General features: G+C 33.8%; 1 protein-coding gene across 1 annotated transcript; it reads left to right on the top strand.

The window, feature by feature from the left end:
• Window positions 1-34,307: 34,307 nt before the first annotated feature.
• Window positions 34,308-139,998, top strand: LOC124365112 (insulin-like growth factor-binding protein complex acid labile subunit). Its single transcript, XM_046821056.1, has 2 exons — window positions 34,308-34,756; window positions 137,097-139,998. Exon 2 carries the CDS (start codon window positions 137,127-137,129, stop codon window positions 138,618-138,620), a length of 1,494 nt encoding a protein of 497 aa, XP_046677012.1. The 5' UTR covers window positions 34,308-34,756; window positions 137,097-137,126; the 3' UTR covers window positions 138,621-139,998.
• Window positions 139,999-144,179: the final 4,181 nt, after the last annotated feature.

Here is a 144,179-nt window from a genome sequence, read left to right as displayed (position 1 = left end):
CGCATAGTCAAAAAATCCATCTTTCCAGAATTAATGTTTTAATCCTGAGGTACTCCAAAACAGAACTCCAGAACACATAAACAGTTTTATGTTCGTTGGAAAAGAGAATTTAAGTAGTGTTTGATTGCCAGGCAATGCAATAAAGAAAAATACCCAGGAGATTTAAAGATATCACATCATAATTTCTATTCAAGATTTAAAAAAAAGTCTATTGCTGATATTTACTACCATTTTGACGTATTTATAATTCGCAAAAAACATTTTTTTTTTAAATAACTGTTTGCAGAGAACGATAACATTTAATGAACTTAAAGATAAAGAACTTTAAAAATAAAACAGCAATAAATAACTGTGGATTGTTTCTCGGAAACATTTTACTGTAGCAGAGAGAAAAACATGTCGTGGCACTTTCGTTCCCGAGCGCCACATATTTAACGTCACCCTCCGCCAGTGGGGTGTCCCATGTCGAGACGAATGTACCGGGGAAGGTGTTGCCAGAGCTATGGCGCCTTTGGCAGTGCCGGATCCCGCTACTCCCCTCTCCCTCGGGATCAAGTTTATTAGAGCATTAAGGGAGTTCGGTACTAATTTGTCAATCATTACAGCTGCGCTGTCAACTTCAAAGAGTTTCGTTCTAATAGGAGTCATTACCTACAACTGGCTTCCATTTGGCGAATTATCGCCTTTGTGACAGCATATTAGAGTTTTACAATCTCAAAGGTCGTCGAGTTGAGCTGTGTTAATCATTGAGTCAGTGTACATTTTGTACTCAAAGATTTAAAAAAGTAAAATTTATTCCTTTGCGTCTAATTATGTTTATAAAATGTATAGAGAAACCAATGCTTTTATTTCAGAGTGTCGCCTTATCGACTTCGTTAGAGGGCTCCTAAAGATGAATAACACATCTACTGTAAACAGCGTAACATGAAATTGCATAAAAATGTATATTTTTTCCAAACGAGGGAAAGAAATTTTCATCCATATGCTACGTCTTGCAAACTAATGATATGCAGTGAATAAAGCATACTTTTATATCGAAAGTGGTGACCACATTAAAAGTAATAGAATATAAGATAGAGCCTGGATTAACATTAAATATCAGCTACAGACCCCACTTTCCACTAAACATGAAATGTCAGAAACTATTTAACCAAACGCCTTGAACGTGCTACCCCTCAAACAGTTATTAACACTAACATTGCCATGTTGCTATGACGCAAGTGTAACCCAAATTCGCGTTTCCGATGACGTCTTACTCAGAGCCCATGATTCCTGGTATTAATCCATTAAGATGAGATGAGCAGTGGAGATAGAGTTTTCTCACCATTCCCATCACGGACTCGGGGATTACTAACGGTGTCTCCATTTTCCTGTATAACCCTCTGAGGTTGGAGGGTCACCTGTGTTCGGTAAAGTTACACGCTTATGTTGTGACGAAACGCTGCAATCTTACTATTCACAGAACAGGTACTTTACAGCTATGAATTATAAAGTGCACGATGGAAGAAGGCGTATTGATTTATACAACGTAGTTACTGAGTAGTGTTTTATTAAAGTTTTTCGATTTTTTATTGTATAAAGAACAATATTATAGACACTAAGTAACGTAAAATTACTGTACCCAGTCACTATACAATAAATATATGATTTTTTAGCAAATCCTATACACGCAGACCATTCTGTGTATATACACGATATATGATCAAACAAAATATTATAAAAACAACGAGCTGGAAAAAACGTGATGTTAAATTTGTACAGAGATCATTAGTGGATATACATTGTTTGGTGCAGCTGATGAAATCATTATTTAATGATGCGTGTAATGACAAGTGGCTCAGCTGCTAATGACTTGGCTAACAAAAACAAACAGCTTTGTTCGTCTACACAGCGTGTGGTCCTTTTGTCCTGTTTTCTTTCTTAACCTTAAAGAAACATTTGTGTATTCATTTAAAAATTTCCACTGTTCCACACAGAATACGTTTTATCTGAATAATGGATCTTATTAATTTAATGGTGAAAATAGGATTTTGCAAACCAAATTGTCAATACTTAAATCTCTGTTTATAAGTATAAAATCATAAAAAAAATTCATGTTATATACAATTTATAAATTTTAAACTATATTTCTAGTTGGGCCTACCTGTGCCTTTTCTTGCAGTATAATAGAAGTATTGTAGGCAATCTCTTTCAAATGGTTGCTCATAAATTTATGAGAAAGATACCTTCATAGGAATATTTATATGAATATGTTTTCATACCAATTATATGCATAAACCTTAGATATAGCCTTGGAATTTCAAAAAATCTAAATTCGAAATAAAACTTGAGTTGGAGCCCGGATATCTGAGGGTAAAACGTATCTCGATGAGCATCTACGAAATAACGTGAATTCCTATGTAATAATTCATTATATTGATGAGCGGGTTTCTATTTCTGAGTGAGTAGTTTTTATTGAACCTAATGAATGGTTTGTAGTCTGAATTTAAGATTTTAAAATTAATTATATTAAAACCATTGAAATCGGTTCATCGGTTTTGATCTACTTCGTGTATATCCCAACCTATATATTAGTTTTGTAGTAACCATGATTGAGAAAAATAAATTCTTCTAAACTCACTGGTATTGGAATAAACCGATAAAATCTCTAGAAATACGAGTAGGAGGCGTTCAGTGAAGGTTTTATAAAATTCTATTTACATACCAGTGTATGTTTGTTCGGATTTTCTGAAATTCTCAGTTATAGGTTTGTATATATGTTTGTTCACATTTCGATTAACACTACCCAACGAATGTATTATGATGTGTTTTATTGTTAGTTAATTTGAATGAGAATATTTTAGGATGCTAAAAAGTATAGATCTGTTCATATAGTCAGCGTATCACATCAGTTTGCTAAACCCATTAACTAGAAACAGAAAGGCCTCGTCTTTACTATAACTATGCATTTGCCAGAGAACGTCGGAAATGCTCGCAGCAGACACGGTCTGACATTAAAGCACATTAATTGGCTGTAAACCACACCGAAGTATATACTCGTATGTACAATACCACGTCAGCAGCACTACAGTTATAGAGCTACTCGGATTTGATGAGCTCGTGTTTTCAGAACTAAACCCAGTCGCTCTTTATATCTATGAGCGAATTTCTAGGACGTCGCCGTTAAAATATTTATAGCAAAGGCTACATCCCATAAAGCTGAAATGTTCTTCCACCTTTAACTGCATTGTCAGCCATCTTGTTTAGTACAGTTTGGCATAGTTTTTATTAAAACTTTATCTCTTTTTGGGTAACATAACTGTAACATACTTATTTGTGTAGTTGAATAATAAACGTATGAAGAGCGAATTTGTTACTAACGTTAATGATATTTTAAAGAACTTTTAGATTCCATATAAATAAGACAGAAGTATGTTCACTACGTGTAGTGAAAAAGGATTTGTTGACGCTTTACTCAAAATTTAAAATTTGTAGTTCATTGCGTTCTCGATGTATACTTCGGAAGACAGACAGGCGGAGAGCTACAAGGAGAAACAGAACATTTGATAAGACAGTGAGGATAACAAAACATCCTAAAAGTTTAATAGTATACATAAATTTGTAGTTCATTGAGTTCTCGATGTATACTTCGGAAGACAGACAGGCGGAGAGCTACAAGGAGAAACAGAACATTTGATAAGACAGTGAGGATAACAAAACATCCTAAAAGTTTAATAGTATACATACATTTGTTCCACATATACTGCGACCAGTTAGACTTTGCAAATGCTTACAGTTATCTCAGGGAGAGAAATACGCCATAGTTGAACTCGATTTAGTCAATATAAAAACGTGGAATAAATGATTGGTGCAAATGTTCATGTCGAGTTCAATTCCTTTTTTGAGATATCACGCGGACAGAGTAAACATTTTAACAGCCTCTTCACTGACGGTCATCCACAAATAATATATACATTGGTATAACATATAACTGTATTCATTCCAATATAATACTATAATTCGTTTTTTTAGCCTAAACTAGGTTGTTTCATTTCACAAAATTCTTTATGTAGAATTGTTTTGACACACATTTTGGTAACTTTCTTGTATTTATTATTGAGGTTGATACAATTTTTTGGCATTAAAATTTCTATTTTAAATGTTCACATTTTAAATAAAAATAAGCAGTAATAAATTTAGTGCTATAATTATGTATGGTTAAGTTTATTAGAAATAATATTAGCCTATTAATATATTATTATAACCATTTGCGCATCTCTCATTCAATATATAATTATAGATCCCTATTTAGTTAAATGGAAGGATGGGTTTTAAAATAAAATGTTATGGATTCTTATGAACTGTAAGTTACAAAACAACTATTTTGGAAGTAATAGAGTTCGAGAAAATCTGTTTTAGAGGAAAATTAATAGCATGAATATGTGGGAACCACGCAAAGTGACTATTACCACCAACCGTAACTGAAGGTACTTTGGTACAAGACTGTTTGTATTCCTAACACGTAACAAAATAAAACAAAATTTACACTTTTCTTTAAAGTTTAAAGTTTTTTAAAGGAATATTTATGCCTTCTTACTCTTCGCCAACTATTAAGGTTTGATGGTGCCCATTTAATACTATATAAGAGTACAAATGAACCGTATAAGTGTATATGTTAAAAACATAGCTTTAGATTATATGTAACTAAACAAAGTAAAAAAATAAAACTCTGTCCACCTTTCAAAAATATTAACATAGATTCTGAACTACTTAAGTATTAGTTGATTACCAAGACCGAATCACTTTCAATTAAGCTGAGAATCGACTGACGTCATCCATTCAATTAGTATCCGAGCACACTAGACTGTTTTAATAGCGTCCGTACAGATTGGAAACATAAAAGAAGTATGCAAAATGTTTGTAGCTTCAAATATTCATTACAACTAATTTATCGATTTTACCTTTAAGAAATGTTGTGATCTTTTAATTTTAAGTAAAAAATAACGAGAGGGATAAAAAAGGCTGCGCAAATGTTGTTTTATCTTCTAAACTGGGCAGTTACGAAGGCAATTCACAGCTGGGGTAGTTACGCGTCAACCTTTGAACTCAATTTTCTCGCAAACTGTGGCAAAACATCTTATAAATAAAAATGAATGGCTACTTGTGTTTCTGAGCTCTAATCTCTAGAACGGATGGACAGTTTGGTCAATCCTTTTTTAAACAGTTATTTAAAGTTTGAGGAAGTTTTTTTTTTAAAGAGAAATATATAAGAAATATCCAGATTATTTAGATATCAGATATATAATAATATTATTTACGAAAAACAATGAAAACGACATTGACCCTAGAGAGGTTTCAACTTTTAGAAAATATTAAACAAACAATGATTGATCAGTAGTTTAATGCAGATTGCAGATATGTTTGTAAATGTTGTAAAAGCTAGATCTGATTTTTATATTTTACTGTCCCAGTGTCTAATTTAATCCATCTAATGCATTGAAAATACTATTAAAATCCTGTTATGAAACCCATTCTAATGTACAACCGTGTAATTGTTTGCACCTAGGGTACACGAAACTGGTTGGCTCTATTAGCTTTGTGTATGACATTTTTACTGTAAACACTCTTTTATACAATATGCAATCCCAACCACAAAAAGGCTCCTATCACGGAAAATTTTATATAAACTTTTTTTATGTTGGATGAAATAAGTTTTAAGAAATGTCTCCCTAAACTGACAGCAGAAAAAAAGGAACGGAAGTATAATTTAAGTGTTTTTTCTTTTAATCTTCCATATGTATATATTTTCTTGATCACGTAAAACATAAACATAAATTATAGCACCATAAATGTTGCAGACCGGAAGCAGATGCTTTTTTAAACTAAGTTGGCTTCTGAGATATGCATATTTATATACGAGTATTTTCTTGGTAGGGCCAACTACGCAAACACAACACTGTGCAACGGTAATTACAAAGGAAGTGGAAGAGACCGGAATAGGCATATTTATCATCCAGTAACGGTTTAATCGCACATAAGTATGTGCAAATATATTACAGATAAAACTTGGCACTTTAAATACTAAGATATTGAAAGCATATATTTTCCCTCCGGATATACCCGGAACCTTCATACCGTACCTTATTTACCTTGATACTTCTTCCGGACTAAGGTCCAGAACTAAATTGTAAGGACCGAAAGTATACGCTTTTTCGTCAAAATTGGTTTCTGAGACGTTGGTATTGTATATGTATACATTTTCTTTATTGGGTTATAGGGCATAAAAACAATTTAGAAATGTAGTTAATTCAAAAAAAGAAACGTGTGCTCCTGCACGTGAAAAATTGAAATATGAAGCAGTTAAATTTGTAGTAACCTCTTAACCATGGCTATTGAAATAATCTGTGTCAGATATGTGTCTACTTCTGTTTGAAAACTATTATAGGACTGTCACGTTACTGTACACTTTTAATGTTTTAATACTACACTCCTTGAGAATTGCTTGCGAAGCCATGGGTAATCTGTAGTTTTAAATCAAATTTCACGTCTAAATATTAACCTTAATATTGCAATTCTATTTAAATTACACTAAACAATATTAAATGTTGGCATCAACTGAATTTTAAATTGAACAACCTTTAATAACATCTTTAGGTAATGATTTCTTCCGAGTAGCAGAGGTGATTTATGAACAGAACTGAGGTACTTAACATTAACCAAACTTATCAGGATCCTTTAAAAAATATGATAATTTAAAAATATTTTGTAACAACATAGTTGCCCTCACAAGAATAGAACAGATACAGAAAAGTCTCTAACCCTGTTTCACATTAGCTCAGGTACAAACTATAGTATAGCCAATTGTGTAGCATTAAACTTAGCTTACATAATAGTCTTGTCTATCAAGTGTTATTAGTCGACAGCTGAGTCTTGAATATCATTTGCAACATTATATAATATTGTTAAAATTTACGACGTTATGTAATAAAACTCTGCTCAACCTATATAGCCTATGTTTATACCCTCATTGAATCCTTGCAGGCAGACATAGTGGTACGTTAAAGTTCGTTAGTTAGCTGTAAACTGCAATATAGCCTAGTTATATCTTACTGAAGTTCTAATCTTAAAACACATTATTGCATTAACTAATCATGGAAATCCTTGTGTGTTTTGGATTTGTTCGAAGTTTGTTGGTTTATTGCTCTAGAATGTAGCCTATATATGTAAATTACTCAAGAACAAGGGGGGACGGGGGGCAATTGGAATAGTTTCTTTATAAACGTAGATTATAACATATTGGCTTTTGAACAATATGTTACTTTGAACAAAATTGCTGTTGAGATAAGGAATTCATTTCAATGCAACCGCACTTATTTTGTTTATCGTAATAGCTGTTTGGTTTAATTTGAAAAGTATTTTACGATACAATATTCACCACTGTTTTATTTAATGTTCACCTCTTAAAATATTTCATATGAAGACTCAATTTAAATGTTCAAAACAGTTTGATCAATAAAATGTTTAAAGACTAGAAAAAAAAACTCTTAAAGTAAAGTAAAGTAATGTCTTATTTTACCAGGCGAAGTTAGAACTAAAAGCCCTCTCTAACACTTGATTTAAGGACCAACGACTTAAAGGTGAAGGTTTGAAAATACATGAAGAAAGTGCATTTACTCTGTATTAATCAGTTTCCAACCGACCACCAATGACCGGGCAGGCGGGCTGCTAGCAAGGACAGGATCGCTCAGCGGTCATCCATCTGAGCCACGCTCGGCGTTGTTTGATCCGGTATCTTGCGATAACCTTTGTACCCGCTACATTGCGCCATTAAAGGAACAATAAAAGTACTTAAAGGCATATTTATAGAGAAAGTAAATTTAAATACAAATTACTTGGGAACTTATTCTTCTAATTATTGTATACTCATTTTTAACCGACCAATAAACTTATTTAATACGTACCTAAGGTAACATTTTATATAAATAAGTAATCCTTAATCGTAAACTATGATTGATTGATTAATTGTTAGATTGACACAAAAGTTGAGAAACTGAGTTTATAGGTTATGTCATACTATTGACAAATGTTGATAGTGTTAAGTAAATTATTAGTTTAAATCACTCTGCAATCAATCGTAATTCAGTCGATTGAGAAGAAACAGCGCGTATTGCTAGTCAAACATTTAAAATAACAAATTATAACCTCTAACCTGTCATAACAGTGCGACCAAACAAACGAACTAAACCGACCAATCACCACGCGCGGAGTTAGAATTTAACTGTGTTTAGCAAGAATTTCAAATTCCAATTTTAGTAAATGTTTTATTCAACTTTACCATTTACAATAACAAATTTTAATTAATTTCAAATTATGTACAATGTTTTAGTAAACAAAATATATTTCTATAGTTAAAATTTGTGCAATTCTTATTTTCATTCAATTCCTTGTTCCTATTGTGCAATTTAATAATATTCATATCAATAAATATTCTACCGAGAAAAAGACGTTGTCACGTAAAATCTTCGCCCGTAAAACCGACTTTACAGGCAACCATAATGTTTTTTGAACCTGTGTTAGTAAAGTATGAACTTTTTACGATCTTTTAAATATTATGAATTCATCACGTAAAATAATTTTTTTATAATGCATAAAAGAAAATTTGTTTAATTAAGTATGTTGCAACTAAGTTAAATGCCAAATAAACTACTAATTTTGGCTATAGGTTTGATGAATATTAAGAAAGTGAACCTACTCTGAATTAATTACTTTCCATTTAAATACAATTAACGAGCTATATATTAATTTATATTATATATTAATTATTATATATTAATACATATATTAATTTTTATAAACCATTGTCTCATAATATTATATAAGTACTTTAACATCTCAGATCTTTGGTTCATGTATTTGATAATTTAAGACGTTCATAAAGAGTTACTAATCTTAAGTTTATGAAATACTAGTAAATTTTAAAAAATTAAGGAAATGTTAATTGTATTTGAGGACGAAGCCTAGGCAGAACGAAACACCCTCAACAAGTATAAAGAGATATAACCCTCATTGAGCTCTGTTTAATAATACTCTGTATTTAGTGGGAGGTCATTAGCGAATATATATTGCTACAGTCTGATGCTGGTAATGATGCGTATAATGAAACTTGCTTGCTGTTAATGATTATGACTCGACCAGACATTTCTGTTGGTTATTAACACTGACACTACAGTCACTGCGATCTGCGCTTGCACTATTACTACGGTTAATCACAATTGTTTAACAGAAGCTTCGTATCTTTATGTTGATTGTTAGACAGCGTCGTTCCTTCAATAGTTACATCATATTTCACTGAAAACATATAAATTACAATTTATGTTAACATAAAAATGAACATCAACTCGGTAGTTTTTAACAGCACCAGGTAGTAAAAGCTAAGTTCTGTTTGATGTAGTGTCGATAGTGTTCACAATGATTTGAAGTTTCTTCTTCTCAATCAGCCGAGATATAAAACACATATTTTGTTAAACGAGTATTACCCAAGTGTGTACAAGAAAAACCCACATATTTAACGTTTTAAACTTTTTATTATTCCTTTAATGATTTACTCGTATTGACGAATATGATTTCCTCTCGTTAGCTGTTATACATTATTCGAGTAGTGCGTTTTTGACTACTTTTTTACTATACATGTTTTACAGCTTTTGCGTTATATTCTTTACAATATTGATCAAAGGTAAAATAAGAATTGTTTCATTATTTTTTTTAACGATAAATAATTTCTAGAAAACGAATTACAAAACTATGCAAAAGTATATATATATTTAATTGGCAGTGTTCTTATTTTTATTACTAATATTATTTTGTGTTTAGTAATAATATTAAAGAGATATCAAAGATTTTGGTATATTTAGTGTTACTATAGTGAACAAACGGAAACTCTGTGTTTGTTGCCAAAACATTTATTTGTAATACTTTTACTCTTAAAACATTAATAAAAATATTTTTAATCAGTTATAGGCGTTAAAATATATGCTTGCACACTCTGCTAATTGATTCGTATCATTGCAAAGAGCGCATGCAGATATGATATCCTGACTTGATATTACTGTATAATACTGCTCTTGTTAGTATTCTGATAGAGAAGAAATTAACCTCATTCCGTACGGTAATTATTCTACCAGTGCAGGGTCGGCCACTGTTTAACATAATGTTGTCATATGAAGCATAGTGGCCACATAAAGTGTTACGTGGTTGATAGGTACAAGCCACAAGTCTGAAATGGTGACTACGTAAGAGGCGAGGAAATCAATTATTAGTGGAGTTGATGGAGTGAGAACTTTTTACGCTGTAGCTTACGCCATCTGCAGCAACGGTCAGAATTTTAATTAGGGTAAGTTTATGGCCATCCCAAACGAAAAAGTAAACTGCGGCAAAAGGTCAGTTTTATTGTCAATATAATAGGCCGAGAGCGAAACCACTTGCCCTTCCCAACCCAAGGCGGCGCGGCCAGCGGTCTGTGCGGAGCCGCCGTTTGTTAACCCTTCTCCCAGCAACTTCGATATGAACGCTATTTGGATCACGTAACAAGTCTATTTGTAAAGCAGCAGCTCGATAGAACATGAGGAAAGACTGGTCGCATGCCCTACTTTGTGAACACTGGAATATCAACTGTAATCAGCAACTTCGATATGAACGCTATTTGGATCACGTAACAAGTCTATTTGTAAAGCAGCAGATCGATAGAACATGAGGAAAGACTGGTCGCATGCCCTACTTTGTGAACACTGGAATATCAACTGTAATCAGCAACTTCGATATGAACGCTATTTGGATCACGTAACAAGTCTATTTGTAAAGCAGCAGCTCGATAGAACACGAGGAAAGACTGGTCGCATGCCCTACTTTGTGAACACTGGAATATCAACTGTAATCAGCAACTTCGATATGAACGCTATTTGGATCACGTAACAAGTCTATTTGTAAAGCAGCAGCGCGATATAACATGAGAAAACACTGGTTGCATGCCCACACTGCCTTTGTGAACACTGGAATATCTGTAATCGCTGTAATCGCTCACCAATTCTGAGTAATTGAAATCTCAAATACATGCTAAACTCAAATTCAAACGAAATTTTATTTAATATAATTAGTGAAAAGTACTAAAATTTTAATATTGTTATTATTAACTATAACAGTTTCATTCACAATCGCTCTGTATACGCAACTAGTAAGATCAGATATATTTTCTATATTACATATTATTTAGAACAATTTGATCCATTCCATACTTCATTTCCATTATTACATATCCGTATTATATTTTTCTGATAGTATAAGCGGCATAGTGTATCAGACGATTCTTCTATTTAAGTGAACCTGTTCTTCAAAATAATTAGTTTTTGAACAATGAATGGAAGAAGGAGAATAACGCCGGAGATGATAGGCCAGCTTAAACCCCCATAACATTATAATAAGTTAAAATATAGAATAATTGTTAAACAAGGACGTTAATTTTTTTATTAGACATATTATGATTTTATTACATCCTGTTCTATAAATTATTATTCCAGTAGACTATTGATGAATCAGCAAATAGAAATTACTAAACGATAACAAGTAATGTAATTCCACTAATTCGTTATTTATTAAATTAACTATTGCGAGTGGTTACATGTTAAATTTCAAGATTATGTGGCTAAATTTACGGCTAAACACAGGGATGTGTAGGTGTGGGTCTCCATGGTAAAATCTTGGCTAAAAAGTGGACAGTGCAGTGGTGCCAACTTCCTAGGTCCGATTTTTTATTAAACTAATAATACGATAAATGGCTGAGCTTTGGCGAAGCCTATCACTGGATAGCCTGTGACAATTACATTACTGTCTGTCTGTCTATCTCTCTGTCTTTCAGCAGAATATCTTAAAAACAAACCGATCTATAGAATTCAAATTGTGAATGAAACTTTATTTTTATATTAGCAACACTAAGTTCGAATAATACCTGTCACTCCATGAGATGCGTTATGTTTTATAGCAGAGTTTAAATAGTAGAAATTTCCAGTGAGATAGGAAGGGTGCCCAAGAGTTCACTGAACTCAGATCTTGTCACCAACCCTTTGCATTTTCTTTCACTGTATTACTCTTCTTTTTACTGTACGAATAATCTACTTGTGTCAAAATGTCATATATTAAAATATAATATAATCACAATCAGCGTTTTACAAATTTATTTATTTTGATATTTTCCCGTTGCTAACATTATTGTTGTTAGACAAATGAAAAAAAGTTAAGCCCCGCCAAATCACATAGAGTGAAAAGCACCATGTACAAACTTAGTGCTACTATTATATCAATGAAGGTTAATGTAACATTTTAGTCTACAAGACAGTTCGTTTTCAAGATGTTTTGTGGGCTGAAAAAAGGTAGATAAACACACAGAAACGACACTTTTCCAGCCCCATGATTGATAGGCTCCACCACCAACGTAATGGATTGTGTGGATTAATATCGGAGAATTTGAGGAAAAGACATTTAATCTGTAGACTCTTTAAGGAGATGATATATTTGGGTATCTACTGGCAAAACATGTTAGGTTAAGAAGGGGGACTAGGGATATCTCTAGAATAGTTACAATCTCGTCATATCTCAGTTAGAGAACTGGTTATGAAAGGGTTTCTGACTATCAACACAGTTCTACTATCCCTGGACATGCACGATGGTAGCAGCTGCCGAAGGTTGTAACTTTGGTTTATATCGGTGCCACGTTTCTTCTTTCTGACTTATACTTGAATGACTAGTATTATTCTTGACATGCAACAAAGTTTGCAATAGAGTTAACCCTCAGATTGTGGGTGAAACTCTTTATTTAAATAGTATACATGCGTGAAAGTGGCAAAACTGCAGATAACATAGCATCATCGTCTACTTTTGTTTATCAGGTATTTAGTGGTCTCGGAGCGTGGAGTTCTTTCTGAGCTTAGGCCTACGTTCTTGATTACTAATGGAAACCTCGTCAATGATTTTTCAAGGGAGTCATATGAAAGCTGGATGTCAAAAATTATCGCCAATGTTACAGGAGCTGCACGGTGTCAGGCAATCCGCACATATCTCCAACGCGTTAAAGTCGGGTGAGATAAAAAGTGGAAATCAGTGACAAAATTATTACTCGTTTATTTCCATTTGTCTATCACTACTCCTTTTCACTTGAGCAATCTATTTATTAATATAGAATTACTGTTACGAGATCTCGTCTTCCAAGAGATTTAATTCAACGAATTTTAGTCTTGATAGGTGTATTTTATATTTTTGTATCGTATTATAAACAGCAGATTTGATATCCTTGTAGATGCTTAATTTAGGATGCGGGTTGTTTGGTTTGATTCCAATAAGACGCTGGTAGAAAGTATCCTTGTAGATGTTCTACTTGAAACTCTGTGGACTCAACCTAAGTAAATCCATTAAGTTGCAGTTCTTTAAGTAAAAAAAAAAATAATAATAATTAAGGAAGTTAAAACACTAAGAGGAAAATAAAGAAACAAAAGTATACTTTGTCAGCCTGATGATATTGATCATGAATCACAGAATGTGAAGCCATTGTTTCTGAAGTGCTGACAACAGCAAAGGCACATAAATATAATACGAGTAGACGTAAACACCGACGTACAACTCTCGAACTAGCTTGAGGAGGTGTAAATTGTGAAACAAAAGTATACTTTATCAGCCTGATGATATTGATCATGAATCACAGAATGTGAAGCCATTGTTTCTGAAGTGCTGACAACAGCAAAGGCACATAAATATAATACGAGTAGACGTAAACACCGATGTACAACTCTCGAACTAGCTTGAGGAGGTGTAAATTGTGAAACAAAAGTATACTTTATCAGCCTGATGATATTGATCATGAATCACAGAATGTGAAGCCATTGTTTCTGAAGTGCTGACAACAGCAAAGGCACATAAATATAATACGAGTAGACGTAAACACCGACGTACAACTCTCGAACTAGCTTGAGGAGGTGTAAATTGTGAAACAAAAGTATACTTTATCAGCCTGATGATATTGATCATGAATCACAGAATGTGAAGCCATTGTTTCTGAAGTGCTGACAACAGCAAAGGCACGTCTATATAATACAAGTGGACGTAAACACCGACGTTCAACTCTCGAACTAGCTTGAGGAAGTGTAAATTGTGAAATAAAAGACAAGAAAGTTATTATTGAGCTGTTTGCCGAGTCAACGTTTCAATTTAAACCGAAAGAGATGGAGAGTGGGCGGTTATTTGCCGGTCGGGGTAATCTAGAAATACAGAGGGTATAAGGCGCGAGGTAATGGCGCCTGACTGGGATCATTGTTCCGTCGCTTCATCCTCCTTTCTCTCTCTTGCCCCCATCTCTCTCTCTCTCTCCCTCTCTCTCCTCGTCAATAGATCGCTTTTAATTATTTTACCAACAGTCAGGATAAATATTTAAACACAAATTTAAATTAGACGCGGCGATTGAATAAAAGTACTTTCTAGTGCGTTGTTATTTCCTTTCATTTCAACGTATAATTAGATAGAATGATTTATTTAGATGACAACAGAATTTTTAGCGATTGGCTGTGTGATTTGATGAGAGTGAAACCACTACATTAAGCAACAATTGAATTGGGTATGTATTAAAAATCAGCATGTGTTTAATTATATGGTACACACATACTTATATAGTATACATAACAATTACACTTATTCTTTCACATGTATTATTGATAAAATAGAAGTAAATACTCTCTACTGGAAACAGTAAATTAAGGTCTTAAAAACAACCATGTTTTGGTTGAATTATGCACTGCCATTGTTTCACAATCGAAAAGTAAGCACAAATGTACGTATTCATTCTACTCGATTCTATCATGAAAATGGGCTTGATTTCCTAATACATAGTTGTCACCTGAAATTGGACATAAAGCTCCTTGCTAGGACTCAATCTAATTTTGAATTCACGTGATAATTTTAAATTTAAATTTAACAGTATTACCCACAGATAAAAGAAACACATTTGGATCCATAACAAAAAAGATATTCATACTTTCATATTTATTTATTTTGATAGTAATTCATAGGCAAGATTTTTATTTATGAGCGACTTCACCATACTCTACAACACAATTAAAAATGCATTAATAATGAGTTTGATATTTGCGTTTATTGTACCTCTTTACAACGTTTATTGTACCTGCGTATTGATATCCTCTTTATTGTACCTACAATATTCTGAATACTTTTATTTAACAGATGACTTTAATTGCAAATACCCATCAAAGACATGTAGCTCTTATTTAATGATATAATATTCATTTTCAAGCATTCAATCGTATATACTTAATAAAAATTAAGTATAACAATTTACGGGTTAGTCATAAAAAATGGTTGAATAATAAAACTAAAAAAATATGTTAAAATTGTAATATTTGTAAGTAAATTAAGAGCATAGCATGATTGTATTTCCACCATTTTATAAAACATAACGCGTCTCGTTATTGAGTTTAGAATTCTTTCAATTCAGTTCTGCTTAGAAATATCGGTGTGTTTTATTTCCTTTAAGCCCGCCAAGAAAATAAAACAGCCAGCCCAATAAAGCACGTCTTACCAAGCTTAATGGGGGATGAGAATACCTCGAGATGTTTTCATGGCCCAATGTAGGCCCAAGTTTAAAGCCAGGGCGTAAAGAAGGATTTGGCGCCAAATCCGTACTTCTCGATCAATCATCGATTTATCACACTTGGCTTCGACTAGGTACCTTCTGTTCTCATATTTTCACCACTAATGTGAATTGGATTCTTGCTCAGCGTAATCATGAGGCCTTTAATACTGGCCGCTTTCTTTGTTAACATTATAGACGGAAATTTTTATATTCATTCGACTTCGTAGTTTTTTTTCATAATACAAGTTCTAATTTAAAATATTAATGAAAGCTAGAAGTAAATTCGCTTTAAACAATCAATTCAAAGCAAAATTTAAATAATTATAAAATTTACGTGTACTATTTTAAAACAGTCCATAATTTATGAAATGTTCGTAGTCACATGTATTTAGTTTTGAAAGAACATATGCCACTCTGATTAACCAATTTAGAAACATAATAAACTATCATTTGTCCTTATTCTAATGTATTTCTTCGGACAGTTTCTTATCTTTGCGTACACAATAATAAACAAATAATACATCATTTAGTAGTAATAAAAGGTAGGATTCCGCCGTTTTACTTGCCCTATCGGGCTTTGCTGAGGTTGCATGCAAAACTTAAATCTGCAGCCCATTTCGTTAGGCTACGTGTGTCACTATGTCAAATATTAAAATCTAATTTGATCGTACTTAGTTTAATTACAAAGTTATTAATTCTATGATGTTCTTATTGACATCACGGTTACCCATAATACCAGTGTAAAAGTGTTCGCTAACGCTCAAGCAAATCTCATGGACTGACATGCTCTATCATCGAACTAGGTAATGCTGAAATGGAAATGATAAATATATATATATATAATATATATATATATTATATATATATATATATATATATATGTATATATATATATATATATATATGTATATATATATATATATGTATATATATATATATATATATGTATCATTTAAGTAAGCAAACTAACATATGATCGGAAGACCACATACCTGTCAAACGACTTTTATTTACATTAAATTGTATAAATGGCAATAGCCTTATTTAATTTCAATAAACATTGAATCACAAAAAGTATAAAATAGTACTTGCTCCGCCGGGAGTCGAACCCGGATCTCTCACTTGCCGGATGAATGTGCTACCATTACACCACAGAGCGCTTACTTTTTCCGATTCAATTATTTTGTATTTGGCCGTATCTGTCACATATGTGTTTAAAGAACCAAACTATCATATGATCGGAAGACCAAATACCTGTCAACCGACTTTTATTTACATTAAATTGTATAAATGGCAATAGCCTTATTTAATTTCAATAAACATTGAATCACAAAAAGTACTTGCTCCGCCGGGAGTCGAACCCGGATCTCTCACTTGCCGGATGAATGTGCTACCATTACACCACAGAGCGCTTACTTTTTCCGATTCAATTATTTTGTATTTGGCCGTATCTGTCACATATGTGTTTAAAGAACCAAACTATCATATGATCGGAAGACCAAATACCTGTCAAACGACTTTTATTTACATTAAATTGTATAAATGGCAATAGCCTTATTTAATTTCAATAAACATTGAATCACAAAAAGTACTTGCTCCGCCGGGAGTCGAACCCGGATCTCTCACTTGCCGGGTGAATGTGCTACCATTACACCACAGAGCGTTTACTTTTTCCGATTCAATTATTTTGTATTTGGCCGTATCTGTCACATATGTGTTTAAAGAACCAAACTATCATATGATCGGAAGACCAAATACCTGTCAACCGACTTTTATTTACATTAAATTGTATATATGGCAATAGCCTTATTTAATTTCAATAAACATTGAATCACAAAAAGTACTTGCTCCGCTGGGAGTCGAACCCGGATCTCTCACTTGCCGGGTGAATGTGCTACCATTACACCACAGAGCGTTTACTTTTTCCGATTCAATTATTTTGTATTTGGCCGTATCTGTCACATATGTGTTTAAAGAACCAAACTATCATATGATCGGAAGACCTAATACCTGTCAACCGACTTTTATTTACATTAAATTGTATAAATGGCAATAGCCTTATTTAATTTCAATAAACATTGAATCACAAAAAGTACTTGCTCCGCCGGGAGTCGAACCCGGATCTCTCACTTGCCGGGTGAATGTGCTACCATTACACCACAGAGCGTTTACGTTTTCCGATTCAATTATTTTGTATTTGGCCGTATCTGTCACATATGTGTTTAAAGAACCAAACTATCATATGATCGGAAGACCAAATACCTGTCAGCCGACTTTTATTTACATTAAATTGTATAAATGGCAATAGCCTTATTTAATTTCAATAAACATTGAATCACAAATGTACTTGCTCCGCCGGGAGTCGAACCCGGATCTCTCACTTGCCGGGTGAATGTGCTACCATTACACCACAGAGCGCTTACTTTTTCCGATTCAATTATTTTGTATTTGGCCGTATCTGTCACATATGTGTTTAAATAACCAAACTATCATATGATCGGAAAACCAAATACCTGTCAAACGACTTTTATTTACATTAAATTGTATAAATGGCAATAGCCTTATTTAATTTCAATAAACATTGAATCACAGGAGAGAGTTGAGACTAGCCTGTCATGACTTACATATCGTCTGATAACTTTTCCCCCATTATTCTTGTTGTGTTGCTCTGTTATTGTTTCTGCTTGTTTTTTGTTACACATTTATAATTACGACTGTGCCTCTTGGTTATATATTTACATTTTATTGCTTGCATTTGTTGTTTTTCTAGTTTTTTTTTCTCTGTTGGTACCTATATATATTTTACTCTTGTTATTTATTTACAGTATTTTCCCCATTGTTGTTTACTTTATATAGTTTATTTGCACTATTTATTCATATGTCACGTCTTAGACAGTAATGTGCATGCATTTAAGTTAAATATGCTTTTAAGTTAAATATTTTTTATTTTTTCAGTTTTTTATTTACCACTATCAGTCATTAATGTTAATATTTTTTTACTCTTGTTATTCATTTAAAGTTTATCTTTCATTGTTGTTGATAATTGTATAGTTTATTTGCACTGTTATTGTTTGTCTGTTTGTTTCTCCATATGGTATCACACCTTACAGTAGTGTATTAAGTTAATATTATCACTAATTTATTATATACTTTCACTAATTTTTAATATAATTTATACTTTCTTATTACATTATTTATACGTTAATTATGCCTAGATCTGATTTAGAGTCCAGTTGCATGTTTGGTTTGGCCCTTTTGTTTAAGTATGATTTAATCATCTATTATAAGTTAATAAATGTAAATTGGTTTTTGACCGTTGGAAGGAAATAAATAAATAAATAAATCACAAAAAGTACTTGCTCCGCCGGGAGTCGAAACCGGATCTCTCACTTGCCGGGTGAATGTGCTACCATTACACCACAGAGTGCTTACTTTTTCCAATTCAATTATTTTGTATTTGGCCGTATCTGTCACATATGCGTTTAAATAAGCAAACTAACATATGATCGGAAGACCAAATACCTGTCAAACGACTTTTTTCAATTATTTTGTATTTGGCCGTATCTGTCACATATGCGTTTAAATAAGCAAACTAACATTATATATATTATATATATATATATATATATATATATATATATAATATGTCAAATCATATGTTTCTAGCCCCTCAATTGGTTAACTTCGCTAAAACTCAGCCAATTAAACAAAAAACAGCGAAACATGAGCCGCTGAATATGATACACGAACATAATGAGGAACAGCCTGAGCTCGATATACTCGTAGACTGCAAGGGTGATGACGCATTAGAGTTATGTTTCATCAGCATTCACGTGGTGAGTAGCGTGGATGGAGTGGAGGTGACGGAATATGGAAGTAATCTGATATTTAATATGGCTTCTATGCAAAAATAACTATAGGAGCTAACAACATAGCATTATCGTGATACACGATCGCCTGAGACAGCTTCTAATTCCATGTGCTGGAAGTATGAAGATAATTTTAATAATATGTGATCTTTTTATCAAAAATTGTGATGTAATTAAATGTTACCTACTATAATGTTATGAGACGTCTTTTATTACTATTTGACTCATGTGCACCGAATTCGGACACAAGTATTTCAATGTCTGACCGGCACGTTCTTGTGGTCGGTACCATCGACGTTTCATAGTCGAACTAACTGCTAATATGGCAAACTGTGGACTCAGAGGTCAAGTTACATGTTACTTATAAAAGTACCTGATTAATCTGTAACTGAGCTTTGTCGTGAAGTGGAGATAAGAATTATTGTTTGTGAAGGTTGAGTCAATGTAAAAGTAGGTGGGTTATCTTAAATATGGAATAATTGAAGTTAGTTGAATCAAAACTTACATATTTTGGCACCTCCTTTATCTAAATACTCATTAGTTACTCATGGCAGTGGACTATTGATTATTAGTGAATTATGACTTTTATGTCATTATCCGGTCTTAGTGAGAGCCGGAGACTAAAATAAAGTAATAAAAATCACATTGGTGCTGAAAAAATAATAAATTTGATACAATACTTAAAATGAGCTAATAAGTGGATAAAATGGTTTTAATGAAATGTTCGTTGTTAAACGAAATGTCACGTTAAATAAGGAAGAAGTAGTAACGGCGTAAATGATTACTTTCATTGTAACAGCCGGTTGTTAGAAAGACGGAGGCGAGGTTGTGAGGCGGTGTGGCGGTAGGGCTCATCACACGCGTCATTACGTACTCATCAAACAAAGCCGGCATGCCGTGTTGTGCGTTCTGCCTCATTCTCATCTTTACTGTCCCCACTACTCAGAATGCCAGACGCGAACATGGCATTAATTTATAACAGTTGTAGGAGAAACAGTCGGTATTTGCTTGACTGATAGTAGTTCTACTCGCTGTGTAGAGAGCAGAGTTTAGTTTTTCGTGGAGTGGATGGTCAGCTATACTAATTTATAACAGTTGTAGGAGAAACAGTCGGTATTTGCTTGACTGATAGTAGTTCTACTCGCTGTGTAGAGAGCAGAGTTTAGTTTTTCGTGGAGTGGATGGTCAGCTATACTAATTTATAACAGTTGTAGGAGAAACAGTCGGTATTTGCTTGACTGATAGTAGTTCTACTCGCTGTGTAGAGAGCAGAGTTTAGTTTTTCGTGGAGTGGATGGTCAGCGATACTAATTTATAACAGTTGTAGGAGAAACAGTCGGTATTTGCTTGACTGATAGTAGTTCTACTCGCTGTGTAGAGAGCAGAGTTTAGTTTTTCGTGGAGTGGATGGTCAGCTATACTAATTTATAACAATTGTAGGAGAAACAGTCGGTATTTGCTTGACTGATAGTAGTTCTACTCGCTGTGTAGAGAGCAGAGTTTAGTTTTTCGTGGAGTGGATGGTCAGCGATACTAATTTATAACAATTGTAGGAGAAACAGCCGGTATTTGCTTGACTGATAGTAGTTCTACTCGCTGTGTAGAGAGCAGAGTTTAGTTTTTCGTGGAGTGGATGGTCAGCGATACTAATTTATAACAGTTGTAGGAGAAACAGTCGGTATTTGCTTGACTGATAGTAGTTCTACTCGCTGTGTAGAGAGCAGAGTTTAGTTTTTCGTGGAGTGGATGGTCAGCTATACTAATTTATAACAGTTGTAGGAGAAACAGTCGGTATTTGCTTGACTGATAGTAGTTCTACTCGCTGTGTAGAGAGCAGAGTTTAGTTTTTCGTGGAGTGGATGGTCAGCTATACTAATTTATAACAATTGTAGGAGAAACAGTCGGTATTTGCTTGACTGATAGTAGTTCTACTCGCTGTGTAGAGAGCAGAGTTTAGTTTTTCGTGGAGTGGATGGTCAGCGATACTAATTTATAACAGTTGTAGGAGAAACAGTCGGTATTTGCTTGACTGATAGTAGTTCTACTCGCTGTGTAGAGAGCAGAGTTTAGTTTTTCGTGGAGTGGATGGTCAGCGATACTAATTTATAACAATTGTAGGAGAAACTGACGTTATTTGCTTGACTGATAGTAGTTCTACTCGCTGTTTAGAGAACACAGTTTAGTTTTTCGTGGAGTGGATGGTCAGCGATACTAATTTATAACAATTGTAGGAGAAACTGTCGTTATTTGCTTGACTGATAGTAGTTCTACTCGCTGTGTAGAGAGCAGAGTTTAGTTTTTCGTGGAGTGGATGGTCAGCTATACTAATTTATAACAGTTGTAGGAGAAACAGTCGGTATTTGCTTGACTGATAGTAGTTCTACTCGCTGTGTAGAGAGCAGAGTTTAGTTTTTCGTGGAGTGGATGGTCAGCGATACTAATTTATAACAATTGTAGGAGAAACTGACGTTATTTGCTTGACTGATAGTAGTTCTACTCGCTGTTTAGAGAACACAGTTTAGTTTTTCGTGGAGTGGATGGTCAGCGATACTAATTTATAACAATTGTAGGAGAAAGTGTCGTTATTTGCTTGACTGATAGTAATTCTACTCGCTGTGTAGAGAGCAGAGTTTAGTTTTTCGTGGAGTGGATGGTCAGCGATACTAATTTATAACAATTGTAGGAGAAACTGTCGTTATTTGCTTGACTGATAGTAGTTCTACTCGCTGTGTAGAGAGCAGAGTTTAGTTTTTCGTGGAGTGGATGGTCAGCTATACTAATTTATAACAATTGTAGGAGAAACAGTCGGTATTTGCTTGACTGATAGTAGTTCTACTCGCTGTGTAGAGAGCAGAGTTTAGTTTTTCGTGGAGTGGATGGTCAGCGATACTAATTTATAACAATTGTAGGAGAAACTGACGTTATTTGCTTGACTGATAGTAGTTCTACTCGCTGTTTAGAGAACACAGTTTAGTTTTTCGTGGAGTGGATGGTCAGCGATACTAATTTATAACAATTGTAGGAGAAACTGTCGTTATTTGCTTGACTGATAGTAGTTCTACTCGCTGTGTAGAGAACACAGTTTAGTTTTTCGTGGAGTGGATGGTCAGCTATACCAATTTATAACAATTGTAGGAGAAACTGTCGTTATTTGCTTGACTGATAGTAGTTCTACTCGCTGTGTAGAGAACACAGTTTAGTTTTTCGTGGAGTGGATGGTCAGCTATACTAATTTATAACAATTGTAGGAGAAACTGTCGTTATTTGCTTGACTGATAGTAGTTCTACTCGCTGTGTAGAGAACACAGTTAAGTTTTTTCGAGGAGTGGATGGTCAGCTATACTAATTTATAACAATTGTAGGAGAAACTGTCGTTATTTGCTTGACTGATAGTAGTTCTACTCGCTGTGTAGAGAACACAGTTAAGTTTTTCGTGGAGTGGATGGTCAGCTATACTAATTTATAATAATTGTAGGAGAAACTGTCGTTATTTGCTTGACTGATAGTAGTTCTACTCGCTGTGTAGAGAACACACTTTAGCTTTTCGTGGAGTGGATGGTCAGCTATACTAATTTTTAGTTCGAATGGTAAGGAATCGAAAATCAATAATCCTTCACGTATGTAAATAATAATTATATCAGTGTCAGCCAATGAAATAAGTATATTTACACAATTTCGATAAGGCTCCTTCCTTTTTCCTTATCCCGTTGTCTAAGACATGCACGCACTTCTCTCTACGAATCCACGTAAAATAAGTTGTCCTTATTATAAAGCGCAAATAATTGGCTCTTACACCTAGTATCCAGATAGATCTACAGGGAGTAAGTAATTCGTCAAAGCATCCAAAATTTTGAGTTTAGCTCAGGTTCACCTTCCTGTTATTTCAGGGTCTGGTACCTGACGTTGTCTCAGACTTGACTCCTGGAACCTAGAGTCATGTTCGTCTAAAGAGATCCAAAGGAAGTCGACGACGAAGAAGCTCAGAACGAAACCTTACCTATTTATGAGTGACTCTCACGTCGAAATAATGTAAATATTTCGTTCAAATACCAGACGCTGCTGTAAAAGGAATCTCTGTATGAACTGGACTATACGAATTATGGTTAGTATCACATTTGCTTAGCTATTGATACATGTTCATGCAAATTTTCTTTCTGCCTGCATGTTTTACGCCAGATATCTTAACAACGGAATACTCTTTAAATTTGGCATGCAACTCAGCGGAGACCGTTATGCGTTACATGGTGTGACGTACGCTTACTTTTTAAACATTTTGGTTAATACTTCAAGATGATGATCGATATTATTAACACAATATACTCTTCAAAATATGCATTGATGCATATACAATTTCCCTGTTTCATGCACTGAACTATATATTATATACATAGAAAATATGCATAAAAGGTTATAGGGCTTTCAGCTCATTAAATTTTTAATGTGCAAGAAAACGGTATTCTGCTAACAAAATACATATTTGTGTAGGTATTTGTTATATGTGCTTGTGTACGGACGCAGTTACACAGGGACTACCGCTCCAAACATTTAAAGCTCTTCATAGATAGCGTGGTTTATTCCTGTGTATCCTTAAAATACAGGATGTTCAGTGTATGTTATTATAGCAAACGTTTCAAATTTTACACTTATCTCATTCGGAGAACTTTAAAATATATTTAGGACTTAAAACCACCGCCTTATCCACCATTACAGTCCATATCTCGAAATTCAATCAATCCCAATTCTTTGAATGAAGCATCATTTGAATGCTATGCTCATAATATACTTTATCTACTTTAAAGTATATCACTCCTTACCTCTATGTTAATAATGATCTGTATTTTAATGATATATCTTCAGTTATAGACAGTTTTTTTAATAAGTACCCGACTGTTACTATATTTTGTTCAAGCTCTATATTGCGGCTTTTCTTTTTTTTCATTTAATCAAATATACGTAGCTTGACAATGAGTAAACGTGGAACAAAGGGTGGAAATCTATTATTAAATGATCATGAATGCAGATATGATACGAATGAATAACAAAAATAGGTTTCACATAATGATAAATGTTATTCAAATCTAAATATATTTTATGTGTTAAAATTTGTGAATAACTGTATACAAATGTTACTATGTGTTATTGACGTATTATATAATAATAACTACAAAATTATAATTAAAACTATATATATAAATGTATTTTAATCTCCCAACGGCTACAAAGCCAGTAAACTAGTACAGATTTGAATAAATCAAATTTTATAATAGCTCAAGTTATTACATCAATCCAGATCATTCGAATCTGAATTCCCTGATATGTCAGTAGCGGAGACGGTATAGGGCAGATATCTGATTAAAGTTCAATAGTTTTGTGAAATAAAAGCAGATGATCGTGCCATACAATAACCAGTAGTTTACTTCCGCAGTATCTTGTGTAATAAATTGAAACAAATTGTGTAACATCTTTTAATAGCCTGCAAAACACTAATATAATTTAATTTTCAGTTGAAAATTAAGTTTAATTGAATATAAATAAATATTTGAGTAAGGATCATTAAGGCTTCCAAAAATTATTTTTTTAAATTTCTATATCTAGGCTAATATAAAACAATTTTTATTTCTAATGTCCGCTACTCCCATACTTATAGTATTCTAGACAAATTAAGCCATAACACAGAATAACTACGATACACTCTTCTTATCAACAAATTAATGCAGTCATAATTAAACGCTTTCTTATTATTTTTTTTACGTACCTCATATAATTACCCGCATGTTGTAAAAGTAAGGTTAGTCTGACACTGGACTGCCTGTCTCAGCCTCGATCTAAACTAACCCCGCGAATTGTACTTGTGTATTTAAACCTGTGACATCAAGAGCTATCATGCTAACTTTAAAATAATAAATGTAACTATTATAAAGTTACCTGTTTCTTATCTTTTATTTGTTATTTCTCTAAAGCGAAGAAGTGCTTTTCCAAGACCTTCACTTTTGTATTGTAGTAAAACAGGTTTGTCTGATGAGTTTAGGGTCTGTTGTATATGAGTTCCTTTTATCATTCAGTTCTTTGTTACATAGTTTCTTTCTTCGTTTCATTTATTATTTATAAAACTTGCTTGGCGTCGAAGTACAAATATACGTCCAGTAAATCCAGAATGGTGCTGGACCTAGTTAAGCGAAATAATCTTTTGAAAGTTTATTGGGAATAATAATAATAATGTTGTCTTTATTTTTATCAAGCGTTTCTCAGTTACATACAGAACAACTGCTTTTCAGAACAACTATCGTCACATACAACATACACATGAAAATGAAATACAAATAAATAAAGAAAATCCTATACATTAAGCAAATTCTGCCTCATCTTATTCTTAAATGTAGCTATCGAAAATTGTTTCACGTTTGGTGGGAGGTCGTTGTACAATTTCGGGCCGAAATAAGAGAAGCTCCTCCTTCCCAACTCCAGCCTAACTTTGGGAAAGTGAAGAAGATTCCCATGGCGGGTTCTGCGCTGAGAGACCTCATCCCGAAATTAGAGCTTCTCACTAAGGTACTGAGGCTCCCGATTAACAAGAGCCTTGTAGACCATGCAGCACGTCATGACCCTGCAGAAGGTCTCTACCGACATCATCCCAGCGGCATCTCTGTAAGGAGAGACATGCTCAAATCGTTTCAAATTAAAAATGAAACGGATTGCAGAGTTTTGCAACTTTTGAATGCGATGCATGTCTTCTCCAGAAATGCTATTCCCGTAGGCTGGGAAACGAAGGCGAAAACGGACAGGACTAGTGACTGCATGGTACGTAGTTTCGCAGACTCAGGCAGAAGATCTCTAAATCTGTAGAGTCCCCTCAGTCTACCGAGTGCTCGTTGACAGGCATGCGTGACATGGTCAGAGAACGTGAGGCCGCTGTCTAGCACAACGCCAAGAGTCCTCGCCCTATCAAATACAGCCAAACTCTGGCCATCAAGCCTCACCATCACTCCTCTTTCACTGAGGGACTGCACAATGTTGTGTGGCGCCGTATGCAACACAGTGCACTTGCCTATGTTTAGTTTCAGCCCATTCGCCATTGACCACCCCAATATTTTTTCAAGGTCGACATTGATCATATCAATGGCTGACACCATCTGCGATGGCTCATAAGACAAGTGCAGCTGCGAGTCGTCAGCATACAAATGAACTGTGCAATTTTGCACACAGCTTGGCATATCGGCTGTGTACATATTAGGCTGGGAACTTAGGTAGACTTAAGTAGAACTGGTAAGTAGATTTAGGTTAAAACATTGAGAAATCAGAAGTATTATTCGAGGCCACAGTGTTATATACAGTCAGAGCACTGGAACAAAATGTATTTTATAATATGAAAAGGATTATGTTTATTTACCATTATAAAATCCATATACTTTGGTATAAAAGGTAGGTAGGTAGGTGGGAACACATTTGAGGGAACGTTTGATAGGATGATGTTTCCCCGTAAATCAATCAGTTCTCGACCGCGTACTTCAAGGGACAAACTGATGGAATTGTCAGCGACGAGATGTGGACGCAATTCTTGTGCGAGTGCGTCACAAAAACGCCGTCCGTGGCGTATAGGGGAGCCCCCTCGTGGGGTGGGTAAATGAATTAAAAGAAAACGAAGGGATCCGAGGGAAAAGAAATTGTGAAACAAGGCGGCGAATGAAGACGCTTGTTCCTTGTAAATGGAAGTTAGAGGAGTATAAACTAGTAATTCTTCTGAAAAAAAACGTGTTTTTATGTTATACCAACAAAAGTCATAATTATTGCGAAAAGAGAAAATATAAAAACAGTAGATTAGTAGTGAGAACATTTTAAATAAATCCAATTATATTCAGATAATTAGACGTAGCATAACTAACAATGATGGTAATCTTGACAAGCTAAAATTACAATTAAATGAAAAATAGTTGGAGTGTTCTAGTCACCGAAATGTATGATTGTACTGTCGGCTACTAGTGAGGGATGTACTACAGTGAATGAATGTAGCGGGTTATTTAATATTTAATGAATGTTTAGCCTTCAATATTAGTTTGCACTTTATTCAATCAAAATCTCTTTTTTGTGACATTCTAATATTTATGATACAGTATCAACCGCAATACATCATATAATTTAAGAAGAACAGGAAAGACCACATGAATCAGGTTACGCCACAATGGTTAACACAGATTCAGTTAATCTTAGCTATAATCTCATGATGGTAGCCTACTGAAAAATATATTAGAAGATCAATGATGTCGCCTTCATGTAATATGACCTTAATATTTTAAGGTGAGAGTGACTTTCATCTCAAACTATTATACAAATACATTTCAATAGGGGGTTTAAATATTTATCATTTCATGTCGATCAATTTACCATAAATAAGTTAATGTGTTTTTATGTCTGAATATTATAAGGCTGTGCAGTATGTGTTATCTGGTTTAATTCTCGTATTTCGTATTTCCAACCATTTACAATACCATTCCAAAAAGCATTACATTTAAATATTCCGTAGGGAGGTTTAAGCCATTATATTGAAAATATGGACGATCTTTAAATTAAGCTTATGAAAATGTGGTTAAGGATATGAATATAAATTCTATAGTTTATTAAATATGACTAAAGGCATATTTGAAACAGCGTATATTCCTTAAGTCACAATCCATGTGTGTGCTTTAAAGATAAATAAAATCCTTCTTTTCTGCCACTTTTCTTTCGCGTAGCTAAACAACACTAATATTGAACGTAAATTAACCCAATTATTTAAATTAATCTTATAAGATATATTACATTTGTCCAATCATTTAACTGTCCTGTGTTTAACTGTATTTCATTTATTGTGATATAATAATAATATATTTATTTTTTCAAAAAAAAAAAAAAAAAAAAAAAAAAAAAAAAAAAAAAAAAAAAAACATTACAAGAGTTACATAGCAATTACAATAGCACAAATTGAACTTAATGTAAATGCCAAGTCTGACTAGTACAATGCTTTCTGTTGAATATACTATTGTAACAGTGATACAAAAACACATAGAAAAAGCTTGAAGAGAAAATAAACGTGAACTTCCAAAGCCAAGGCTGTGTGGAGGGGCAATTTAAATAAAAAAAATTTCGTTAGGCTTATACAGTACTTGTAAAACAATTTTATTATGAAATAGAATTCCCAAACATTAAACAAGTATATTGAAATTTATATTGCATTACTCATTATTTCGTTTGTCATTAACAAAGAGCCACTAGACCTACATACAAAGTGGCATGAAACAATGAATACCAAAAAATTAAAATAAAATACAAGTAAGAATGCATTGCAATTAAGGCTTAAAGATGTCACAGCATGTTTAATTACTAATTAATCATTCAAGAAATGTTATACACTGCACTTAGAAAGTAAGAAACTTCTAACTAGTTTACAAAAAGTGTGAACATTTACAGCAAAGGAATAAATTATATTGAATAGATAAGGTGCTAAGTAATTGTAACACTTTTGAAAGCAGTACTTATTGGTCTAGGTACATTAACGATTTCTGTATTTCTCAGTTTAGATTTATATTCATTACTGTAATTGCAGCCCTGACTTCTTAAGAAAAAAGCTTTTAATACCTTTCAGACGTACAAGTGTCTGAGTGGAAGAATTTTGATAAGTCTCAAATACATCTTCTGAGTTGTGACAAGTGTTTTCAAATTTGAATAATACGTTCCTCTCCCCCCCCCCACAGCATACCATATCCCAACCTACTATTCACTAATGAAAAATGTAAACTTTCACACAAATGTCTTAAGAAAAGAACAGACGAATAGTACTAGTCAATTCTGTTCTTAATTCGTGTAAATGTTTCTACCAGGTTTAGCCATTATCCAAGAAAACCTCTAAATACTTTACTCAAGTTTCCTGTTTCTGCACATTCTGATAAAAGTAAATTTTTACTACAAACACAATAAACACATTTATATAAAACTTTATTTTTAAAACGACTATCTCCAAGAGAATAAAATTTATAATTTCAGTTTTATTGGGATTTAATACCATGTAATTTTTTAGAGAACCACTATCGTAAAGCCTCTAGATCAAGATTCATTTTACTCTCAATTTCTGCTAAAGAACCCTCACAATAACAGAGTGCAGTGTCATCTGCAAAAGTTGTTAATTTACCATAAAGCTGAGCATTACATAAATCATTTATATAAATATAAAATAGAGTTGGACCTAACTGAAGTACGCCATTTGCCGACTGACTCAGCACACCATTAATTCTTACACATTGTTTTCTACCTGTCAAATAGCCGTTAAACCACTTAGCAACTACTCCACTAATTCCAAAATTGTAGAACTTTTGCAAATGAATCTCATGGTTCACCGTATCGAATGCCTTTGTTATGTCCAAATAAAGCCCACTTACTTTATTGCCATAATTTATTTCACTATATGCCTTATTCATAAACGCTAAAAGCACCGTTTCTGTATTCAAGCTTGTTCTAAAACGAAATAGATTTTTTATCGAAATTACTTTGCTCCAAAAAAACTAATAATTTTGGATTCATAATCATTTCATTGGCTTTCTAGAAAGAGGATAAAGAGAGATCGGTCTATAGTTGTTACAGTCCATTTTGACCCTTTCTTATAAACTGGAGCCACAACAGACATAATTTTGTTTATCAACGTATTGGCGTTACTATCCTGAAATATAAAATATGTGTAAGCAACCTTTTTTAAATGGCATCCCATGCATTCTTAACATATGTAACGTCACATGGCGCTGTGTTAATCTCCAGAACTACTTACAAACCAACAAAATTTTATTACTTTTAGATCGATAGAGAGTAAAGAAATTGAACGCCACGAGTAAAGTAACATGTACCTTAATTTTAGATCTCGATCATCTAGCCACTGCTACATCCTTACAAAGTCAGTAATAATTTGTTTAGTTTCTTCCTAGACCCAAAACTAACTACCCAAAAGAGTAGTTATATAAATAAACTCACCAAGTATAGCTCAACTTCTTTACCTTACTCGGAACTTGATGTAAATGCAGGCACAGGATCTGAGGTCTCCCATAATGAATATATATATATATATATATATATATATATAGAATTTTTCTAAATATATTATCAACTCGTAGTGAAAGGGATTATATATATAATCGCTTTCACTACGAGTTGATCATATATTTAGAAAAATTCTGGTAAACCGATATAGGGCGAAAATAGCTATATCGTTTGTTGGTTAGTTATATTTAATTATTCATTAGCCAGATGACAAGCTATATTTTGTGGCTAATAGAAATTGGCCCTTGGACAAAGCAAGGGTGAGATCATCGGATAATAATCCAAACTATTTAAATTGTAAATTAATTATTATATTGTGGTTGGAGGTTTGTGTATTAACCATTGAATGTTGACGGATTGTTATCTAAAGGAAGAATACAAATAGCAATGATCTGATATGGAACTCATTCACAGTTATCGAAGTGGGTCACAACAATCAGTAGGAGAACACTTTGATGTTACGACCACGACCTTGTCTCAGCCAAGTACTTGGCATTCGATAACCCTAAAACTGAATTGGTTGGCGGGGTATGACGGGGAATGACGTAGGTAAGGGATGGTATATGCGAGTATTAGGTTAGAGGTTTGTGTTGAATATCGACGATTTGTCATCTCAAGGTAGAATACAAATAGCAATGATCTGATATGGAACTCATTCACAGTTATCGAAGTGGGTCACAACAATCAGTAGGAGAACACTTTGATGTTACGACCACGACCTTGTCTCAGCCAAGTACTTGGCATTCGATAACCCTAAAACTGAATTGGTTGGTGGGGCACGGCGGGGTGTGGCGTAGGTGAGGGGTGGTATATAGAGGGTGGAGCGGGCCAAGTCAGGGCCGACTTCCTCGATCAATCACCCGGTTATCATACATCGACTCTCTATCATATTGCCCTTCAATAGCTGCTCTTGTTGTTATCTTCCTGTCCTATATCTCCAGACAACCAATATTACATTCCACGGCTTGTTCCCTCGAAAATTACTTTCTGAAGGTGCCAGAGATTTTACCTCGGAAAGGTTTATTTTTGTAAGGTGTCTCTCTGCCTCTTTATCACTCTTCCAGATATTCACAAAATTCTACGTTTACGTTGAGTAGTCGATATTTTTGTATAAAACGGCTTAACAATACTATTATAATTCGACATATAGAAGAAGTTTATATACGGAAATGCATATACAATAATACATTTATGATAGCTAAACAGTATTATATTAAAATTTTTTAAATCTTGAAGTGTATGTTGACTTTTTAGAAAAGCTTATATAAGCCTTTAATAAAATTCCTTCCACAGTAAAAATTTCAAGACGTACATTCGATTAAAACAGCGTAAGAATTTATAGCAAATGCTCCCTTTTTACTTTCTATAAAATAGCATAAGTTACATACAAATATAAATCTACATAAATAATACACCTGTTAGAATGTATACTACAATGCTCATAAAATGCCGTTTACAGGTATGTATGTTACATAGTCAGCACAAAAATTATATGTTTTACAGCAGTGCCACGAACTGGACTCAAATAAATAGTTCGTTTCAGTTTTGTAAATAGTAGGCCTAAGTTCATTTCTATTTTAAGTTTGATAATTACATGAAATGCATGTTGGAGTCCTTTTTGATTAAGACAATTTACATGAAATACGTTAATTTTATAAGAATGACAAATGTCGCCTATACGTAATATTTATTTTGTAAGATTATTTCTTTCTAATAATATTCTAATTGCAGGAATTGTAATTTTGATGTAAGTAATACAGTTATTTATATTTTAAAATATAACTATATCTAAATATAACAAATAATTTGTAAACAGCAAAGCCGTCATTGCCAGTAACAAAAACATTTATTATTTGACATTTTCATTTCTCTTATAAAAGTGTAAACACAGGCAATTAAGTTTTATGTTGAGTTGTACAGTTACTATTTCACAGAGAAAATTAAAATTATCCGATGTTGCCTGGTAGTATAATTGCCCCATTATCCACAACAATAATAGTGGAGTCTTGTAGATTTGGATGACTCATATAAGTAGATCCTCAAGGATTTGTATTAGAGTCAATACTATTCCTTAGTTATAATAATTTTGTGTTACAAAACATCCACCACTTTGACAAAATCACATATTCTTCAATGAAGTTCACCAGTCGTACATTGCAAAAGTTATTTTTCACTTTTTAAGTATAAAATATAGATATTATTATTCCCCTTCTTGTGCAAAAACTCAATGTAGATTTACTAGCTCGGCATTGACAGACGGTAACCTCTAATGAAACTTCTGCTACCACACTGTTTTATATATATATATATATAATAGCATTCGATTGAAGTTTCTTGAGGATTCTTGAATCAATGTAGCCTACTTTGTTTACGTAGAATGAATTCTGTGTAATGACGGTGTATAAGGAATAGTAACAATTGACCAGCGTTAATAGAGTTTGAAGCTCCAATAATTCGTAGTAGTAGTAGACTAACGTAATAAAGTTATAACATATGGCAAATCCATTTAAAATCCTTAAATGGTTATATTTGCTCTAAAGTACCTTATTTATACTAATTTGTTAAAAAAAAAGATATTCACCACAATAAGTCATATAACGGTGTAAGAGTAGGCTATTTGTCATCAGAGATGATATATACATGTACAATAATAAAGGTTGTACGCATAGATTACACAAATATAAAAATCATGAATCGTGATTTGGAATGGGAAATGTTTCTGTAAGTGTCCAAGTTATAGATTTTGTAATCAAAGAAATAATTACAGTATGTAACAAGTATACTTGTAAGTACCGTCGTGTACTACCAGTTTCGTTTTCAACTGGAGCGAATAAGATAGGTTATGCTTCGTCACATTTCAAACACGATAATCCTGTACTTAGGTAAACCGTTTGCAGAAACAATGAAAAAAACGTATTAGAGGCCTATATTATATTTTTTTATTTCTTATCGATAGTGGCCACTATTTTATTATACTGCAATGACGTGATATGTTTATTATCGCATTGTTTTGACAGATTGATGACAAAAAAGAATGTCTTTAACATATGTTTTGAATTGCTTTGATCTGAAAATTGGAAATTTTTATTACACTGATAAGAAAAACAGCGATTTTTAAGGGAAGATGGTAACCGTTAACTTGTATATTCCTTTATTAAATATATTTCTAGCAGCTACATTCGTTTGGTTTTAGAAAGTATACGCTTTTCCAAGGATTGTGCCAAATATTTACATTTGGCGTCCTCTGAGGTGCATATCCAGTACAGTTAACAGTCCAAACAGTTCAATTGTTGGAATTGTATCCAAGCCGGAGGTATTTGTTAGTATTTGTTCGAGGGGAGATTAAACTGGGCTATTGATCTCGCGAGGCTCCCTCCTCGGTTCTTACTACAAATAAACCGCAAGGAAAAACAAACATTTGGAGTCTGAGTCTCTAGAAGTGGTTTGGGGTCAGGCAGGGCTCGTTGTTGTCACTCACAATATTTCCGGAGACAACCGAGGCCTAAACAAACATGGCGGGAAACAACAACGCGGTGAAAGCGTTTCGGACAGTGGACAGTAGCACAAGTCATATCACACCAAATCGTGAAATAATTGGACTTTCGGTCGGCCTTTGATTAGTCGCTGTGGGTGGGAGTGATTGGGGTAGCGGCAGGGAGAGGTGAGAAGTGGCAACGCTGCAAGAGTTTGGTGATACCGCCGCTAGAGCGCTCCCGCCACTGGCCTGGTGTGAAATCTCCCAGTCAGTCGCTGAGAAGTGCCGAGAGTAGTTGGTATATTTGCCGAGGCTCTCCGTGGACGAGGTGCAACACTTTTCTATTTGCTAGGCGTTGTCAACGTTATCCTCGGACGATTCTGTAATTATAAAAGTCCCCGTTTAAATGTACTCTCAGTGATGACCTAAATGTCGTATTTCTCTTTGTGTTACATCAGACGAGATTTATGTGTTTGTGTTACTGTAGATCAGATGACCTCTCCATCTTCAGGAAATCAAATTGATAGATGAATTATTTCAGATTCCCCCATGGTTTAGTGCGAATGTGATACTTTTTGGCAGAAAATATAGTGTCTTTGTGATTGTGATCTCTGGAATTGCTCGACCAAAACGGATCTCCCCCTTGGAAAATTGTCGGAGGATGCTTGGATACTTTGCTTAGGATGCTTTGATAAGGTAGGAACGCCACCATTAATTGTTAATATAAATAAGAAATGTAGTACTAGTTAAAAATCCCACGGGGTGCATATGAAGAGAGGTATAAAGCATAAATAAATTATACTTGTAACTCATAGCACTTTATGAAGGTTATAATTCACCCAAACTACATGCGTATGGTGATAAAATCCTTTTCATTATAGTGAAACATTAATTGAGAATATTTTTTGAAAATGCGTTGGAAAAGTTTACAATAGTTTACAAGTTATTACATACAAATTATTAGAATATTTTTAAATGTCTGTAGAGTTGTATTATTTTTATAGAATGACATGGATGTAGGTACAACTGGTATGCGTTTTTATATCACATTATTTTAAGAAATGTAAGAAATATATTGATCCCAATACTAACTAGGATCTGATTTTTAACTTAATGCTGTAGCGACCAAATCAATGTTAACATGTTATCTGTTCTAATGTATATAATTAGCATCATAGTTTATCTAACTCATGAAACAACTTCAGTAAACGAAATTTAATGGTTTTGTTAAGCATTGGTACTGTGCATGTAAAACACTGCATTTAAATTTAACATTCTCTTGTCAACATTTAGTTTAACCAGTTTCAATATGATCAACTGAGTGACACGATAGCCTATAATTATGCTTATTCAAATCTAATAACGTAAATCAGTACCATATAAAATTGTTTACATGATTCAAGATTCTAAAATGTTTTCTGAGAAAAGCGTTTATATTAAAACAGGCTATACTTGAGTTATTCTTATTCTTACCTAGAAATTAAAAATAAACTTTCCATCTGATCGTTTACTTAATTAACAAAGTGATGATTAATTAATCTGAAATGACAGACCAAAGCAGAGTTCAAGGAGCTATACAAACTCAGAATTTTTGTATACTTCAAAGGGGAGCTCTAGTTACCTGGTTATTTTTGAAAACTGTTGAGGATTATTATCAATGCTCATGTAACTGAAACTCTTTAATTCAGGAAAATAGCACATGCTTTACAAACTATTTAATAGTGTTGTTTTTAATATTTTAAACTCCACTATAACATTCGTATCATTAACCACTGTAAGGCCTGCAGACCATATTTGCCTATATGGATATTATATCGCAAAGTTTTCATTTCATATCCATGTAGAATACTTCTTAATATACATATCCGAATTTACTTTAAAGTTATAATAGTATCTTATTGTAAAAAAAAAACATTTCATTTAGAAATAAGGAATCTACAATTTGCTCAGCTCATAGATAAAAAGCACAGTATGGAAATACATAAATTACGACTCTATGATCCAATGGTACTGCGTTAATTGTTTGTAGAAATATTATAAATGTAGTAAATAAATCGGCATTTTGTTTACTATGAGAATCAGATTTTCAACAAAAATATTTAAAATAATCTTTTAATCTATCTATGCCTGTCTGTGTGAGTTGCATGACTTTATTTGTAATGTGGAGCTATACTTGAAAGGTGTATGCACAAGGGGTAGAGGGTTCACATGTCAGATCTACATGTGATATGAATGATTCTATTTTATATTCTAAATATGCATATGGACCATTTAAGTTCATTTCAGTTCAAAAGTAAGTAGCAAAAACGATGTTGGCTTCGGTGAGAAATTATCAGTATGGTGAGATTAATTATTTTTTAAAGTAACTCTGAAAATACCGTCTAAGTGATATTTCATATACCATAAGTGTACATAAGCTTGTACAGTATTATTGAAAAATAAAAGGACCTAATGATGAACCTTGAGAAATTCCAAATTATAAATAGTATGGAATATGCTGTAAATTTCTCAAACATAGAGAAACAAAATAATACTATCAATATCAATATAATGCTTTACGTAACAAGCCCGAAAAAACAAGCGCATGATGCATACTTTATTACCCTCAAGGAAATGTTATAAAGAAAATATAATTTTTTGATGGTCTAATACGATTGTTTTAACCGCATAGAAACCAATTCTGCGTAAATGTACTATTTATGAAGACATCTTTGTACATCTAATATAGGGTACTAAAAGGTAGTACATAGTATAATGATATTGGGCTGGCTGGCCGAAAGTTGTGTTTTATGACCTAATGGTACATTATCTTGGTTTAATTCTCTGTGGGCCTATTTAAGAATGATAATTTAACAACGTACTGGAACTATTTTCTTTTCTGTTCACACAAAACATAGAATACAAACATGACAATGCCATTTGTAACAAAATAAATGATCAATTAATAATACAGAATATATTTAATTTATACAATAACATTAAACTAATACGCTTGAAGGAAATAATTAACTAACACACAGAACGCTCACTGATAGATTCGCTTTGTTCACTGATAATACATTATGTGCGATCAGGTTGTAGGTGCCAGCAAGCGTGCCTGTTGATAAATAATAATTTATATCAGAGAAACAACTGATTAATAGTTTCAACCCAGCAATTAATTCTCTATTACTGAGCCTAGAGTATTGGCAGGCGTAGTCGTGTAACCGTTTTCTTGGTCGTAATACCATTTGCCGTGGTAAATTAATTATTTATTTTTACAAGCTTTAATGCGCAAACTCCATATAAATTGCATTTAAAGGGTTTTATCTTTTGGTTTGGAATCTTCAATAAATCGTGTATACTGTATACGATTCAAATTAGCTGATATAGTGATTAGTTATTTATATACATTTGTATGTATATATGTTTTATATATATATATATATATATATATATATATATATATATATATACATACTAATAATCGTGTAAACTCAATAACGATATAACATACGATACAATCTTGCTTTGCCCCTTTATTGTTACCCAATACGACAGTCAAGTGAAAGTCAGCAATGTATCACTGACTATACAGTCATATAGATATGTGTAAACTCAATAACACAATATAACATACGATGGTTGACAATGTTTTCTTGCTTTGCCCCTTTATTGTTACCCAATACGACAGTCAAGTGAAAGTCAGCAATGTATCACTGACTATACAGTCATATAGATATGTGTAAACTCAATAACACAATATAACATACGATGGTTGACAATGTTTTCTTGCTTTGCCCCTTTATTGTTACCCAATACGACAGTCAAGTGAAAGTCAGCAATGTATCACTGACTATACATATAGATATGTGTAAACTCAATAACACGATATAACATACGATGGTTGACAATGTTTTCTTGCTTTGCCCCTTTATTGTTACCCAATACGACAGTCAAGTGAAAGTCAGCAATGTATCACTGACTATACATATAGATATGTGTAAACTCAATAACACGATATAACATACGATGGTTGACAATGTTTTCTTGCTTTTCCCCTTTATTGTTACCCAATACGACAGTCAAGTGAAAGTCAGCAATGTATCACTGACTATACATATAGATATGTGTAAACTCAATAACACGATATAACATACGATGGTTGACAATGTTTTCTTGCTTTTCCCCTTTATTGTTACCCAATACGACAGTCAAGTGAAAGTCAGCAATGTATCACTGACTATACATATAGATATGTGTAAACTCAATAACACGATATAACATACGATGGTTGACAATGTTTTCTTGCTTTGCCCCTTTATTGTTACCCAATACGACAGTCAAGTGAAAGTCAGCAATGTATCACTGACTATACATATAGATATGTGTAAACTCAATAACACGATATAACATACGATGGTTGACAATGTTTTCTTGCTTTTCCCCTTTATTGTTACCCAATACGACAGTCAAGTGAAAGTCAGCAATGTATCACTGACTATACATATAGATATGTGTAAACTCAATAACACGATATAACATACGATGGTTGACAATGTTTTCTTGCTTTTCCCCTTTATTGTTACCCAATACGACAGTCAAGTGAAAGTCAGCAATGTATCACTGACTATACATATAGATATGTGTACACACAGTAACACGATATAACATACGATGGTTGACAATGTTTTCTTGCTTTTCCCCTTTATTGTTACCCAATACGACAGTCAAGTGAAAGTCAGCAATGTATCACTGACTATACATATAGATATGTGTAAAACTCAATAACACGATATAACATACGATGGTTGACAATGTTTTCTTGCTTTGCCCCTTTATTGTTACCCAATACGACAGTCAAGTGAAAGTCAGCAATGTATCACTGACTATACATATAGATATGTGTAAACTCAATAACACGATATAACATACGATGGTTGACAATGTTTTCTTGCTTTTCCCCTTTATTGTTACCCAATACGACAGTCAAGTGAAAGTCAGCAATGTATCACTGACTATACATATAGATATGTGTAAACTCAATAACACGATATAACATACGATGGTTGACAATGTTTTCTTGCTTTGCCCCTATTGTATCCATACATTTTACAACATAATTCAACATTTGATAATCAATATTATTATTACTTGTAATGACCTCATATATTCTATAACATTATTTGTATCCAAATTTGGACAAATATATAAAACACAATGGCCCTGATTCCGTATAGATACATTTTTAACACAATTTAACATATTGTGTTCAATGTGTGTTAAATGCTACAATACTTTTATGTCCTGGCCCCCTATATACTATTACACAATTTAACATATGATAATTTACAATTCTTCCCTGTTATGGTCCTGTAAATACATTTTAACATACGGTACTAATTAACAATACTGCCCTGCCCTGGTCCAGTATTTGTTTGAAAATATTCATGGAACATTTTAACTAAGCAGAACGTGCCTTGTTTAGGTTCTAGGAATGCTTCTTTTTGCATCCCAGACTATATTAATATAATCTTTAATATTAATTAAAGATGTGTTTATTACATTAATTGTCAACACAGTTACAATTTAAAAAGTAAATATTGGAGTTTACAAGGCCAAAATACAACGTGATCAGCATCTCGTTAGATAAACCTTTATTAATTATGAACTTACTCAAAATTACTAGTTTAATATCCAACATTAAGGAAAGAACGTTTTGAAACATCCATTATCATTAGAGCAAGGCTAAATTGACAATTGCAGCTGATATTAATACAACTTTACTATAAGCTAGTTTCCATTGTAAATGCTCGGAACATGGATAGGTTTTTTAATCATGGAATTATCCTGGTCATCATATACACAATTTTATGTAATAACACAAACAAACAAAATTACTCTAAATTCTCAAAAGTATAATTTTAATTACGAGATAATCTTTAAACATTTCAGACTTATAGCTTGCTGATGAAAGGAAAAGTTTCTTCTGGTAATTCTATTTGTGCAGCCGCGTTTCCTTCCAATGAAACTGTTTTAAAAGGAAGCCGAGTTATGGATCTAATTCAAAAGAAAAAGCTGAGTTGAAACAACTTATTAAAGCCTTTGTAGGTTCCCCTCAATAGAAACAATCATTTATTTCGTTCTTTTTGAAATAGGCCACGATAAAAAATACAAAGTTTCGTCGTCGTGAATGTTAAGAGGACTGATTATTTTATAACAAAACTCGGATAAATCGCAGTACTGTATTGAGTTATCTGTCTTTTCCACAGTTATAAGTGTAATAGAAGTGACTTTCCTCATAATTGAACTGCATGAAAAGTTTTAATACTTTAGTACTAAGTATTATTGTATTTGTAATACTTCGGTACGAGATATTATAACACTTGCAGCATTACGTAAAACTATTTAAATTTTACAGGGGCTTACAATTTTACGTAACAAAGATTTAGATTTAGCTCCAGGCTTGTTTACAGTAGTAGGCGCCGGGTCGGAGCTACGCTGTTGGCAGCCAAGTGTAGACCAGTGGGGGAACCAGGTCTACCAGCCTACGCGCTCAGCACGTAACAGCCAGGTGTTGCCCAACGCGCATAAAGGGCCACGGGTTACAGCCTTTCAGGGCCGCTGCAGTCATTGTAATTGTGGAGGAGGGAGGGTCGTGATTCAGGAGAACGACATTTAGAATTAATTCAAACTGGGGTTTCTATGTACATTTACAAATAATACACTCCAGATTGTATAAAATCCAAATTTCAAGTTGTCTGAAAGTTCAAAAATTAATTTTCAGCCGAATTCGAAGTTTAGGCTTTGTTGGCTTCTCACTAAGACCGCTTGACCTTAGCCAGTGACGAGCAAGAGAGCCTTACAGTTTAGTTGGGAGTGCGAGCAGCTTCCGATCTTGGTAATATCTATAGGTAGTCGAGTTTCCAATACCAAATCCCATTACATCACCAACCGATCTTGGCAAAACACTGTGGCACACCGAAGTTTGCCATCCAAGGGATTACGTTGTTTGGTGAAATATAAAGGCCGATTCCAATAGCCTTATCCTCACACCCGAACTTTCGTTAGCTGAATTATAGGGAATCCAGTTCCACGAAAGTGCAAAGGTCAGCTTCTATTAAAACAGTCATATAACATTAAGTTCGATAGTTTTATTATTGTTAGTTGTTTTGTGGCATTTAAACTAGTACTAGTTTTAGTTCGATTTAGTCTTTAGTTGAACTTTCTGGTCGTTACTTGTCAGCTAACTAGGTACATAACGACCTAGGTACGGTCGGGACACTTCCGATGAAGAAGTTTTTCTACGATTTTCTCGCACTGGTTTAAGATGCCCAGTGGTGTGTTTATTATATTGGGATATATCTACAGAATATTGGTGTAATATGTAGCCTACAATCTGTGTGCCTCTTCTAACATAAATATTAAGTATCCATAAATATCCATCAGTGCAGTGACTCACAACTTGTAGTTCGTTAACTTATAGACTATTTTCTGTTCACTGTCGGAGAACAAAATAGGGTTAAAACTTGTATAAGAGTTAAAATACTTGAATCCATTTGTAATACTCGTACGTCGATTATATAAACCTGTCATCTAATTCGGTTGGTATTTAATTGTGAATATACCACACATAGTATGCCTATTTAACGTAATAGATTCCTTTAGATTACCAGAAGCATTATAAAGATCAGAAGCGAGTAAACAAACTAAGTCCTGCCGCCATTAGAATAATTTTCGGACACTGTTCCAAGTCGAACATTAGAAACCATCAACTCTATCGACCTGCCTGAGATTCTATTTTAACTCTACAATATTTTTGTTTGATCTAAATAAAAGTCACAATAATCCCGTTTTTTAACCATAAAAATCAATTTCGTAAAACCCACATTAGATTTGCAGTATAAATAGTACCGGCTAAGAGTTTCACGATGAAGAGGTGAGAGGCTTTGACCACCTCCCCTCCTCGGTTGCTACCTCGTGCCGTTAGTGGAGGGACAATGGTCGTGGGAGAACGGCACCTTTAACTTGACACCTGCTGCAAACGTGACTCTACTATGGCTGTGATATAATGTGGCGGACCTTCCTTCACTTTCTCCACACGGACTGCGCGTGATGCTGAATGAACTCGGTGTAAACTTTCTTGGAACAAATTCGTGAAGGTAAAGGTGAATGGGTCGGATGTTTCAAACACCAAAAACTTTGTTTGGGTACAATAGCTTTTCACGATTGTCGGTTTTTACATGTTTGCTTATATCCCCGGTGCCCTTGAAACCCCTTGTTTTAAAATCTATGTATTATTTATGTGATGTCGTAGCTATGAATAAATTACTGTTGCAATACGGTAACGTTTTATACGCTCCCTTGTGCTTCCTTGAATGCGTATGCATCAGGTGTGTCACATTGTACTAGCAACATTTGCTATTTTAGTTAGCTCTGTTGCACTGGTTTACTTGGATTTCATTTAGGGCCTATATATAAGATTGTAATTTATAATTTAATCATGAGCATGTAAAATTACATTCTACTTTTTCGAGAGAAAGAAAACTCAATGTTCAGTTCATCTATAGAACTTTTATGCGCGAAGAAATACAGTAATAACGTAATGGTTCTTCCTCATAGTCGGAAAATGTGGATAGATTTTTGACAAATTTATTCTCATGGGATTTACTTGTAACTTACTTGTATCTCTAAAACCACTCGAGATATAAAAAATATTGCAAATGTTTTGAAAATGCTATAGCCCAACTATTCCAAAAAACTTTGTTTTTCTATAGGTTTGTAAGTAACGAACTTGTGCATTTTTAAACTTTTAATGGCTGCCATTTTGTAACTAAATGGCGAACCAAGAAGCTTAGCCGAAATCTTGCAAGATCAATTTTTGTACTAAATTTAAACTTGTTTGGACATTTTAGGGCAGTTATCATTTCCACAAGCCGCGTTTTCTCAAGTGAAAGCGATTGCAATAGGTAGGCTATACAAAATCTGCCTAATAGGTTTTGAGTAAAGGTTAAAGATACGAGTAAGTTAAAATTATAAAATAATGTTAAGAAAAATCGTGTTGAACTGTTAAATAACTCAGCTCAACTCAGATATTTTCAGTATGCAATAAAAATAATAATAAACGTGGATTAATATTCACATTGAATGGGTAATAACGCTGCACTCAATTCACTTGAACTGTAATACCTTACATTACGTACGGTAGATGAATTTCTATTAATACCGATATAGTGCTTTATTTTTTCGCATTTCCCATTACATTGGTTGTAACAGTTATTTGAAATGGATATACGCCAATTTTTAATTGATATTCTTGACCAACCGGCTTTCGACGAACGGCCACAAACAAGGCGCGTTTTAGCGGTATCGAAACTGTACAATAATGTTATTTATGTGTATTGAAATCAGGTCTCCATCATATGACGTTCTCACATTAGTTTGAGCAGATGCAAACTTCTTAACGAGTTCCGAGACAGACCAATGAATTAACTTCTGTTGTTTAAATAGATTTTCAGCAGTCCACTAATTCAGCTATGGTTGGGGTACCACTTAAACCTCCGATGGTTGTTGGTACATTTACAAGTAACAGATCGGTAACTTATTCATACTCAAAATTCCTCATGAAGGTTTATTTATGTATTTGACTAGCCTAATATCTGGAACCTTGGAGATTGTTTCTGCATTGCACGGTAAAATATGCTACGCCTCAACAGTTTGTGCTCACGAACGGTTTCAGATATGAGACGCAGCCGCTTCTGGTACAAGAAGTCGAAAGTTCAGGAACGTAAATAATAAATCGTTTAAGTGGGCTTGCCTTCGCTAACTTGAACACAAATTGTTATCACTTGAAACTCGGGAGCTAAAGCCAACTTTGTTCATTAAAGTTGGCCATTTGTAATGCAAATGCATTCAGAATGAATTGGCATTTTTGAGAAAGGAGTTGAATATTCAGGAGGCGTTGCGCAGTGTTGCTGTCGCCGTCGCCTCGAGTCAATAAGGTCTACAGTTGCAATACGTTTCCGCTTGGCCACCATGTTTATTCTACTTTTTGATGGCCTTATTGTTTTTTGTGATGTTACTAAGGGTAACAGTAGAGAACCGGCTGTACAGAAACTACCTTGAGTTTGCCCTATTATAACAATGTTAAACTTGTACAGTCTGCTCTTAATGCCTTGGTACTTGTAACATCATTGAACGGATTATTCATTTTTCTATTTGTCTAGTCTATTCTAGCTCGCTAGCTACTTGAAGACTAAACAGCATTTGGTAGTGAAGTAGTGAAATTTAGTTGTCCGCACATTAACACAGTATGTATTTGAATGTTAGGACTTTTGCAAGTATGTGATCATTCAAAACGACCGCTAGGTTAAAGAGTTTATGGTGTTTATATTGTGCTATGTCATTATAAGAAGAAATGCCAGCTAATATTCTAATAATTTGTATTTATGTTGAAATTATATTCAAATGAAATAAACAACGTTATCATTAAATACTACTTGAGAGTCTGTCTACTTTCAACATAGAGAGTTAATTTATATGTGAATGTATGGTGGTATATTTTTATGAAGTGACGTGTATTGATTGTGTAAGAATCATAATAATAAATAAGATTTTATGAATTATTTTTTCACTTCAGAACTTAAAAATGTTTGGAAAGGTTGTTGGCTCCACTGGAGTTTTGTACACTCTGACAGCGTACTGTCCATCGTGTTGGTGGCTGTTTCAAAGTGACTGATCTATCGAGGACAGACAGAGAGACAGACAGACAAACATAAGCCGCCTTATCGAGTGTTTATACGTTGTTATCTGAGCGGTAGCTAGGTCTCGCGTCGTCGCTCACGCCGGGTCGGGTCTGGTCCGACCTGCGGGGCGTCTGACCCCAGAGGACGATTAGTCCCGACTGATAGAAGATAATCACATTCATTCGAGGCATTCATTGAAGTTATTGAGACAATGCTCGGATATAAAAACATCGGGTTTCTTGCCAGTTGGAATAATAGTGCATTTCTCATTAATTCACAACTATTTCGTTTTTGTTCTTCGTTCTTAAGATGTCTTGCGTACAGAAAACAGATAAAACAGAAAAAAAAACTTGTACACTCCCCCCCCATACCACAGACTAAAAACAGATTGTGCTCCAACGACGCCGAGCCGAATCTCATGAACTCATTCCTTTCTAAGTAAAATGGTAAATGTCTACAGACGAAGTCTTTCTCGAGATATCTTACCATAAAATACATTCACATTCTTATACATTAAAGTACATTAACGTATTTAAACGATAAAAGTCTACAAATAAAAGTGAGTATGTTACATAAGTAGGGATATTTACAACTTTCTGCACAATTTCAAATTATAAAATATTGTGCGGACAGAGAGACAGAAATTAATGAAATCATGAAATAATAAACATTCATTATATACATTAAAGTATTTAAACGATAAAAGTCTACAAATAAATGTGAGTATGTTACATAAGTAGGGATATTTACAACTTTCTGCACAATTTCAAATTATAAAATATTGTGCGGACAGAGAGACAGAAATTAATGAAATCATGAAATACATTCACATTCTTATACATTAAAGTATTAACGTAAAACGATAAAAGTCTACAAATAAAAGTGAGTATGTTACATAAGTAGGGATATTTACAACTTTCTGCACAATTTCAAATTATAAAATATTGTGCGGACAGAGAGACAGAAATTAATGAAATCATGAAATACATTCACATTCTTATACATTAAAGTCCATTAACGTATTTAAACGATAAAAGTCTACAAATAAAAGTGAGTATGTTACATAAGTAGGGATATTTACAACTTTCTGCACAATTTCAAATTATAAAATATTGTGCGGACAGAGAGACAGAAATTAATGAAATCATGAAATACATTCACATTCTTATACATTAACGTATTTAAACGATAAAAGTCTACAAATAAAAGTGAGTATGTTACATAAGTAGGGATATTTACAACTTTCTGCACAATTTCAAATTATAAAATATTGTGCGGACAGAGAGACAGAAATTAATGAAATCATGAAATACATTCACATTCTTATACATTAAAGTCCATTAACGTATTTTAAACGATAAAAGTCTACAAATAAAAGTGAGTATGTTACATAAGTAGGGATATTTACAACTTTCTGCACAATTTCAAATTATAAAATATTGTGCGGACAGAGAGACAGAAATTAATGAAATCATGAAATACATTCACATTCTTATACATTAAAGTCCATTAACGTATTTAAACGATAAAAGTCTACAAATAAAAGTGAGTATGTTACATAAGTAGGGATATTTACAACTTTCTGCACAATTTCAAATTATAAAATATTGTGCGGACAGAGAGACAGAAATTAATGAAATCATGAAATACATTCACATTCTTATACAATAAAGTCCATTAACGTATTTTAAAACGATAAAAGTCTACAAATAAAAGTGAATATGTTACATAAGTAGGGATAATTTACAACTTTCTGCACAATTTCAAATTATAAAATATTGTGCGGACAGAGAGACAGAAATTAATGAAATCATGAAATACATTCACATTCTTATACATTAAAGTCCATTAACGTATTTAAACGATAAAAGTCTACAAATAAAAGTGAGTATGTTACATAAGTAGGGATATTTACAACTTTTCTGCACAATTTCAAATTATAAAATATTGTGCGGACAGAGAGACAGAAATTAATGAAATCATGAAATACATTCACATTCTTATACATTAAAGTCCATTAACGTATTTAAACGATAAAAGTCTACAAATAAAAGTGAGTATGTTACATAAGTAGGGATATTTACAACTTTCTGCACAATTTCAAATTATAAAATATTGTGCGGACAGAGAGACAGAAAATTAATGAAATCATGAAATACATTCACATTCTTATACATTAAAGTCCATTAACGTATTTAAACGATAAAAGTCTACAAATAAAAGTGAGTATGTTACATAAGTAGGGATATTTACAACTTTTTGCACAATTTCAAATTATAAAATATTGTGCGGACAGAGAGACAGAAATTAATGAAATCATGAAATACATTCACATTCTTATACATTAAAGTCCATTAACGTATTTTTAAACGATAAAAGTCTACAAATAAAAGTGAGTATGTTACATAAGTAGGGATATTTACAACTTTCTGCACAATTTCAAATTATAAAATATTGTGCGGACAGAGAGACAGAAATTAATGAAATCATGAAATACATTCACATTCTTATACATTAAGTCCAATAACGTATTTAAACGATAAAAGTCTACAAATAAAAAGTGAGTATGTTACATAAGTAGGGATATTTACAACTTTCTGCACAATTTCAAATTATAAAATATTGTGCGGACAGAGAGACAGAAATTAATGAAATCATGAAATACATTCACATTCTTATACATTAAAGTCCATTAACGTATTTAAACGATAAAAGTCTACAAATAAAAGTGAGTATGTTACATAAGTAGGGATATTTACAACTTTCTGCACAATTTCAAATTATAAAATATTGTGCGGACAGAGAGACAGAAATTAATGAAATCATGAAATACATTCACATTCTTATACATTAAAGTCCATTAACGTATTTAAACGATAAAAGTCTACAAATAAAAGTGAATATGTTACATAAGTAGGGATATTTACAACTTTCTGCACAATTTCAAATTATAAAATATTGTGCGGACAGAGAGACAGAAATTAATGAAAATCATGAAATACATTCACATTCTTATACCATTAAAGTCCATTAACGTATTTAAACGATAAAAGTCTACAAATAAAAGTGAGTATGTTACATAAGTAGGGATATTTACAACTTTCTGCACAATTTCAAATTATAAAATATTGTGCGGACAGAGAGACAGAAATTAATGAAATCATGAAATACATTCACATTCTTATACATTAAAGTCCATTAACGTATTTAAACGATAAAAGTCTACAAATAAAAGTGAGTATGTTACATAAGTATGGATATTTACAACTTTCTGCACAATTTCAAATTATAAAATATTGTGCGGACAGAGAGACAGAAATTAATGAAATCATGAAATACATTCACATTCTTATACATTAAAGTCCATTAACGTATTTAAACGATAAAAGTCTACAAATAAAAGTGAGTATGTTACATAAGTAGGGATATTTACAACTTTTTGCACAATTTTCAAATTATAAAAATATTGTGCGGACAGAGAGACAGAAATTAATGAAATCATGAAATACATTCACATTCTTATACATTAAAGTCCATTAACGTATTTAAACGATAAAAGTCTACAAATAAAAGTGAATAAGTTTACATAAGTAGGGATATTTACAACTTTCTGCACAATTTCAAATTATAAAATATTGTGCGGACAGAGAGACAGAAATTAATGAAATCATGAAATACATTCACATTCTTATACATTAAAGTCCATTAACGTATTTTAAACGATAAAAGTCTACAAATAAAAGTGAGTATGTTACATAAGTAGGGATATTTACAACTTTCTGCACAATTTTCAAATTATAAAATATTGTGCGGACAGAGAGACAGAAATTAATGAAATCATGAAATACATTCACATTCTTATACATTAACGTATTTAAACGATAAAAAGTCTACAAATAAAAGTGAAGTATGTTACATAAGTAGGGATATTTACAACTTTCTGCACAATTTCAAATTATAAAATATTGTGCGGACAGAGAGACAGAAATTAATGAAATCATGAAATACATTCACATTCTTATACATTAAAGTCCATTAACGTATTTAAACGATAAAAGTCTAACAAATAAAAGTGAGTATGTTACATAAGTAGGGATATTTACAACTTTCTGCACAATTTCAAATTATAAAATATTGTGCGGACAGAGAGACAGAAATTAATGAAATCATGAAATACATTCACATTCTTATACATTAAAGTCCATTAACGTATTTAAACGATAAAAGTCTACAAATAAAAGTGAGTATGTTACATAAGTAGGGATATTTACAACTTTCTGCACAATTTCAAATTATAAAATATTGTGCGGACAGAGAGACAGAAATTAATGAAATCATGAAATGACGTGAAATCAGCCTGTTTGGCAGGTGGATATGCATTAGATATCGTTATTCAATGAATTACATAAACATAATGAATGTTAAGATTTTACTTTGTTGTTGGTTATCACGAACGTTGTTCTCGATGGAAGTATATACATACCGGCAATATATATTTTAACAAAATTCTTTTCATTACGAAATCCGTAACTTACTGTACTTCTGTAGCAACTCAAATTGTGAACGTGAATTACGAGGATCGGACAGTAGTATAGTAAAACATCCCAACATTCATAATAGTAAGAACGACACTCTATAAGGTACCGCTTTTGGGAATCACGAAAAATAATGGAATCATCAAAAATAGGTCCAGCCAGTCCCAAACAAACAACAAAAACAAACTTGTAAGTTCCGAGAACGACCGCGCCACCTGCGATCGTCAGTCGTCGCTATTTACGGCCCTTTGAGTCAACAGCATCCCCCCCTCCTACCAGTTTCCCCTCTCTCCCAGTGTCAAGTCAGCTGTGATGTGTGTGATCACCTTTCACTTGCCTGCAGCAACTATCACTGATCTATCTATACACTACAAGTGATCTGGCCTTCAATGGCTGATTTTTTACCTGTTTTCTATCAGGTTTGCCTCCTTCCAAGTCAGCTGTGATGTGTGTGATCACCTTTAACTTGTCTGCAGCAACTATCACTGATCTATACACTACAAGTGACCTGGCCTTCAATGGCTGATTTTTTACCTGTTTTCAATCAGGTTTGCCTCCTCCAAGTTAGATGTACACTTTAAAATATTTTCTTATTTATTTATTTCGTTCCCTGTCTAAATTGTGAAACAAGTTTCAATAGAAATCAAATACAAATATGAAAATGAAACCTGAGGTTTTTTTGGCTATAAGTAGTTATTATTCAAATCACATTTAATTCCACAAGTTGTTGAACATACATAAGTAAATAATTTGTATTAAATAGGAAAACAAATGGAGCATTTAATTTTTTGATTACAAATTTTAAAACTATACTAAATTTTGCTTGGGTTTTACTTTAAAAATCGAATGAAGTTGTGTAACAAATACGGTTTTTATGTATAAAAATGATGCTTAGATAAATTCACAACTTCATATTTGTTTTCAGACGTCTTTTGTACTAATCACGTTGTTTTGAGACGTCTTTTGTACTAATCACATTGTTTTCAGACGTCTTTGTACTAATCACGTTGTTTTAAGACGTCTTTTTTACTAATCACGTTGTTTTCAGACGTCTTTTGTACTAATCACGTTGTTTTCAGACGTCTTTTGTACTAATCACGTTGTTTTCAGACGTCTTTTGTACTAATCACGTTGTTTTCAGACTTCTTTTGTACTAATCACGTTGTTTTCAGACGTTTTTTTTTGTACTAATCACGTTGTTTTCAGACGGCTTTTGTACAAATCACGTTGTTTTCAAGACGCATCAAATTTTGGTGGTTGTTTGCTACTTCATCAACGGTGTTAATGTCTTTGTTTTTATTCAGTTTTGATCGCCTTGGATAGAATACATCGTAAACAAAGTCACTAAACCAGCTTTCTCCAAAACGACATATTTATTAAACTAAACATTACGAATGCCCTGTAATTATAGTCCTCTCTCTTTCGAGACTACAAAATATTCTGACTCAATTTATTCAAAATTAACAACAAGTTTGATCTAATACAGTATTTAGACTATGATATAGATTGGAAACTGTTATTTTTACGAAGTTGATAACAAGTAACCGTTTTTATCGTTTTGAAAGGTAATTGAAATACCCAGTCTATTCATCAATGCTTATTACCTTGAGTTAAAATTCCACAATAATTGCTTTTAAGTTGCATTTGCTAAAGGTTACAATCAAAGTTTTAGAGTGTAGTTATATTGAAAAGTATATCAATCTACCACTAGACTATATCAACTCCAACACGTTCGTTTTTAGTGATAATGTATGTATGTCTTCTTGTAAAACATTATCTCTGAGTAGAGAACTTTAATCTAGCTTAGACAGTGGGGAAATGTGAATATACTTTGTACATGTATTTATTAATTTTACTTTAGGTTATTATTTTCTTCATCCGTCACTGGTTATTTCGAATTTCTGTTTGGATCAGTTATTAACAATGGTAATTAGTGGTTAAGGCCGAGAAACGATGTATTAATAATCTATCCACACGACAGTTACTTCATATTAATGCTTTAATATATATATATATATATTATTACTGCGTAAGTAGCCTACTATCCCAGGCTATGAACAGGCGTCCTACATTACTAAATGTATCGCCATGTTTAAACTGTAGTGAACTGTGCAATAACGGTACACGCACACCGCACATACGCCAGCGCGTGAAATCCGAATGGACCACGTCCGGGTCGCTGGCAGCTGTCGCGAATCGCCTCACGGCCCACCGCTCACGCCGGGTCGCCAGCGACTCGTGTGGAAATGTCAAATCTGTTCGGTATGTAAATTAAAGGCCAACCACTGAACTTATTTAACCACTGGCTCTCACGGTCGACCGCGTGGTTCGCTGCACCGTGCACGGTTCAGGCTTCCTTTGTTTTGTGATTGATTAGTTGTTATTGTTATTACGTATGTCTAGTAGTTAGTATTGTCTATAGTCTAATTACAGTATTGTCTATAGTTAGTTACTATTTATCACGGGTGTTATAAGTCTAGCACTATTTCCCATATTAAAAAAAATTAAATTCCTTAACTTTGTCAATAAGTTATTTTGAAGTTGCAATTACAAATAACTTTTTAAGACCCCATTTAAGACCCATATGGCATAAAATAAACTTTTTTATCATAATACACCATTAATAGCGGTTTTAATACTCAGTTGTATTAAACAATACTAAAAGTGATTAGTTTTATTTCCCGCGCTAATGATTTTAGTTTTCCTGTGCGATAACGTGATAACGTGTGTGATAACGTTACATTCTTTTATTATTTCAATAGAAGTAAATTACAGCTAATTTTGATAGGTAACCTTGAGAGTATGACTTATTCAGTAGACACAACGCAAATCGAGCCAAAACAACCGCTTTTGCTCCAAGAGTAGTTAAAAAATTTAGTAGTGGCTGTCTTTAGTGTAAAATTTTGCGACCGAATATTGAAGTTAAGAATCAAAGTTGGCTAATACTATATACACATATAAAATACTTACTTATATTGGCTTTTTCGATAACGTTTGGGCTTTTATAAGTTTATTTGAGTAACGGTAAGTTCGTTTTATAACACAGATAGTTTTATTCTTATATTTTAAAGACCATTGAAATGCTGTAGAACTTGCATAGTTCTACGTCATAGAGAGCAAATATAATAAAACATTCTTGAGTGTTTCATAATGATTTGTAATATTCCAAACGTTGTAATATTTTTTCGATTGTTTGGTTACCATAGCGATATTGATGATATCGCAACTCTGCTTTCGGCAATTGTTTACTTTAGCTCTTATCATTAAACATTATTATAAGTTCAATTTTTCCAATCTAATGCGAAATCAAAACTGCACATCGTGTGATCGATTTACACATTCAGATAAAGTTGGGATTCGAGCATTTTGTATAATAATATGAAGAAAAGTGTAAATTACCAGAATTATTCCAAGATTGGAGTCTAACCACTATCAATCATTTTATATATTCCTAGTAATCCATACAATACTATGTGGAATACATTAAATATGAACAGATTGTCAGTTTTCGTTTAATGAATAAATTAGGGAATTATAAAATAGGGATAAATAAATCATTTTTTGAAATCTAGGAGTAGGTAGTTTTATTACCATTTCAAAAAATCACAGTAAATATAATTCACTCTGAGATAACTTTGGTTCGTTAAATCAAAAATATATAAATATTGTTTAAACTTACTTAAATGACACGTATGTGAACAAATTCAAGAAAGGTTGTCCCATAGCAGCAGCAGGTGACAGTACCTATTTGAAATAATACCGGTAAAATCCACTCTCGTTGGTCTATGATTACGATTGAGCATCGAGCTCAGTCACCCTAAAATGAACCTCCTCCTCCCCCCCTCCCCGGCTACTTTTATTTGTACCGACATAAAAATACTATTGGGAGTATATCTGACTGCCTCGTATTTCCGCGTTGTCGGGGGAGTCTCCAGTAACTTGTCTGGGGGAAGACATAAAACGAACAAGCCCCATAAATTTCCGCGGTAGACATAACACTGGCAGTGCCTTGCCCCGGCTTACTTATACTTAATTCAGCGGTTGTTGCTCCATAACCTCCGTCATAAACGTTTCATTGCCTCGTCAACTTCTGCGCTGCTTACCACGGAAAACATTCTGCGTACTGGTAGATTATATTCCAAAATACTGGTAGGCCTAACAGTGAATACAAGTAACTATGAATTTATAAGGTTAAAAACCGATGAATAACAAATCAGCTTCTACACAAAATTCACACATTGATTGCATTTTTATCAAGAGGAACTTAGCCAAAACTTGTGCTAGGAAAATATGTATGTCTTAAATGATAAGGTTGTCTTAATATTTATATTAAATAAAGTAATAACATCACTTTTTAAATGTATTCTATGTAGTGTATACAGTATCAATAACAATATCAACTTTTAAATTTAAGATAAGTAAATGACATATGAGTATATTGAATCAAATACCTAAAAACTTAAATATAGTTATACTACTCTCTGATATGTTACAATAAATTTGACGTTACCGTTCATAAACTAAAAAATAATGTTTAGTTTATTATCGAGCAATCAATTGTGTCTAGAAGACAAAGTTGTGATCGGGTATTATTTCGTATGTTTATGGTTGCTATAGTTTTGTTTAATTTGCCTTTCTATGATCTATCGTATGTAGGCCCTACTGTGGGGCGTAATCAGTGAAGCACCGAGCAACTTGGTTTACATAAACAAATGTTAGAAATTTGAAAAATATTCCATCAAAACAGAGAAATTAGTTTTAAGTTAAGTACTGCCAAGAAACATTAATCCAAAGAAGGACTTACAAGCTTAAGTGTGTGATATTAATAAAGTAATGGAGCTAATCTGAGTTGAAGTTAAATCTAATAACCTTTGACGTGTGATAGGTAACTTGGGTTATTAATTTAGACCTTATCAAATCAGTGTGTTCAGTTTTATGTCGCTGTTTATACATATCAAAGCCGACACATCGTTGATTAAACTTTAGTACTTAATTTGTTTAACTTTAGTACATTATGCGATTTAATTTACGTATTTAAAGTTTTCATATGAAATAAATATGAATTTCCACGGAGAGTAAGATAGATAATTCTAATTTTTCTTTATACATTGACCTGCCGAAGAAAAAAGAGGAATATGAAGTTCAATCCCTATGCGGTTCGGAATCTTTGTACTTCAATCGGTTGGGAATCTAATCCAATTATTGAGATGAAATCAATTAATCCTGTCTAGAAAACTTGCTGCCACAAATTAGTGTAAGTGATAGGGGATGGGTTTTCGAATTTAAAATTATCCATACAGGTAAGTAATTTGATATAATGACAACAACAACAACATCAACATCAACAAAACACAACATATAACAACAACAACACAACAACACCAAAACACAAACACCAACATTCAACAAATAACAACAACAAACGACAACACAACAACAACAAATAACAACATCAAAACACAACAGCAAAGAACAACAACAACAAAACAAACAACAACAACAACATAAAAAGCAAACAAAAACAACATTAAATAACACCATTTAACAATAATAACAATACAACAACAACATTTTTTCAACCTTTAATAAATATTTGTTTCACGAACTTTTACTAGTAGAGACAGGAACAATTTATTTCACTCACCTCAGATTAACACTATGTTTACCACTACAATAGTTTTGTAAATTTTATCAAGAATAAATTATTGGCATGTAGTCAAAATAAGAAAAATCTCTTCCCCACAGTAAACAAATTGCTAAACTTTTAGATGTGATTCTAAGATTTATACACGTTTGTTGTTTTATATCTTGATGGAGTATAAATTACATTTTTTGTAAGAATAGAAATGTCACATTTAAAAAAAAAGGATAAATAAGGAATGAATTTAAAGTAACAGAGCGTTACCGAAGCCTCTAAATCAATTGGTGGGAAAATATTAATTTCTGTACAGCTGTGTACCCGATATCTCAAAAGGAAAGCGACTCATAGTCTCCTAATTTCGCACGATGGTGCTTGTCGCTTCACGGGATTTGGCGATTGTTAGCGAACATTTTTACATTGGTCTTATGGGTAATCGTGATGACAACGAGAACATTGTAACAAACATAAATGTGTAGCCAAATTAATTATAACCCATATGGCATTTAAACATGTGATACAGTTACACATGTAGTCTCATGAAACTAGGTATATACATGAAACTTATCGTGCAACATCAACGAAGCCTGTTACGCGACGATTTGTTATGGCATAATAAATTAAACATATAATTATATATCACGCGACTCAGGCCGTGCTATTTGTGCCGTATTATATAAAATATCCCGTGATGACTATAGTCCTCGTATGTCAAATAGACAAAGTGTAAAATAAATCTTAATGAAACAGTCTCTTCTAATTTACGCTCTGCCACATCTAAACGTATATGATTATTTGCTTGTTGCGAAGTTCTATCGGTGAGATGGTAGAAAAAGAGTAGTAGTAGCTTGCCGTATAAAATTGTATTGTTTCCAAAATTTCTACTGATCGGATTAAAGACTGATCCATTTTCCCGAGAAAGGACCAGACAATGAAGCGCTGTTTTACGACCGAAAGGGTGCCAAACTAGATATCTCACGTTGGTATTATTCAAGAGCCTCTTTCTCAGACAATACGAAAGTACATTAGCATGCAGAAAACGTACTCTACACTCGAGGGTTACAGAACCCCACAGCTACTCTCTTGACATCTCTGTGGACCACGTGCGCTCGCGTCCACTCGATCATAAGTCTACTTCACCGTCAGAAAAATCTCTCATTTCGTGTTCTGAATTACCACGAAACATTTTGCAATACTTCAACTTGTTTGGAACAAATAATATTCAGAACGTGAAAACGCGTTTCGGTATCCACGCTACTCTGCTTTTAGAATATTTTGTATTGATAATGATCTGGAAATATATTATGTAAATACAAAACGAAAACAGTTTGTTTTTTTTGAAAAGTTAGATATAATTTTTGCAATTCGACGATCAGCGTTTTAGTAAAACGTTGTAAAACAGTTGCAATGGTTTATGAGCGGCAATGGTCATAAATATATGCGCGAGTAGGAAAAAGGAAAAATAGAAAATATCAATAATGAAGTGCTGCATTCCCCTTCACGTAAACAGTGTTACATGATCAATTCATTCCTAAGGTGAGAAATAGGGTTTTCTCAGATGTCTGAATGACTAATGAAATAGATGTTTTTCGTGTTTTCTTATAAAATTGTAAACTTTAGCTAGTTAGTTTTTAGTCTCTATTAAAACCAACGAAATAGCAACATTATTTGTATTACGTGTTAACGAAAAACACTGTAATTTTACCGTTAGAACAATTTAAAGGTTGTTGTTTTGCTGTATTAATTGGCCAATATAAGTTTGTGAGATTAACTCAGAAAAGAAAGATGTATGCTAATTTCTTATTTAGTTTTTTTTATTCTGGTGAGGATTTATGAATGAACTGTTAATTATTTTGGAAAGTCCATTAATTGTCTATAAAGCAAGTTCGCAGTGAAACTTTTGTATATCCGGTTGAATTATTTTGGATATTTGCTTTGTCCTAAAGACTCCTAACCAAAATACTCACGGGGAAATAATGTTTAAAGTTACGAAGGCTTGCTCGGTATTTATATACATTAAGTGGATAGCAGCAAGCCATTTTATATATCATTTTCTTGACACAAGTTGGCTGTATCCTCACAGCATAGCTGTGCTAGGGCAGACCAGCTCCCTGAGAAGATCCTGTTTGTCATTGTAATCCTACGTCCGGTTGTGTACTGTCATGTCTAGCGTCGCACATCACAGTGAATACTGGATCACATATGGGCACTATAGTGTATACATCAGTCCAGTCCACATCACAGTAGTACATCACAATGTTGTATGTTTTGTACCCAACTCCAGAGTATACCAGCACCGGAGTACACACACGACCTACAAAAAGCTGGACCGCACACTACATGATAGAGTACACACACGACCTACAAAAAGCTGGACCGCACACTACATGATAGAGTACACACACGCCCTACAAAAAGCTGGACCGCACACTACATGATAGAGTACACACACGCCCTACAAAAAGCTGGACCGCACACTACATGATAGAGTACACGCACGACCTACAAAAAGCTGGACCGCACACTACATGATAGAGTACACACACGCCCTACAAAAAGCTGGACCGCACACTACATGATAGAGTACACACACGCCCTACAAAAAGCTGGACCGCACACTACATGATAGAGTACACGCACGCCCTACAAAAAGCTGGACCGCACACTACATGATAGAGTACACACACGCCCTACAAAAAGCTGGACCGCACACTACATGATAGAGTACACACACGCCCTACAAAAAGCTGGACCGCACACTACATGATAGAGTACACACACGCCCTACAAAAAGCTGGACCGCACACTACATGATAGAGTACACGCACGCCCTACAAAAAGCTGGACCGCACACTACATGATAGAGTACACACACGCCCTACAAAAAGCTGGACCGCACACTACATGATAGAGTACACGCACGCCCTACAAAAAGCTGGACCGCACACTACATGATAGAGTACACACACGCCCTACAAAAAGCTGGACCGCACACTACATGATAGAGTAAACACACGGCCTACAAAAAGCTGGACCGCACACTACATGATATACTATATTTCGCAATTTGTATTAGGGAGCTTATTTCTAAATGTTTGGGTCTGAAAATGTCATACTCCCGGATTAGAAACACACTGTGTTAGCACAAAACAGTTAGTTCCAGTAAAATAAAATGAGGTATTGAATATTACACCGCAGACTAAATTTTTGTTATAATTCGGTTTTGACAAAATAAAGGACAACTTAGTAAGAAGTGGTGTGGAAATATCAACTTTGAAGGAAGGTATTATAATTAAGTTAGATAGCAACATATCAGAATATTTTTCCAACTTCAGAAAACGGTAAAGGTAAACCACGTGTAACTACCCTCACAATGTTGTTGCAAATAACTGCAGTTAAAAAATAAATTTTTGGAAATGTCTACAATCTCCTGCATGTAGACAGAGGTTATTTGGAAACAATGTTGGACAAATCTTTGGACACATTGATGTATCGGTTTCAAACAATCGATGACAAAGGCAAACATATTAAAAGATATGTTTGTTAATCTTTATTTTCCAAAATAGGAATATTATGTTTTTAATGTCAGTACTTATTTGAAAACGAGGGAGGTGGAACTAGTATATGTTGCTGAATAATACTGAAATGGTGTGCCTATAAAATTAGCTGTTAAACCAAATCTGTAAAAATAATAATGATAGTAATAATAACCATTTATGTTAACAATATAACAATATTTTCGTAAGCAGTGTTCTGTAAAAAAACTTTTAATTTACGAGGATTGCAATGATTTCACAATTATTTACTGATACATTATTAATAACACTGTAGATATTAAACGTGTTTTGATAAAAAATATTTTAATATTTAATGTAGGTGTATGCATTGGTCCATAGATTATATATTGTTTAAAATGCTCTGGACAGCAAAAACTGTACAATCAATTTTCCATTGAACGATTTCGTATTGTTTTCTAAATTTGTATGTTAAATTCTAAGATTTTTTATATTTATGCTGCATGTTTCCAAACACATTTAGCATGTGCAACGGGTTTCGGAAATTTGCTACCATATGTGGCAAAATATATACCTAACTAAAAGTTTCAAGGAATAAAATCTATCGTCTTCGTCAGTTTGAGTAATATTCAGTTCATGAAATGAGAAATAAAGAAAGAAGCGAAAGTAAAGGGGTCTTCTTTGTTCTGGCAAACATTCCATCATTAAAAATTTAAAAAAAGAATAGTTTTTGTTTCTGAAGTCTAGAAATTTGATTATATCGTTTGTTGTTATCGTTATAATGCATGACTTTGGTCGAATTGAACACATTTAAATTTTAATTTATAACGTTTATTAAACGCGCAAAAAGCAAGGGCCGAATATCTAACTCTAAAAGTGTATTTACATGACTCTCTTAACATTCTTGTAAAATAGTGTACCTAATCATTTTTATGATATACGATCAGCTTGCGTGCTGGGGAGTATCATGGTTAATATTTCTATAATATTTCTCTGAATAACCACCCGATCGTATTATATGATTAGACAGAATATCGGTGAAGTCCCATCGTTGATCGTTGAGGGTTTTCTATGACAGATGTGTACCCACTCCGAGTAAGCAAGGAACACTTTGTATGCTGAGAGGTTGTCAAAGTACAGCTCATGAAAGCATCCCCAACCACTTATCTCTGCAGTCCTAGGACTTGAGCTACATATTTAATGGCGGGGAAAATCACATTTTGAGAGAAACCGATTTATAAAACAAATTACATTAGGGAGTTCTCATCTGCGAATGTCTCTGTTATTGCGTTATTATGTCAAGTGATGTATTCAGATCTATTTATCCGCTTTACAATAATTTATAATGGAAAACCCGTGTTATTTAAATCGGTCGTTGTGAACATTACATATTTTATCATATTCGAGTAATGTAATTGAAATTCTATTAAACCAATTTTAACATTATCGAAATGATGATGTGTTTACCTAATGACGTTTTATTACAGTAATATTTATTACTCAGTGGCAAAATTTTACATTTTTATTCTTTAAAATTTGTATATAACTCTAGTATTTTTACAAACAGTACGTACAAATGTTGTTATTGTACTTCATGCCAAACAATGTTGCTTAATTATTTGTCCCAAATTGACTTAAAGAGGGGCTGGAAGAGATTATTGCTTTGCAGAATAAATAAATTTGTAAACAAACTGAGTATAATTATATGACATTTGTAATATTGAATAAATGTAACTTTAGGAATTTAGTTTTCAACACTAGTGAAGTCAGTTGGCAACACTGGACAGGTGGCATGTGGTACTCCTACTATAGTTTGAATAATACAGCTAACAAGTGGTACATCATATACACGTGATGCAATTATTATATGGTATTTACATTGATTTGTATTTGTACATTTTATCTCACTTTACGATGAATTTGTAGTACTTGTCATTTTGTAACTTTCCAAGTACAATGAAACTTGAAGCAAATTAATTTTTATTTTACCGGTCTTTTCTGACGTGATAACATTTCCCGGCCTTTTTTAAAAAGAACATAGTGTACTTCCAGTGTCGGTAGCCGTTTTACTATCCCGACAAAGTTGTATGTAGTTTCACAAATACACGATTTGCTTGTATAATAATTATAACACACACAAATTACAATAATGAAGAAATATTAACCCAATTAATTACACCGAATAAAGGCACTGAAATGTAATGGGTTTTGAGCAGATGAACCGCAGTTTCCAATAAGATAAAGTCGGCTCCGGAGAGTAACCCGGTGATGTAACGGGTTCAGGATTCATGTGACAGGCCGGGATAAAGCAGCGAACGTTTTGAGCAGACAAACCGCAGTTTCCAATAAGATAAAGTCGGCTCCGGAGAGTAACCCGGTGATGTAACGGGTTCAGGATTCATGTGACAGGCCGGGATAAAACAGCGAACGTTTTGAGCAGACAAACCGCAGTTTCCAATAAGATAAAGTCGGCTCCGGAGAGTAACCCGGTGATGTAACGGGTTCAGGATTCATGTGACAGGCCGGGATAAAGCAGCGAACGTTTTGAGCAGACAAACCGCAGTTTCCAATAAGATAAAGTCGGCTCCAGAGAGTAACCCGGTGATGTAACGGGTTCAGGATTCATGTGACAGGCCGGGATAAAGCAGCGAACGTTTTGAGCAGACAAACCGCAGTTTCCAATAAGATAAAGTCGGCTCCGGAGAGTAACCCGGTGATGTAACGGGTTCAGGATTCATGTGACAGGCCGGGATAAAGCAGCGAACGTTTTGAGCAGACAAACCGCAGTTTCCAATAAGATAAAGTCGGCTCCGGAGAGTAACCCGGTGATGTAACGGGTTCAGGATTCATGTGACAGGCCGGGATAAAGCAGCGAACGTTTTGAGACTTACGTCGTTTATTTTGGAAACGTGATTCTATCGTTGGGAATCCGGTCTAGACGGATATCGACAATAAAAAGGATCCGCCTATTGAGATTTATACGAGTGACCGAGCCCTGGCGGCTCGTTAATGGAATTCTCCTCCAGAGATGGTCGAGGGGGAGGACAGTAATAGTCAATTAATTAAGAGGTATGCTGAGGAAGGCCTCTGATGTTAACAGGGCGGTGTCTTTGTGGCAACACAGCTCGACGAGAGTCCCCAAAGATACACTGCATTGTGGCAATACAAATATTTATATCGGATGTTTTATTCATACGCTGCTGTCTAAGGTTGTGACTACGTCATTTCCACGCTAGCGTGAACGGCAGTACACCAGGCGCTGCTTCCCTCTCTCTCTCTCACACACACTTAATCAGGCTAATTACACAGATTATATCAATCATCATCCGCGCACTTTACATCAGTGTTACGTTTAAAGAGGAGATGGACTGCTTAAACAAAGAATGTTCGTACTATAGAAGATAAAGAGCAGCCATTTACGTGCTTCATCTTATGGCACTAAATAAGTAGTATTATACTATATATTAGGGTCCTTAGACAGGAAGCTGTTTGTAATCGTATAATTATATTATAGTCTACTACACTTGATTTTGGTGTTATTCAATGGTTATATTGTAGTGCTGTTGCATTTCACAGCTCAAGAGTTGTTAGAGTAACCTCAGAATGTGGCCATATTGGTTCAGGCGACACAAGGGCTTGTCAACGCTGACAATTAAACTAACCACAGACGAGTTTAGTCGGTCTAGTTCAGGCGTTAGCTCACTTATCAACCACTGGCTGATAACTCGTAAAGGAAGTAATGCTATTAAGTTAATACGTTAGTATAATGTAACGGCCAATATCTTAATTTGCTCTAATAACTTTTCGCTCCGCCATATTGTAGGTTTGTCGTAACAAATTCAGTTGAACCCGTTCATTTCCTTACCCGTCCGTAATAGGACTGCGACGTTAATCGTGAAGGATGTTAACAATTAAACAATTTCAAAAGAGTGTGTGGTAATAAAAGTAAAGCATATTTAATACAGATCTTAATTTTTAACAGAGATAACTCATCCACGGTATTGTAAAATTCTTCTATAAGCGTGTGATCCACCTGTCACTTATCAATCTCATGATAGTTTTTTAATGAAAACCGATTCGCTCGTTATCTTCAACATGTTTTTTGCTTTATATTTAACGAATGTAGATGTAAGACGTTTACAAAATTTTAAGAACTATATTACCTGATTTCATTTCACTTCGCCATCTTCATTATTTGAATAACTTTGTCACAAATATTTAGACAACGAAGAAGTATTTTACTTGATCGCCTTCCTCTTGGGTTTGTTTATGGATTTACATTTGACTTTGACCAATTTTCAGTTTATTTAATTGGCAATCATTGACATTTATTTTCTCCAGCACAACCCGCTGAGATATTTCGCACCTCGTTCATTGTAAGATTTCAAATTTGCAAGAACTTCTCTGCTATGGTTTTAATTTGAAGCATCACGTTTTTCTAATGTCGTTACCAAATTCTTTTACCTCTCAGGAAAAGTCGATTTTAGAATATAAACAACGCTATGTATGCTGAGAACTATCTACAATCACTGCGTCGCCCCATATTGTGTACAACCCCATGATATGGTTAAGAGTGTCGCCGAGAGATAGCGCTGGTATCTCTGTTATGTTGCACTATTACATTCTCCTTCTCTGTCTTTATCTCTAGCTCTCATTGCGCTCCACGTTATCGTACACTGAAAACCATCTTTACGTTAGAGATAGTGAACCGGCCTCGTTAGGTACTTCTTCTGTGTGTGCTTCAAAATAGAGATATGTAACAGTTACATTAGTTTTCAACCCAAAAGCATGAGCGACATTTATTAAAGGACTTGTAATTATATTTATACAATAAAATAATTTTTGTATGCAATAATGTATTAATATTCGGTTAAATTTAAGTATCACTTATTTTTAAAATGGATTTTGTGGAGGTTCTACTATTATGATAAATCTTTTAATATTTTCTGAATATCTTGTGGCTAAGCTGTGCTTTACCTGATTGGTTCGTTGCGATTTCACGAAGAACTTTTTAAAAGTGCACACTTGGAGATGTCTATGTTGCTTTTAAACCAAGGACAAAGGGAACAACAGACACTTTGTTTGTAACACACTAACCACTCAACCTGTTTATTTAACTAGTTTTACATAAACTTACGATATAAAACTTCCCTAAAAACGAAATCGAACCTCAGCGATGTTAGTCAAGGGAAGGGTCGAAATGTGAGGGTACCATTAGGGTTAATACATAAAACAAGAATTTCTCCCCATCAGATTACATTTTTCGTAGCTACACTTAAAACAAACCGCCAGAAATGTAAATAATAGTTATACCAGTGTCGTACTCCGAGATTAATCGTATTCATGATCAGCCAAAAATCCAGTCTGGCTGACTGGTTTAGTTTCTATTCTTGTGTTTGACGGTTGGTTAAAGTGTACCAAAGTAAAAAAATATGATCTGAAAACAGAGTTTGATACACTTACTCTTTTGATACCGTCTCATTTCGATCTCTTATGAAAATATCGCGCCAGGCCATCAATTTATTTTCTTGGGGGGAAAGTACTGCGCGACAACAGGTTGTGTGCTTATGCAATGCAAATTAGCTCTCAGCTCTTAGAATATATAAACGACACAGACCGTTCAGTATTAGCCTATAACAATAAGTATCAATGGAGTAGCTTGAAATATATTTTAAAATTATTGTGAAATATAAACAAACGAAATTTCTACATCACAACGATAGTGATACGTCGGATGATAAAATACGCAAAACAGCTCCATACATGAGTTACATTATAACAGTCGCCAACAAAATTTTAAACCTTTCGTTATAAACATATATTATAATGTATGCATTAAATTGTTAACACGCAGCTAAGAACGCACGTTCTTGTTTAAAATTTCATCTCGTGGGAGAGGAGCCTACTTAGGCGAGCCACCGTAAATCAAGATTAGAAACTTCACCCCGCCGGTCGGGGTAGGAGTTATGTGGATTAATAATTTATACTTGGGGTTAGCTGCGGTAAGTGGGACAAACGTGGTTTAAATCTGTTACGTTCCCTGTATCTCTTGTAATTTTATCACACTTTGCATATTGTGCTGATTTATATCTTTGCCACTTCACGTAATGTGCAGCTGAGTTTAATATAACACGCTATTAATCTTTGCTCTCGTTTTTTTTCCTACGAACCAAATGAATTTACAATTCCGTTTATCTTTTGTAACATTCTATATCAGTTATTAATGATCAACACTTTTTACCAAAAATATGTGTATATAATATATTATGTAGTCACTATTTATTATGTAAACATATGTTATTGCGTTACACGTTATTTAATTTTCATCCTATGATGGTCGGCCTATTGTGAATAAAACCACCTAAAACGCAGTATTGTATTTATGTTTACTGATAAATAATAATGGTATGTATAAAGCTCGAGCATTTACACGAGAGATATTCCGAGAATATACAAATTATTCGAACAATAACAATATATGTGAATCGTGAAACAATAACATAAAGTATGACTAATCGATCCGTTAATGGAATTTGTTTTACCTTCGCTTTCAATTATGGAGTAATATTAAACTGCACTTCCCTAAACCGTCTTTTACGATGAAAATTCTTTGCAAGAATATATATTGCAACACATTTTTTTATCCGTTTCATAGGGAAAACTTGAATGGTGATTTACTGGATGGCCACGGATTGAACGGTGAAAAAATTAATATCAACTACTTTACTTTTAGTAGGTAGAGTGGGAGGTTGAGTGGTAGAGAGGGCTAAATAGCCCTAACTCCGCCTCTTGAATAAAGGCATATTTCATTTCATTTAAGTTTTATTTTCTCTGGTTTAAAGTTTGATATTTAACACCATTTATCTTTAGTCCCTTGTCAGATCTAAAATCATTATTGCCTCGATAACAATGTTATTAAGGTAATTGAATTCTACATGTATTTATATTCACACATTTTATATGGTTATGATATTTAAATAAACAAAGGTTGTAGACCGAAGTAAAATTATTATTAGCGTTTTAATAACTGTCCCTAGAGTCACACATTATTTTTCTTTGACATAGAAATTCACTTCAAGTTTTACACTAAGATAGAACCTTTTATAAAATACAGGACCCATCATGGTTACCTATTATACTTTTAAGAATTAAGGCTGCTGTTTAGGAGGAGGATCTTTTCCTTTTCAAACCTAATCTGTATATTTACCTTCGCTTAGATTTGAAATATATATATATATATATAAATATATATATCTATTCTTATTGGTTTATATTTTATATATATATATATATATATATATATATATATATACAATTGTCCAAAAAGTCCCGGGATGGTTAAATATTTTTTTAAACACCTCAAGATGGATCTACAAGTCTTGGTACAGGCATATTGGAAATAATCTAATTTAATATCCAGTGATCCGCGACTTCCTCACGGATACGGCCTACGAGGAGAGAAAACTTTTAATTTAATCATGGGTTGGTATTTGCATTTACAATAATTGTATTATTGGGTAAACGTAACCCAGGTCATGGTAGCTTAATACATGCATCCACTGGCACTACTAGATCAACTTTTGATTGCTGGATCCCATTACAATGGCATAATCTAATATTGAAAAGACAATGATTCAAGCATGTGTAGTTTATTATTTACAGGGTAAATTGAAGCCATCTTTGAACGGCTGCCATTTCCAGCTCGGTTGCCCGTTTGAGGTTAGGTTTGCGGTATTTAGAGACCTATCGCAAATTTAAAGACCTATATTTTAGGGATTGGCCATACCCCTGAGGAAGTGGCGAGTTATCAAATATTTGTAAAATTATATTTTTTGTCAAGTAAGTCTGTACCAAGGTTTTTAACCACCCCCTATCTGCAGATTTAAAAAAAAAGTTCAATCTTCCCGAGACTTATAGTGATTTATCACAATTTTTAGTATTGTTTGTTAATTGTAATTTTAATTTACGAATTACTTGCACTTGTAAATAATGGCATTGTGTCCAACAAATAGTTTTATCCTAATAAACGGTGATTTATGAAGCATTCAGATTTTTAAAAGTACTTTTAAAGTACATTTCCTTATATGTAGGATCTTTAGTTAGTTTGGCCTGAACATAATTTGCTAATATAATAAATTCAAGTTTGAGTCGCACAAAAGTGATAGTGAAATTATTTACGAGTTTCGTTTTGAATACATAACGGTAAACATCTGAAAATTCACCATGAGGGCTCTTATAGAGACGTGGTTTGTGTCGGAGTTGTTTTTTCAAAGACACAATGAACAAGCCACATAAATATCCCCGGTAGACTACCACCAGCATTGCTCTGGCTTATTTATTATCGCGTACTTGATTCTGCGGTTGCTCTTTTACATTCCCTGCGAACTTTTTTCAACCTTGTCATCTAGAGTGAAGTAAATATGACATATTTATAAGTAGGCATATAGGTAAAATGTATCGCGTCAAATACTGCTAGGTAATGTTAAGTGGTGATCCAAGGAATCTGTACTATACTAAAGTATAACTATTAGTTTTTTGATTACAGGGAGCCTGTCTAATAACAGTTATAAAAATGCCACTTAAAAATAAAATATCAGCATCAGTATAACTTAAATATCACGTATAATATCATCTAAACGCAATCAGTATAACATAAAAATACAGTGGAATATTGTTTGACCAAGTCTCGATTATCCGATACGTCACCAATCCAAGTCACCTAATTAACCAACTCTTTAAAGTTATAACAAAATGCGACTTCAAAGCTAAATATACGCATACTATTATCATAAAACGGTTATTATAATATAAATTTACAGTGGAATATTGTTTTATTGAGTCTCGATTATCAGACATGCCACTAATAAAGTCATTTAATTAATATGTAACCTTAGTTACAACAATGTCACTGTAAAACTAAATATCCGTACATTTTCTTAATTTAGTCAGTATAACATATAAATACATGCCACCTCTTTTATTAGGTCTCGATTAACCGACATGCCGGTAAACCCGAGCCACTTTACAAGAATGTATCAATACGCCTATACAAAAATTAACGTGTTGTTTATACGACTGTTGGTATTTTATCAGTATTCTCTTTATTTTGAACGACAGTTGGCATTGCAATAACACTAAGTAGAGGTTGTCTTGCACAATAGAACGTTTGTTCCTCCTCCCACTGAGCCCCCCCCCCTCCTACCACATTGCACATCCTCACCCATACATCAAAGTTGTCAGTCAACCGGGTTTTAACTGCTCTGCCAATGCTTCATTGCGATTTCCACGTATAATACTTGCATTTCCATTTTCCGTTATGTTTTCGAACGCTCCATGGCCTTTTACCGTACTTTAGTTTTAAGAATTTTTTATGTGAAATGTTATTACAACATAGTTAAATGTATTACCTTTGTTAATAGTTGGCATAATAGTGTACTAACATTCTGTATTTTTCTAATATTCGTTCTGTTCAGATATGTAGCCAGTAATTAAAATATATTTTTTTTATAAAATATGATTTAATTGTTGTTATATTAAACTATGGTTGACGATACATATGTAATGAATTCTAAGATATAATAAATTAGCAACAAATTATTGTAAGAATGTGGTCGTACATGTCAGAACCAGCCGAGGCCGGCTGGCCGTTCACAGCGCCATCTGTCATAATCAATGTCTGGTGAATTACTTACTGGGCGCTGCTGTCTTTGAATTTCTGGACACGCCTTACACTTTTTAAGTAGGTCACTTGCACCTGTAACTAGTGTACATTTGCAACTTGCATATTTATTATATATGTTTTCACTAGTATTTGCTTTGTAACTCTTTATAATTCGTAACATTTTTATGTAGGCTATATTTATATTATGTACGACGGCATGATCTTTTTACATTTTTATATAGTTTTCTCCGTATAATAAATTGTAGTTTCGCTTCAATTGCGTAATCGCCTTCATTAGACCACTGAAGTAAAGGCGTTTCGATCAGCTAAATGTTTTTATTATTAACAATGAGTGATCACCTTGGATATAATACGTATTTAAATAACATGACGCCTTTACATTGAGGAAAACATGTTTTGATCATTAAGTAACTTTCTTTAACTATAATTAACACTATTAGAGTGTTCGTCGTCCATGCATAATCCACCCATCTCTATCGCTCTTATTACATTGCAGTGTTATATTTAAAAGATTAAAAAAAATTAAATGCATACATTTTGACTGTTTTCGTGATTAACATTGTCTTACTTCGCCAGTGTATTGAGTTATGCGACATTGAATTTATTGTGTAGTACAATTTTAACTAACGTATTAATAAAAAAGAATTACTACACACAATTATTTACAGAATAAAAGCAATAAGGCTCGGTATAATTGTGATTTAAGAATTAAATTGATTAAAGCTAATCAATTAAAATTGACTACTATTAATACTATTGAAAACTTCACTATCCTCTTAAGAGATGAACATCTTAGCACGCACGAAGATCATACATGAAGTTATGTGCAGTGAGACTGCACACAACCTAGTTTACCCACGGCGTGGGCAGGGAGCCGTGCGTGGATGTGACACAGTTTAACAGTGTGTACGAGACATTACGTTGGGAACAATGAAATCAACATTAATCTAGGGGCCCTCTCCCGCTGTTTAACTTTATTGCTTTAACTTCGTCGTTTTTATTCCCTCGCGCTGTCTCATCGCTACAACGTAACTTCATTTGGTCTTCGTTATGACAGAAATTTAATTATCTTCAGCGTTTACTACAGTATTTACGGAGCGCATTTCTTTTTATATTTCAAGTTGTATCGTCGTTTCTTTGAATTGTATTTTAACGAATTCACGCTAGATTGTTTTCCATGTTAACAGTTATATTTGGAAAGTTAACAAGTGTTCAAAGATTGAGAATTGAATTATTAAAGAAACGATGCTTGTTTTAGAGAGCGTACTAAATATTGTGAGAAAGATGTCTTGTGTGTAAAAGCTTTCAAAAATTGCAAGTGAATAACGAAATGCCTTTGATAGTTTCCAGGTTATTTAATCTTATCAAATTAAATATGAAAAAACAAACTTTATACAAAATCTTTTCGGTGTACTACTATTACACGTATTTCAAATCACATCTCTAGTAATTCTATTTAGTGAAAGTTCAATAAACACAAGTTTCTTTTCCAGAATGTAATTGCTATACGATGTAGTCATAAATTCATAGAAACTAAGAACAATACCATTAAGTAGGAGTAGGTATAAACCTGTGGCTGTAACTGATAGGTCACGAGTTCGATTCCCGAGAGATTATTATATTTTTAGCGCCTCGGAATTGGACTGTTACCCCATACAAACGTTTCATTTATTTGGTTCAAATATGCCATTGTTGATTTAATTTATTTTTGTGAGGCCTTTCGTAGTCAATGAGTACATCTTCGGACTCACACAACTGAGTACTCATTGAGTACGAAAGGCCTCACAAAAATAAAAACTTTATATTATTGGAGAGTTTGTTTAAAGTAATATATAATTTCCAATAAGACAAGAGCTTCAAGAATGTAACAAACTTTATACAAAATCTTTTCGGTGTACTACTATTATTACATGTATTTCAAATCACATCTTTAGTAATTCTATTTAGTTAAAGTTCAATAAACACAAGTTTCTTTTCCAGAATGTGATTGCTATACGATATAGTCATAAATTCATAGAAACTAAGAACAATAGTAGTTTTTAAAAATTGTTGGATACTATTAATGACTATTATAGCAATTATTATTCCCATATTCATAATTTATGACAATTATTAATATATATATATATATATATATATCATCATATATATATATATTTATATATATATATATATATCATCGTATATATATATTTTATATACATATATATATATAATCTGAACATTGTAATTTAATGAATAAAAATATATAATTGTGGGGTCTAACACAACGAATTACATATTTTATTGAATTAATGGCCTGAGAAGTGTAATAAGATAATCGATGTGTACATGTAAAAAAAATAATGGAAGAATCGAATAGCTATGTGGATTGTGAAGAATGAATGAATGTCAACAACGAGATTATCTGTTTTCTGCTCAGGAAGGTGTGTTTTGACACTCGCGTCGTATCGTGATACAACACAATCCACGTGACGCAAGAGTGGACTTTACATTATAATGGATACGGTAGTAAACATCCGTTTTGTATGTATGAGCGGTCAGCTGTGACGTCATCAATGACATTTACGAATGCATACTCCGCGCCTTATTCCCTGTGCATAAATCTAGTCACAGACCATTCGTATGAGATTTCGGTATTGTGAAATGTACCTAAAATAGCTCAAATAGTCATGGTTAAAATATATTAACGTTTTAGATTTGCTGTATAACTGTTATAAAGTTCAGGTTGAGTTCGCTTCAAAAATCGGCTCCAATGAAAAATTTCAGGAGCCGATTTGTAATTGTTAACAAACAATACTTAAAATACGTGAGGATATGGATATGAAATAATTTGCATTAGTCTCCATCATAAGATATCGCAGAAAATTGGTAGAATGCAAACTTGGTGGTATTATATATAACAAAGCTATATATATATATATATATATATATATATATATATATATATATATATATATTTAAACTGCTGTATATATCTAAACTTTAAATTTATTTGGATTTCAATATGCAAAAAAATACACACTGTATAAATAATATAATAAATTAACGTTTTGTTTCAGGTTCGTGTTCCATTCTGGTTGTGTGAGTGCGTTATTTTGAAATAAGACCACTTTAGTGTAAATATTAGATTATAACTAATAAATAAATATGATTTTTTATTTATTCAGGTGAAATATTTTTCACATAAAGCATGATTTTATAAAGTTGCCGTAACATGTTTTTTCGGACATTGTAAAGTTAAATAAAAAAGAACTACAGAGCAAAGGGCCTAGATGCTCAGCTTTTTTAAAGTAGGAAATGAAGAAAGTCGAATTGGATCTTAGAAAGAATGTTTACCCTAATTTGGTTACTCTTTAAGTTGCTTTTAAGCAAGTGCAAGTGAAACAGAGGATCCTCCTTGAATCATAAGATGAGAAAAGAGATAAATTTTGATTGTCAATATCTTGTGTGCGAGGGAATTATCGTGGAAAATTAGAAGAGTACGTTAAGCGTAAATTAAATCCGCATTAATACACATACAATCTTAGGCAAAGTCTTATAAAAGCAACAACAAAGATAGTGGTTCATAGGAGTTCAAAAACTCAATAATGACAAGAAATAAACAAACAAGATAGAAATATACGACACAGTGAAGGAGACGGTATAGTGATTTTTTGTAATAAAAAGTCCGCATATATCCGGAAAAAAACCTATATCTTTTAAAATCTTTCCTTTATTAAGAAACTTAAAATATACTGTATAGGGTTTTATAATTTAAGGAAAGTAAATTAAAGTCACTTTAATTACTATTACTTTTACTATTAATACTTTACTATTAAGAACAGTGGTTGGTGTCTTTAGTCTATAAGCTATGTCCAGTGTTTCCATTGCTCTGATGTTCTTAAGAAATTATGTTAAGCTTTATGATTAGTTTGAGAAACACTGACATTTGAATTATATTCATAGAAAGTTGTAAACTGTACAAAGTTTTAGTAATAACTTTTAAGCTGCAGAAAGTAGAACATCACATAATTATATTCAACAGAAGTATGAAAATCAAATTAGCAGAAAATTTATCAAGTAAGCAATTTAACAAGGAATTTGTTATAAGAGTACATATACAGTTATGTTTAACAGATCCAGAAATAAATATAACAAATATCTCAAACTGTGTGTTAGTTATTTTTAGTTTCGAATATCATACCACTTTTTGGTTATTTTTTTTATTGTATAATAATACATAAAGAACGGGCTGGATCATTGGCAAATGTTCAACAACGTAAGTTCACGATAGATTGTCAACTATAGGTCGGCCCCTCAGCCGCAGTTTCACTTATAGTCTTTATCTGCACGTCCCGTCGCGGGTCATAGAAGAGCTAGCGGGCGATTGCATCATTATTAAATTCTTCCGCTATAAATTTCCCACATATTTCACCAGCGCTATTGCTTTCTAAAATTAAATCTTCTCAGCCAGCTATTTGTGTTGTAATGAAAAAGTTAAATATAACTTTAGAAACGTAACAGCATTGGCTAAGAAAATCTTTGTGAATAGGTATTTCTACTTTACACTGCTTATTCACTAACACTTTTCCTTGTTCGATGAGAACCCACTGGATATTATCTGACCATTTCAACCCACAATTTTGCGAGCGAAAATAAAAACACGTACAGGATCTAATAGGCTGGTGGTAGTGATATTTTACACCGTTGTTATTATTTTTAAGGATAATTATGAGCACAAAATCCATGTACAGAGCGTGTATGTAAATTGGTTGCGCAAGAATTATAATAAATTAAAATTATAGTTAGAGCTATCTACCAGTTTTTCGTACCTTCGGTTAACTTGGCGAGTAGTTGAAATCCAGTTTCCGATACATCTAAATCGAAGCTTTCTAAGATCAACATCTTTAAGGTAGGCTACCAATTAAACAATTGTATCGTTATACAACTATAAATACACTTTCCATGCGTATGACGAAAACTCTAAATTCCAAAATGCGGTCAGTTATGATCTGTCATTAAGTATTTGAAATTAAACTTGAGTTTAAGTACAACAATCTCTACGTTTGTGCAACGTGATGACAATAAAGTTTCTAATTCCGTAAATATATAACAAATTAGATGTTTAACAAAATCATTTCAAGCAAATGAAAAAATACAGGAAAAGGACTTTTCAAGAAATATACAAAAGTAAATAAACATTACATACGCGTTAATTGTTAATTGCGTTCCATTCCAGTTTATTAAATAGGATTGAATTAAAATAAGAATCCTTATTCGCGCGTCATTAAACATGTAGATCGAGTGAAGTGGTTTGTGCATGTAAAAACTTGCGTGTGGTGCAGCCCGATGTATGCAAAGTGGCATAGTGAGGAACCGTGGTAATATTAATTGCATCTAGACTATAATTAGAACAAATAAGGCAGACAATCACGGACATTACTGCACCTTAGCTGCATACAAAGAGGATATAACAAACTCTATACGACCGATCTGTTGTTGTTAGCTGAGCGCTAGCGAAGCCACTAACTCAGGGTGGTCATAAAAATCGTGCCTCTCTGTTAGTCTCTCAGCATATCTATTAAACCCTTTGAGGTGGAGTATTCGACTTCAGTAAGCATTTTATTTTTAAATATAGTCTCGTAGACTATTTTTTGGCAGAAATAGTTTACGAGTATAGACGATCCTTCAGGACCAATGACAGTTTCATGCCGGTCCTGCAACAGTGTAAATGTTACACAAATGTACTCATAGGAAACAATACGCAATTTCAACAACTAACTAAACATTCCATTTGTTGGAAGAAGTTTTAAAGTTCTGAATTGTTTATTATCAATATCACTATGTACTTTAGCCGGTGTATATAATTTTGTTTAAACTTTTCAAAACACCATAAAATATAAAATGTAGGAATCCTGACGACTGTTGTATAAAACAAATCCCCAAAATATTAATTCGCTAAGGGCTTTTTCTAATATAAAATTCTTTTAAAAATAAATTTAAAAGGAAAAGTCGCAATGCATAGGCACACTCACACAATTATCAAATATCACTAAATGATTTTATAATCATTATATAACATCGATTTTACCTCACGAAGAAGAATGTTGCTACAGCGGTAAGCAGAATATCACATTAAACCCTATTTTGGCCAACAAATATTTACAAAAGCATAAACCTAAAACTGGGAGGGAGAGATTCGAGCCTTCAATGAGTGGCTGCGCTGACGAAAACAGAGAGTGAGGGAGGCGGGGATCTCAAGGTGATAGTCCTGTCACGTTCCCAAGTACTGTGGCGCGCCCGCGTCTGGGGAAATTACAAATATTCTTTCTCGCAGGATAACAAATGTATTTATGTAATCAGGATATATTCGTGTATCCATTTTATATTCCTTCTGAATATGCGTTCGTTTGTTGAACATAAATATTCGTGCTCCCAGATGAACAAATAAACAAATGTTTGATATTTGTTTACCGTTTTTAGTCTAAGTAAATTTATTCACGTTCATTTCCATGAATGTGTTACTTAGTATCCGGTAATTAATTATATAGTAAATACAGTTTTTGATAACGTGTTATTGAGTTTTGCCTGATTTGACCAAAGCGTTTTGCGGTGCTACCGTTAGGTTTAGTCGTAAATATTTACATTAGAACTTATAATAAAATACTGGTATTGGATTGTGTCATGTTTTATGTCTACACGTAACGCAGGAGGTATTTTAAGAATGGTTTTATAATTCAAACGTTAAATTAAGTTCTATTTCCCCTTCCCTTAAGTTAAACATTGATAAACATATAACCCTCTGATAACGCAACGAGAACCCCTCTTCATTCAGATTGCTGTTGAGTGAACCAGACAGAGCTCTTTTGTAGTCTTGATGTTCTGTTGTCGAAACTATGCAAGGAGTTCGTTTTGTCTTCGTCTTCGTTCACTTTTCTTTTATCTCGGACGCAGACTCCAGATTCCAGGAGTCAAGACTGAAACAGCATCCACACTGCAATAAGCAGGAGGCGAAATGAAGTGAACTGAAGTTAATTAAAAATTTTATCTCAAATCGTATATTCTCAACATATTTTAAGGATTTTTATAATGCACTTAGGTTTTGTTTCGTAACAGGGTAAAACTATTTTCATTCAACATACGACTAGTTTAGTGTAAATCAAAATATTTTAGGTGAAATTTGTTTCGCAATCGGCTCTATAATCACAGCGTACGATTTCATACCTTTGAAATGAGTGGCATACTTGATAATCTAATCATAGGTACGTTTGTCTATAAGTAATTATAGTGAGTATAATTAATACCTTGTAATTGAATAAGTTGATATTAATAAGTACTTCGCAATTCATTAAAATGTCACCTATTGACATTAAGTAAAGCCATATGTTCCATGTTATTAGAAAGAAAGTGAGCTACGAGTCAAGTGGTTTATGCACCTCCGTAAGGTTCGGTTATACAAAAGAAAAGTTATTAATGTTGCACAGAAAAATCCTAACCTTTCAGGAAGAAATATAATAACATGACGTAAGAGTCAATCTTGCATGGAAGAAAGCACATAACGAGTTGTAATTATAACAGTTCTGCAATTTATTAGCCACGGTAAAGAGTGACATGTTTGCTAACAATGTAGATAAAAGCAAAGTAAGAGACTTTGTCTATTGACACGAATCATGTCCAATAAATAAACGCAACAACTTAGTGTTTCGCTGTATGTTTCGCATTGTTACGATCACTGACCAAAAATTGAAGTCAATATAAATAAATTTATATTTCAGAATATAAATATAAAATCCTTACAGAAATACACTAAAGTAAATAATTAAACTCATATGAAATAAAACACATTGGTACATTAAATAAGAAAACATATTAAAACTTAACTTTTCATAGAATTGCTTTTAGTAAATAGCTTTAAAAAACAAGCAATACGATTTCCCCGCTATTAAACAAGCATTTCCTTTCAGAGCGTGCGGAGTTGGGGGTTTATACTTGCGGAGCACGTACTTACTGCGGTTATATTAACACAAAGTGGGCCGTTGCTTTCCTTATATACGGTAGCGAGGTAACAACTCTAATTAGAGCAAACAAGCTGGACCGGCAAGACACGAACAGTGAGTCGCGCACAACGGTAAGCAAGCGGAAACACTACCGCGGTGTAGTGAACAATATTGTTCTACTCCGAGCAACTGTTATAAACAATGGCTTGCGAAATTATTTTATAGTTTACAATACGGTACTGAACTTCAATTTTAACCTGTAGTGGATACGTAGTTAGTATGTAAAGAAATATGCAGTAATATGTGTTGTGTGTCCAACATATATTACTGCCAATCTTTGATCGGTTTTGCAATAGCTAAACAATTAAGTTCAATATGTTTTAGTTGGTTAGTTTAAAATTTACACACTCAAAACACTATTTGTCAAAAATAAGCCATTCGCGTAATTTAATAGTAAACTATGAATCTATTGTGGTAAGATAAATTGAACCTCATTCACTGTACCGGGTCTAGTAAGGGAAGACATTAAACGCTGTTTAATCTTTGCCATTGGCTTCAACATTTTAAACGTAAAATCTCAAGCGTTACGTGTTTGTTTATATTTGTTGTGATTTTTTTGCGTTCAGTATTACGCTAGGACAAATATGAAATGTATATAATAAAGGTAATGTATCTATATACTATTTTCCAACTAACATAAATGTATAATTTTAAACGTGGAACACACGTGGATGTGCAGTTTAGATTCTTTTTCAGATTGTCAATCATATTGGCTTTAGTATAATATTTAACCTATTGTTAAGGACACGCCTAAAGAAATAAGAACGTGTTTTGGCATGTGCGAGTAGTGTATTAATGGACGTGACTCACTTCTTTAAAATCCAGTCCGAACGGATGCTGGGAGAAAAAAGAGTTCGCTCCGAAGATTGGATTTGTGCCAATGAATCACACGGGAGCGGTGATCAGGTCCTGTTTCCAGCTTAGACAAAGACAGACAATTCCATAATGGGCCGATTTGGTACTGCCAAATTCTAAATATGGCACTGAAATTTAAATCAGGAAATATGTAGGAAATCTCATTACTCAAGTTACAGGCTACGGAAACGGCAGTGTGACTTGACCGAAGAAATATTAAATACAAATCAATGAATATTTTAAAATACTCATAGATATTCCATTACTTTAAATACATTCCGCGAATGTGCAAACCGATATCGTCAGGCAAGTTTGCAAAATGTAGCTACGCATGAAAACTTAGAATAAACAAAAACTATATGTTATCAATTCATTGCTCAATGTAACACAAATTTTAGCATAGCATAATTATATGTGGAGTACACTCGCATAGCTCGTTTAGAGATTTAATAAAGGTTCAAATCCACAACTTATGTTCCGACCATATCCACTATTGAATGGTATTGTTAAATGCTATATTGTAAGCTTACAAAATCATTCAGTTATGAATAATCTAGTTGGTTTACGATTGTAAATGATTGAATCTGAAGTGGGATTTTTCAATCATCTCTCAATTATACGTTCTTTTGTGCATAATATGTTAACTACTTAACAAATAAATAATTTAAATTGCTTGTGACCGTCAAATGTGTTTTAATTGGATACTTTTATGAGCACAAAGTGGACTCAAGAGTGGGGAGAGTATGATTTGTCGTCGTTATGTTTCTACAAATATAGGTAACAAAAAATGAATTAAGGATACTTCTAGTAGTCATTGTATCCCACCTAATAAATTGCACAAGACTGGATATATCATTAATTTGTAGTGGTTATTTTCGTCAAATAAAAGTAACAAGAACGGAGAGTACTTGTGGTCGTCGTGTTCCACCTAACTAAGATCACAAGAACAGAGAGTTTGGGTGGTCGTCGTGTTCCACCTAACTAAGATCACAAGAACAGAGAGTTTGTGTGGTCGTCGTGTTCCACCTAACTAAGATCACAAGAACAGAGAGTTTGTGTGGTCGTCGTGTTCCACCTAACTAAGATCACAAGAACAGAGAGTTTGTGTGGTCGTCGTGTTCCACCTAACTAAGATCACAAGAACAGAGAGTTTGGGTGGTCGTCGTGTTCCACCTAACTAAGATCACAAGAACAGAGAGTTTGGGTGGTCGTCGTGTTCCACCTAACTAAGATCACAAGAACAGAGAGTTTGTGTGGTCGTCGTGTTCCACCTAACTAAGATCACAAGAACAGAGAGTTTGTGTGGTCGTCGTGTTCCACCTAACTAAGATCACAAGAACAGAGAGTTTGGGTGGTCGTCGTGTTCCACCTAACTAAGATCACAAGAACAGAGAGTTTGGGTGGTCGTCGTGTTCCACCTAACTAAGATCACAAGAACAGAGAGTTTGTGTGGTCGTCGTGTTCCACCTAACTAAGATCACAAGAACAGAGAGTTTGTGTGGTCGTCGTGTTCCACCTAACTAAGATCACAAGAACAGAGAGTTTGGGTGGTCATCATATTCCGCCTTGTAATTCGTGATATGTGAATGTCGCATATTTTTGTTGAGGAATCTGAGTGTATTTTCCCTTTAGTTTGAAGAGTATAAAGAAATATCATCAAAAGTTCCTCGCTAGAAGACGGGTATTGGACACTACACTAGAAAAGACACAAATAACTTACTATATATGTTAGGTTTGATGAAGATCCATTTTAGATCTGGTAACTCGCCGAATGCAAACCGAGGGTGCTGATTATTTGTTACTTATACGTCTGCTAAAGCCACAGCTACCAAAATATAGGATGCTTCCTATATTACTTAATTATTTATAGGAATCTTTATATTTTAATTAAGAGAATTGTGAATTAATATAATAAGTGAATTGTAAGATTTGTGATCCTTCCAGCAGTGCTGAATTTCTTGTCAATTCGGGTTCAAGGAATGCCTAGAAGCTTCCTTTTGTATCTAGGCATTGAGCATAGGTTACAGGTCTGGGTTGGATAGGTACCATCCAATTAAGACATTGTGTTTGCTCAATTTTGATTGGCCAAGGTTAGGTTGATTAGATGGTGGGAGGGACTTCTAGATCCTTCCGGTGGATTCAACCACGCTTTCAGAGGATTCTTTGCTGTATGCTCAGAGAGAGAAGTTCGTGTGAAGTGAAGCCTACTCTTGCCGTATTGATTTTTCGGTAGGAAGCTTGAGTTTGAGATTAAAATTCTTTTCTAAATTTAAAGTTTAATGTTTAAATTGATTGATCTATAATAGTTATTTTTGTTAGTTGGTGAAGTCTTCAGCAGATGTGTGAGGCACTGTGAAAGTTAGAATTTAATATTTAAATAGAAAATTACTTGATGATATTTTCCTGTTCAATTAGGTTAAATCAGGAATAGCCTACTGAAAAAGAAAATTTATTTTATGTTCTGAGATTCTATATATATTTTAACCAGTTCCTAAATTTAACATTCAAAGCCAAGCGGATAATTCAATAATTTGTAAATTGGAAATTTACAGAAAATAAGTACTTTGAAATTGGTACAAATTTGAGTTTAACTGGTTGGACATTGTCTTTGTTCATATATTAAATATTAATATTACCTTAATTAGTTTGATTTTTATTTTGAGAAAAAGTCTTATTATATTATTTGTTTCATTTTATATTTGAAGAAGATTATTTTATTTTGAAGTTTAATGAAGTTTTTCATTTTCAGTTTGTGTTGAAAACATTAGCACTGAGAACTTGAAGGACACAATTATTGAATGATTGATTGATTGTTAATTTTAAGACTGGACTTGTGAACTTTTGATGGGTTAAAAATATGAAATAATTAAGAATAAATTCAAAGTAAAAAAGATAGCTTGGCGTTGCTGTATTATTGATTTAAAATTTTATTAAAATTACTATTATTTTATACTGAGTTTAATTATTGAATTCCATTGGAACTTGTGCATTCTTAAAATAAAGGTTTATTAGTTCAGAACACAATTGATCGCTCTTATACTAAAACAAAAATAGTTGTAATTGGTTTATAGAAGATAACCTTACTATAGACACGTTACACAAAACATGATATCATTTGATGAAAATACCAATAACAGTCTCTAATGTTAGAATAATTAGCAGAGCGGAGAAAATACCTCACTGCAGATCACTAAACACGTTCTGTAACAATCAGTGGCTTAAAGACTATTTATTTTTCCCAGGACTAATTTTAATTCTATATCAAGGTAACGACGTAACTTTATATGGTGTTTCGATGCGTATAGTTTTGAGTACTTAAAACTACGTATGCTAGTTTTATAAATTTTACTCAATATATTAATTGACACCTAATTTCTTGGTTAAAGGCTTACAGAACCGCTTTAGTTAATTGCAACTATCCACTAGAAAAGTAGAAAAGCAACAAACCGGAACCGGATGTTAAGGATACGATTAAAGGATGAACCGGAGATGGTAACAGGATTTAAAGTGAATATTGAATTAGGAATAAGAACTGAATTGAATACTAATCCGCCGGAGTCCGCTTGACATATTACTCTGTTATTGGTTTAAGGTTTATTATATCTCTGCAACATTACTCCTGATTACTCTGTTATTGGTTTAAGGTTTATTATATCTCTGCAACATTACTCCTGCTGCACTTCTGTAATCCCTACGTTGCATTGTGATCTTGCTTTAATCAGGTGAACTTCACCCCTTACGCTATACATTAAGTCTCGATTTTAAACATGTATTGCATGTAGTATAGTTTTATTTTAATTTTCAAAACAAAAACTGGCTATATTTTTAATCCAACCTTTAAAACAATCAATGTTAAATATAATACTTAAAATAATATTAAGATAAAGCAATCTAAACAATAGATTTAAGACCTTCTAAGAAAACCGATGTGATTATGTTCTTTTTTAATTTTCATGACTTAAGTTAACTTATTAACCAATATTAGGTAGATATATATATACAAAAATAATAGATTCACAAGCTCTGAGGCTATTTCCATTCATATCGATCACAGGTACAATTATTAATGATGTAGGTCTATGTTACATTATAGAATATTCATGTATCTTTTTGTAATATATAAAATAAAATTAACATATCACGATAGTGATTGAATAATTTTACGAATTCAGTAAGGTTTGCAATTATAACATATCATATTTTTTGATAATTATTATATTTCTCGTAGCATGTTATAATTTTATAAATCTATAACAAGTAAATAAATAGATAAAAATTCTTTATTATTGTTACTTAGACTGTAAAGCTTTCAGTTGAGGGACTGGGGAATTTAATTCGTAGTTTTATCATTGAATGTGGCTATTTTGGGTAGAGTCTCTCTACACAGAGTTTTATTTGTTTCAATATGATGTTCTTGAACTACAAACAGTAATATTTTCTCTTGCAATTCAGTTCAAATGTAGGCAAATAGCAACAAAGAAATAGTTGGAGAAATATTTCGCCTTTTGTAATAAGGACTTCTTTATGCCAGAAAATACCAGGCCCTACTTGAGCATGCAGAACTTGTCCTCAGCTCACAAGAGTATCTACCCCTCTCACCCCCTCTCACAACCCGTCCTGCCTACAGATCACCCTCACTACCCGTCAATCAGGCGTCAACATCGTGTGTACGAACCCTCCCTTCTCCACTAGTGAACAATAGTCATCCTTGGTGTAATCTTCCCAAGCAATATTATATTGTGCCTCGTAGATAACATGTGATTTAATGTTTTTAGCCAATTCCTAAACGTTTAGGGTTATTACCCCTGCTTGACAGTCATTTCCCGGAAGTGGTAACGTCGTAAGTCTTGTATCACCACTTGGTGTGGTGTGGTGAGCTTAAGATCTATTCATCTCCGAGACTTGGTAAGTTATTCTAACTACTTGACCGTTTCCCAAAAGTTAGAAAGTGACACCTTACGAAATAACACTAATTACGTTTCAAAGTTCCATGTAATTTCGTTTCGTAGATCCTAGGGTTGTAGAAATAAGAACATTTTTTATGTAATTGGCTAGACTTAGTAAATAAATTATTGAAGGTTTATTCGAAAACTTCGTCAATGCCATCTGTTACATAATCATCGAAAAATCGGGAATTTTTGTATTGAGATACACTATTGTTTTTTCCTTAAACTTTCAATATAACATTCATTCAATCATTCGAAATTATGAAAAATTGCACTTAAGCTGCAAATGTAATGTATATTTGGAAAATAAATGTAATATTACACTCTTCAATCAAGGATATGGACCTCTAATGGCTATTCTGGGTTATTACTGTATACGTCGATTTAAACTGTCCAGCGAAAAAAGAATTCATAAACTTTTCTTGTTTAAGAGAACCAAATTTTTCATATTAAACGAACTTTATGAATAATGATTATTTTAGTAAGAGTCCTCAAATCCTAAATCGGATTTAGCCAGTGAACAAATTTACCCAAGATAATTCAGCAAAGATGTGGAATACTGAAGAAAATCTATTAAATGAATGCTAAAGACGTATACTTTACTCTCGATTCATTTAGGTATATTGCAGAATGCCGCATGTTTTAGACTCTTCGATAAAATATTTTGACAAATTCCCAATAAAAAATAACGCAACTGCGTCTTTCTTAGCCTTGGATTGTACAGTTTTGACGACTCTAACTGCTCTGTTTTCCCTGGAAAAATCCACCAATGAATATTTTTATATCGGAATCATAATGAGCTACATTCAGTGGTAGTAGAAAAATATAAGTAAACCTTACAATGCAATTCTCAGGGCTTTTTATTTCCACAGGATTATTTGGCACCATAATACGAGTATATGGCGAAAGAACCTACTTAACTCGAACTATTTACTATAATGTTGTACATTTATCAACTTCGTTGCGATCCCGCTGAAATAACAGCGTCTTCTTAAAAGTTAGCGTAAAATGCAAAAACAAAATGTAGTATTTACTGAAGAAGCGAGTTCCCCAAGCCTCTTGGGCTATATATTATAAAATGGAAGAAAACATACAGCACGTTACTGTGGTTATAAAATGATGGTCCTCGTGTGGAAATGTCAGCATCACCTCTCGTAAGGAAGCGATAACTCAAGTTAACATGCAAAATGGTTTTCAGTCGCAAAGTACAATTTTTACTGAAGTGATCTCTCACATGGACTGCTTGAACTGGAAACTCAATGTCGAGGGAACCCAAATAATTCCATCTCCTAAATAGAAAAATGACAATGCCAGTTGTGCTGCGGTAGAAGCGTTATTTCTTAATATGTGCTATTGAGGCACGTTTCTATAGATAAAATCTCTTAAATTAAATTATTACTAAAGTGTCAATTATAATACATAGTTTTGACTACACGTAGACTATCAAGTAAAGTTGATAACGGGGATTTGAGCACTTTATTGTGTTTTGTAATTGTGAAATTATATTTTAACAATAAAACTGTCGCATCTGTTTATGGTGGGTCAGCTAAGGTGTCCTACAGGTGTCGTACAGTAGGAAAGCAATTAGAGCTATAACAAAGGATCAAAATGGATAGCCCACTCATTAAATATTGGTAATCTATTTAAACTGTGTTCATCATATTTAAGGAACAAGACGTGCCAAAACATTTGCTATTTTGGTCCCCTATTTTAAAAACACACTTCCTCAAAATTTTAAGGTCAAATCGAGTTTTAAAACAATGTAACATAGGTCACATTTTTTAATTTGACAATTTTGGTATTGCAAACCAAGATCTACAGTTTTGGCAACTCTTTCCCTAAACATTTTTATAACATAAAACAGAGTCGTTATTAGTGATTTAGAAGATGCATTTTATATCCTGCTTAAAGCTATAATCTACATACACGCTGACTCACTCTTTCTAATAAGTTTTTGCATTTATATACGGCATTTTTAGATGATGGGAGAAGTTTACGTTAGGAAAAGTAATAAATACGCATGTGTGTGTTATTGTTTTGAATGTAAACTATTTATGTATCTGTTCACACTTTGGGTGAACTACTTTATTAAATTTATGTATTACCTTACGCACGAGTTCGTTGACCAATGTTTTAGGATCCACTTTTTACTATAAGCTGTCGTATTAACTTGGGTTTCAATGCTATCATGAGTTTCGTATTCATCATTTTGCACGAATGAAAATCCTTTTTATGTATGTACGTATATATTATTTGGTTTATTACTCTTTCCTGGGTAATGACTGCATAGAAAATAGCGTTTAGTTTGAATATTCGCATAATATTCCTCTATAGGAATATGGCACAAAAGACCAATTGGTGAAGTATTCCGCCATCATCCAGATCTCATCAAGTTGTAATTGCGGCAACGATGCTCTGTAGAGCGGCGGCGGCAGGGCAGTATTGCAGTTGATTGACGGTGATTGAAGTCTGATTGCAGAGCAACTCGGAGCTGAGCCTACATTGAGGTATGTGGAGTTGATGTTATCAGATGTGTGTAATGGAACACCTGATCGTGTCGTCTCACCTATTGCATCCATTCCAGTCTAATAATGAGGAAGTTGAATATTGTTATTCCATTCTGTTCAAATGTTTAAGGGATATGTTATGAAAGAGTTTCGATAACAGTTCTAATTGGCCGTTAAGAGATGGATTTAGCTCATTGATGCTTAATAAGTTTGAAATTCAGCATTTATAATAATAATATTAATTTTCGTACGAAATATGAACTTACAAAGTACTCGATTCTTGTCTTGGTAAATATTTTCGCCAAATTAATATAATGAATGTGATATCAGGCTATTAATACTTTGAAAATCTATAATGAAACCTTGCACTGGTGATCTCATTAGACCACAATTAGCGTTATGTAGTTGTAACTAATAGATCCATAACATTACAAGTGCTGTAATAATCTCCATTACGTGACTGATAAGAGACTTTTTATTTTGAAACTACATAAAACAGTTATTAATTAATGTATGCATAATAATGTATGTAATGTGTATTAAGTTATTAGTGAGAGTATAACACTTTAAGCTCTGGATAAAATAAATGTATAGAATATAACAGATTAAATAAAAAATTTAATTTTAAAACCATTACGATACACTGTACACTATTAGTGAGGGTATAAAATCTTAAGTTGCAATTTAAATAAATCTAGCATATCGTTTTAAATAAAACATTACAGATTTTCCATCTTTGTTATACATTTGTATAAATTTAAAATAATTATTTTATCTAATTGTATTCCATAATTATTATACATCTTAAACCATTCAAATAGTCTTAACCTTCCTAAATACTCAAGATGTTCAGTTGAAACATAATTATTTCCACGTCAACTTTTCCTGTACTTTACTGAATTTTGAAAGATATTTTTCATAAAAGTTTCAGTTGGATCCATTTTCAATGAAAGTTACAAAAAGTTCCTGTTGTATTTTTATAAAGACGGTTATGAAAGGCAACGTTCATCCATCTCACAATCACCACCGCCCGGGATTTCGGTGTCAAGGAAAGGAGATGGAAGAGTAACTCTGAGTAGAATAAACAAGAGGGCTGATCCTCTCACAGCGTGCAGCGTGCCTCGTCTATTGACATTCGGAGCCGGTAGGCAGGCCCTTTGGGACCAAGAGGCTTGGATCTGCCCACGCCTTTCATTCCCCCTTCTACACCAGTGCGGTTTATTATTGAAGGTATTAATAACGAACCCGTTAAAGAACATGGGCGGCGCATTTCAGTAATGTAATAACCTTCAAAAGGATTCTGTTACCTTCTCTAATTATTTCTTCTACATTTATGCGCCCCCACTGCTGGTAAGTTTGTCGTAACAATTTTCACTGTAGTGACTGTTTATTATTTATTATTCGATAATTATTCCTGAACTCAATCTTGGTAATGTTATGCATTGCCAATATTACTTATTTTTCATTGTCAGTCGTTTAACACAGTAACATGCCTGTTGTATGTATATTATGAGTAAAATTAAGTCTAAATACTTACCAGCATTAACAGTTAGGAATACGAGTATAACATTTTTATTTTGACAAAAATAAATACTGGTATAAAATCGTATAATCGCATTGTTAATTTAGAATTATCGAGATAGAATGAAAATAGTGAGGTCATAATACATTGACTAAATAAATATAAAATATATCATAAAAATATATAATATATTTATAATATATAATGTTTTATATATATATTTTTTGACAGGTATTTGGTCTTCCAATATGTTGCTTGATTATTTAAACACACATGTGAAAGAAACGGCCGAATACAAAGCAATTTAATCGTGTAAATATGTATACACAATCACAACTCAATAACACACAAACACACTCACAATTATTATTGTGACACACTGCACTACCTGTGTGAATAGAAAATCTATGTTTTAGTATATATTGTGGTATATATTCAGACAAAAATTTTGATTTTCTATTAGATATATTTGATTTTATATATATATATATATATATATATATATATATATATATATATATATATATATATATATAGGTTTAGTTGAAAATTAAAGCTAACTAAACTGTGTTAAAAATATAAAATTGTAAACAATTAATAAACATAGTGATTGGATGGATTTTTTATTTAACAGAAATATCATTACACCAACCACGGTTATGTGATTATTGTATGACAAAAGATATTTTATACTTACTTAAGTATTATTTCTCAAACTACTTCTCGGACTACTTCCTGAATACTTTGGTGTAACAGACACTGAGTAATTAGCTTCTACACTGAGTAGCGACACGCGGAGCCTCACGCCTGACGTAGCGATAATCCCAGTAATGATAATGCATGTTTCGCGTGTTGTACAGCTCTTGAATAGCTCGGTCTATCTTCCCTGCAGAACATTTTTTTCACTACAGAAGACAAAGAGAGATATAAAGTTGAAGAGCCGTCAGTGTCTGCAGGACATAAACTTCAGGAGGTAGACGCATATTAGTTTTAACTATCTTAACTTTATTTTTAAGGTGGCTGTTTTTTATTGTAATATTTCCTTCTTACTAAAGCATAAATGAATAGGAAAGTTTAAACGAGTTTTCAGACATTTTAAACAACCTTTACCAATAAAATAACCTCCTATTTTAAAGATTATAAGATTCCACCCCGCTTTGGTGAACATACTGCTAAATCATATTATGTATAGTGCAAACTGTATCTAACATATTACAGAGGCTATGCAAAATAAGATAAAAATTTTTCCTAACAATGAGTACATATTTCAATGGTTATTTCATAATCCAACTATTTTTCGTGGAAATATCAAGATCGCGACCTTTTAAATATTTACAAGCCGCATTTTATTATCTCAACTGATGATTCCCTAAAGGATCATTATCTTGTTAAAGAACAATACAAGTCATAATAATAGTTATTGTATTTACTTACATTCTTGCACGCTCGTAAACTCCAGCTAGATTGAGATTATAATAAAACGATGAGTTTAAAATCAGTTCACGTATAGCTGTAATACGCGTACGTACGCATTAATCATTTCCATATTAGGAGAGACCTATAAGGGAAAGGGAAGAAGCCAGGCAGATGCAATGTTTACAGAAACGTATAGCTGTAATACACGTACGTACGCATTAATCATTTTCATATTACGAGAGAACTATAAGGGAAAGGGAAGAAGCCAGGCAGATGCAATGTTTACAGAAACGTATAGCTGTAATACGCGTACGTACGCATTAATCATTTTCATATTACGAGAGACCTATAAGGAAAAGGGAAGAAGCCAGGCAGATGCAATGTTTACAGAAACGTATAGCTGTAATACGCGTACGTACGCATTAATCATTTTCATATTACGAGAGACCTATAAGGGAAAGGGAAGAAGCCAGGCAGATGCAATGTTTACAGAAACGTATAGCTGTAATACGCGTACGTACGCATTAATCATTTTCATATTACGAGAGACCTATAAGGGAAAGGGAAGAAGCCAGGCAGATGCAATGTTTACAGAAACGTATAGCTGTAATACGCGTACGTACGCATTAATCATTTTCATATTACGAGAGACCTATAAGGGAAAGGGAAGAAGCCAGGCAGATGCAATGTTTACAGAAACGTTGAGTAATCCATTCCCCAGTTGAGAAGGGCCCAGTGAGGGGTTCCGTCGTGACGCCAGCGCCCAGCGCCGGGCGGCCCAAGTTTCACTTGCCCTTTATCTCTGCACCACGGATCGCTGCTTCTCGTAAACGATCATCTCATTATTACATTCCTGCGATATCCGTTTCCCACATATTTCACAATCCGGCCTTGATATATTATGTTGGGCTTAATTTTGAAAAGTGTTCGAGTTTCATTTTCAAAACTGGGTAAAAAATTGCAATTACTTTTTTTAAATTTAATATAATATATGCACTTATTTTAGGTATTATACAGTACAGTGGTTGAATCCCCTTTAGTTTCCTCGAATTTCCAAAGTTATTTATTCTTTATTTCAAAGACTGTATTTTTTCCCATATAGGCTACATTAAAGTGGTATAGGACAAATTTCAAAAAATAAAAATATTGTGTAAGTTTGGCTTACCACTCTATGAGACAAATGGTACTAAGATGGGCGTTAACGTCTTGTCTAATGAATAGATTAGTAAAGTACTATTTTTCCCGTCTTGAGGGATAAATTCTTAATATAAAATAGTTTTTACTTTTTCTATTTGAATAAAGGAAGTGCTAAATTAAATGTTTTTAATCACGTTTGATAATACAAAAAACTTGTGGTGAGGGGGTGGTATAATTGTGTTAGTAATAGTATTAGACTTTGTCTGTATTTATTACTATATTCGGTTTAAAGATGTTTGTCTCTAACCTTTCATACCAAAAAGGTTTATTGTAGTTTAAATTAAATAATGTCTAGTAATTATATATTGTAATCGCATTACATACAATATACTTAAATTATGAGCTCTAATCAGTTAAGACAAAGTACTATAATATTATGATAATTTAGTATTACATATTAGTTAAACAGTGGGCGTACTTCGGTTTAGAACAGTATCTCACATACGCGTGTGCACAAGAAATGAGAATTCCTGTGTGATAGTTTGCCCTGGAATGTCACTGTTATCCCTTTGTCGGGTTCAGAGTTCGGCAGACAAGATCAGAGAACGGGTGGAGCGAGAGGGTAGAGGAGGGGGGAGTGGAAGGGGTTAAACATCGTAATAACGTTGCAATATGAGTTGTGCGAAACGGGCCAAGAGAGCCCAATTTACATATAAATGTGATATAGAAGGTCTCCCTCTCAGACGCGAGCGGAACGCTCTGCAAGACAGAACATATTCAACATCCCATAACTTATCTTTATTGGAAGAGGATCCCTCAGTAACGTCTAGGATATTATGTTACAGTTAAGTAATGGCAATATCCAACTTAACCCAGTTCTCCGTTGGGGTTTCTAGCCGGTACGTTTGGTTATATTGGAGCTTAGCTGTTGCAACCTTCCCAGTCTTGGGATTCCTTTGTGTATTATATCTGTAGTTGCAGTGTGCTACTTGGAGAGTTGCAACGCAGAACGTGATATTTAGATAAATTAACAGTACACAATATATATTACATTCCATTTAAACACTATATTGGAGTTTAGCTGGTGTATCCTTCCCGGTCTTGGGATTCCTTTGTGTATTATATCTGTAGTTGCAGTGTGCTACTTGGAGAGTTGCAACGCAGAACGTGATATTTAGATAAATTAACAGTACACAATATATATTACATTCCATTTAAACACTATATTGGAGTTTAGCTGGTGTATCCTTCCCAGTCTTGGGATTCCTTTGTGTATTATATCTGTAGTTGCAGTGTGCTACTTGGAGAGTTGCAACGCAGAACGTGATATTTAGATAAATTAACAGTACACAATATATATTACATTCCATTTAAACACTATATTGGAGTTTAGCTGGTGTATCCTTCCCGGTCTTGGGATTCCTTTGTGTATTATATCTGTAGTTGCAGTGTGCTACTTGGAGAGTTGCAACCCAGAACGTGATATTTAGATAAATTAACAGTACACAATATATATTACATTCCATTTAAACACTATATTGGAGTTTAGCTGGTGTATCCTTCCCGGTCTTGGATTCCTTTGTGTATTATATCTGTAGTTGCAGTGTGCTACTTGGAGAGTTGCAACGCAGAACGTGATATTTAGATAAATTAACAGTACACAATATATATTACATTCCATTTAAACACTATATTGGAGTTTAGCTGGTGTATCCTTCCCGGTCTTGGATTCCTTTGTGTATTATATCTGTAGTTGCAGTGTGCTACTTGGAGAGTTGCAACGCAGAACGTGATATTTAGATAAATTAACAGTACACAATATATATTACATTCCATTTAAACACTATATTGGAGTTTAGCTGGTGTATCCTTCTCGGTCTTGGATTCCTTTGTGTATTATATCTGTAGTTGCAGTGTGCTACTTGGAGAGTTGCAACGCAGAACGTGATATTTAGATAAATTAACAGTAATTATAATTGGTTTATACCATTTAAACACTGATTATAAATATCATGTTACACCGTATCTGGCCAGATAATGAAGAAAGAAATGAACACTCTGTAAGAGGAATCAACTTATCCCTGTGTCCATATGGCTAGACTAGGTTGTTACGGTTTAATTTAGTCTACAATAAAGCCAAAATCGAATAATATATCGTACCTTGGAACGTAATTGCGTATATTTAAAACTGTAAACTGTTCTGTTACGTAAATAACGTAATGTTTTAAATTACACGAATAACATTGTTGAGGACCGATGGACAGCAGTTTCACTATACTCGTATTAGAGGTGCATTAAAACGGGCAATAACTATAATTAGTTCCTTCACGTCGTGACCAGTATAAGAGCACATCGGACACACTTATCTAGATGGTGAGGATTACAATCTATGTATTAGCTAGTAAAATGTATCAACTTGCAGGAAAAATGAGAGTTCTGGAGAGTACCTGTAATGTAGGCTACTCTATTCTGTGACAGTGTAATGTAGAGGCTGAATTACCTTTGTACATTTTACATTTGAACTTAATTAATCACCGCATCAAGATAATTTAATGATACATTGTGTGAATTTTTGTCGTTTGACATGTTTTGAATAAGCCATAACCTATTCTTCAGATACTAATAGGCCTAATGGTTTGCACTGCAAGTATTGAATGTACATCTGCAGTGGTAGATACGTAATTAACTCCTCACTTCACCTCTTTAGTAAATACATTTGTTATTTAATGTCGTAAAACAAATAACAAATTTTATTTCACACAATATCTGATAATATAGACATGTTCTTATTACTAGATAGGTGGGATATATAGGGTGGCGTTTGAGGGGGTTACAGGTGTACTCTCATTGTGACGAGATGTACATTGTCGTTTAAATTATTTTTCAAATGGATGACACCTCTGCGTATGTCGGCTCTATCTTTTAAGAATATGAAGGTAAATCAACAAACACGTTCTAACTATAGTAATTGGAATTTATTTGTAAGTAGTAGTACAGAATTAGTTAGTTAATAGCTCATCTTATCTATTGATCTATTCTAACAATCATTTTACGCCGAATCTAAACAAGGCTACAAAGTCTCATCTTTCACTTCATATAAAAAAATACCAGCGGTTTTAAAAGGTAACGTTTGTTTTTAAACATGCAAGTTAAACATGTCATATGTTTTTATGAGTTTTTAATTTAGCCTAAACTACTAAGGCGAGATTCGTGCTTAAGAACGATTTAACTTATACGATAGTAAAAAGTTAATTATCATAGAAAATTAATAAATTGGATAAGAATATAAAAGAATGCCAGCGGCAGGAACAAGGCTAGGTCTGGTATCAGTGCCGGCGGTACCTGGCGTGCCCGGGCGCCGCGCCGCGCCGTCCCTGGAACCGTTTATGTGCACTGAATGTCACGATAGAGTAGCGTTTTAACCGAGTAATTCTTTTAGAAGAATACCCTCTTCGTACGGGAGCTCTACCCGCAATGCTGATCATACGTCACGGTGGATGTGCGTAGAACGGCATTGCGTGCGTCAGTTTGGGGGAAACACTTTTATTATTTTTGGGGGAGAATCTTCTTTGCTTCAAAGATAAAACCGCGGCTCTGCTGATAATATGAAAAGTAAAAAACGTTATAGGCTCCAGTCACTTCGAAAGTAGACAAAAGTATCTCAAAATAATATTTCTCCTTTTAGGATACGCCAATGTACACACTGCTTGATGTTTAGAGGATTTTATCGTTAAAGAAGTATTTTGTTTTAATATCAAATGTAAAGCCAACCATGTAGGCAATGGTTTTTTTGGAATACATACATAAAGTACAAAGGAAGGTCATGCTTATATTACATTAAAAATCAACCAGTCTACAGTATACTTTTACGGATTAAAGTTAAGTTAAGTCTAAATTCGCAGTAATATATGAAAACAAGAATCCGAGAAGACTAGTATTTCCTTCTAGACTGCAATAAAAATTACCATGTCTTCCTAGATTGATACAAACTAGTGCAAGACACACATTGCATAGCTGAACTTTGGACTCGAGGACTCCCTATTTTGATTGCACATAATCGATTATTATCATTTAAACACTACTGTCGAAAATAATGCGACAGCAATAATCGAATGTTAGATTTCTTTTAACCTGTTAACGCAGCGTTGACCTTGCAAAGTACTAACTTATGTGCAGTATCAAGTTACGGTTGCCTCACTAAACCATTTACCAATTAAAAGCAATTTTCCCGTGCCCTTGTCAGGACTATTACTCGCTAATTAGTAAGATAACGAGCTGGATTGGTAGCAGTCGAACGATTCTATCTTAAGGAAGCTCGTCTACTCGTCCATTGGTGGTCTTCGTTTAATAAGTTAGTTTTATTAGCATATTAAAATATGCTTATTATATTTACTGCTTTTATCCGAAACACATAGAAAGATTCCGGTATGGATCGTTTGACTATATAACTATATTATTAACTATAGTAAGGTGTGAGATTTTTTTTTTTATTTTCATTATTAATTTATTTAAATTCAGTGCTGTAGGACTAACATTTTAACTAATAATATTGGACGCGGCGGACTATAAACATCAGAGAAGTAACTCCTCCGTACGGTTGTAAACGTTTTGTAACCAGTAAACATCGTGTTCTGAGGCATACCTCACAGCATATCTAGATCAGCACAGGACGTGCTGACGAGTAACACTTGTGTCAGCTGATGTACAAGTGCTGAATGACCGGTATTGTGCAAAGCCTTCCGTCGGCTTTGTAGTCCATGTACGAGTATGTAGTCAGCTTAGTTTCGTGTAACACTGGCAAGCGCTGCTTCCGGCAATTTTTAAAGAAATAACACTTTTATTACTTTTATTAGTGTGAAAAAAGGTATGAACTGTTATTATTTTAATAATTCTAGTCTATATGTATTCTCCAAAATAATATCATAAGAGACTAAATTTTATCGGTTTTATATATTTTGTTAACTCTGACACGGTTGGTATCCTTACTGCTAAGTGATGCCTTATCTTATAATATGTAAATGTATGATTATCGTAGGTAAGAAAGTGCATAATAGTGCATAAGGTTCGTTAAGATAAAGATATTTTTATTCAGCGAATTTTCTATATTTTTATTGTAGCATCGATGATAATATATACAGTGTACTACCTTACGTTTGTAAGTCTCATTACATTATGTCATATCTTATTGTTATTTAACCCAGTTTTTTTATAAAAATGACAATATATTTTATAACATGTATACTTGTAAGAGTTGAAATATCTGGACTACGATCACGGCAAACCCCTCGATAAATAACTAAATTAGTCTTTTATGTAACAGAGTCCATGGAGATGTTTATAGGAACTTGTTATAGACCAGAGAGCGTCCCTATTCCACACTTCGACTATTAGTTTATTTTTGTAATAATACCGACATATTGTTATTACAAGTGTTAAATGCTTCTGTTCCAGAACTGTAACTGTAGGTATTGTACACATATTAGTTGCTATGTCTGGCTTCAGACAAACAACTGAAGAACCTCAAAGTACAGACCGGTGGCGAACTGGTGTGTTTGGCGAGTTCGGCTGTGTACAAAGCCGCCCCCTACAGGCCGGTCACGGTTGGTTTGATGACTGTTTAAACTTGCAGTGTCAAGTCATTAATAGAGGCGTGTTAGCTCCGGCTCTGTGAAGTGGTTCGACTCGGCCAACAACACTCTCAGGCCATCTCTACCTCAGTCCTCATACGAGCGGGTCAGTCCATACACGATAGTTACCAACCAGGTCTGTCTGCAACTAAAACAATATTTTATTCAAATCAATAGCAAATAAATTAAAATAAAAGAGTACATTGAGACTGTATGGAGTAGGCTCTTATGATTGATTCATTAGCGAATTATCTGAACGAACGAAAACAAAATTACCATCTCCAGTGCAGCATTTTCTGCTTGGAAGAATTTTGTTACCCTCTGTACCGACAACGAGCTTGATTTTAGTCTAAAAATAATGATTTTAAACTCTAATCACTTTCCTATTTTGTCCGTAATTTTGTGAGATGCCTCATTTTTTAATATAATTAAAACCCGTCTAAACGTTGTTAATTTTGTCTACATGTTAATTAGTTATTCTCCAAACTAATCTTTACTTTTGTGTCTTTTGTATTAATACGTATACACATAAATGAAATAAATAGTGGTTTAGATGGTCTTTAATTTTACCTTTAAAACTAACACTTCCCATAATTTTTCCAGCAAAAATAAGGACGTAAATGTTTTAGAAGTAAATTAACATTGTTCTTATTAGGTAAAATTAAAGGTCGTTTCACAACAGCTAGCTCTAAAACGACAATTCAGACATGGATTCTGTTCGTTATTAATCTGATATTAACTATTCATTTATTTAAAAAAAAATCAAACACTCCAATAATAAAAGTTTATTTTTCTGAAACTTTCAAGGAATTATCATTATACCCACCATAACTAAAGACAAAGTGGTCCAATAATGCTTTCCTTGAAAACGAAAGGCCCTACAGAAATACTCTTATATTATTAGAGTGCATGATTTTAATATTAATTAATGACTAAAGGCCAATAAGCAAGAATTACCTACAAAGATATTAAGTAGTTCTTGAAATCCCATAACAAAAATTACTTTATTTAATATAACTATAAATACATTTTTTATGCTGTGTTTGAAATGTTTTCGCTCTAAATACCAAGGCTAGTCATGACACTAAAAACGTGACTGGATTAAACTGTCTGCAAGAACCAGATTATATAGTGAGTGGCCAGGTATTTTGCCTTGCTGAACTGGTTCCTAATGAGACTGGTTTCATCCCACTCTCAGTCGGTGTGGTTACGTCTTGTTTACTGCTTTATTTTATTAGCGACCGTCAACCCTGACATTAATAAACAGGTCTATGCCAAGATAACAATAAATAACGGTAATTTGAAAGAGATATTTATAGTTCTTTGAAATTAAATTTAAGGAGAACAAAGTTTAATTGTAGCTCGCAGTAACGGAAGGCTAGCTTGAACATGGGAACCATACATCTTCAAGATACCACACGTTTTACAAAATAACAAATAGTTTTCCTTAGTTATGCTAAATATTTATAGTGAATCTAACTTTCAGCCACATTTGTCGGTCATAAACTGTACAAACCCAGCAAAATAGAAAATTGTAAATAAAGTGAACTTGCCCAGTCAAGTCGGATACTCCTCGACGATCGTGTAGCATCTTTCATTTTCATGCTTCAACCAGAACCGTGTACTTTCAATTTAAATCTTTTTATTAAATTTGTTATTGTAAATTACAATTTAAAAATACAATATTTTATGAATATCAAAAAAATAAAACGTTAAACTTACTTTAAATGGTAATAAAAACAAAAACGATGCATTTAATACAAATTAGGCTAGAGTAAAAACCCCTCAACCAAGTAAAACAACCTACTATTAGATAATATTTAGGTGTGTTTTAAAAATTGTTTTTGTGATGTATTTTATAAATAAGTGAGGGCTAATGAACAGTAGGTAGCGATCGCATTGCATTTTGCATTCTGGTGCTTGCAACCAGTATCGCATAATTCGCAACGATCGCGTTGCATTCTGTATTATCGCGCTAGTAACCAGTATCGCATAATTCGCAACGATCGCGTTGCATTCTGTATTATCGCGCTAGTAACCAGTATCGCATAATTCGCAACGATCGCGTTGCATTCTGTATTCTCGCGCTAGTAACCAGTATCGCATAATTCGCAACGATCGCATCGCATTTTGCATTCTGGTGCTTGCAACCAGTATCGCATAATTCGCAACGATCGCGTTACATTCTGTATTCTCGCACTAGTAAACAGTAATAATAATAATAATAATATGAATCTTTATTGCGTCAACAATTATAAGATTGCATGCATGCGTTAAGTACATTCATAATAATATACCAGTATCAGTATCATTCAATTCTCTGGTGCTTGCAACCAGTATCGCATAATTCGCAACGATCGCGTCGCATTCTGTATTCTGATGCTCGCAACTAGTATCGGATAGTTCACATCGATGACGCGTTGAATCGCATATTTTTATGCTTGCAACCAGTATCGCATAATTCGCCATGATCGCGTCGCATTCTGCATTATGGTGGTAGCAACCATTTGATAATTCGCAACGAGATCACGTCTAATAGTTCATTTTTATGCTTGCAGCCATTAGCCAAAGTTGTAAATTTGTCTTGAATCCTGCATTATGATGCTTACAGCGCATTATAGCATGTCTATGAATTGCTGAGTTGTGATTTTGTTTTCTAGTGACAACTAACATGGTGATCAAACTTATTGAAGTTGTCATTAATGTTCAGTAAATTCGTACTCAGAAAGTTATTTAAAGTGTGCTTCATGTATTATATTTCACATAACTGCTATTCTATGTTATAAACTATATAAGTGTATAAATGGTAAGACTTTACATTTAATGAAAATTACATTCCTCATACAATGTTAAATTAATAAATATATGTCTTTGCCACATAACTGTTTATTTAACTTGAAACCTTCTGTAGGTAATAACAGCCAATTTATGGTAATGTAAAGGAGGTCAAATTCAACTCGGGTCATTAACAGCTGTTTCATTTTGATATGAAACTGAGCAACCTCGTTAACGTGCTGTAAATATTCAACGTCGGTGAAGACTATGGGTGAGTGCTGTGGAGGGAGGAGAGGGGAGGTTGGAGAGACAAAATAAATCAAGATTAGAAACTTCCTCCCTTGAGCAATTTAGGGTCGCTGTTGTGTGCATTAATAATGCGCAGAGTTCGCTGTGCGGGTACAGTTCGGATTAATGCAATATCACAGTTAACAACTTCTTTCTGAAAGTAACTAATTGTGTATTTTGTATGGTATAATAGCAGGTATTTAAAATATAGGCTATCTTAAAAAGCTTCAATCCTTTGTAATAACCCAAGTTCAGAGAATAATAATAATCATAAAAAAATAATAACATTTACCTCAAAGATAATGAAAAATCATGAACTTGATGGAATTGATTGTCTTATTCGATCAGAGCAGGATAACCAAAGATGCTAATCCACAACGCTTGAAAGTCATTGTTTGAATGGATGTGTCACAATAGTAGGTCTGATATCAGAGTGTTCTCCTTTATATTTCCAATATTTGCATTTACCGACGGAACAGTACTACGGAAGTAACTAATTTAAGACCATCTACTCCTGAGATAGCCAATGTTTTAAGCTTATTTTATTGGATCAGCTCTCAAGTTTTTGCTTTATCCATTAAATAGCTCCCAAAGAATTGCTTAGTTAAAAACGATAATTCGGAGGTGCTTTAGAGGACGCCAGCCGGCTTACCTGGTTGGTATATTTTAATAGTCATAGATGAGCAATGTTGCTTAATATTAGGAGCTATTTAAGGGACAGGGTAGCCATTCAAGAGCTTTTCTAACATCAATTCCGATTAAAATGCTGTAATAACTATTTTGGTTATATCGGAGTGATCAGTTTTCAAGTATGTGTGAAGGCTTGAACTTGTGACTGCATCTGAAACAGCGGTTGAATTGTGGATTCTTAATTAGAGAAATTGGTTTGATTTTACTGAAAAATCCATTGGATGGGTTTCCACAATGTCTAAATGCTGTAAATCTTCTATCATGTACTTTAAAATTACACGATTTTAGATAATATTAATGGAACCTGAAGTAGACGTGTCGTTACTGATATACCAAACTAGTTATTATATTAGTTGTATGTTTAGATAAGAGTTAAAAAGTAGTTATTATACTAGTTGTATGTTTAGATAAGAGTTAAAAAGTAGTTATTATACTAGTTGTATGTTTAGATAAGAATTAATAACATCCAACGTGATGTGCTCATTAAATGTTGTTTTGCAGGTGAGTTGTCAGTAAGAGATCAAGATAAGTCTACAAGTCTAACTAGGTATTGTACCCTAAGTTACTAAGTGAAGTTGTATTTATTTAAGTAGAGTGAAGTAAGTGCAGGAGGTATAATTATATTTCGCTAATGTCTACTAACGTGGAAATTAAATTACTTTTGTTTATAAAAGTAAAGCAATGTTGTAAATATACAAAACTTTCCAACTCCATATAAAAAATACGTGAAACCGAAACAAAACAGTTTATTGTCATTAGTTTAGTTGCTTTATAAAGTAGAAACAGTTTATTTATATCATACCGGAAGTAATAGTGTGTATAGAATATTTTTGTTACTATCTAATTCATTAAAGAAAGCTTTAAATTTTGTTCCGTTTAGCCTGTTATATTTTTACAATTTAGGAAATTCAAATATTTACAGTCATGATTCTTATTTGATGCTATTTTTTAGTAACTGATGAATTTCGGGCACTATGTGGAAATCAAATAGGTTATTTTTTATTTTGAAAATGTATGTTACATTTACGGGATGCCACATATTTTGTTATGGGATCTAGAATTGAGTTGTACGTAAAAAAAAGAATATTTAACCGCATAATTACAGCTTATGAATCAAAATAAAGCAGTCTTGGAGCATTTCTGGTAATGCCTTGACGGTTGATTATAGACCTCCTTGTGATCTAGACTTGAAAATGTTTGAAACCAAGTCACGTAATTGACACGGTTCCAGACATGTCACGGAGTGTACAGATGTAGCAGAAGAGTTTCCCATACATGTCGCATTACAATTAACAGCTCAACATCTTACTATGTTCATATGTTTATTTTAAATAGACTTTAAATTTGTATTTAAACATTAAAAGAATAAAGAACAATACAGATTTATTTCTTAATTTATGAAATATAATACAAATAATACTTCATATTCTCAAAAAGTTCCCAGATTTTATTTGGAATAGTGTGATCACGACAATTTCTATAATCGCAACTAATTGTCTGTATCGTATTATAGAGTCCAGCTCTAATACGAAATACTTAATGCGCTACTATCTGTACCAACTGCTTACATCACACATAATGTCAATGTTGTACGAAAATATATAAATAATAATAATAATTATAGTACATTACTCATAGAAAACATCTAACAATGTATTTAGTTACAAGACCTCTTCATTTTCGAAAAGGCTTATCTTGCAGTTAAGCTACTTTAATAAATTTTAGCCAACATGTAGTAGGATAAAATTGTATCAAGTAATAGGCTATCAAGTATTAAACCTCTGGGTTATTGTTATGAAAGAAAATATCATTTAAAAAACATGCATTTAAGCGGTTGGAACTATTGAAAAATAACAATATTTAACGTTTCAAGAAGTCTGACGTTTTAAAAACAACTTTTTAATTTATGAGATGAAGTAAATGTAAAGATGGACCAATTAAATTGTTAAGCAAAAAACTAATAATTTAATAATAAGTATGCAATAGTCTTTTTGTCGTAAAGAATTTAGTTTCTGAACAATTTGGTATGTACGTGGCGTTGACAGGGACATTCATGTTTTCCGGTCTACATAAATCTGCAATGAACGTGTCTTATCTGAAGATAAGCAGTAACATTCATCAGTCCGTATGAAATTTTATTACATCAGAAACCTCTTTGTCAGCCACTTATCTGCGTGACCTATCAGTGACTGTTGTTCTTTATCGAGCAAGAAAGAAATGCTGTTGACTTAACTTGATACAGAGGTTGTGAATCACGTTACGATAAGCTATACCACTCATGGTTCCATGTGCATTAATCCCTCTCCCCTGCCATCATATTGTGTTTATGTATTTTAAAGTAATTCAAGTATTGTTAACGAGATACAGTATGTTTATTGTTGCTCCAGTCACACTGTAAGCTTCTAGAGTTAGGAGAAAAGAGGGGGTGAAATACGTACCAGTTATAACACAACTTTTCATTTTGTAATAACCTGTGTAGTGTAACGTGGGAAACCTGATTAGGGGAAGATTATCTTTCGAATAATGTATTTACAATAGTTTTAGTTTTTAAGAGTTTTTCCTTTTGAGTTGGTACGTTCTGTTTTATTTAAAATGAAACATCAGTACATATTTAAATAACATTTTAAACACATAATGGCTGTTACATAAATACCAAATATTGTATTACCTAAAGTCTCTCAGCAGGTTCTTCCAAACTGCAGCAAGACTTTGATTGTTATGTATGTCTTTATAAACCCATGAATTCGCTTCAAAAATGTTTGGGTTACTGAGGTTTATTTTATACAGAATGGAAAATGTGTACGTCGAACCCAAGAGTATTATTATTACAGGCATCAATTATATACCATATTAGGGACAATTAGGACCATAGAGGGGTGAAGATAACGGACCACAAGTTGATATATTGTTGCGTAAAAGTTAAGAAAGAGAAAAAAGGGCCAAAAATTGATAACCTACAGAGATTTTTTCAAAATTCAACCCAGAAAGTGCTGTCAAAGCAGTCGCGGAGATTGACTGGGAGAGAGCAATGCACATTGACGGGGTTGACAATATTGAGCACTTCATCACTACCCATGTTAAAAGTGTATTTGATTCACATGCTCCCAATTGTATGCAAGAGAGTGACAAAAAAGGAAAGCCCCGTGGAGGAACGATGTCATAAACAAGCAGACTAAACTAAAAAAACAAACTCCGTAAGATATATTGGAAAACCAGGGACAGTAAAGATTGGGGAGATGTATAAAAGAACACGCAATGAATTGGAATGGGATGGTGTGGAGAGCAAAGAGAGATTTTTTTCACTGAGAAATTATCCACTAACAAGGATCCCAAAGATTTTTGGACTTGTTTGAAACAGTGTAATATAGTTATGAAAAACAGAAATGAAAACATTCCACACCAACTGAAGCTTGATGACATCAATCAGTATTTTGTCAATATGGGGAATGGAAATGAAGGCCAGAGTTGAAGAAATCGATGTCTTCAGAACTAGTAAGAGAATTGAATCGATGAATGATTTTAGCTTTTCTGCTGTCACTGAAGATGATGTAAAAAAAGCACTAAATGAAATAAAATCTAGAGCTGTTTGGTAGTGATGAAATATCCATCCAAATGATTAAGGCCGTGAGTCCGTATGCTTTGGGTGCAATTACTCATCTTATTAACAAATCATTGATGAGCGGTGTGTTCCCGCAGAGATGGAAAATGAGTGTTGTTCATCCATTGCCAAAAGTAACGTCCCCTAAAAGTGTCCAACAACTGAGACCCATCTCGATTTTACCAGCAATATCGAAGATTATGGAAAAAATAGTAACACGTCAAATAGCACAGTATATGAACGAAGTAAACATATTGCCAAAAACACAATCTGGATTTAGAAAAATCATAGCACATGCACTGCCCTGGTAAGTCTGTTCAGTGACTTAATTGATGCGAAAGATAAAGGGATGTGTAGTTCACTAGTGATACTGGACTACTCACAAGCATTTGATTCCCTTAACCATGAACTTTTGTACGCTAAGATGCATTTTTTATGGCTTTGGCAAAAAATTCAATCGAGTGGGTAAAATCATACCTAGGAGACAGAAGTCAGGTTACAAAGATGGGAAGTGAGACGTCAACTTCACTTGTCAAAAGGCGAGGTGTTCCTCAAGGAAGTTGTCTTGGACCTATATTGTTCAACTTATATACGTCTGACTTCCCAAGTTGTGTTCAAAGCTGTGCAGCTCACCTGTACGCAGATGATTGTCAGTTGCGCTTGTCATACGAGCCTGGCTCCATTGATGAGGCTATTGAGAAAATAAATTCCGACCTAGTGAACATCAACACTTGGTCGGTTAACAATGGCCTTAAACTCAATATAGGTAAGTGCATTGTCCTTCATCTTGCCCCACACAATCTGGTGCAGGCCCTTGCGTCAGAGAGGAGTGAGAGTAAGGCTCAGTGGGGAGAGCCTGTCTGTCTCTGAGTCAGTCAAAGACTCTCGGAGTTGTGCTTGACAGTAAGCTCACCTTTTCTGATCATGTCACTCATGCTATCCAGCGTGCCCTTGGTAGGCTGAGGGGTCTGTACAGATTTAGAAGTCTGCTGCCAGAATCCGCTAAGCTCCGGCTTATGAGTTCTCTTGTTCTGTCTGTATTTTATTACTGCTATCCTGCATACGGCAACAGTATCTCTAGGGGAGACATAGATCGGATTCAAAGACTGCAAAACTCTGCAGTTCGATTCATTTTCAATTTGAGGCGCTTTGATCATGTGTCTCCCTTCCGAGATGCTGTCAGTTTTGTCCCCCCATGGAAAATGTATGCAGGATCCTGACATGTGGCATGATCCACAAGGTGCTTGCGCTGGGTGAGCCGCGGTACCTGGTCGAGAGGCTCCAATTTCGGGAGGAGGTCTCTCAACGCAGTGTCCGCCCATGGTGACTTGCTTCACTTTCCCAGAGTCAAGCACATGAGTTTTGGGAGGAGGAGCTTTTCTTACTTTGGCCCAAAGTTGTACAATGACCTCCCAGAGCCTTAAACAGACTTCTGTTACTGTTTTTAAAAGTAAACTAAGAAAAATGATTGTACAGTAATTTATTTGTCTTGTTTGGGTGTTATATTTAGTCTATAGGTTTTAGTTTTTAATTTTATTTTCCCAGTATTGTAAATAGTGTAAGATATGACAAGAGTTGTTCTGTAAAGCAGTTGTTATACTGAGAAACGCTTGCAATAAAGGCATTTTTATTTATTTATTTATTTATTTATTTATTTATTTATACATAACTTAACTTCAGAAGAGTACATTTTTATTCCTATAAAATCATTCAGACATTTAGAAACATCTAGAACATAAACATCATTTTTCTTACATAACACATTATTTTTTACCCTACTCAGGTCATAATGACACGGTTTTCATAACAATATACGTTATATTAAATAATAAACTACACGAAAAAGATTCAAAGAAAGGTTATGAAAGTATTATAAGAGGAAATACTCGGTTCCAAACAATATAAAATGGAAGGGAAGTAGTATATCGATGGGAGTGTTGAAGTATTGTCTGTTTACTCGAACTAGGAACTGGAGTCTGCATGGACTGGAAACCGTCAATAAACCGTATTTACGTTGGGCAGAGGTCGTTGGCTTCACGCCCGCAAGAGCCCGTGGCGAGGCTAACTCTCACTTCGTGGTCGGCTGATCCGATATTCTTGGGTTCCTAGTTGCTAGACTCATATTTACTTCGCGAGACCTAACCCATGTCGATAATTACATGCGACTAGGGGAGACCACTGCTAGCTTCGCCTTCTTAGGGATTGCAGACGTCGTCACCAAAGTATTTCGGAGTTAAATGAAAAAGTCATAATAGTGTCATGGATAATGAGGCCACAAGAGATAAGCTCAGTGTCATTGTAAAACTACCAAAGCGTGGAAACCTACGTTTCCGACCTGTAGTGGGAATACAAATAACCCTAAATCTCAAATATGAAATATTTTACATCAATAAAGTAATGTAGTGGTGATTGAAGAATATTCACTAATCAGAATCGTTCAGTACTGATTAGATTTGACTCAAAGAAAAAGTGTCAATTTTTGAGAACATTTTAGGGATTTTACAAAAAATTGCTTACTATTAACTTACTGTACAATCGCAATCGTCAAGAAATTCCTCGAAATCGGTTTAGTTGATTTCTCATTTTATTACATGTACCGTATATATGCATATAAGAGACTTTATTACATGTATATATGCATACAAGAGATTTTATTACATGTATATATGCATACAAGAGATTTTATTACATGTATATATGCATACAAGAGATTTTATTACATGTATATATGCATATAAGAGATTTTATTACATGTATATATGCATACAAGAGATTTTATTACATGTATATATGCATACAAGAGATTTTATTACATGTATATATGCATATAAGAGATTTTATTACATGTATATATGCATACAAGAGATTTTATTACATGTATATATGCATACAAGAGATTTTTTTATGCTTTCATGTGCTGGATACCGGATTTGAAAGGTTTTGCTTTTGAGCACTTGGACGCACAGACCACTAAACAGCTAGATTTAACCATTTGAACCCAAAATAAATAGGATTCTTTCTATTGATTCTGACCAAGAGAAACCTATGTACATAATTTTCAAGTCTCGAGGACCTTTCAATCAAGATCTTTCGCACAGGGAGAAGGAAAGTGGTGGAAATAGCATTTCTAATTACAGAATTAATAATTGATTTATTGTTATAAAATATTCTGATAATTGATTTAAAGTAATATACCGGGAATGTATAGCTCAGTTAATTTCTTATACTTTTTTCCCCTTAACCCTAACATAGAGCCTTATATTTTGCTTCCTTTTAGTTTTAGCACTCGAAGAGCTTGTGCTTAGCATGATTTATACGAGAACTGTGCAGTTATATGCTGACATAAAGTATTTAGTAACCGGTGTAGATAAATGACATAGTATATGCAGAATATGGCGGTCAAGTTATGTCCCACGTGTGTCAGACATACAGTGGCCTAATCAGTTCAGTTATCGGCAGGAAAGAAACGAGTCGTGACGGTTGAGTTAGGTGTAGAGAACTGACATAGTATATGCAGAATATGACGGTCAAGTTATGTACCACGTGTGTCAGACATACAGTGGCCTAATCAGTTCAGTTATCGGCAGGAAAGAAACGAGTCGTGACGGTTGAGTTAGGTGTAGAGAACTGACATAGTATATGCAGAATATGACGGTCAAGGTATGTACCACGTGTGTCAGACATGCAGTGGCCTAATCAGTTCAGTTATCGGCAGGAAAGAAACGAGTCGTGACGGTTGAGTTAGGTGTAGAGAACTGACATAGTATATGCAGAATATGACGGTCAAATTATGTACCACGTGTGTCAGACATGCAGTGGCCTAATCAGTTCAGTTATCGGCAGGAAAGAAACTAGTCGTGACGGTTGAGTTAGGTGTAGAGAACTGACATAGTATATGCAGAATATGACGGTCAAGGTATGTACCACGTGTGTCAGACATGCAGTGGCCTAATCAGTTCAGTTATCGGCAGGAAAGAAACTAGTCGTGACGGTTGAGTTAGGTGTAGAGAACTGACATAGTATAATATGCAGAATATGACGGTCAAGTTATGTACCACGTGTGTCAGACATGCAGTGGCCTAATCAGTTCAGTTATCGGCAGGAAAGAAACTAGTCGTGACGGTTGAGTTAGGTGTAGAGAACTGACATAGTATAATATGCAGAATATGACGGTCAAATTATGTACCACGTGTGTCAGACATGCAGTGGCCTAATCAGTTCAGTTATCGGCAGGAAAGAAACTAGTCGTGACGGTTGAGTTAGGTGTAGAGAACTGACACAGTATATGCAGAATATGACGGTCAAGTTATGTACCACGTGTTTCAGACATACAGTGGCCTAATCAGTTCAGTTATCGGCAGGAAAGAAACGAGTCGTGACGGTTGAGTTAGGTGTAGATAACTGACACAATATATGCAGAATATGACGGTCAAGTTATGTACCACGTGTGTCAGACATACAGTGGCCTAATCAGTTCAGTTATCGGCAGGAAAGAAACGAGTCGTGACGGTTGAGTTAGGTGTAGATAACTGACACAATATATGCAGAATATGACGGTCAAGTTATGTACCACGTGTGTCAGACATACAGTGGCCTAATCAGTTCAGTTATCGGCAGGAAAGAAACGAGTCGTGACGGTTGAGTTAGGTGTAGATAACTGACACAATATATGCAGAATATGACGGTCAAGTTATGTACCACGTGTGTCAGACATACAGTGGCCTAATCAGTTCAGTTATCGGCAGGAAAGTAACGAGTCGTGACGGTTGAGTTAGGTGTAGAGAACTGACACAGTATATGCAGAATATGACGGTCAAGGTATGTACCACGTGTGTCAGACATACAGTGGCCTAATCAGTTCAGTTATCGGCAGGAAAGAAACGAGTCGTGACGGTTGAGTTAGGTGTCGAGGAAGCAGCTGTGCGAGTCGTTAGCTGAGTGGGCAGAAAGGTGTGAGGGGCCTCGGTTAGGAGCGGCGCCGACCTCAGGGCCGTACACGTCGTTTAGTTGTGGGGGGACAAACTTATAGTCTATTTTTACAAACAACATGCCAGTTAAAAGATCAGAGAAGCCTATCACTCGCGGGTCTGGTATAGCTAAATAACTAACTACAGGGTGTAGGCACCTTTTTGAAATCGTATGAAGTACACTCATGAATGATATATACGGAAAAAAGATAACTGTATTTGTATCTTGTAAACTTTAATTGTTATACAATCATTACTGCCATGTTTTATGTTAGTTATTAAATATTACAATTTGATCAGTTCAGGTTAGGCACAAAATAAGATTGTGAAACCAATGGATAAGTACCCATCCAAAATCGTTGAAGATCAGAAATCAGAATAATTTATTTAACATCAAATGTTTCCATACATGAAATAAATTCAAAATAATTAGTTCTAAATTAATTAACAAAACTAATTACAATTGATTCTCAAACCAAAAAATCAAATATTACAGAACCCCCTTTCCTCCACTTATACGTCACTGCTTTCAATTCTGAGCCAGGTATCCAAAGAAATTATGCGCAAAGTAAGCGATCGGTTAAATACAAATCAGAAAACCCCTCCCTACCAAGCCAAGTAGCTACGTCACTGCAGACAGCTCCGGGCAGGTCCTCTGAAGAAATGTTGACGCAAGGGAACAGAGACAGAAGGTACACTAATAGAGATAGATCACGCTCTCAGGAGAGTTGCCTGGCTGTTCCTAGAACTCTAGTGACTTGAGTGTGTTTTGGCAGTGCACGTCATTTGAACACGTAGTCAGGCTGTGCACGTGATATTTTCATCTCGGGAACCAAGTTGTGGTTGATTACGTGTTTACTGGAGAATGTCCACGAATGCTACAATATTAAGTTAATTTAAGAATGAAATTGTTAGTCCGCAGATATTTTTTTATATTTTTGTCATATTTCATGGTAAACATATGGTTTTAATGTTATTGAATCCATACTGTACCGACTTTTTTATTCATCGTACTATATGCCTACTGAAACCCCCGCGAATTTCAATAGTATTATAGTCAGTATTCAAGCAGTCTATGTCTAATTTTAATTATGTAACCTCGTTTTCGAGTCTTATCGTGAAATAAACGAGATAAAAAGACAAACTTACCATTTTTATCCAAGCAGGCGTGTTTTATCTTGTTATTGAACGCCGATTTCTATTATTTATTTGCCTAAAGGTCGGCTTTACGTTTGTCAAGCTGAAAAACTGACCTGTGAACAAAAGATCTAATTTCTGTATTTTTAGCTCCTTTTGTTCTAAAACTAGCATGGTTGACAGTCTAAATGAATTACTTTACAGAAAAAAATTCCATTATCGATTACGTATCCTTATACAATATAAATATGTTCTCGTCTCCTAAATAACAAGGGAATGGGTATTTTAAGGCTAAAAGGATAATTTCCCCCGCGTTAGTACACAAAATATTCTTGAATTCGATAAAACATTGGAGCACGTTAAACCTCGTCCGACTTTTTACTTTTTTTCCACATACAGTATACAAATTACCCGGAACATGCTAAAAACCTTTATTTCCAATAAGTACATCAGATAACATTTTACTGTCTCAGATAATTTAGATGGATTAGATTTCAATCAGTATCTCCCACATTCCAAATTTAATGAAATACTCAAAAACTCAAATGTGAATTCTTTTCCCAAATTGAAAATTAATGTTATTGACGTCGGTGCTTATTGTAATAATGTTGGCATTACTTTAGCTTAAAATGCGTTTATAGCAATAGACGTTCTTGAGATGAGATTGAAACAGTGCTTCTGAGTTTAGCAGAGGGCTTTATTCATTCATGATTATTAAATGTAATATTTAAGTTGTGTTATATGACATATATCACATTGTGATGGCTATAGACATTACGTACAAACTGACTACAAAGAAAGTGTATTTCTATACTCGGAATGTTAACGTATGAAGGAAACATGTAGGCTGTAGCGGTCATTGCATTATGGTTTGAATGCTCTTTGAAGTGATTGCACTTTAAAGTATGAAACTTATCCTCTGGTGGTTAGTACAACGTACTCTGTCTCCAACGGTTTTAAATCTTGTAATAATTATTTGTTATATTTAGGCTAAATATAAAATCTTTGTATTAAATATTAACAGCGATATGCATTTGGTACATTAATAAATCCGTGAAACCAGTATGTATATATTTCATAACTTTTAAACGCACATGACACAATTGATACATATTATTTATTTTTCCTTCTTTAATCAATACAATATATTTAATAGTAAACCTTTTAGTAGGCCTACTATGTTTATTCACAGTTAATCATAAAACATAATTATATGTGCTGACATTATATGCTGTTACATCATTAGGCCCTATATTTTTGTTTAGTCACAAATAAAGGAATGAAACATCAACAACCATATTATTAGGCTTAAATGTTTATGACACGTAGATATCAATACTGTCAATCACTATGTGTGTTACGATATTGTACGTTACAGTAACAAATGTTGATCATTGCGTCCTCTATTATATTTTAAAGGACAATGACAATATAATCCGTCCATTGAACTGAAAGTAAATTTCTAAGGAGAGAAAATTAACTGAAACTGTTTTAACACACACACACACACACACACACACACACACACACACACACACACACACACACACACACACACACACACACACACACACACACACACACACACACACACACACACACACACACACACACACACACACTTAAACAAAATTAAAATAAACATTAACAAGACCCCCACCTATGGTTTTTTGTGAGAAAGTTGAGTAATCCAGAACCCTACCTCTGTGCTAGTTTCTTATCTAGAACTGTTCAATGCTTGACGATATAATAAGGCAAACAAGGTGATAAGACGTCGTCTGGCTGCAGCTGTTTGATCTGTGATGGATGGACGGAGAGGGCAGCGTCATCTCGTGTTACATTCCTTGATTTCTTCTCTTAGATTCCATCTCGTCACTGTCTCGCTCGGGAATGACACTGGAATTCGAAGGACCCGCCTGGAGATGAGATTTCCTGTGTTGTAATTTACGCGAAGAAGACATGAAATTATATTTTGAGGTTATAAAAATGATTAGTTTGTTTAACTAATAATTAGAAAATATATATAGTTATTCCCTTTTCTATATTATACAGAGTATATTAAACAGAATATATTTTAAATAGGTGAAAATGTAAAAAGAACATCTAACGCTGAGGTATTTTATTTTCTTTTAGTGTCTGTATGTCTGGGTTAAAAATACTCATAATTAATAAACCGTTTTGTTTTAATTTGTCATGTGTGTATGTTTTATAAGGGGTGTATAATGTTCTACCGAAAGAAAAATAAATCTCTGAAAAACAGTTTCAAAATGGTGACCTTCACGGAGTCTCAATGGAATTTCAAGAATGAAAGCGTGAGAAAACCGACGAGAAGAGAACAAATGTGTAATAAATAATAATAATAAATCTTTATTGCGTTAATAATTTTATACAATCGTCAATATACAAGTAGTGAAATAAAATTGAACTGTATAAGATTAATTTAAATACAAATAAATTCACTTATTAAAAAGTTTTCATCTATGCTGATTCCAATTTAGAAGAGAACTAAGGGAATTAACCAATTATTTTCAAATTTGATCCTAGCGGCTCATCACAAGCTCTTCAACAGAGTAGAACACCCTCAACTCCAATGTTTCTCAATGAAGCTTTAGATTTTTTTGAATTATTTAAGTTTTTTATCTCATCACAGTAAATTCAATATACCATGCAAGAAGAAAAATACTTCAAAACCTTATTCGTTAAATAATAGTGGAATAAATGTTTTTAATACTCTCCAGCAATCAACTAATTTACAGAATTGACTTGGTTTTTATTTCGTTAGCTTCTTGTATGTGCAATACGGACTTGTATTGCTTACAGGTAAACATCTTATTGCTTATAGCGACTTGGACAAGCAACAAGCAAAATATGACAATTAAATGTTTTTTTAGTAGTAAATACGACCTAAGTGTGCATTAATTAGTTGCTCTATTAGTTTTATAAATATCATATATTTTAATAAGCTGAGATGAAATTAAACTTAGTTTAGAGTATATTTGCACGATTATTGTAATATTAATTTACAATTTTCTGATCCAGTTTATTTCCTCGGTTTAAAATCGCTCATTATTTAAGTCAGCCGTCTGAAACAGTGTGTATGAATAACAAGGCGTTTGATATTTTCTCGATTACATTGCGAACTCGGCCGTTGTTCTATAGTTGAATTGTTTGGTCCAGTCATGGGATAAATCCTGTGTGACCAATCCAAGGCTTGGAGTCCAGACGGATGATCCTCTCGGCTGGAGCGGGGAGAATCGTGATCCCGACGAAGCGGCGTCGCCGGGTATTGTAACATGGTCAGGCGGGTAATTGAAATCAAATTGCTTCTTATTTGTAACCCGTGTGAGGGGAGGGGGGTGACAAGGTGCCGCGATATGGAGGGTCCACACAATGGCACAATGGTGGTGAGTCACGGCGGCGGCGAGAGGGCAGTATTGCACAATGGAAGCGATAAATTTATGGCTTTCGTGGAAAATCCCACTCAGCTGACTCTTGTAGAAGTAAATCCCACTTCGAGTGATAAGGCTTTTAATTTATCCAATTCACTGAAAGTCAAGGTTTTATAGGTTATAACAACGATTTGAGTTATTGTGTGTCACAAACCAGTACGTGATTTAGGAAACGTTGGAGTGAACATAAAGTTTATTTCATACATGATTTTTTATCCCTCACTCAGTTGTAATAACCGAGTTAAAAATTGATCTGTATATAGGTACCTAATGCTTCCTCATGTATTGAATGGATGTATATTTTTATTTGAAGATAAAAATCTGAACTTTTTTCCTTAAATTGAACCATAAACTATGTTTATAGTAGTTTTTGAATTTTCCGATGGCCATGTAAAGAGAGAGCTAAGCTAATGTTATTTTTTAGTTGGCTGAGTCCATTCAAGACTGCGACACATTTGTGCATTTATGTAATCACTGCAAAAATAATCTCTCAGATCTATAAATTTCAGCAATACAGGTGATTTTAGATAGCAGTGCTACTCGTAATTTTGGAATAGTAGGAGTTGTTTGCAATATAATTAATGTTCTTTTATGTTTATTATAAGTTTATTTGCAACTGATGTGTTTTGAATTACTCAGAGACTTTTATGAGTTCAGAATAATGATAGTATCTTTGGAAAATAACAGCTTCCAAGGAACTGACAGACAAACAAATAACGAATCTCCTAAAAGTGAAAATGGTATATATCAATGAAAATTGTGTTTAAATATATATTTATTAGCTACTAAATAAACTTAAGATAGGTCCTGCAATATCTATTATTAGTTTATTACCCTGGACTTCAATAGCTTTGGAATCCCCAACAGGGAACTTTAAAAAAATCAATGAAAGTGTTGTTTAAATGTATATCTATTAGCTCTTAATTAAAATTGAGAAGGACTCTGCAATATCTATTATTAGTTTATTACCCTGGACTTCAATAGCTTTGGAATCCCCAACAGGGAACTTTGAAAAGATCAATGAAAGTGTTGTTTAAATGTATATCTATTAACTCTTAATTAAAATTGAGAAGGACTCTGCAATATCTATTACTGGTTTATTTTCATGGACTTGTGTTAAATATAGCTTTGACTTAAATATACACGGTGTTTACCTGTCCTTCTTCTGGTAACAGGTAGAATTAACTTCCTTGTAGTGTTATTTCTCTTGTCTGACACGGTCGGTTGATAGATGGCGCTGCCGCCGAAACCCGACTCACACCGCACCGACAGGAACCGGTTGATATGCAAAACCTGTTCCTCGAGCTGACAGAGAGCTCACTAAGTCCGGGGCTCTCTGCTGACCGCACTTCGCGGTCTTCGTGTGTGAACATTCCTGAGCCCTCATCCGTGGAGTGGTGGTCAGTCAGGTCGCCTCCACAACCTCCCCCTTCTATCCTCTGTACACACTCTTGTCTGGAAATACTTCTACTTCCTCATTTCTCATACGTTTAAAATCATCATGGATATGAACATCTTTCAGTTTTTTAAGAAATGGTAACAAAATATGTAATATTTGCCTAAATGTAATCAATCTTCTACATGGCACGAGCCCGAAAGGTACCATTTAGCTAAAATTATTAATTCTGCTATCTGAGGCTAGGTGGTTAACTTATAACGCTTTTAACCACGATCATCCCGATCTTAACCCAATTTGGGAAGCAAATAATATGCTCTGCAAGGCTAGACGTAGTTAACCAATAGTAGGGCTCAGACTGTTCTAAATATTCTCAACAGAAATTTTTGATCGTTTGTATAAGTAATCAGTAAGTATATGGGGTTAATAAAATTATATGTAATTAACTCATAACCTCAGTTTATTTTATGTCCTTAGGGAAACGTTTATACTAAATTAATAATAAAAATATTGAGGGAAGCTACTTTAAAATTACGACTAAGGTTTTTCTTGGTCCAAAGTTGAATATTTTTAGAAATGTCTTATGAAATTAAAACATCTGCATATTTTACTTAAACTTACAAACCAATCTAACAATGACACCCTTAACTGTTAATCATAAAGCATTCTGTTTCATGAATGGCCTGCATTAGTACAGTACACGTATTCATCTATCCTATCATCAGAGCGTTAACATAATGTCTAAAATTTATCTCACTGCCAAGTAATTGTAATGGGATCATTATCGCTAGCTATCGATTACAATAGAATAGACAGTACATGCAATACTATTACAGTGGCGCCGACTGAACTTCACTAACTGTTTACTAATAGTCACTAATGATCTGACACAAGAGTATTTAACGAGTCATCAAACTGAATTGATGGCCTCTAAATCAAAGCGGCCAAACAAATCATCTGGCCAGAGCAGTTGATCTGCTCCGAGTCGTGATTGTGGCCGACAATCGTCCCTGTTTATCGTTTGTTTTATTTGTTTTGAATAGCGTAATATGAACTGGAGACACCGTCATTCTCAAGTTGTCAACGAATAATTGAGTGATAGTTGAAATAGAAACAGTCGTTTACCGCAAAGACCAGTGCCGTATCCAGGGTATCAGTTTGGGGAGCCTTCAAACCATCGTATCATAAATCACGGAGGTTGCCCTCTTTATTTTTAATATATTTCAGGAATAGAAAAACATATTCTACCCTGTGTTATCATTAACAGAGTAAAATAATAATGAGACGTTCTTGATTACCTATATTGTCGTGGATAACATCAATTATCCAACACTATTGCTTTCCCTAATCTTGTATGAGTGATACAGTTTTCTGTGAATTCCTACGAATGGGATTACAAGAAATAATAGATTTTGGAAAATTACAAACTTTCGGTGAGTCTGTTATAACAAGTACCTATACCCGTATTTATTTGCAACTGCCATTTTTCCTTTTGCTCCACATTTTGCTATATACCGTACGCATTATAGCTTATCCTCTAATTACTTTATACCTAAGTTGTTTAGTTTTAACAATCATTGTAGCATTAACATGTATAATGAAGTATAATCAATTATTGCATAAAAATACGTATGTTTGACTTTAAACTTAAAGAGGTCTAGTAATAGCCTATTGATAACTTAAATATTGTATTTGTTTCGGCAACTTTTGGCAAATATGGAGATTCCATTTTAAACCATTCATGGTCTCAAATATTTTCTGCTCAATAAATAAATAGAAACCATTATATATAGCACTGAAATGTTGTGTGCTAAATTTGTACAAGCGTACACTTACAATTGTATAAAGGATACATTTATAAAAGAAAATTAAAGAATACGAGTCAACGACGCTGACCAACACGTCTAGGCTTCAACAGCATTGCATAATCCTTTCTTCACTAGTATGAGCCACAGCAAAACAACCCTGTAACCTAGGACGAGATTACATTGTTCCTTCTAGTATACATAGAAACACTAACATTGCATGCAAGAAAGCCTCTGCTGGTCTGCGTACATACAGTGGTGCAATGACTGCCATTATACCTCGTTACTGGCTACCTCGCTGGGTATCCCCAACACGTCTAGGCTTCAACAGCATTGCATAATCCTTTCTTCACTAGTATGAGTTACAGCAAAACAACCCTGTTACCTGGGACGAGATTACATTGTTCCTTCTAGTATACAAAGAAACACTAACATTGCATGCAAAAAAGCCTCTGCTAGTCCGCGTGCGTACAGTGGTGCAATGACTGTCATTATACCTCGTTACTGGCTACCTCGCTGGAGACCGCACACCCAACACGTCTAGGCTGCAGCATTGCATAATCCTTTCTTCACTAGTATGAGCCACAGCAAAACAAACCTGTAACCTGGGACGAGATTACAGTGTTCCTTCTAGTATACATAGAAACACTAACATTGCATGCAAGAAAGCCTCTGCTAGTCTGCGTACGTACAGTGGTGCAATGACTGCCATTATACCTCGTTACTGGCTACCTCGCTGGGTATCCCCAACACGTCTAGGCTTCAACAGCATTGCATAATCCTTTCTTCACTAGTATGAGTTACAGCAAAACAACCCTGTTACCTGGGACGAGATTACATTGTTCCTTCTAGTATACAAAGAAACACTAACATTGCATGCAAAAAAGCCTCTGCTAGTCCGCGTGCGTACAGTGGTGCAATGACTGCCATTATACCTCGTTACTGGCTACCTCGCTGGAGGCCGCACACCCAACACGTCTAGGCTGCAGCATTGCATAATCCTTTCTTCACTAGTATGAGCCACAGCAAAACAAACCCTGTAACCTGGGACGAGATTACAGTGTTCCTTCTAGTATACATAGAAACACTAACATTGCATGCAAGAAAGCCTCTGCTAGTCTGCGTACGTACAGTGGTGCAATGACTGCCATTATACCTCGTTACTGGCTACCTCGCTGGAGGCCGCACACCCAACACGTCTAGGCTGCAGCATTTCGTCATACTCTCTACACTGGTAAGTCACACTAAAACAAACGCGCTCCTAACGTAACTCTTTAGACTTTTGATTGTCTTGAAATTGGAACTGGACATGTGTATAAAACAACTTTACAAAAAGCAACAACCAAGTGCAGGGTATCTAAAACCGGTTCCTACTCACATTCCTGATTGTTATCAACTAGAAGTCTCATGCATGATATCTGATATCAGTTTACGACTCTGTAGGCTCAGAGTTTTAACTGAAGGTTCAATATATCTTCCTGAACTCGAACTATTTTAAGAGTTTTCTCTCTTAAAGATTTAAGGTATTTCAATTCATTGTATTTCGATAACTTTATTCTAATTCAGTAAAGTTAGGTTTGGTTTGTTTGGTTGAACATATCTATTCTATATTATGGTTCAAACTGATTAAATCGGAGGATTGCTCTTAACTCTGAATGGAAAATAATCGATATTTAGCGGTATACTACCCTTAATCAGGGTAAGTATAGAGAATATAACTGAAAGCTACGTAACGGTGAAGACAATCTCCATACCAAATCATCGTTATTGTACCTAACATTATTCCCTTCAAAGTTGATTTTATAACTTATATACTTATCGTATAACTCTGTTCATGTTAGATCGTGTAACTAAAACTTTATCGGATTTCTAAATCGACGTCAGTGCGATATTATGATAAAAAAAACAAATCAAATTAAACAATAATGACACTATAGTTTGTGAAGGATCCTTTAGATACTTAATATATTATATTAGGTTGAATATTTCTACCGTACAATCAATGGGAGTCAACACATTTTATACTGTAGCCATCAGTTGACCTAACCAAACATCATGGTATTAACATATATGTATAAAAGTACACGTCTAATAGCAAATCTTCCTCTGCGAATATTTCTACCGTACAATCAATGGGAGTTAACACATTTTATACTGTAGCCATCAGTTGACCTAACCAAACATCATGGTATTAACATATATGTATAAAAGTACACGTCTAATAGCAAATCTTCCTCTGCGAATATTTCTACCGTACAATCAATGGGAGTTAACACATTTTATACTGTAGCCATCAGTTGACCTAACCAAACATCATGGTATTAACATATATGTATAAAAGTACACGTCTAATAGCAAATCTTCCTCTGCGAATATTTCTACCGTACAATCAATGGGAGTTAACACATTTTATACTGTAGCCATCAGTTGACCTAACCAAACATCATGGTATTAACATATATGTATAAAAGTACACGTCTAATAGCAAATCTTCCTCTGCGAATATTTCTACCGTACAATCAATGGGAGTTAACACATTTTATACTGTAGCCATCAGTTGACCTAACCAAACATCATGGTATTAACATATATGTATAAAAGTACACGTCTAATAGCAAATCTTCCTCTGCGAATATTTCTACCGTACAATCAATGGGAGTTAACACATTTTATACTGTAGCCATCAGTTGACCTAACCAAACATCATGGTATTAACATATATGTATAAAAGTACACGTCTAATAGCAAATCTTCCTCTGCGAATATTTCTACCGTACAATCAATGGGAGTTAACACATTTTATACTGTAGCCATCAGTTGACCTAACCAAACATCATGGTATTAACATATATGTATAAAAGTACACGTCTAATAGCAAATCTTCCTCTGCGAATATTTCTACCGTACAATCAATGGGAGTTAACACATTTTATACTGTAGCCATCAGTTGACCTAACCAAACATCATGGTATTAACATATATGTATAAAAGGTACACGTCTAATAGCAAATCTTCCTCTGCGAATATTTCTACCGTACAATCAATGGGAGTTAACACATTTTATACTGTAGCCATCAGTTGACCTAACCAAACATCATGGTATTAACATATATGTATAAAAGTACACGTCTAATAGCAAATCTTCCTCTGCGAATATTTCTACCGTACAATCAATGGGAGTTAACACATTTTATACTGTAGCCATCAGTTGACCTAACCAAACATCATGGTATTAACATATATGTATAAAAGTACACGTCTAATAGCAAATCTTCCTCTGCGAATATTTCTACCGTACAATCAATGGGAGTTAACACATTTTATACTGTAGCCATCAGTTGACCTAACCAAACATCATGGTATTAACATATATGTATAAAAGTACACGTCTAATAGCAAATCTTCCTCTGCGAATATTTCTACCGTACAATCAATGGGAGTTAACACATTTTATACTGTAGCCATCAGTTGACCTAACCAAACATCATGGTATTAACATATATGTATAAAAGTACACGTCTAATAGCAAATCTTCCTCTGCGAATATTTCTACCGTACAATCAATGGGAGTTAACACATTTTATACTGTAGCCATCAGTTGACCTAACCAAACATCATGGTATTAACATATATGTATAAAAGTACACGTCTAATAGCAAATCTTCCTCTGCGAATATTTCTACCGTACAATCAATGGGAGTTAACACATTTTATACTGTAGCCATCAGTTGACCTAACCAAACATCATGGTATTAACATATATGTATAAAAGTACACGTCTAATAGCAAATCTTCCTCTGCGAATATTTCTACCGTACAATCAATGGGAGTTAACACATTTTATACTGTAGCCATCAGTTGACCTAACCAAACATCATGGTATTAACATATATGTATAAAAGTACACGTCTAATAGCAAATCTTCCTCTGCGAATATTTCTACCGTACAATCAATGGGAGTTAACACATTTTATACTGTAGCCATCAGTTGACCTAACCAAACATCATGGTATTAACATATATGTATAAAAGTACACGTCTAATAGCAAATCTTCCTCTGCGAATATTTCTACCGTACAATCAATGGGAGTTAACACATTTTATACTGTAGCCATCAGTTGACCTAACCAAACATCATGGTATTAACATATATGTATAAAAGTACACGTCTAATAGCAAATCTTCCTCTGCGAATATTTCTACCGTACAATCAATGGGAGTTAACACATTTTATACTGTAGCCATCAGTTGACCTAACCAAACATCATGGTATTAACATATATGTATAAAAGTACACGTCTAATAGCAAATCTTCCTCTGCGATTATCGTACTTTTCATTTACATTTTATTTTGTGTTATTATCATCTCCCTTAGTAATGGTACTTTAATAATACTTATTGTAACTTCAAGATCGCAGTAAATAATTGGCATATAATAAAGCATTAATGTATAAAACAATATGTATCACACATGAACATAAAAGGATGTAACATAAAAAACGTAATTTCACTTGATTGTGTAGTTTGGCCATTTTCCATTAGCATTAAGTACATAATGAGGTAGATTAAAATCATGATATGGAATTAAAGGTTACAAGTAAATTGCATGTTATCATTATTTACTCTGACGCGTGCACAAAAATATAGAACTAATACTCCAGTCTGTAAAAAGGGGTTTTACTATTTTTATGGCTTTAAATTATATACTGCATAGTATTTTTAGTTTTTATTTGGTTATTTTCTCCTTCATCTACATAAATTGTAGTTTGGCCGTGACTTCAAAATGTGTGCTAGTTTGAGCTAATGACGAAATAAACCATTATTTATTTCATCCAGCCGGAGTTAGGAGTAGTATGTTTGAAGTTTGATAAATTAGACTTATTCACATACTTTCAACAAACCCTGATATAGAAGTTTCATAAAACAACAAAAGTTTAAAATAAAAAAACACATTTCAAAATCTCACATAGTCTACAGCAACAAAAAATTATACCCAGGCCTAAAGAAAAAACAAAGTAATTTCCCTATCTCGGGATCCGCCTACGGAACTCAACAGAAAGAGAAATCTCTTCTTCTCTCTGAGAAGGATTTCTTGTAATTTAATGGAGACGGGACCAACAACCCAGATAACAACTCATCCAGTTTTATCACCTAAATATTTATTCCCTCTGGTTTTTCCACAAAGAACCTCTAAACCTCTCGCGCCACTTGGTTAAAATACGGGAGTTTTCGTAAGGCCATCACTGAATTATGAGGGTATTTTTACACTGCATAAGCCCCAAATGGCTTTGAGATTGGAAGTACTTCAACAGTCTTTCTAGAGTTCTATAATTACTTACATTAGCTCTATTATGTTACTGAATATTGTAAATGATTTAGTATAAAAAACAAGATAGTTAATCTTATTTTCAAATTGGAAAAATCATAACAATAAAAAACAACTTTTAATAATAAATATTTTTTATAAATATTAAGCTATCGTGGATAATATATTATTTGTAGACAAAACTTCAATACTAGAATATCGTTTAAATGAAAGAACGCGGAGTGATAACATTGTAATATACTACAGTAGTTCAATTGTTGTTATAAAATAATACAAGTACGTCATAAAGCCTCTTCAGTCGCATCAGAGAGGTGCGTTGTGATCATTAAATATCGGTTCTGCGAAGAATTCATTCTTGCTTTCTGAAGTTAACGCAAAATGCAGACTTTAACCTCTGTATAAGTATTGAGAGATTTCCTTCTTCCACTTTATTTAGCGACATTTTGTCCATTATGTGATCAGTCATCCCTAAAATCCTACTCCGTCGTTTTTGATGAAGATGTTTTTTTAACATATTTTTGTTATATTCTGATTTGAATAAGATTAAGTGTTAATATGTTTTAACTACGTACATGAATTTAAATATTTAATGTATGTAGTATAATCAAGTAATTAAAACATAATTGTCATATCTGTTGTATTCCATGCGTTAAAAAATATAAAATTTGTAAATTGACAAAACATTTTTTTTTGTAAAATACAGTGCAAAATAAAAAGGAGGAAATTGGGTTTAAGTTATACTTAACATCTAGAACTGTATGGAAACGAAAGTGTAATTTCAGTGAAACTGGTGATCTATGCAATTTCAAACTTCCATGTGATAACTAACGTAGGATTACATATACTCACAATCAAATTAATTCAAACAACCGGCTCATTGTCCAACTAGTTTTCATGCTTTAAAAAACCTGAGTGATATCTATAAAATACTGAATTTGATGTTTTTACTATTTCAAATTGTAAATTTTAATCTCAATGTTCGCATACTATATAACCATAACAAGTCAGATGAGCCTTATACAGTCGTGTCATTATCAACAAGTAGCTTTGTTCAAATCGGAGTTGTATTGGCTGGACGAAGCTGACAATACAGCAACATTTCAAACGCCATAATAACATCGTCTGTATGCAAACCCGGCCTGGGCTATCAGCCTGGTGTTACTGGAGTCAGACAGAGGTCAGTGACCTCAGTTCTTCCTTCTCGAGTTGTTGACTAAATGTGTGGCTCTGAAACACTTTTGTAGGGTTAATCGAAAACATTTATAGTACATTATGTTTATTAATATTACTAAAACTGCTTTTATAGAAGTTTTTCACTTTCGGCAGTAAAGTCACATAACAATTATTTCAGTATATCACTTTTAAAATTATTAGCAGGAATTAGATGTTTGCTAACTTACGTCATCATAAAAGAATGTCGCTTCATTTCGCTTAGTGTTTCGCTTTTTAATTGAAACTATAAAAACATTATTCTTTCAGAAAGCCAATTTACCTCTCCAAATACAATAATTGTTGCATTTCAACAATTTTGGCTATTATTGGGCATATTAGTTTTGGGAGTCTTCATAGACAAAGTTGGGTGATTAATAATGTGGTTATTTATATTTTGACACTGTTCATCTTTAATTTCGTGTTTATAGGCTAGATTACACGTGTGTAAGAAAATTACGTATTTAAGATAGAACAATAATTAAAATAGCTCTGCCCACGCAGTACCAGTCACCCATATATAGACTTACGATTACACACCAGTTACTAACAAGGTAGTGTGCTTATCTCATAATTACCTTCTTGAATATATGTAGTCACAAAAAGCTTGAATACAGCACTTGGATTACACTGCAATGCACTTCTTCAACATGATGACGAACATCCGCAAAAACTGGTTTTATTAACCTTGTAAGTTCTTTTATTATCTTCAGTGTACATAATACGAGAACACGTTGAATAGAGTTTTAACTGAGGCTGCTAAATTGGAGTCTGGTCTGTTATTGTTCCTATAATTCATTACACTCTACTTGTTTTGGTAATAGTTTGAATGTGGAAAATACAAACACTCTTACAAGAGTCCAGAACGATGCTCTCCAAGATACGTTGAAAATCCTCATTAAACTTTAGTGCATTATCGAATACCGCCCAATTCCTCAAGTTCTGCCTATTAAGGAGTGTTACCTTTTATACTCTGTCTCGACTGTGAATAATATACACATTATTTAAATCCTAAGCTATATCGTAGAAGTGACGTGAGTGAGCGCAGTACACGGCAGCGCATACCTGTCAAATGACTTCTGTTTACATTCATTAAATTTGTATAAGAGGCAATAGCCTAATTTAATTTCAATAAATATTGAATCGCAAAAAGTACTTGCTCCGCCAGGACTCGAACCCGGATCTCTCACTTGCCGGGTGAATGTGCTACCTACCATTACACCACAGAGCCCTCACTTTTTTCGATTCGATTATTTTGTATTTGGCCGTTTCTTTCACATATGTGTTTAAATAACCAAACTAACATGATCGGAATACCAAATTTAATTTCGATAAATTAATATCCGGGTTCGAGTCCCGGCGTAGCAAGTACTTTTTGCGATTCAATATTTATTGAAATTAAATTAGGCTATTGCCTCTTATATAAATTTAATGAACGTAAACAGAAGTAATTTGACAAGTATTTGGTCTTCCGGTCATATGTTAGTTTCTTCAGACGCCTGTGTCATGTATTGGGTAAATTAATTATAGCGTTTATTAATTATACAACAGTCAACTAGTAAGGATATAAATACGGATGTGAGTAAAAAAGTTGATAATTAGTGGATTTTAATTTTAAATATTCTAAAAATATTTATATAAAACATTTAAAAGAAGTGTTGTTTTTATTTTTGTCTTAAAATAGTTTCCTTTCGTCAGTTAACATTTTCGACGGAAAGGATATTCTCGGAAGTTTTCATGATAGTATGCCAGACCCGACAAAAATAACGCATCCTTTGAAAAGTTGAATAGGAACACTCAAATTCTTCTCCCTACCAATGAAAGGATATCCCCGGATCTGAGCCAAACACAGAAAAGCTCTCCCTCGCGAACGTGGAAGCGTTGTATCGTTAACACAAGTTGTTAAGTTCCTTTCTTTACAATATATTCTCGCCCCAAACAGAAACTTTATCCATACCATTTACAACGTATACTGAACCACTGTAGTTTTATTATTACGTATATATGTATAAAAAAATGTACATAAAAGAGATGAATGGTGTTGTCCGTTATTTACACACTTGTGTCGCTATTGGGCTGATCAAAAGTCCCCTCCTTTTATAATTTTTTAAAGACAAGGCAAATAATTTTTGTAATACATCTATTCTCATAGGATCAACGAGATGTTTCTCCAAACTGCGGGGGGGGGAGTGATCCTTAATCTAAGATTTTCAAAAGGGACCACACCCCGATTGTTATAAACCATTTCAAATAGGCAAAACGCCCTACCTATTTTAGCCTTATAATAGATAAGGTCAACAACACCTTGCTAATAATTTACAAAAAAAAAATTCAATCAAGTTTTGAATTATTTTTGATGGTTTGAATTTGTGCAAGATTAGTTTTCTTGTATTCCTATGTTAAAAGTACTGGCACATTGTTCCCTTTTTTAATATGAGTGAATACTGTATTAATATAAAAACATTTTAAGTTGATATAAAGTTTATTGAAAACGCATTAACATCACTTTAATTGTAGCAAGATACTTGAGTTTTTTTTTATTTTGATATAATTTATCAGTGAGCTCAGTCTTCGTTTAGTGAAAATTCCCATGCGTCTGTAACTCGCATTACATATACACATTCCCCACGTATCCCTCTTTAGAATGCTACTAAATTAATGTGTAATGAAGGTGGACTTTTGTTTACTCCGAATGAACACTTTAATCCTATAAATACTCGTACAACCGCACAAGCGTAAGCCTACTGGATTTCACTTTTGTTAATTAAAATCAATTTCTGATTATTGCTTCGGACTTTCCAGGTCGCTGATTGCAACAGGCCACATAATGTAATTATTAATGTATTAATGTTAGGCATATGTCTTAATATTATTTCCGTCGGTTGTATCTAAATTTATCATGGTATTAAGCACTATTGTATTCTGTGTATTTTCTATGGTTTTAATTAATTAATTAAAATAAATTGAGCAATCCTTCCCTTACATAATAATATAATGTTTTGAAGTTTTACTATATCAATTAGGTCAAATATTATAAAGATTTTCTCTTTTTTTGTTTCCACAGAAAATCGTAGGTGTAGATGTTTCTCTAACTTTTTTAGATGTTTGGGTCTATAAGAGTGTTCCGAGAATTCGGACTCCAATTTATCAAATAGACAATGGGAACATATTAATATATTAGTTCCAACTAAGGGAAAATAAATTCAACCGTAAAAACGTGTCATTTAAATTAATTTATAACTTATGGTGTTAAAAATTAAACAATACTTACGAGTCACTATCAGTACGTACATTAGGATGTTGATTTCAAGAGAACTCTAGCCTGTATTTCGCATCATTACTATAGACTAAAATTCTCATAAAATAAAACAATAAGTTTTATTTAGGTTTCTTATTTTCTGTTTTATGCACGTAACGGGTGGTTATTGGTAAATAACTAACACTTATTGTTAGAACCATTAAAAATACTGGTTAAACTTTTTTATTATTTTTAGTTTATAATTAAGGTTATAAGCTTTATTGGCATACACAACAAACACTATATATTTAGGGACATACCATATTTAGAAAACTTTAAATCTAAATTAATTAGAGAACTTGCTAAACATTGTTATGTAACGATAACATATTTTTCAATGCAAATGGTACTTTTGTAACAAGAGAAAAGGCGAATTAATTCGCCTACCTATTGAATAGTTCAGTAAAGCAGTACACAAACAAGCACATGCAGCCGTGTTGACCTCTGTGCTGATCGTGTTGTCAGCGGCCATTGAGGTCTAGAACTGCCTTGGCTGCCGTTATCTCGGCCATTAGCGGATAATTACAGTCCTCAAGCACTTTTATCTTGTATCAAGTGGCTATATCCGCCGGGTTGCGCTCCTCAGATAATGTCTGTGACGTTTAACATTCAGCTCGATCATGATGCGACGTCAAGCCTTGTTATGTTTCCTCATGGTAGAACCAATACAATACTTTACTCTGAGGGAACGGTGCATACGACTATTATTAAAAATCATCAATATTATCGTGGTGAGCTTTATTATTGACTACTATGACGTTTAACATTCAGTTCGATCATGATTCGACGTCAAGCCTTGTTATGTTTCCTCATGGTAGAACCAATACAATACTGTACTCTGACTGAGGGAACGGTGCATACGACTATTATTAAAACTCATCAACATTATCGTGGTGAGCTTTATTATTGACTACTATGACGTTTAACATTCAGTTCGATCATGATGCGACGTCAAGCCTTGTTATGTTTCCTCATGGTAGAACCAATACAATACTGTACACTGAGGGAACGGTGCATACGACTATTATTAAAAATCATCAACATTATCGTGGTGAGCTTTATTATTGACTACTATGACGTTTAACATTCAGTTCGATCATGATGCGACGTCAAGCCTTGTTATGTTTCCTCATGGTAGAACCAATACAATACTTTACTCTGAGGGAACGGTGCATACGACTATTATTAAAAATCATCAATATTATCGTGGTGAGCTTTATTATTGACTACTATGACGTTTAACATTCAGTTCGATCATGATGCGACGTCAAGCCTTGTTATGTTTCCTCATGGTAGAACCAATACAATACTTTACTCTGAGGGAACGGTGCATACGACTATTATTAAAAATCATCAATATTATCGTGGTGAGCTTTATTATTGACTACTATGACGTTTAACATTCAGTTCGATCATGATGCGACGTCAAGCCTTGTTATGTTTCCTCATGGTAGAACCAATACAATACTTTACTCTGAGGGAACGGTGCATACGACTATTATTAAAAATCATCAATATTATCGTGGTGAGCTTTATTATTGACTACTATGACGTTTAACATTCAGTTCGATCATGATGCGACGTCAAGCCTTGTTTTGTTTCCTCATGGTAGAACCAATACAATACTGTACACTGAGGGAACGGTGCATACGACTATTATTAAAACTCATCAACATTATCGTGGTGAGCTTTATTATTGACTACTATGACGTTTGACATTCAGTTCGATCATGATGCGACGTCAAGCCTAGTTTTGTTTCCTCATGGCAGAACCAATACAATACTTTACTCTGAGGGAACGGTGCATACGACTATTATTAAAAATCATCAATATTATCGTGGTGAGCTTTATTATTGACTACTATGACGTTTAACATTCAGTTCGATCATGATGCGACGTCAAGCCTTGTTTTGTTTCCTCATGGCAGAACCAATACAATACTGTACACTGAGGGAACGGTGCATACGACTATTATAAACAATCATCAACATTATCGTGGTGAGCTTTATTATTGACTACTATGACGTTTGACATTCAGTTCGATCATGATGCGACGTCAAGCCTAGTTTTGTTTCCTCATGGTAGAACCAATACAATACTGTACACTGAGGGAACGGTGCATACGACTATTATAAACAATCATCAACATTATCGTGGTGAGCTTTATTATTGACTACTATGACGTTTGACATTCAGTTCGATCATGATGCGACGTCAAGCCTAGTTTTGTTTCCTCATGGTAGAACCAATACAATACTGTACTCTGAGGGAACGGTACATACGAATATTATTAAAAATCATCAACATTATCGTGGTGAGCTTTATTATTGACTACTATGACGTTTGACATTCAGTTCGATCATGATGCGACGTCAAGCCTAGTTCTGTTTCCTCATGGTAGAACCAATACAATACTATACTCTGAGGGAACGGTACATACGAATATTATTAAAAATCATCAACATTATCGTGGTGAGCTTTATTATTGACTACTATGACGTTTGACATTCAGTTCGATCATGATGCGACGTCAAGCCTTGTTATGTTTCCTCATGGTAGAACCAATACAATACTTTACTCTGATGGAACGGTGCATACGACTATTATTAAAAATCTTCAACATTATCGTGGTGAGCTTTATTATTGACTACTATTACGTTTGACGTTCAGTTCGATCATGATGCGACGTTAAGTCTTGTTTTGTTTCCTCATAGTAGAACCAATACAATACTGTACTCTGAGGGAACGGTGCATATGATTATTATAAAAAAATCATCAACATTATCGTGGTGAGCTTTATTATTGACTACTGTGACGTTATATAGGAAAAATTACAATACCGTCTAAGAGATGGCGGACTCTGTGAGGTCTTCTGTGTCATTGTTGACTGGCTGGCTCTGACTGGAACAAGATAAGGAAACTGTAAAAAACCTACAAATACGTATCAATTTCATCATTTTTGCATAGGCGTTTTCTCTTTAATCAATCAATGTTAAATATTTCACCATATAATATTTGTGTCTCAAAACTGAGCAATTAAACACTAAAAGAATGTTACTAAATTTGCCACAAAAATAAGAAAATCAAAAACTTAAAATAAATAAATTTGTATGTTTTTTGTCTTCTTTAGAATTCAAAAATAATTTAGATATATATATATATATGTGTGTGTGTGTGTGTGTGTGTGTGTGTGTGTGTGTGTGTGTGTGTGTGTGTGTGTGTGTGTGTGTGTGTGTGTGTGTGTGTGTGTGTGTGTGTGTTACTTTTTTATATATAGAGCACTTACATTCGGTATCGAGTTACAAACCCTTTCACAAATGTATTTCTTAACCTGCGTGATACAAGCGTCGGAATATACATTGTGTGTTAGGTTGTATGTACTCTATTTATAACGTACATAAATAATTGGAATTAATCGTTTTGTACATACAAATCTTGCACCTAACTTGATAAAACTTTCTGCACCCCCTAATTTTAAAGTCACAAAATTGTTGCAAAATGTTTATAATGAAAATAGTAAAAGCTTCGAGTTTTTAAGTACTTAGGTCAATTCTTTTATGGTAATGAATTTTTAAAATACCAAAAAATAATATTTTTGAAAAGATAACGTACAGATTACATATTTCTTTTATAAAATTGGTCAAGTAGTGTATTCAAATTTAAGAATAACGAACAAGAAATATCAGATACCTATCAATATCACTTTCTTAATAACAATTCATTCTGAGGCGTGGTGGGTACTAAAAATTAATAGCATTTTAATGTTGAACGCAATGGTAAAACATTAAGCAATTTACTTTCCAATATTAATAAAAACGTAATTATAAAAAACATTAATTTAATTGTGTAAACATTAAAATTCGTTTAAAGGTAAATTGTCAAGTTCTCTTGTTGAATGAACTTAAAACACACAAAAATGTCAAAGGACTGGGAAAAACTAAATACAGGACTGAAACCGCTCATGCCTGAATAATTCGCTTGGTTAGCGATTAACCTTATTCAGTGCACTAGGCTCTCTCCGTGCCCAGTCTAGCGGAGCCGCTCTCGCGTTTTATTGTTATCGGTTTGTTTTTAAATCAACTAATTTTTTATTGCATTTTTAAATATTTTGCCTAACCTGAAACTGTGTTTATGATTATAATTTGTCCCTATTAGTTTTGAAAGTATACAAATTTATATTTAATGTATTCTAAATTAAATTATTAAATATAAAAAAAACAGTTTATTATATTTGTTTGTTACATATATTTAAAAAAATATATAATCTTGCTTCATTGAAAACTGTATATTTTAGACGATGGGATATTTTTAATGTATAACAATCTCCCGTTTCTACGCGCGGACACGTATACACATAATTATTTTGCTGCAAACCAAGGATGTTAATAGTATTCATTTATATTAGTATTGCTGAGACCAGATGGTACCTTCATCTCTTTTATCCATTCAGAACCATTAAATTTTTAACTCAGAATGCTGATTACTCTTCAAATAGGACCAGTTTCTTACAGAGCACTGTTAAAAGGTAATAGTATTAATACTTACCTCTTTAGAGGTAATAAATACTTAAGAGCGAACGTCCATAGAAGTATATTGTGTAGTTCTGGGAGTTTCTGACACAGTATTAGGAGGAGGACTAAGAGTACTAAGTTCTTAGCAGATTCCAATAAACCATTTTTTGATATACGGTGAGAAATCATAAGGTGTAACACTGATAACGCTTTTATTCAGTGTTATTTTTGTTATATATAGGACCGAACATTTCCTCCACAATATCGTGTGGTTGTGTTGATGTAAAAGATGCATAGATGGGTCTTGGTTGTTTCTCTTGGCACAAACGCCAATTGTATTAGTTGTGGGGTTAGGTGCTAAAAGGACACTCAGTCCCTCTGCATGTCCGTCAAGTATCGGTATATTTTTATTTGCATGATTTTGTATTTTAATAGACTTCAGTTTTCCTTAAATTTAAACACCATACTTATGTAACCCTCAAATCGTAAAACACAATTAATTATTTTAAGAGCCCGCTAAGGCCTATACGAACATTTTTTAAACTTTGTAGTAATACTTCTTTTTTATTTTATGAGATTGCACTAATTAAAATTATGCAATTAGGGATGTTTTTAATATTCGTTATTATGCACGATAGCTTTATAAACTACTTATATCCAGTGCATTACTTCTCCAACAAAGAGATTTATAGAGTTTATTGAAATTAATCTCACTACAATGACGATTATATTAAATAAAGTTCGATTGTATTCAATATTATTTTAAACCTTGTTAAAAATGTTCTTAATTATAGTTTATTCAGCCTCATGTACAAAACTCAAAAATAATTTTACGTATGGCCTTTATTTTAATGAGGAGATATTAAAGTAGACCGTTAAAATAATCAACGGAGAAAATTTTAAAAAGTAGACCTTTTAAGTTGACATTAGAGCTCAAAGAGGATGAGATACGGATCTTATTATCGGGGTGGACCGGCTTCTGCACGGGGTTTTCTGGCTTAGGGCTATTGGGATGAGAAAGGTAAACAAGGGAAGTGAAGCCACCCCCTCATCATTTCCTTATCAGGCCATCCATCTCCGGAGATCAGTGGACAGGGAAAAGCTTTCCTTCCTAATGTAAGGATTGTCTCGCAGCGAAGAGAAGCAACCAAGTTATTCAAAAAGTCAAACTGCCTCCTAAATGTCTCAGGAAAGTTTGCGTCACTCTCTGGTTCTATTATTTTGAATGTAAAAATTGTATTCGTTTATTAAAGGAATATAATTATTTTATTGTATAATGGAATGGTATGATTAACTTTGTCTACTCTAACAAATCAATCATCAATCCAAAATGTGGAAAACGATAAACCTTTATTTGGAAATGTGCATTTTATAAAAAATATAAACAACTGAAATAAACAAGTGCTTTATTTGAAGTATTAATTACGTTTTTGTTTAAGAACATTTTTGAATTTTACTATTAGGCAGTTCAGTTTGAAAATCAATACAAAAATAACTTCAAAATGTCAACACAATTAATTTATTTTTATCATTCTTAAATTTATACTATGTTTACGCTTTGATTGAAATATAAAATAGTACGGATTACAACATAGGTGAATAATTAGTATATGTACGTTTAAATAAAAATACTGTGGTTAGACACAATTTCATTTATGTGTATGAGTCAAATGACTACGCTATACGTTGCTTACTGAAATAACACAAATTAGGACAGTGGAACTTAAACGAAGGATTTCAATGTAAATTGTTTATTTCAAACTTGTTAACTATTACTGATTTTAAACAACGAGAAATGTTGTAAAAGTGGTAAAGAATTTAATATTTATTAAACGACTGTAACCGTTAAATAATTACAAGTTTAAGTTAAGAATAAGTATTGGTCTGTTTGATTAGTGCATATAAAAAGAATCAACCATCGATCCTCCACAAGAATGAGCTTACCTCTATTTCAACATCTGACCACGATTCTCAATTGCCAGCACGTTAAAAAAAACTAAAACACTTTCTGTTCTATGAATAATTTTATGGCTCATTAATGTCGAGGCAGTACCGGGCTATATTTCAATCAGCTGACTAGACACGGGCAGCGATGACGGATTAATCTACTACCGCCGGGTGGTCCACGTTCCCCGCATGTGGGCTCTCGTACTTCCATCACATTATATCACTTGCTGTCTCATCTGGATTATACCATATGCGTCTGGGGCGAGCGTTAGCGAAGTTACTATGCCAGGCGTTCCAAAAATGCGCATCTCTGACCCTTCCACTTTCTCACTTCCCTCATTTTTGGCTATGTTTCTCGCTATCTATGTGTCTTTCTGTCCAAAACATGCATCTAGAATAGTTAGGGTAAAAATATTGTACTTCCCAGTAATTAGTAACAGTTCACAATAAAGAGGTCTGTCTTGTTAGAGTCCTTTCACAAAACTCTGCGGACAAGACTAACACTAACACACCCAAACACTAAAGTCCAACACTAAAGAGACTTATAGCCCATTATCTCAGATTTCACTGTTAATGAGGAGAGTTAATTTAGAATCTTCTGCGTTAAAATGTAGTGTATAACATATACAGAGTGTCCAAAACCTTTTAAGAAAAATATCTATAATTTCTTTAATATATTAGGAAGGAAAATATAAATTTTGTCTACTTTACGTGAGTCGCCTGCGCATTAGTACGAGCTGAGTACCAATAATCAGCACCAGTAACATGTAGTTATTGGTACTAACATGTTTGTGTTATTCGCGCCTCTTCATCAGTGAGTGCAGTTCCTTTACGAAATACATCATTTGGGGTTTCATCTTTAATAACGATTCCTTAACCTCATTAGAAATGTTTTTAAATAACAATAAACTATTATTATATTTATGTCCGATTGCTACATTATGGACCTGAACATGTTCATACGCTCCGCACGACGCCCACAGCTGCGCCGCTTGAAATTTTGTCCGCTATGTTATACCAAAATGGAAGTAAGCAATATCTAGTGATCTAAATTTTCATTCCTGAATCAGCATACTTAGCCATATTTTGAAAATTGACGTTTAAAGTGCTTAAAACAGAATTACAATTAAAATTATAGTTATCGTTATAGCCTGGTCAGAAGATTTTATGATTGTTCTCCAACTGTTTGGAGGTCTCCACCGGAGATACATCACGCCACGCCGCCCCTGTCTCTCTGCTATGATTGATGTCTCTTTAATTAATGTGTACCAGTCTGCTACAACGTGTGTTGTATACATGCCAGCAGTGTGTTCTTGGATAGAAGCCAGAGCATTGAGAACAACTGACGTCTATCCTGGCATCACTTCAAATCAATGACAGCTTTAATTTCGTTGATTTACGTTTCGAAAATTCTCCTCTACGAAATACAAATGTTTTATATAATCAAAACACTAATTTCTTTGTTAAATATAAAAATTTAAAAATATTTTTTTCAAAAATACAATAAGCTCCTAATTTTTATATGGCGTTGTTTAGATTGTATTGTGTCCTTTTTCTTCATATGAGCATCTCATTCTCAAAACCTGAATTAACAGTCCTGTTTTTGGAGCACTGAAGGAATTGTAGTGTAATTTTGAATCCTGATTCGTCAGTTAATTAGCCGAAGGAATTTAAACACTACGGTGTATCGATATACCCTACAAACGTATCGAACAAGTCATCGAATAGATGGACAGACAGACGGATTGTCGGACGGACTGCCCTTTGACCTTTAGACCCCAAAACCAATAAGTCTCTGGAATTTTTTTTATTGCACAAATGAAGAGAAAGAGAGACGTTCAGACGGACGAAATTTTTTTCTTTTAACCCGAAAATCTTTAGCGTTCTTTTTTTGACCAAGAGTAAGCAAGGGATGTATGACCTTTCTATCAGACGGGCGGGCTACCCTAGGACCTTTGGAACCTAAAATCGATTAAGTTCTTTCTAATACTCAGAAACTCCTTCGTACCAAGTTTCAAACGTACATGACACATTTAACTTATAGGGTGGAATGACGAATTGGTTACATAGTAAATGTGACAAAATACCTGAAAATGTAGCACGAATCCGTAAAATGTCTCATGGTAAAGAGAAAAATTAACTTAAGGCAATTAAACTATCTAGTAAAGGAGATAAATAAATAAGTACGCTATAAATGATCGTTACAATTCGTGTAGCCCTTGGAAACATTTGAGATAGCATTGAAATACGAGACAAAGGGTGTAACTTATTCCGGTTACATGATTTTTCATTGTACATTTGTTTACAGTATACTTACTGGGACCTGCCGAAGTGATTGGTCGATAAACACCGTATTATGAACATGAACCAGTAAACAAAGCGACAAACAATAGCGAGTTAAACAAAGGAGAGTAAACAACTTAGTCCTTGAACTGCGTTTGTTTATACAAACCGGTCATGCAATCAGTGCGTCCACTTGAGGTCAACGACCGTGGCCTTGATTGTGTTATTCACGTATTCGTTTCCAAACAAATATTTGTTGTGTGTAACAATACAACGTGAGATATGCATTACATCAATTGTACTGTAATGACGATACACCAAACGATATTGTTTTATAGTATCGAAAAGGATTCCAAAGGAATACTAATTTGTATATAATAGTTTTATTAGTTATTCATTTTGCCGTTTCCGTAATTTTTTTGAGTTTGTATATAAGTTGTTTTTACATCAGATCGTGTTCATTTCCATTTTTCCTTTATGATATAAATATTACTACACAAATAATACATAAGATGACGAATAGATTATAAATGCACTCGGATTTAAGTGAACAGAATCGTATTCAAACGAGTATCTCGCATATATATTGTAATGTAATAGTAACAGTGTAAGCATCAGTTTGGTTAAATATCTCATTTTCCTAAATAATGCTGATAAAACGTTTTTCATGTTACCGTACTTTCGTTAGACTTTTGTGAAATAGTAGTTAAAAATCTGTTTTATCAGAGTTCCAATTAAAACTACATCAATTCAAATTAATTTTCTATAGAAACTCTAAATAACTGTGTGAAATATTGAAATTTTCCGTATTGATACAATTATAGTGATATCGCTCCTATCAGAATAATTTATAGTTTAATAACTGTTGGGTCACACTAAAATATTGATGTGTATAGACGTGTTCTTCATTAATAAATCACATGTAATAAGATAACGTGTTTTCCCACAGTTTCGCAAATTTATGATGTAAAACTTTCGTAGTTTGCATCAAGAAATAATTTATTATTGGACATGCAAAGTTATAACATCATTTCAGGGCATGATTACGAGTGATATAACCGTATCACTATCGTAGTCAACACATTCAATAATAAAATATTCCTATTTAACTTGTTTTGAGTTATTGACGATATTTAAAAGTATTTCCATATAATAAATTATTATAAGTTGTAGATCTTGTTTCGAAGTCGAAATTAACCCGGATAACTCTATAAATATAACCTACACAATAGATTCGGAATCCAAAAACTATTCATGATTTCCTTAAATTTAATTTATTTCTTGATGGCGAACATGCTGGATTGATATGAGTAAAACTAGAACTAAATATATTTGTTATTACTAAGGAACATTAATTAATAGAACCTAACAACATTGCATGTAATTGATTTCTTGGTGCCTTTGTTGATTAGTATTTTCATTCTATGATTACCTAGTAAATAGATTGCTTTAATTAATGTAGAATACATTTTACAATATTTCATCAAACGTTGAAACCAAATAGATGTACATTGAATAGACATAGAATGAATGGCATGGTATAAGATGATATTTGGAAAGTCATGAACCTATTAGCAATATTCTATTAGAAGAGTTCAACCGGACATGGGGTGGATAAAATGCTGAACTGTTTATAAAGAACAAAAGGTTAATAGCAAAGCACAAACAAACTAAAACCAATTGAAACTATTTCTATTGAAATTCCAACCGAAGGATTTACATTTGAATGCGGACTCGTTAAAATGCCGTCCACCCTACTCCACGTTAGCTGGTGAGCTAAATACCGCATTGTTTGGGTCTTAAAGAAAAGGATTACCTTCCAACACTACGACTGTTCTGTGTTTCGCCTGAAAAACGTTTTACCAGGAAATGTGTCGGACATCTTTGGTGTTATTAAAGACAAAAACAAGTACAGTCCACAATAGCTGGATAATGCATTATTGTATTTAGTATTAAAACGAATAATACATACGGCAAATACGATGTCTTTATAATAGTTTTTGTTTGTGATTCCTGTTAGGAAACGAACTTAATAACTTAGTTTTACTCAGGGGATTGATGTCTTTTTAGAAACCTTAGTCTAAGGAACGAAAAGGATCAGACCTTTTAATACGAAAGGCGTCTTATCAATCTGAAATAGCACTCGCTTTTTAGATCGCATCAAATATTCTTCGCAATTTGGAATTGTAAAAATGATAAAATCTAAAAGTTAAAATAAATTTTTGTTCCCCTTTTGGAACTACAAGATTGAAAATTACTTAATTCTCTTTTAGAGTTATTCTTTGTTACATAATCTGCGCTGGCTGCAAGTTAAAGTAATAAAACATGTGAAACTAAAATGTGTAGTAAAATTGGAATATTCGCAAAGCCAGTTTTAGATAGTTTAGTAAAACTACGGATTTTTTACATACCAGCATTTTGTATAGACGATATTAAAGGTGATTGGTTGTTAAGAGATTAATATAATAAAAAAAGTTGAGTCTAATCGAGTTTAGATTGTTCTATTCTAGTTTTAAATGAGCCTTGGTGAGGATCGTTTGAGTTCAATTTAATAAAACCAATGTGTAAAATTGCAGTGGAGACTATGAGTGATCGGCTTGTGTATACTTACCTCAAGTCAATGGTGATGAAGAACCGGTTAATTATGTTGTACTTGAAGACTTGTGATCGGCTTGTGTATACTTACCTCAAGTCAATGGTGATGAAGAACCGGTTAATTATGTTGTACTTGAAGACTTGTGATCGGCTTGTGTTTACTTACCTCAAGTCAATGGTGATGAAGAACCGGTTAATTATGTTGTACTTGAAGACTTGTGATCGGCTTGTGTATACTTACCTCAAGTCAATGGTGATGAAGAACCGGTTAATTATGTTGTACTTGAAGACTTGTGATCGGCTTGTGTATACTTACCTCAAGTCAATGGTGATGAAGAACCGGTTAATTATGTTGTACTTGAAGACTTGTGATCGGCGTGAAGCGTTTTATAATTAATTCATATATTGCAGTAAATTTTGGTTTTGTACGATAATTTGGATTTTTAATGTGGATCAAAAATTCAAGAAGCAATAAACAGGGACGTTTGTCTGCTTTTCATTTGCATTGCTAATGGCTATGAAAACGGAAAAAAGTAATGCATAACGAACCTTTATGATAAGCCCATTTCTACCTATCATAGCCGTTATATCTACTGCAGGAAGTCATAAAGCAGCTCGCAATATGGCGGCTACGGGAGTTGGAGAGGGGGGTATGGTGGGTGGGTGGAGGGGAGTACCAGCTGTGTGACCTCAACAATGCAACACATTTACATACCGGCTTTGCATACCGGGAAACAATACCTACACACTCCGCGTTACTGGCAAGTCTCGGCTTCCACCTTCGATAGCACGGTGTATTATTTCTAGCATGTTGAACATCAATTATTACTTTCTAGCATGTTGAACATCAATTATTACTTTCCAGCATGTTGAACATCAAGTATTACTTTCCAGTATGTTGAACATCGTGAATTATACCAAGACATTCCCAGAAGTTTTACATGGCTATTTCGTCTTTGAGTTAGATCTTTTAGCGTACACCCCAAGCCTGTGTGATTCGAATATCACGGAAACGATTAGCATTAAATAATCTTTGTTTCTTTAAAAGGAGTAAAGTTACCTGTAACGGAACTGTTCGTTCTTGTTTTTTATTTTTTTTTCTAATGAATTGTTTGAAATTAAGTTGGCAGAGGTGATGATAATTTTCCCTTAAATAACCGAATGGATGTTAGTATACACATATATTAGTTATGTGAATAATGGCAGGACAAAGATGTCCTGTGTAGTCAACTTTCTTTCCCGTGAACTTTTAATGGGATCACCTAATTAAAATTTAATCTCAATTAAAGGATCCAACGAAATGAATTACATTTTCAAGACGATTTGTATTACAGATAGATAGACAAATCTTTTAGGCCATAATGACGAAACAAAATTGATTTGGAATACTAATTAGATTGACCACACTTGTTTGTATTTTGGAAATTAGTGATATCCCCAATAATTACGACTAATATTGCTTATGAAATAATTACGATCATTGTTTGTTTTTTGGTTCATCGTATAGTAATTTCAGTGTATGTACTGAAAGGTGGCGTTTATTTTAATTTATTTAAATATGTTTTTACTAAGCCATCAAGAGTGAAGAGTGTAACAATAATTATATTTTTTGTTGCAGGTGAAGGGGCGATGCCTACAGTCTAGCAGGATGTTCCGTCTGCTGCTCCTCTGTATGCTACTCTCCTCCGCCCGCGGCGTCGCCTTCTGTCCCCAAGGCTGTACGTGTGACGATGAGACTCTGGTAGTATCATGCGTGGACGCCAACCTAGACGTCATCCCCATCACACTCAACCCCGCGATCCAACGGTTGGTCCTCAAGTTCAACCGGGTCAAGTCTGTCGATGCGGCGTTTCAGTTTTACGGCGATCTTCAATATGTAGACCTTTCCCACAACACCCTCGTCAGCATCACAAACAGGAGTTTCGAAGCGCAGAAAAATCTCGTAGAGTTCCACCTTAACCATAACAGAATGTCGCAGATCAGCAACACGACGTTTGATGGGTTGAAACAGTTGAAAGTGCTCAGTCTTCGAGGCAACTTTCTAGAGGATCTGCCAGATAGACTGTTTGTTTTGCTGCATCTCTTAGAAGAGTTAGATCTGGGCAAGAATAGGATAACTCGCATCGACTCAGCAGCGTTTGACGGACTACAATCCCTCAGGGTATTGTACCTGGACGATAACTTGCTAAAAGTAGTTCCCACTCCAACATTCCCTTATCTTTCCAGTTTGGCAGAACTCCATGTCGGCCTCAACGTCTTCTCTTCTCTGTCTGACGACACCTTCAAAGGATTAACAAAGCTCTCCATACTGGATGTAAGTGAAGCTAGTCTGGTTAACGTAACAGAAAACGCTTTCCGTGGCCTCGGCACTTTGAGGAAGTTGGTCTTGAGTGGTAATAGATTGACTAAAATCCCTACAAAGCAATTGTCAGTGCTCGCCAGGGTGGAAGAGCTCTCGATAGGACAGAACGAGTTCAGAATCGTTGAAGCCCTCGCTTTCCAGGGGCTGACCCATTTGAGACAGCTCGATATATCTGGAGCTCCAGCGCTCGAGAGGATAGCTAAAGGTTGCCTATCCGACAATTTGAATGTCGAAAGTCTGACCATCAGCAGTAATAAAAAATTATCCGTGATCGACGACGGCGCCTTCGCTGGACTACCGAACTTGAGAAATTTAGTCCTGAGGGATAACGCTTTCACCGCGTTCTCCGAGTCCATGGTAGCCTGGCCGGAGCTGCGGAAAATCGACGTCGCAGAGAATCCTCTGTATTGTGGCTGTAACCTGCGATGGTTGAAAGAGCTCCTGAGCCAGAGAAACACGAGTCAAGTCCTCTGTGCGTCTCCGAGTAATCTGAAGAACAAACCGCTGAAGTCACTAACCCCCGACGATCTGGGGTGCGCCATGCACGATACGCGCCAACAGGCCATCATCGGGGTGATCTGCGCCACCGCCCTCTTCTTCGCTGCAGTGCTCGGCTTCATGTTGTACAGGAACCGGAAGGCGATGCAATCTGCTCTCAAGAGCGTCAAGTGGGACAAACCCAAGATCAGCGGGAAGGAGTGCGAATATCAGAAGACCCACTTGGAGGACGATTACCGACAAGCGCAGCCGTACAAGCCGGAGCCGGTGACGGAGCTGTAGCTAGAGCTGTTCGCCTCCAGCCCCGCCCCCAACATCTTCTTCCTGCCGGGGGCGGAGAACGACACAACTGGGAGGCGAACCCGCAGCACGAGAGGCACCAAGGCCGTCCACGGCTTCTCCTACATCAGCGGAGAGATGTACCGACCCGAGTGGCAGACCACACACAGTTCTGCACTCGTCAACGGTCATCATTCCAACAACTAAACGATCTTCTATCTGAGTTTTTTTACAGAATCACGTTTAATTGAGCAGTGGATGCCTGGTGGGACTTAGTGTCGATAAGCGAGCAAAGTGATTGTAAGAAAGCTGCATTTTGGATCTATAAAGTATCATTTTTTTCAACACATTAAACATATTTTTGTAAGTGCCATGGAAGTGTATTATATACTGTACAGTTTAGTAAATATTAATTAGAGTAAATTACCAAGTTGTACATACAAGATACGAAAACATAATATTTCTCTTTACCTAATTATAAGTTTTATTGTAATTTTTATGGTCTCGTAATGGAATGCAAGACTTACGATATTCGACTTATGACATTCCTATTTGTCACTAATGTAATCTTGTAATCTACGATTGTAATTTGTACATTTTTATTACTCTGTACCATACTGTGAAAATCCTGTACATATACAGAAGTAAACACCATATTCAATCACTATATAATAATAATAATAATAACGATATACATTTATGCACGGTAACATTATTACAGTAGTGCTCCTAAAATTTTATATTTTATAAATCTTGGTTTGTAAATTTTATGTCAAATGTGTGTTATATTTATTACGAAACTTTTAAGACATTCTAAATGTGATTTTAACTTTTAATAAGAACCGTTAAAGTAATTAATTTGAAAGAATAATAAGATATCTATTTAAGGTAAACTGAAGTTATTGGTATTTTTTGTAAAATTCAACAATCTATTTCTACAAGAAGAATTATTTAGTTTACATATAAATAACACTATAAAGATAATAATTCAAAATTGTTTACTCATAAATACAAAATACTTTTTTCTCAAGTTTAATCTGTGATTATATTTACTTATAAACATCCTGCACATAACTATATACTTAACCTTCCTACTGTCGGTTGTTTTGTATGTCTTTTATATACATATAAGTTTGTAAATATTTCAAGACCAGGAATCGACTGCAGATATTAGACACCTTCAAGGTTGATACTAGTCACTCCCTATTCTAAATCTGTTCACTCTTTGTACAACCAAAGTGAACGTCTGTTTGAGCCTTATTTCTCTAAGCAATATTTAAAGTGATTTATGAATTGCTGTAAATTGTTTACGTATTGTTTTGTTTGGTAACTATTGTAAGTATATTCCATAGAACTGTGAAATAAAAGTCTTTGTACAAAATGTATTCATTTAATTGTACCTCAGATTCAATCTAAGTTTAACACGCAGGCTGGAAATAAACTATTCTTCTCCCATATACTTATTTAATAAATGGAATAAAATGTTAATGATCTATTTTGAGTGACAATGAAATTTGTGAGAATATTAATGTTATGATGCTAATATCATCCGGTTTTTACCTCTTAATTTCAAATCATTAGAGATGAGATATACTTAACCCATCTTGTCTTTCCTCGTAAAAACAATACTATACATAAAACGAATTTACTATCCTAATTTTGGTCACACATTTTTTCGTGTTGCATCGTTTTAAAGTATGATTACTAAATGTTGCGTCATAGATTTATGTTTGACTTTAATCGAACAGGCTACTTATGTTTGTGTTTATGCATTGGGACAATTTTAAAAGTTAAGACGATTAAAATTCAGAAACTTGCCATCGTTATTTTACACAAAAGTATAACACCTTTTATTATCTTTCAAAACCATGGTCAATAACAAACTTTAAACTAAGAATTTAAATGTTGGCTACTGTTCAAATTTGACATTCTCATTCAGAATAACACAGCAGTCTCGAAACTGATGGCCTTTGTTTTCTTATTAGACGTGGGATGCTATTGTATGTTGTGCTTTGTGCATTCGATACAAATTTTGTTATTTATATTTCAGTAGTTACTTGGTAAGTAACACAAACTCCGTTACTTGGTAAGTAACACAAACTCCGTTACTTGGTAAATAACACAAACTCCGTTACTTGGTAAGTAACACAAACTCCGTTACTTGGTAAGTAACACAAACTCCGTTACTTGGTAAGTAACACAAACTCCGTTACTTGGTAAGTAACACAAACTCCAACTCTCAATACAATATCAATCTTGACTTATATATGTAAATTTAATTTTATGTTAAATAAAACAAAAGTTAGGGTGTATCGTATGAATTTCGATTTTTTTATATTGGTTCTGTAAATTTAACTTCAGCAATCTAAAATATTTTAATTATATTTTAAACATATCAAATAAATAATAAAGTCCTAAAAATTAATCAATTTTTTTTCTCAAAAAATATATTTAAAACCAATAAATATGCTGGTTGGTGTCCTGACCGTGACTTGTTAGACTTCTCAGACACATATGTAACCGTTATTTCCAAATGGTCTATTACAATTTATAGTATATGAAGCAATTGTTATACTTTGCTCTATGTATTTATATTAATGTAATTACCAGCTTTCTGTTCAGATGTTAAAACTGATATTGAAATCAATTTCAATTTATCATATGAGCTTTAGCATGAGACTATAATGAACTCTGCAAGTTTTATCTCTCTGTTATGGCGTACAATAAATTTTGCTTTATGAACACAAGTACTAAGAAAAAAATATCAGGTGCTATAATTTTTCACACTTCATTTTTCACTGCATTAAATTGTTTTAAGACAACAACACTCAAACCTTGATTACACTGTAGCTTACAACAGAAACTTTACAAACATAAGGATACATTTATTACATAGATTTTTGTAATTTGGAAGATATAAATATCCATAAAGACCTACATATGTATTGAATATATTTTAAACTGTAAATGACGGAATGCTAATGCAAACAGCCTGATATCTGTAATCTAGGAATAGAATGTCACTCGACAGGAATGCAGCCGTTAAACTAAGAACCCCCCCTAGATCTGCTGTTAATGGTGGAATGCTAATGTAAACAGCCTGATAGCAGTAATCTAAGAATAGAATGTCACTCGACAGGAATGCAGCCTTAAACTAAGAACCCTCCGTAGATCTGCTTTTAGTGGTGGAATGCTAATGTAAACAGCCTGATAGCTGTAATATAGGAATAGAATGTCACTCGACAGGAATGCAGCCGTAAACTAAGAACCCTCCCTAGATCTGCTGTTAATGGTGGAATGCTAATGTAAACACCCTGATAGCTGTAATATAGGAATAGAATGTCACTCGACAGGAATGCAGCCGTAAACTAAGAACCCTCCGTAGATCTGCTGTAGTTTAGTATTCCTGTCAGCTTGTTGAACGATGTTTAACAGCCACGAGCCATTGTTCAAGGTGGTCGCCTTGCATTGACAAAAGAATTGTCGTCTCTGTGCCGGTTTATGGTCTGACTTTCAGATGTTCCTAACAGTACTTGATAAATATCTTACTGGCGACAATATATTTCGTAACTATCAAAGCACTGATGTGTCGGAAGTTAAACTTATTACTGACTTTATCTAACCCCACGTGTTAAATCGTTGTATACCATCAGTTACGTAATACTATAATGGTTATGCAATGGTGCTGCAATGAGTCTGTGTACTGAGATAGCGTAATCACTTGAGGTACTCTATAAGCTATTACTGCGTGAAGACGTTGTACATAATTTATAACTTAACATCTGAAGCGTTTAACATCTCACAAGAACTGAACCAGGTGTTGATTTTTGAACTATATTAATATTATCTTTCTTACCAAAATGACTGTTGTATTATAATGAAGAATAAAGATAGCCTTTAGGTGTCATACATGTAAATGGTATTTAACACATTTGATCCCTTATACAGCACCTTACTACAACATTAGACGATATATTTAAAGCCCTAATTTTAAAATAGTAATTACAATAATCCAATAAGTAATTACATTGATCGTATTTTAATATTTTGCTCAAAATAGAGAGTTCTCAAAACACCAACGTTATTCTTCCTCAGTGATAAAGTCCTAAATGTTTTCCTTTAATGGAATTTAGTTACCATGAGATACTAACGCGTTATGTGTTCAAGTTCAAACTTATTTATTTACAAAAATATATTTCAGAAGTATATTGGTGCATGCGATGATGCAGTTGACAAGTAAACATTTTATTTTTTTGTTCCTTTACATCGGGATATTTAATTTTAAGTATATTCTGCGATACTATTACCACTACTACTAATTAATTTACTCCTGCAGTATAATTATCAATAGCAGACCAATAACAATGCGAACCAATGTGTAATAAATATATACGGTTTATAATGAAGTAAACATAAAAGAAACTAATAAATATAACAGTAAATAATACTGACAATAGCAAACAACAATATTTAGTATAAATAAAAACAGCAACAATAAATAAATAAATAAAAATAATAAATACAATACAGAAATCATTAACTGGCAAAACGTGGCTATAGCAAAACATTTTGGACATATCTTATAACTTGCATTTCGGCTTATCGTCATCAAAAAATTATACACATTGTTTTTTGACTAATTTATCAATAACTTATTATTAATTAACCATTCAGATACTCTCGTTAGCTTTATCAATTTTCAATTTAAGTTTATTTCTGCTTCCAGCTGAACAAACTAATGCTGTGTCATCAGCATATGCAAATATGGAAGAGTTGAGGTTGATATCCAGTAAGTCGTTAATATAGACAAGAAACATGAGTGGACCAAGTAATCCCCCTGAGCAGTTCCATAACATAAGTTTAAAGCGTCACTCTTGATATTATTTATTCCGACAACCTGCTGACGGGATTTTAAAAAAGATGTTAACCAAGCCAATGCAGAGCCTCCAATCCCATACCTCCTGAACTTATGTACTAAGATATCCTATATTCCATACATAAAAAGTTTTTTCTAAATCTAAATAAATAGCTAGAGTAAATTTGTGAGCATCTGTAACACACATGTTTCTGTAAGGCTAAATCTGTTCCCTTATTAGGTGAAAATCCATATTGAATACTAGAGAAATAATTACTGCTGAAAGTGGCCCAGTAACTTTCCTTTAATTATTTTTTTCAAAGATCTTAGTTACGGTATTTATGAGAGAGATCGGGTGGTATGAAGACATTTCTGTGGTGTCCCCTGCCTTAAATAAAGGTACCGTCATGGCTGCTTAAAACTTCTCAGAAAATATTCTTTGCTCTATAGAATTACTATAAACATTATACAATAGAGGTAAAAAAAGAGCTATGTTACTCTTAACTAATACAATGCTTATACCATCTATGCCAGTGCTGCTTTCTTTTCATTTTACATATTACCCTATAAATATCAATCACATTAATCCCAGACGAGTCAAACAAAACATAAGCCTCAATCTCTTTCTGAGGAAACATATCAAATACGAATGCCTCCTCTTTAAGGGGTGGCACTACTTTTGTAAAATAATTATTAAAGGCATTGGC

The sequence above is a fragment of the Homalodisca vitripennis genome, chromosome 6, assembly GCF_021130785.1.
Source record: "Homalodisca vitripennis isolate AUS2020 chromosome 6, UT_GWSS_2.1, whole genome shotgun sequence".
Taxonomy (NCBI): Eukaryota; Metazoa; Arthropoda; class Insecta; order Hemiptera; family Cicadellidae; genus Homalodisca; species Homalodisca vitripennis.
Note: the sequence above shows the minus strand (reverse complement) of the source record. Positions and strands in the feature narration are given on the sequence as shown.

Bases quoted from the DNA above. Each gene is read 5' to 3' on its own strand.
- LOC124365112 (XM_046821056.1), top strand. From the start codon at position 137,127: ATGTTCCGTCTGCTGCTCCTCTGTATGCTACTCTCCTCCGCCCGCGGC.